The 144,179-nt window shown below is 40.6% G+C and overlaps 1 protein-coding gene across 14 annotated transcripts; it reads left to right on the forward strand.

Moving 5' to 3' along the window:
- The first annotated feature begins 7,368 nt into the window (after positions 1 to 7,368).
- Tle1 (TLE family member 1, transcriptional corepressor) lies at positions 7,369 to 99,568 on the forward strand. Of its 14 annotated transcripts, none has more exons than XM_027400239.2 (20): positions 7,370 to 8,288; positions 8,891 to 8,991; positions 10,342 to 10,405; positions 10,506 to 10,550; positions 39,645 to 39,707; positions 41,209 to 41,313; positions 55,419 to 55,623; positions 56,335 to 56,354; positions 68,667 to 68,777; positions 72,072 to 72,125; positions 72,843 to 72,995; positions 74,582 to 74,726; positions 75,698 to 75,894; positions 77,211 to 77,287; positions 91,150 to 91,399; positions 92,539 to 92,786; positions 95,020 to 95,167; positions 97,402 to 97,552; positions 98,793 to 98,869; positions 98,982 to 99,568. In XM_027400239.2, exons 1-20 carry the CDS (start codon positions 8,265 to 8,267, stop codon positions 99,087 to 99,089), a joined length of 2,346 nt encoding a protein of 781 aa, XP_027256040.1. In that variant the 5' UTR covers positions 7,370 to 8,264; the 3' UTR covers positions 99,090 to 99,568. The 14 variants fall into 14 exon arrangements, with proteins under 14 accessions (XP_035295732.1, XP_027256040.1, XP_027256042.1 ...); XM_027400241.2 differs by having other exon boundaries at positions 75,701 to 75,894; XM_027400242.2 differs by having other exon boundaries at positions 56,338 to 56,354; positions 75,701 to 75,894.
- The last annotated feature ends 44,611 nt before the right edge of the window (positions 99,569 to 144,179 follow it).

Consider the following 144,179-nt stretch of genomic DNA (forward strand, 5'->3'; position numbering starts at 1 on the left):
CATGTATTTGGGAGCTGGAGTAATAGATCACAGGCTAAAACCATTTACTATTCTTCCAGAGACTCTGGGATTTGTTACCATTACTCACATGGTGGCTCATAAGCATCTGTATCTTCATTCCAGGGTATTCTACCACCTCTTCTGACCTCCACAGGCACCCAGCACACATGTAGTACATATGCTTAGATGAAGGCCTGTAGGTGGACTTTTCTTTCCTTCCTGCCAATTCCCAAATAACCTCACAGAGACTCAATAATAATCATAAATGCTTAGGCTATTTACTAACTAGCTATTACAACTTAAATTAACCCATATATATTAATCTACATTCTGCCACATGGCATTACTTCTCTTTGATCCTGCAACTCCTAAATCCTTTCTGTGTCTTTCTGACAACTCCTCTGATTCCACCCTTCTTCCCAGTATCATTAGTCTGATTTTCCCACCTAATCATCTTGTCCAGTTATTAGCCAGGCAGCTTATTAATCAATCAGAGCATAATTTACACAGTGTAAAGGAATATTCTACAAAGGCCAAATACTTGTACACATAAAATAAGAATAAAAAATCAAAATAACTATATCTCTATATTTATTATTGTGTGTATACATATGAGGTGTGTAGGGGAACAGCTGTGGAGGGCAGAGGACAATTTTCTGTAGTCAGTTTTCCCCTTCAGTCATTACACGGGTTCTAGTAACTGAACTGAGGCTGCCAGGGTTATTCAGCAAGTGCAATACCACTGAGCAATCCTACCTGGGCATCTTCCTAAAATGTCTTTGCTTTTAGGATATAATTCTCTCACTGATTTTCTGTCTCTTGATATCAACTTTTTATTTTTTATACTGAGAATCAAACTTAAGGAAAAGCACCCAATATACATCCCATAGCAGATTTTGACTTGTTTGAGACAGGATCTCAAGTAACCCTGGCTGGCTTTTTGGGAGGCAGAGGCAGGCAGATCTCTGTGAGTTCGAGGCCAGCCTGGTCTCCAGAGCGAGTGCCAGAATAGGCTCCAAAGCTACACAGAGAAACCCTATCTCGAAAAACAAAACAAAACAAAACAAAGAGCCCAAGGATAGTAGTTTTGTGGAATGTCCCAACATTCATTTTATGGCATCTGACTTCTTCTACACCTAGCATTTACATTTTAGAAACATGAAGGTACCTGGAACATACACTGGTGTGATTGTGGGTTCTGGTCCCCAGAAATTGTCTATCCTTAAGAACACAAGAGATCTCCTATTAATTGAGGCATGCCTTAACCTCTTCAAAGATCTGGTTAGTGTAGCACAAATAACAAAAGACCCAGAGACAGACTTTGGTGTTCAAACTTCACAAGGAAGATCAGTCAAGCAATGCAGTCAAGCTCCTCGATCTTATCTCTACCTTGGGCTGAAAAGAAATGGTTGATCCTATCTCCAGGAGCTCTCACTAAGTCTCAGACTGCTGCTTCTCCTCAGCATGGCTGAAGAATGAATGCCAGCTCTGAGACACCCTCCCCACACCCTGTCCTGTCTTAAATACCTCTCAAGAGTTCTGGGATTAGAGGCAAGAGCTCTATTACTCTTTTAGGCTGATTCAATCTTGTGTGGCCCTGAACTCAGAGAGATCTATCTGTCTTTGTCTTCTGAGTCCTGGGATTAAAGGTGTACGTTATCACTGCCTAGCTTCTATGGCTAACTAGTATGGCTGCTTTGCTATTTTGATTTCCAGTGGCTTTAATAAATCATAAACAATATATCACCACAGGTTGGTTCCAGACAGTTTATTCAAATAATATTGTAAGAACAAAAGCTTTCAAGATCGTCAAAGTATCTGTTTCAACCTCTCTATTGATTTAAAGCAATTCCTTACCTTACAGTCATTAAAGCAGCCACGTGTCCCCTCTTGTTATGCAAATTTCTAGGAAGCAGCATCAAAGTGCTGTTCAGACCACTTCTGTCTTATCTACCTTGTCTTTCAGCTACAGTCCAGCCCAAGGCAATACTGAACTTTGATCAATTTAACAGTAGATTAAAATAACAGCAGAAGTGTGCTCACTGAAATCCTTTACTATGACTGGACCTTGAGGCAGCATTTGATCAGGTTCCCAAATACTAGCTCTGTTTTACCAAGGAACCTGGCTGGTGAACAGAGAAAATTGCTAACAGGGACCTCTTCTTCTTGAAGTACTTCCAAGAATCTAATCTGGAATGTTTTATTAGCATGGAAATCCTTCACTTCTTCTTTTTTTAGACAGTCTCAGGTTAGACTGGACTTCATGAGGATGACCTTGAACTTTCTGCTCATCTTGCTTCCCAAGTGCTAGGATTATAAGCATATATCACCATGCCAAGTTGATGTAGCACTGGGCACTGAACCCAGAGCCTTTTGCAAGGTAGGCAACTGTCTTACTAACTGAGCTACATGACCCCCTTGTCCTAAAACAAACAAACAAACAAACAAAAAACCAAAAAACCCAAAATGAACTAGACCACACTAACACAAAGGAATATCCTATCCCAATGCATTAGAAGTAAACAGGATTAGAAGGAAGCAATATGCAAAAGAACACAGAGTACAATGGCATTTCTATCTCAGCACACTAATATCTACTTATAAACACATGCCCTTTGAGTTGATACTTCTCTTGAAATAACTTAGATAAACAAAAGATTGTCCCTGTCTTACTGTAGTGTTCTAGGGCCACAAACATAAGGCTCTTTAACAGCCTGATTGACTGGCTTCCAACTTCAGAGTGCAGCACCTCTAGTTCTCAAACAGTTTACTGAGTGAATAGTTAATCTCTTACAAGTTTGGGGGCTTTAATGAGGTAAACAAATGACTGGACTGCAAAAGTAAACACTGCAATTCCTCCCAGGCTCATCCCTGTTTCAAGAATTCCTTTCCTCTCCTTTCACTAGCCCCTGTTTTCTCAAGTTTGGTGTCTTATCCTGTACAAGTATTGAAATTGCAAAAGAGACCTTTTTAATTATAAGTACTACAGTAATGAATTCAAGTACACTCATTTATCATAAAGGGCTTTCCCATCTGTCTCTAAAGCATACTTAGAAATGCTGTGTATTTGATAACATTAGCACCAAGCATCTTCCACATGTTAATGTTTAGCGTTTTAGATACTGTTGGTATTTCTCTCCTCCTTACAACTTAGTGGTGGTTCCAGAAACAGCACATTCATCTGTGTATTTAGGAGTGCCTGTGTGGTCTCTTCTAATTTATTTGTTCTTCTGTCCTAAGGGATCCATCACAATCCCCCTAGGCAGGGAGATTAGGGAATGGGGCTGACTGCCTTTGCCCACCATGCCAGATGAGGAAAAACAACTTCCCCAAGTCCCTCAAGTTCTTCTGGCCACTGTACAAATTGTTCTTGAGCATGGAGAGTTTCCAAAAGCCCTAATTAGCAACTCACAGCAAACATTTCTTTGCATTAGCTAATGATCCGGCCACACTTGTAAGCAAACAGAACCAACATATCTAATCAATGCTGAAAACCAACCAAATGACTATTAAACATCTGGATGTAATTTTCCAGTTAGAACAAAATGAAAACATATGCAGGTCCCTTTGATCTTCATCTTAACAAAGAAATTGTTGATAAAAAGCATACTGGTCAGTCAATGTGTAATTTTCATAACGTCTGCTGGTTTCTCTTCAAATGTTCCCCATTTAATTTGGTTGGTTTCCTGCAATCTCTAATTTTACCATATTGTGTGAAACCACAAGAGATTCTTTGGATGTGATTTTATTTGCGGTTTCACTGTTGCATGGATCTGCTACTGATTTCTTTTCCTTCTCTGCCTTCTGTCCTCTACCTCCTCTCTTTAGGAATAGGGTAGGAATGAATGAAATGTAACAAGCACCCCTGAGAAAATTTCTTCTGGACCTTACTTCTAGGTTTAAGAAAACACTCACTTCAAACAAAACCAAACCAACCCAGTCCAAGCATGTTGACTCTTGCCTATAATCCCATTATTTTGGAGGAAGAGGCAGGAGGATTGTTACAAATTCAAGGCCAGCTGCATTTAAGTAGCCAGCTCCAGGCTAGCCAGGTTTACAAACAAAACACCCCCTTCCCCATCTAAAACAAACAAACAAACAAACAAATAAATAGCTCAAAGCAAAACAAAGGCTGAGGATGTGGTTAAGCTGGTAGAATACCTGAGCAAAACCTGTGTGGAGCCACTCACAGAATCCTAGAAGCAAGAGAATTCAAAGTTCAAGGACATCCTCTGCTACACAGCAAGTTTGAGGCCAGTTTGGACTACAAACAAAAAAGAAAACAAAATAGCCACCATCATTTATTTCAAGTCATTATTTATGTGGAATCTAGAAACTGTAATTAGCAAGAGATGAATGAAAATACACCCATGTATGCATCAAGATAAAGTGAACACACTAAACAAGCTCCTCCTCCACAGTGGTGAAATTGGTATGTTTTTCCCCCCAAGACAATTTCCTATGGAGCTGGAATATTTAACATTGTTAACAGATTTCAAATTAAAAGATGAAAGCCAGGCATGGTGGTCCATGTCTGCAGCCAATCCCATCACTTGGGAGGTAGTGGGAAGGAGAGCTACATATTCAAGCATGATCTACATTGTGAGTTCTAAGTTAGCTGTGATACAGAATGAGACGTTGTCTCAAAGAAACAAGCATACACAAAAATGTGATATATCAAAATTACAGATTGAATGAGCAAGACCATATTCATTTAAATAAGTTACAGGTAATTGCACATATATTATTCATTTCAAACATAGGATTAAAGCAACTTGATTGTCTTAAACACCATCATCTGTAATGCAGTTTGATGAGAGTTTTGTAGTATAATTATTACAGCATGCCAATCACAGAGTAAATATGACCTTGAAAATAAAAAAGGACACAGCCCTCTTCTATTCTCAGAAAGATGAACTGAATGGAAAAAGATACCTTCAAAACTCCATCATTTTTATATGTGCAATCAAAGGGCTCCCAATTTTAAAATCGTTATGTACCCCCAACCACATACTGCATTTTAAAGCAATACGAAGGGTTGGCCTGGTTTCAAAGGCTAGTACTAAGAAAGCATTAGTTAAGAGAGAAATTCTAGTTTTTACTCAGAACAAACTGGAAACTCCAGTGAGTGGACAACACTTTCTCTGAACAGTTAGTGGAGAGTAAAGGCAATGAGTTAGCATTGATGTGGAGAGTGGGGCATGTAGCAACACTTTTGCTTCTGACCCTAAACCTAGTACTTTAAAACTTAATTATCACCATTTTCTATTAAGTGAGGGGCCACCTGATAGGTAAAGCTTGGGGACTCCAGGGAGAAAATTTCACAATAGGCACAAGCACAGACTTGTGGTGTCCCAAGCACTTCCTATTCAGCTTGTGAGCTGTTCCTGGGGATAGGCCACTGACTGGGGAGATCAAACCACTGAAGGATGATTTCAAAGAACATGTTAGTTACCCAGGATCACAGGAGTTCAAAAATTCCCGTTTGGCTCACTCACACATCACCAAATCTAACCAAGGAAAGAGGCCTGTCTTTCTTCTTTTTCATTTGGTATGTTATGAAAACGAGTAACGTAAGCCTGTTCCCAATTCTACGAGAAAAGAACAACCTCAAAAGACACTGAATCCGTTTCAGCGTTTACTGTGGTCTGCAGATTTGGCTGATACCGTTCCTTTGCTTTTCATTTACAACCGATATTCGAATTGATGCACTTACAGACCATGATGCACATGCAGCCCTAGCATGCATGTTTAAAATGAACATTCCAAGTACCGCAATGAATTACCCATTTTTTTCTGTATTTCAAAGAAAAAAAATGTCAAAAGCAAATTCACATCTATTTCAGTAAGCTCCTTCCGGTAAGTCTCTATAAGGTAAAATAATGGGGATAGAGGTATTAATGCCCCAAATTTGTTAACTAGGATTCAACAAAAGATAAATGTTTGCCCAAGCAGTCCTTGCCTTTCTTACCAGAGAAGTTACCACCAGGAGGCTAAAACAGCATCATTCACTCGTGGGTCACATTAAAACAAAACAAAACCAACAAACCAACAAAAAATCTACAGGTCCTCGAACTGCTCTTTAAAGAAAGCACACGTGTGGCGATACTGCAGGTGTTTTGCTAGGGAACCAGACAAAAACCGGAGACTCAATGCATTAGTTCCATAGCATGTCTCCTTTATTTAAACCTTGAAATTCCTCTTATGTCAATCCTCATTAAACAAGCTCCTCAAGCTGCTTCATTTACCAACTCTCAGTGGCTCACACGTCTCTGCCTGGAGTACAACCAAAGCAACAGGGGAGGGGGAAGGGCAGGTTTCAGGTCTCGACGCTGGTTTATTCCATTGTCTTTCATTTCCCAGAAATTTGAAACTGACTAGTTACTCTTCCGGCTGTCTGCTAAAACTCTCGGCCACTTCTCTCCTATCCAAACAGTGAAATCATTTGAAGACCAGAACCCAGATTTCTCAGGGGGCGCAAAAGCATCTCGTCTGCGCACGGGACACGAGTGTCTAATACAGCCAGCACCTCAGGGATCTTCCCCGCCAAACCGAGTAAGGTCGACCTTTCACGAAGTGGTGCAAAATCTTTCCAAGCCTGTGCAGCTAGCGGTCCAGTCTTCCCTCGATGGTGTGCGCATGCCAGCTGCAGCGATGCTCATGCACTTCCCATCAAAGGCACAGTTCACTTCTCGTGGGTCCGTGGAAAGGCAGCTCGAGGAAAAATAAGCTCCCGATAAACTTGTGAATGGAACCTCACCTTCAGAGTAACACCCAACAAAGGGAACCAAGACAAGAAAGTGCATTCAGTTCTCGTTACCAAGACGCATGCCCTCCCCCAACAAGAAACCCCACGGTTAGTCTCAGGTACTTTCACTGAGATTTCCTTCAAGGAAAAGAGGAGCGAGCAGCAGGCTTCTGCAAACTTCAGCCCCCTGCTTTCCTCGCCTCCCGCGCGCAGGCCGTTCGAGCTCGCGGGCACTCGCGCGCTCCCCCCAACTTGCCCCACGTTACTTTGATTGACAGCCCGGCTCGCCGCTCTCCTTCCCACCGACCTTCGGAGGCGGCTTGCCAATCTCAGCGTCTGACCGCTCCCCATTGGCTGGCGTGTGCTCCCCGCAGCTCCTCGGGCACCGGAGCACTCAGAGCGCCCAGGACGCGCTGGCGAAGGAGGGGCGCAGGCTGGTGGGCGGAGACACGGGCCAGCAGAGGCCCGGCGAGGTGGGCGGAGCGAAGGCCCACACTGGCTTTGGCCGGCGCGCGTCAGCACCCCACGTTGGCACGGCGCACGCGGTTGGCCGAGCGGTCGCGGCTCCGCCTACGTCCGCGGCGGCCCTGGCGCTTGCCGCCCCCGCCGCTTGTCTCGGGCGGGGCGCTGGTTTGCTAGCGAGTGTGAAACCGCGTGTTAATGTAAGCGGCGCGAGAGGCGCGGGCGGCGGCAGGAGCAGCGGCGGGGACCCCGCGTCCCGGGGCAGGAGCCGGGACTCGCCTTCGACGTGGCCCGCAGCGGAGGGAGGCCGAGCGGCAGCACGCTCTCCGTCGCGTGGACGTTTGCCTCCGGGTTGTGAGAGAACTTTGCGGCGGCTGGAGCTGGTCCGCCCTTCGCCAAAGAGTCGGGGAGGGGAAGGCAAGCGCAGGGAACGCTGGAGCCGCGGAGCGCGCCCGGCGGCCTGATGCCTGGGCTGGAGGAGCGCCGGGCGGCCGAGGGGCTGCACCGCTAGCACTAGCCGCGGACCGGAGGGAGGGCGCGTACTGGCGCGACCCTACCTGCGCATCAACCGTCTTCGTCTCCGCAGCTCCGCGCCGCGCCGGAGACTCTGCAACGCCGTTTGCTGAGCCTCGGGGTGACCCGGAGCTCACCGTCGTGGGAGCGGGTGACCTCCCGACCTGAGACGCCGCGCTTGCCGCTGGCTGTCTACGTGGGTTTTAGCCAAGGCGCCACCTGCGCGGCCGCCGCCGCAGGGAGGAGACTAACAGCCCGTCTGCCTTCGTGAGCCGCCCAAGGGAGCGCGGCCGGGGGCACCGGGTGGAGGACCGCCGTAGGACCCGGCGCCCCCGCTGCGCAGACTCGCAGGCGCGGGGCCGAGCCGCCCGCGATGTGGTCCTGAGGGCGGGGGCCGCACCCGTCGCGCCCTGGCCTTGTATCCTGAGCGCCCCGCGCGCCGGCCTGCTGCGCTGCTTCGCGGTCCCCGGCGGGATTCAAGTTGGAAGTGGCGCGGAGGATAGAGCTATCCCGGAACAGAGCCTCGGCTGCCGCCAGAGCGATGTTCCCGCAGAGCCGGCATCCAGTGAGTCGCCGGCGCGGGTGGGAGCCTGTCCTGCTTGGGAGCCCACGAAGCCCTGCTCCCCCCGCCCCCGCCTGTCCCCTCCTTCTGGATGTCTAGACGCCCGGACCGGGGTTTCGCAGTCACCTCCCGCCTATCCCGAGGCCGGAGTGATCCTGGCTTTGCCACTCGTCTCGCCTGTTTACATATAGTCAGTGCGGCCGGGTCACTCCAGGACTGGGAGCTAAGAGGGAGTTGGCATTTCTTCTTCGGTCCCCGGGGTCTTTTAGCGCACGGTTTGGGGAGGGGTGGCCTGGACGGCGAAGCTCTGGTCCGGCCCTTCTCAGTCTCTCCGGGCCGGGTGACCCCAGGGCGTCGGGCTCGCACAGTCCACATTGGAGGTAGACTTGCTTCTGTAACCCTCTTGAGAAATTAGGGCCCCGGGAAGGTGTGCTTTCTCTCTCTCTAAAGTGAACCGAGGGCTCGAGTTTGGGGCTCCGTTTTCCACCACTTCTAACTTTATTTTTTTGTTTATGTCCCATCCGCTTCTCCCTCCTCTGACTTTTCTGCTTTATGCCCTCACCCTCATATCCCCTTCCTTGGTCTTCCTTGCTGGTCACCTGCAGACGCCGCACCAGGCTGCAGGCCAGCCCTTTAAGTTCACTATCCCGGAATCCCTGGACCGGATTAAAGAGGAATTCCAGTTCCTGCAGGCGCAGTATCACAGGTGCGTGACGACCTGCTCGGGGTGGTGGTCACCTGGGGGCTCTTTCCTCACTCGGCCAGGCTGCTAGGACTGTGTACTTAGTGCTTGTGTCCAGGCGGTGGCGTGTGGAGTCACAGTTAAGCCCTGTCATTCATGTTACCCCCCTTTCTTGGCTCTCCGGGCCGCCCCTCCTGTTGTCTCCTCCTCCTCTTCCCATTGTTTCCCCTTTGCGCATTTGCGGCTGTTCCAGGGAGTCCCTTTTCGTGTATTTTGGAGTTGCATGAGAACCGTCAATATTTGCGCTTCGTTTATTTATTTTGCAACAGGCTGAACTAAAACATGGGTTCAATCAATGGCTCAGCTCTGTAGTGTGCGTTCAGGAAGGCAAAGCCATGTTGAAATCGCTGTTTACCATACTAGAAAATTGGGTTGTCTGAGACAAAGTCCATTAGGAGGGCTAGCTGCGTTTAGCTGTGCCCATCATGGGTGATTAGGTGGTAGAATGTAGATAATGTGTGTGGCCCACACTCTGGGGTGTTTGGATAGGCCAGGGGAATAAAACCACATTCACATTGACCTTGGTTCTGAGTTCTTTATGTAATGATACCATCTTCAACGGATTTCTTAGAGAAAAATCTTGCTAAAGCCTCCATCGATAGTGAATTATCCAGAAAGGCAACTTATTTTGCTCCTATGTGGTTTTGATTCATTGGAACTAAGCAATAACTTAGAAGAAGACTTTTACTTTTCTCATGCTGTAAAAAAAAAGGACCAACCTAAGGCTTGGTGGCTTGGGTGTAAATTTTCATATTTTGTCAGTGACTTTTTGATTTTTGAGCTGTTAGCTGCTTTAAGGTGTTATCTCCAGAACTTGAGGCATACTTGCACACACTGTTTACTGAACAGGGCCAGAACTTCAACCCACTTTGCTGCTGTAGCTGCTTGTCATATTTTGGCAGGAATTCAAAACGAAAGGTTTTGAAAGGCACTAGTTGTTATAGGAGTAACTTTACCAGTAAAGTGTCTCAAAACTGAAGATGCCTGTGCTAGGGAAGGGAGGTTGTGCAAAGGACATACTTTGGTGCAGTCAGGAGAAGTAGGATGGGGACAGATGCGCAATCTTTTTTAATAGGTTTTTCCTTCTTGCACCCTCAACATGGTATGTGCCCCAAGAACAAATAGAACAGTAGTTGGTGGATATTCGTTGTTGTTCACTTTCTTTCCCAGCATTGAATACAAAGACAGCTTTAAGGATGTTTTCCTAGCTTATGACTTTTCCAAATTGTTTTTACTTGAAGTGCAAATATGTGAGGCAGATGTTAAAACAAGTGACATAATGTTTACCTTAAGCTGCCTGTTTTGTTTTTGTAGTCTTAAATTGGAGTGTGAGAAATTGGCAAGTGAAAAGACCGAAATGCAGAGGCACTACGTGATGGTAGGTATCAAAGATAGGACCTTTTTCTCTTCACATAGCGGTGTGTGTTCTTACTACAAAAAATGTGAGTTAACGACTTGCTTGGTTCTTCTCTTTACAGTATTATGAAATGTCATATGGATTAAACATTGAAATGCATAAACAGGTAAGCTTTAGCTAAATGTTAAGCTGAGAAAGCAGTTTATAGGATTTTGCCATGCTGGTTTTGTCCTCAGTCACTGCATGATAGGGTGGGTGTTTGTGGGCTATTTTTCTGCCCTTCTTCGATTTGGCATTAACATGCTGCAGCAAGGATTGCTTCTTCAGGGTTACAAGACTAGCTGAGGTGCTTTGGAAATGTTTACAGGCAGAGAGGAACTGAGCTCAGGTTACTTTTCCACTTGGATAGATTTAAAGATCTCAGATATATTGTGGTTACTGGAGTTTAGGACAGTTCATATTCTTATATGTTTGGGTATAAACTGTGGAAAGTGAGGGGGAGGGGGTACTTGAGAGTTTCTTTAATCAGACTTAATAAAGCATATGACTTTAGAGTGCTCTTATGCTTTGGTGTTCTGGAAAGTGACACTCAAGATTAGTGGCTTATTAGCAAACATGTTTTTGAAAATTTTCTCGGTTGATGTCGATTTGGAGGAGAAAAAAAAAGTCCTTTTATGGCCAACGAGCGTGTTGGAAGGTGCTTCAGTCCTAGTGGTTTTAAAAGCATGAAAAGATTAGTGACTGGAAAGCTTTAGCAATGACTTGAGTTTGCAAGTTCCCATAAAATTCACACTTATGGCTACTATAATGGTGTATAAAAAGAGTATTGAGCTGGAACAAGACACTAAGGACCTCATAAGAGAAGAAAAGCTAAATGATTGCTCAGCCCAAAGGACCCTCAATTGAGTAGTCATTGTCTGCCAAAGAAAGCATTAATGGCAGGGTGCAAGTGTTCTGAAGATATGCTGACATTCACTTTATCAAAATGCTGGTACAATAAGTCTTTTAGAAATCGATTGCCTCTTAAAAAATTATCATCAGATGAAGTTGCACAGTTGGACACGTTTCAAAGTGCAACAATACAATTCTTACTTGATGTATATGTGCTATTTCATCTCAGACCCTTGTTTCATTAAATTAAAGAGCATGGCTGACCGGCTGGGGCATGGTGGAGAAATTGATTAGTTCAGCCTTCAGATCTTCCTTATATTCAAAGATTTTCATTAAGCAAATCCATTTCGGAGTTGAATTCTGCTTTTGTAACTCTGCACGCTTTGATTTTTAATTCATCATAGATTTCATAATTATGTACATTAGATCTGTTCCCAGATACATGTTTTCAGAGTGCTAAGTCAGAGCCTTTCAGTAACTAAGGTAATGAGCCTTTCATAAAATGTTTGTTTTACTGATTTGCAGAGTTCTTTATGTGGTGCTGATTTCCTGTATTTCTGCTGCTGGTGTGCTTTGTTGAGGTTTTTAAGTCAATGATAGTGAGCTGGTATATCTCTGGTCTATGGCCATTTAAATTAAGAATGTAAATAAACTTGGTGTAGGAATTCTAATTTGCATCTTTTAAGTTACTCTGTAGGGCACTTTTTCTTTTCTATTATGTATTCTGGGCACTGAGCTTTTTCTTAAACATGTAAACTGGAAGGATTTAATGACCCACAGACTCTTGTACAAGGGAACAGCAAGTAGCACACAAGTTAGGTGCTGGTGTTGGTCTTATTGAGGAAACAGAAAGAGGTGTGTTAATTCTGGGTTCTGGTGACTTTATTTACCATAGAGAGAAGGAGTAAGAGGCCAGAAGGGTCAGACACCCCTGGTGTGAACAAAGTTTTCTCTTGGGTTCTGTACTGTTGTGCCTTGGGCATTTGTGGGTATATACTATCTCTTTGTATGACAATATGCATTAATAATACACTGTGTGTAATTTGGCCAGTAATTTGAAACAAATGGGAAGCTAAGAGACACCATGTTTTTCATAGAGTATTAAGCCCTCTGAAATTTAGTTCATATTGCAAATGCTGACAGACCCTTCACTAGAATGGAGTGCAAACTCATGCTGTAATTCAGTCTAAAGTGGTCTTACATTTGAAAAACAGCCTTCTGAGTGTCACATGTTAATAGTAAGTTTTGAAGAGTCATTTGGTGCTGTTGGTGATCATAATTCTTATTAAAACTAGTGATGTCTGGCCCCCAGGGTGTAGCCAGGCTCAAATTGATGCTTTTTGCTGCCTGATCACCAGCATGGCCTAAGTGCTCATTATATTGTAGAGAGGGCCTTTGGAGCTCTCATTAGATTTGACAGGAATTCTCTCTAGGGGGAAACTGGGCATTAGCGAAGACTCCTGACAGGCTGAAATTATTCCTGCTTTATGGCTTATAACCAAATGCTAGCAAGGCATCATCAGGGGACACAAAAAATTGTCATTTCTGACAACATCTTTGTTACTGAAAAAAAAAAAAAAAACGGTAGCAATGAAAAAAGAGTAGCGATGGGGGAATTTTGCATAGAGAACACTTTAATGCTGGTAAGATTTGTCTCTAGTGTGGCTCCTGCTTTCCCTTCATAGCTTTCAACAGCTTTGTCAGGATCTCGCCACCGACTTTGCTGTCTGGAAGTTTTAAAGTGCAAGTGCATCCAAATCAAGAGTGGTATAATTGTGGTTTCCTTACTTGGTATGGTGCCCACATTCCATGTTTATGTTGTGTCAACACTTCCTGATAAAACCTTCCCATGACTTCCCTCCATTCTGTGGCTGGTTGTGGAAAAGGCAGCTTACCGAGATTGTTTTTTCCCTTAGTGCTTTTTAATAGGTTGCTGATGTCTGTCTTTGTCTGTGTAGGTGGTAAATTCTATTTCTGATCAGCAGAGATGTGGGACCTATTTGTAAGAAAGCAAGGCAATTCTGAGAACACCAAAGTGTTGAAAATTACATTGAAAAATAACAAGCTGGGGTGAGTCTTCTTCAATCAGGAGCTGATCCCCAGTGTCTGAGCTAGAATTTGTTGTTTTTGTGTTCTGTGTCCCTTAATATTTTCCGAAACAAGATGTGCCAGTATATGTTTTCTTCATGATGCCAGGGCCAAAGGTTACAGGCCTGGTGTGGTGGCAAATAACCTGTATTACCAGTTTGTTGTTACGGCAGGGGGATTTTGAGTCTGAGGTCAGCCTGGGTTGCACAGTTGAGACCACCTGTCAAAGAAAGGTGTGTGTGGATATAAATGGTGTTCATCGCCTTTGATTGTACCATTTTCAATGGCAGTTTGCCTCCTGTGCCCTACACATGTTGAGAAGTACCTGCGTAGGTGCCTTGCTCTACCTTGATACGTTGGTGCTCAGCACCTGGAGATCAGGCCTCGGCATCAGGAAGCTTTAGCTGGGGTTGCCTGTTCCAGAGTTACCCGACCTGCTTCCTGTCCCCTCCAGGTTGCTTTGGGAGACGTGAAGACAGTTTCAGGATCGCTTTTGGACCTGTGTCCTGACCTACATCTCTTCTGCTGTGTGTCTTTCCAGTTGACTATTTCTGTTTGATTAACTTCACAAATTATAATTAAAAGCAGGTGTCTAGATGAAGATTCTACAAGTTATGGAAGTCAGCAGCACTGGTTTTCTATGATTTGATCTGTGGGGATGTAGCCATGGGAAGGTAGAAAGTTGTATCCCAATGAGCAATGCTGTTCTCATCCCAAATTGTGTTCAAGAACAAAAGAAACATGGCAGGAATCTTGTTGGAGACTGGCAGCTAAGCAGTCACGGTCTATAACTGCTTTCTGTTAGAGTGGGCAGCATGAGCTCTGGGACTTCAGCCTGACACTGGAAAGAAAGATTATCATTTTTTGTTTTTGTTTTTTTGTTTTTTTTCAGCTCTGATTTTGGGTGAAGTCACATGGTAGTTCAGCAGAAGCACAGTATCTCACATTGAATTAATTTTGTAGTGAAAGTACCATTCACAATTTTGACGTGTGCTTTTAATTTTTCCTAGAAAACAGATTATTGTTTGCACGCCTATGAATTGTTTAGGTGGAACTAGTAGGGATTTATTCCTTAGGTGTGAGGCATTTCCTATTTTCCTGTAACATTTACCATTTTTGCTGCCTTCATTCTGTTGCTGAGGAATGGCTTTGGTTCCTGATCCTTCTGCTTCTGCTTTCTTCTAAGTGCTGGGATTGCAGATGTATGCTACCAGGCTCTGTTTTTTGTTTTTTGTTTTTTTTTTTTAAAAAAACGTGAGTTGCTTGTCTGCAGTTTGTTGCTTTGAGAATTTTTAAACATCACATTTAATGTGTGTGTGTGTGTGTGTGTGTGTGTGTGTGTGTGTGTGGCAGGCACCTTTGCCTGGTAAATCTCACAGACCCTAAGATTGTTTTTAGGATGGAACCTAAGACCACCCCATACATGTCAGACATCTGATCCACTACTGAGCTGCTAACACCCTATACAACCTTTGAGATCACTCCCCACCCCCATCCCACTCCCTCCCTATAGAAACACAGACCCAGGAATGACTAGCCAGAGGGCAACAGTTAGATTTAAGCTCTGCTTGGTTTTAATCACCTTGTAGTACAAAGAGAATAGCTGTCATCAAGATTGGAGTGGCCCCTAACTTCATTTTCACGAGCCAGTTTTGTCCTTTACAAGCATAAGTTCAATTCGATAAAGCTGTGTTTAAAGCCTAGAGTTTGAAGTGCAAGATTAGCTTGCAGGATTTTTTTTTTTTTTTTAAATCAGCAAGCAGGGCTGATTTTGTACTACGTAACCGTTTCTTCCCCAGCCCTTTGTCTAGTTTCTCTCTTCTCTCTGTGGCCTGTACTGTGGCAAGAGAAGTGCATAATCTGGCCAGAAATTTAAGGAAACATCAGGGGAAAAGTTATCATAATAGATAGGCTTTAAAAAAACATTTCTATTCAGTTATGTTTATGTTGGGGATTTCCACAATGGGAGCAGGTGTGTACATAAGTAGTACAGGTGCAAAAGGGGGTCAGAAGAAGGAGTTGGGTTCCCTGGAGCTGGAATTACAGGTGTTTGTGATCACCCTATGTTGGTGCTGGGAACTGAGAATGGTCTTCTGCCAGGGTAATGTGTGTAGCTGCTGTTTTTTAGGCAGGATCCCTTTATATACAGATTGGCTTCAGACAAAGGTGAGTAAAATTCAACCTGGGTAGCTCCCAGTGCCAAAGTTGCCTCTCCCACTTGACTGTACTGCCTGGGAGAGTCCCAAGATCTATGTTTTTGCTTTTGATAGTTAGAGGTAACATAATTAGGAACTGGGCATCTCATGAAGGAGTTCCCAGGCCCTCAGTTTATGTCTTTGTAAATTGAAGGTGAGATTGAATTAAAGTCTGTTACTCAATTCATAAGCCACACCAGTGCAGGCTTACAGATCTAGCACTCTGTGCACAGGCCAAGGGCAGTCCTTCACCAGGACACTTAAGTTGTTCTACCAAAGAGTGCTTATTAAGAACCACAAACAGAAAAACCTTTCTTCAGTAAATAAATCACCTCGAGTGGTATTTAAAGATAGATTTAGTTACTGGTTCATGGACGTACATTTGTGTACAGTTGAGTCTTTGTTCTTTTCCTCCTTGTGGTTTCTGGAAGGGAATTAAATAAGAGGAAGCAGAGGAGGAATTTCAGGAGACTTTTACTCAGTCAATCTGCCCATCTCCACTGCTTATTGATTTTGTTTTCCAGGCTGGCCTTGAACTTAGAATCTTCTGCTCCAGTCTGCCCAGGATTGGTATTGCAGGTCCTTGTTTCCAGCTACAGTGCTTTTAAAATCCAGTTTTAAATACTTCCTATTGTCTTTCTGACAAAGTTGAATGTTTATACCACCAAAACAGCCTTCATAATAGCATTAAAGGATTCTGTGGTAGTGTTTAATACAATACTTTCTGTAGAAAACAAAACAAAACATACATACTCACGTTTTGAAGCTTTGTAAGTACTTCATTGAGATGGAACAGGGCCTCACACATGGTAGTCAAGTACTTAACATACCCAGCCCAACTTGCTATTTTAAAGAGTACTGGGGTATGTATGTGTTGGGAGGCTGGGGTAGGTGGCTGTATAAGTAGAAGAAGGATTTTCTGGTTTTTGTTTTGTTTTTCCCTGGGGCATGGTTTGATATGATGTCCATTCGCATATTATTTACAAAACTTTACTGGACTTTGTATGTAGTACTATTAAAAACTATAAAGAATTACATTTCAAATTTTCTCAGCTTATCCATTTACAATGTTTTTTTAAATGTTAGTACAGTTATGAAATAACTTGTGGTTTAGGATAATTATTTCAGTTTTTAACATTTAAAATTTGAATTACTGCTTCATACTGTTGACCTACTTTGAAACAACCACAGAATCATTATGTGAACATAGCATTGACTTCCTTCCCTTTAAAACTTTCATACTGGCTATAATAATGGTTTTCTTAAGTTTAAGGTCAATGCTGTATGGTACTATGTCATTTTTAGTAGAAGACAAAAAATGGAGAAAGAGGAAAAATTCTGGTTTTTATCAATGAAACTTTCTTCATCTGCCAAATCGAAGGACTGTGGAAACAGCTCCACCAAGGAACAACATCACTAACAGAGTGGAGATAAGGTTATCTCATGCTAGTGTGGGACACAGTCATGCTGCTGTTAGCTCTCTGGAGTGCTGGCAGTATTTGACTGGATCCTTTTTAGCAGCATAGTGATCCAGCCAGGGTATTGTGATGGCTTGTGCATCCTGCTCACTAACTAAAAGTGCTAATGTATGAGTATATTTCATTGGCTTACCTGGTTTGTCCCTGGGTAAAATACACACTAGCTTGGTCAGAGAACTGCTTTTCAGCATGTTCCCACACATGGAACTTTAGGACTTTTCTTTCACATAGTGAATGCTACAGGAACTTGCAGGTTGGGGTCTCTTTTAATTTCTATTTTGCTTGTCACTCACCTCCTTCTATATCCATCTTTTAGTATTTTCTCTATTATTGTTCCTTGCTGTACTGCATTTATTTTCTGTCCTGCAGTTAGTTCTTTTAATCTAGCCAAATGGGTCTCTTTATGGTAAAAGTTTTAGATGTTTTTGAACTTCACATGGTCTCCCTTAGTTTCCTTCAAGGTCTTTTTATGTCAAGACCTTCCTGAGAGTTCACCCATGGTAGGCTGTCACACCACTTATTTCAAATGGGTGTTTTGTTTCATGCCTTGTTTATTACTCTAGCTCATCTACAGTCTGCTGGAAGCCTCTTTATTTACAGTCTCAGGAGTTGAGTGATATATCACAAACATCATGTGGTTAGTATACATCCATGTCCCATGGTAGCTGAGACCGTTTTAGATCCCCATCCTCTGAAATTTGGCTTGAAGTCCTTTACCAAAACAACAAAAGAAAACCCACCACTTGTGCCCATTTTCATGTCCAGATACAAAAAGTAGCCCTACCCAAAAATTCAGATCCATCAGTAAGTCATGGGATCCTGAATCAAGAGTGGTAATAATGGTCCTTATGCTAAAATTTAAAATGAAATCTGTTTAGTTGAGCACTGATGATCTTTTCTAACTACTTGTTCTGGGTTTTCATTTCTTTAAACTTGTTTGAGACAAGGTCTTATTTGGCCTGGAACTTGCTATGCAGACAAAGCTGGCTTCAAACTCAGATCCTCCTGCCCCTGTCTCTCCCTCTTGAGTGCTGGGATCAAAGACACATTATGCTTGATTCTTTTTCTTCTCACAAGTAGTTTACACTTCAAATATCCCTGATGCTTCCAGGCTTCAGGAGCACCCAGCTGCCTGAACTAGTTCATGGAGGAGGTGGCTTCTTTTCAAGTTTTATTTTTATTCATAGTTATGTGAGTATGGTTGTGTGCCATCTTATGTTGGTGCTGGGCTGGACTTGGTCTTTGCAGGAACTTTTAACTGCCGAGTATTTCTCTATTCCCCCACCGAGTCTTTTCTTTAAACAGGGTCTCATGTATCCAAGGCTGCTGGTAAACTCGCCATGTAGTTGCCTTCACCCTAAGTGCGTAAGCTACCAGGCCTGGTTTTCCACTGAGGCTTCTTAATGAGGAGTTTACTTATATTAATATGTTTAGATTTGGACTTTTAAAAAGGACAGACTATCATGTTGTTGTTGAAGCCTGCGTTTCATAAGGAACTGAGTAAACCATTGCTTTTCAATTACGGACAGTCAAACTGCTAGTAGAATTGGTGATTAAATTGGATTACAGTCCTTTTGATGATTATAGCTACAGTTTTGCTTTCTTTCTTTTAACTTCCAGATTTTTTACATCCTTTACTCAAACGTTTTATAATGTAAGAACTAAAAAGTCAGGAAAGGAGAGAGAGGACTGAAGAAGGTAGCTCAGCAGTTAAAGACCAGGCTTGAAACCAAGAAGAACGAAAAGGAGAGGGAAAACTCACAGTGAATACTCATTAACACACACTCACTTGCCTGGTGTCTGAAGTCTGTAAATTAAAACACTTGAACTACTTGCATAGACTTAAATGGAAGGCTCAGCTGGAGAGATGACTCAGTGAAGTATTTGCTGTGTAAGCACGAGAAACCTGACTTTGGATCCCCAGCACCAACCACAATTCTGTGCTGTGCTTCTGTAGCCCTAACACTGGGGGTACTCAAGAGAAGGGAATGGGTGGGGTGTGGGGTACAGAGACCAGCAGACTGACCTTTATTAGCCCAGTGAGTAAGTTCTAGGTTCAATGTAAGACCTTGTCTAAAAAATAGGATGAATGCTGACTGATGAAAATACCCAACATTGACCTGGTCTGTATACTCCACATGCATATGGGTACATCTTTCAACTCCCCACTACCACCCACCACCCACCCCCCAAACACAGAGGAAAAGCCAGACTACCTCACCAGGCCTCCTGCCACCTTGTGTTAGGCCCTTTCATGAAACTTTAAGGCACCTTGGAAATCTGCTCATAGTGTTTACTAGGGAGAAATCATCCTATTATTAACAAGCAGGGACGGGAGGCTAATTTTGAAATTTGTGTGCATATAGAAGGTGCCTTAATTGGGAATTTGGTAAAAGAATGTAAAATGCCAGGGAGCAAACTGCAGCTACCTGTATAGGAAGCACAGTGCTCTCCCTAAGGCTTAGGTCTCTAGGCTCCAGGTTGGCTCTTCAAAAGCCAAGCTTTTGTTCCTTCCCTCCACCCTCTTGCTGCTTTGAGCAAATAGTGAGTCAGAGCCACTTAGAAATGTGGTGACCATCGGTGTATTGACATGTTCAGACACAGAAGAAACTGCATCAGGGAGGTAAACCACTGGGATTTGCAGTAAATATATTACTGCACACAAGTGACTTGCCGATACTGCTTGTTTAGCAGTTTGCAAGGGCAATGGCAGTATAGATTTTTGAATTAGATGGGAAGGGCTGTTCTTTCTCTGTGCAGGAGCATCTACTTGATGTCTGGGGAGGAAATTGATTTGGGAAGCAAAATATAGCTGCCTTTATTTATACTGTTTCATAGACTTCTGTAGATTTGTGAGTGAAAATAAAAAGGTTGCTTTGGGTTTAGGGAACGGTATTTTAACACTGATCTGCATCTTAGTCTAAAATGGAAAAGGATAGGCCATAGGGATGGAGGAGAGACATTCTGTTCACATGCAGCCTACAGTTAAGGTGCTTACACCACTCAGTTTTTTGTTGTTGTTTAGCACAGAGTCTCATGGAGCCCTGGTAGCCTCCAATTTCACTGAAGGCTAGAGTTGGATTCCTGATTGCCCCATTTCCACCTTACAAGGATTGAGATTATAGGCATGTGGTATTCTTCACAATTTTTTTCCTCTTCCTTAAATTTGGGTTTTGTTTTTTAAATGATTCTTCTGAGATGAACTTTTGCATTGTAGCTGGGCTAACCATGATTTTGAGATTGCCTTGTCCTCCCCAGACAGCACTTAACTGGCATAAATCACCATGCCCAGATAGTTGTCCTTCTTAGTATTTTGGTTTGCAAAGGGTTCTTTTGTTTCATTATGGAGTGGGCTTTATTGGAATTACAGTGACTATGGAGTCTTCTAGTCTTGGAGCTTCTTGAGAGTTGCTCTGCAAAAGCTTCCTGTCAGTTCCTTTGTTTCCCTTCTTTGTGAGTGGATATGAATTACATCACTTTCAGGGATGTATTCAATAAATAAGAATACAGACAACTAAAATTAGGGGGTTACCAAAGCAGCTCCCCGACAGGTAGCTACTTGTGTGGGGAGCTTGAGAGCTATTATCAAAGCTGTTAGCCTCTTTAAGCTCCATTCATGCGCTTGGCCTTGCAGGTCTTGCTCCATTTGTACTTCATCTTGTTTTTGTTTTTCAGTTCCCAAAGATTTTTCTTTGTCTGCATTCACTTCATTTTTCTTCTTATAAGTGTAAAGTCTTTTATTTATTTCCTCTTTAGCATTTATCTTTAAATTCAAAAGGAATATGTGAAAAGAAAAAACACAAAAATACAGCCCTTGTTGGCAATCTCCACTGTTTAGGAAATATAAAATAATTAAAATAATAAACACGTCTGCCAGCAATGTGGATCAAGTAATTAATACAACTTCCAGAGAAAATATAGTGGCTGAGGGTTTTGTTCTGCATTTCTGGGAATGGATGAACACTAAATAACAGGAGGTTCACTTTTACAGGAGTAAGTTTCAGCAATATGAATGGTAGAAGAGATGTGTAGGTGTGTTTTAGAGTCTTTTCGTTTTAATGTAACAAAACTAACTCTGAAGTTGAAGAAGTTGTCTTCCTGGCAATAAAGGGGTTTGTGTCTAGGGTTGCTAGGTCAAGATGGCGTGGTTAGAGAAAGTTTCAAGCCTTGAAACAGGGATTATGCATATGTGCATGTGTGTAGGGGATGTTGTCTGCATATGGTTTTGTTGCTATAGAATCCACAAAGTGCTGTGTGGATAACTTGTATAATTATATTTCTGTATCCATTTGGTCTCGAGATGTTTGTTGACTTGTCACGTTGACAGCCGCTGCCTGAAGCATAATATTTGGAGAAGTAAAAACAAAAACAGCAAAACCCTCAGGTCAGAGAAAAGTACGGCCTTTGAGAGTGGTTGTGGATATTTATTGTCTTTATTTTGAGATGGGTCTTTCTCTGCTGTTGCCCAAACTAGTCTTGAACTCCCTAAGATCTGTGAACCCCCTGACTGAGTTTACGAAGTAACTGGGAAGGACCTACAGACATGGGGCACTGCTTCTGGCTGACATACTGGAAATTTGAGGCTTTTAGGACGAAGTAACTATTTCTTATGTTTGTGGTAAGTACTTAGGATGAAAATAGGCATTAAGCCTAAGCCTGTACTCAGGAGCTGAGAAGTAGTACAGTTGTCTTGAGTCTGTATAGGAAGCAACAGTTGTTGACAGCTGCTTTGACCTGCCAGTTGGCTGGGATTCCAGAGCCTTTCCATTTGTTAGCATTCTGACTCTCTTATGTTCCTGGGCGGTGAGCTCCTTGGAGCCATTGTCTGCATAGCTGTAGAGAAGACTGGAATTGGCCCACTGAAGTGTATCCAACATCCATAGCTGACCAAAGGCCAAAATTGTACTGCTGAATTTAAGAGGGGAACTGCTGACTTTGCACCTTGTAAGAAATCTCTTTCTTCTTGACTACCTTGGGAGTTGGGGTGCTGTTGAAGTAAATGAAGGACATTTTGACTGGTGATTTCTCTGAGAGCATCCTAGAGTTTTCCAGCTGGTTGTTATATTTGTATATTTGTATTCATTTCCACTTCTTGACTGATTTACAAGGAACTTGACTCAGTTCCTGTAAAAGACCCTGAGTTCACTGGCAGTGTTTTTTTAAATAATAATTTTAGCTATTGTTTTGGCCACATATGGCACAGGTTCAATATCTAAAAAGTGATTTAAAAGAAATCAGTTTTTCTCATCAGGTTCTGGGATTACTCTTGTCACTTCCTTCACTGCTGAAAGTGACATTGCTCATTAGTTTGCATATGAGTGTCAGTTGTTGCTTCACAAATTAAAGCAAGGACAGGTAAGAGCTTTTTGAATAGACTTTGCATTGTGAGAATATTGGTATTGACACTGTTTATCGTCTGGAGTACAGTAAGAAGGCCAGATTCTGCTGTTTGTCCCATAGTGGTTAATGTGGCTGTACAGGGGAGATGAATGTGGCTCCTTTTCCAAGTCTATTACTCAGGAGGACTGCAAATTTGATTGGCTGTTACAATTCTAGCAGAATCATTCGATTTGAGAGCAATAGAAAGATAAGATATCCAATTACTCAAATGATTTGCAGGGTTAGCCAACGTTGTCATGGAGACATGAGTTGGAACAAATTAAATTTTAAGCAATAAAATAATCTTAAAGCCCGTCTGGGAACAAGAAAATTTGGCAGTAGCACTTACCTGAATTGAATCTTAGCTTGACACGATGTTGTTTGACATTGATATACTGTGGGGGCCTAAACTGTATATATAGTACATTATCTTTAAGAAGTAGTCCCCCTAAATCAGTGAAGAAGAATATTGATATAAAAATCAAGGGGTATGTTCATTTATTCTGTGGCTTAAATGATAATTGGCCCTAGTTCCTAAGATGTTTTGTATTTAAGGATTTAAATGCCTTAAAGATGAAGCAGCTTTAATTGGACATTTAAAGAAAAGATTGATTTAGCAGCTACATGAGTTATCAGAGCAGCTCTACCCCTGTCTTTGCAGATGCAGTAGAAATCCTGTGGCAGCCTTTCAGTGGGGGTGGAGGTGTGAGCATGCATATGTCTGCATGCACAACTGGGGAGATTTTTGGCATATACTTCTCAACTGAAGGTACTTCTTGTAACCGCTAAATTTTCTACTTTGTGGTGTCACTTGCATACTGGAAAACTGTTCCAATTTTCAGCTGATGACCTAAAACCTAAGTAAGCTTGGTCTGAGGTTTAGAGGTTATTCACAACTTTGTTTAACTGGTTCCTGGCTTGTGCCTTGGATTTGAAATTAGTCCAGTGCCCAGAAGCACAGCGGGCGGGCCTTTTACCCACATGTCTGTTAGGTAGATGGAGATGAAAACTGGTCTGAGGTCGAGCCATTTGCCGCGTTCACACAGCCTTCGATTTTCTTCTCAACCTAACCACAGATCATCTCAAATGATTCAGTAATGACCAAAAGTGCAATATTGACCTTTATTCCCTGGTGGATTACTGTGTTTCACAGTCCAAATGGCAGGAAGTCTATTCTGTTCTGCAGAATGAGTGCAGCATTATTGAGTCAGCCTAGCCCTGTGGGAACCACACAAGTGCAGATCAGTGTAACAGAATATGTGGGTTAAATTTGGTTTCTGATGCTCTGGGAAACGAGAGCTGGCATGTCCTGGAACCCACACAGTTAGTGGGAGGATATTTGGGATGTTTTCTAAAAACACCCACATGCATTGATTTGTCTGTTTTTAAAGTAAATTGTGACTTGGGTCTAGCCCTGATGTAAATTGCTCTCATTTCTGTCACCCTGGGTTGCCTTTTCATTCACATTGTACTTCTGTGAACCTCAGGATGATAATCATAAAATCATGTTTCATAATAACCAATGGGCATGACTGTGTGTTTGGAAGCTGTCCATTTTCTTTAGCATACATGCTCTTATGTGTATATTGGTTAATCTATATATCCAAGAATCCTGTCTCCTTTATGCAATATGCCGTTCTTCTTCAGAAAATTGCTAGGTTGTTGTTATCTTAGAGGACTGATAATTTTTCTTTGGATTGGATTTCTGTGTAGGTTGTATTTCAGTGTTGTACCTCCCGCCCCCAAAAGCAGTAATTTAATTTGTAGCTAAATATAATTCCTGATTGCCTGCCTCAAGCAAAGCTGCATCATTATCCAGTAGTTCTGTATACCCCAAGTTGTTCTGCAAACCATCTTCGAAATAGTGAAGCTTTTCTCGGGGTTATGCCTTGCAGATTTGTTCTAAAATGCTTTTGAGAATTTTTTTTTTTTTTGAACTTTGTTATCTGTTGATAATGGTTCCTAACTTGTAGCACATTTCACTGCCCTTGTCCTGACTAAATGTGTCTGAGAGTAGTCCTTAGTAGTTCCCCTGCTCCCTCCTTATAGTTCTGAGTACTCTGGAGCTTTGTTTCCTGATGTTGATTGAAAAGAACCCTACATGCCTTTATCCCCAACTTTTGTGAGGGAGAAGCAGGAGGATCCAAATTCCAGGCCACCCTGGTCAACATAGTAAGTACCAGGACACAACAGGGCTACACAGGGGAAAAAAAAAAAAAATCAACAACAACAAAATGGAATTAACCATGCTACATGGGAAACCAGGATTATTGCCTTCCTTCCTGTGGGACTAATCCTGGCTGATAGCTCAACCTGGGAAAAATGGTAAGGCAGCTCAGGGTTTTTTCAGCTAAAATTAAGTAATACAGATACATGCCACCCACACAGCCACTCTGCTAAGGTCATGGCTATCTTTGATTTGGGTCTTGAGTAGTAGTTGGAATAGCAGCTTTCTCTGAGATGTTTCTTGGGAAGAACAGCAACTGCTACTGTGCGTGTAGGTAATTTAGTTGTATATAACTTGTTTATGAAGTTAGGAAACCCAGTTTCATCTGCTATCCACATTGGCTAAAGACTTCAGTGTGTTACGGAAACAAAACTGTTTCTTCAGTTACTTTAAAGATATAAACCCTATCACACAATGGACAGTACAAAATAGAGGCCACAGATGACTGGAGATCAGTATCAAGCAAAAATAAGTGACATGAGCCTCAGTAATAGCTGTAGGAAAAGGAATGTTGTTTATGCCATTACAGTGTCCCCCACCTTGTGAAACAGTCACTTCTGCTTTTCAGCCAGTTTGACTTTCTTGTGTCTTACCTCACACAGGTCATGTTTTAGTTTATCAGTTGCAGTTCTAATCTTCTGGGGATAATGATGATGTCATTGGCTTTTTTCTCCTATTTATCTTGCTGTTCTATGAAACACCTAGTTTTTCATGCGCTGCCAAGTGAGCAAGATCTGTGAGAAGAGTTGAGTGTGTGGCTTGTTTGGGGTAGCTATGGAGAGATTGGCTCTTTCCAGCCTGGAAGAGTAGAATTTGTCTTGGAAGCCTATGGAGTCACAGAAGGTATTTTGCTTTAAGGGCACCAGAAGCTGTCTGTTTTTCCATCCTGTAACAAGTCAATGTGATTTCCTGTGAACAGGCCCTTTGTGAACTCTGTAACAAGGGTTTCTGAATAATAGAAATGAGCCAGTTACAAGGCTAAACAGCTGTGATGCTTTTGTCAAAGATGCAGCTTTACCAAAGTGACAAATTAAAGCCCAAATGTTCTGCTTGGCAACAGTTGGGTCAAAACATTTAAATCATTAATTAGAAGGAACTGAAGGGTGGGGGGCAACTTACACAAATACATCACAGACTCAGACCTCATCTTAGAAAATGCAACTGAATTCTTTGGGGAAAAAATTAGGGCAACCCTCAAGTGGGGCCTGACAAGCTTGTCATTTGCAAATAAATCAAAAGACCATCATTGCAGGAAGGAGACCCAGTGAATAGAGTTGCTTTGTCATTCTTTGATGAGCCCTACACTCAAGCCTGCTATTAAAAATGAATGCATTCAAGAGGCTCTGCATTAAGAACATAAACAATTAAGGGCACTTGAGCTGGTCTGCTGAGAGCTGCTGAAGAGAAGAGATGGCAGAGTTTCTGCATTCTGCCTCCAGAGCCAGAGAATGGGAGCAATTAGTGTTGCTATCTCCACCCAGGCAGCCTTCAGTACTTGTTTTCTTTTTTTTTTTTTTTTTTTTTTTCCTGTTCTCCCTTCTTGTGACCCCTCCTTGTTTTCAGAGAGGGTGAGTATAAAGATGAGTAGTGAAAGAAAGAGTTGGGAAGGCTCAGGTTTAGCAAGTGGCTGCTAGGTGACAGGGAGAGGGAACATAAAGTTATTAACTGCAGTAACTGTGGTAAGTTTTGTAAAGTTGACCCATCAAAAGCTTTCTTTCATTTGGTGTTCTTTGTTTTGTATTAGTTACAAGTTTTAAGAAGGGGTACATTTGCATTGTCATGGGACTGGGTCACCTGAATAGTACCTGAGATTTTATACAAGAGGCAAGTGTGATCCTGGGTCCCTGGGTTTGTGCTCTTGTCTTGGTCTTGTTTTACAGAATTTTAAAAACGGCTTCTCACGTGTCACAGCAAGGTTTTGGATGTGCTGCCAGATTGTTCTGACCTTAAGAGTCCATTTCCAAGAGGATTTGGTTTGAAATTTAGAGAGAGCCAGGCTGGAGCTAACACAAGGTGCTGTGCCACTGTGAGGTAGTAGATGGTGGTAGATCGCAAAATGACCCTGAGTCCCCACAACTGCAGGAGCACCTGGGAACCCTAAGAAATAATTTCGAGTTTCCAGGCCTAGACCTCTGGCAGAACCCCTGGAGCTAAGATAACCCACAAACCAGGGCTGTTGCTTTGGGGTACAGCATATGCCTAACATGTACCCAGCCCTAGATTCCATCTCTGGAAGCAGGGGGTGGGGTGGAGCTTCCACCAGAACAATAATGACATCACAAGTACACTCCACATCCTTTAAATTTACAGTTTCTTTTAGGTTTTTCCAAGATGTCGTTAGTGATTTTATTGACAATTAAGCAAAAGTTTTGTCAGGTGTATTAAGTCTATCTAGTGTATTATTATTTTGGGTAGCATTGCCTATTCATGAGCATGTTGATAATACAACCAGGGGTTACAGTGTGAAGCCACAGAGTGGCAAATGCACTAAAGGTTCCTTTAGGGGATGGGAACACTGAATGAAATTTGCGATGCTGTGTACATAGACAGAGTTGTTGGGGACATTTGTATACTTGTAGCCTGAACTAACTTCAGGAACTGGAAATATTTTTATGGATTGTGTTCCACAAGTGTATAAGAGTGACTGATACTAATGTAATGTTCTTTGTAGTGAAGATACTGGCTATGGTTTGCTTGCTTATAGCTTGCAGTTCATAGTTGGAGTTATTTCTAAAATGCCTGTTCTTCCAGAACCACAAGAGTACAGTGACCTTGCTTTTATAGATTATAGGGTGTACTTGTGATGTCATTATTGTTCTGGTGGAAGCTCCACCCCACCCCCTGGCATTCATATACCCAGAGAGTCTTTCTCACCCCAAATGCCTCATTCCAGAAAACCTGTCATCAGTGCTGCTTCCTTCAGAGATGCTCACGACCACTCCCAGAGGATATTTAAACTGGCCCCCAGAAAACAGACACATAGTTTTTTTGTGTCTCTCTTCCCTATCTCCTCTCTTGGGGACTGGGAAATCAGTTTTATCCATTAAACCTGGGCTTTTTCTAGTTAACTTTGATTTGGCCTGATTTGGATTGCTTTATCAGCAGAAAGGCTTATGGGGTGAAGAAACTTTTCAGTTATTAGCTGAGGGGTGACAAAGCCTGTTTGGATTGTATGTCTACCTGTCTTCATTAGGGTTTCTATAGCTGTGAAGAGATACCATGACCACAGCAACCCCTATAAAGGAAAACATTTGATTGGGACTCGCTTATAGTTCAGAGGCTTAGTCCATTATTGTCATGGCAGGAAGCAAGGCAGCATGCTAGCAGACATAGTGCTGGAGCTAAGAGTCCCCACCTTGATCCAAAGGCAGCAGGAAGTGAAGTGAGACACTGGATCTGACTTTAGCATATATGATACCTCAAATCATGCCTCTATAGAGAAACACTTCTTCCAACAATGCCACATCCACTTCAACAGAGCCATACCTTCTAATAGCGGGAGCATTCTCTTTCAAACCAACACTACCCAATTGCATTGTTTTGCAAATAAAACTTGAGTTTATCAACTTTGGATATGGGGCTTCTCATGTTTCTTTACTCTGTTAGGAAATCATTTTCTTTCTTTTAAGTGTTGATGCCTATGTGTGTGCTTTAAGAATGGAGACAGAGAGAAAGGTATGCAAATGATATCAGGGATTGCCATGATAGCTACTGTCTGGGTTGTGGGGCCCACAGCTCTTACCTTTCTTAAATAATAAATACTGAATTGAAACAATAAATTAAGAGCAGTTTTCAGAAAGACTCTGAGGTTGAGGGAGTCACATACTCTTATTATACAGCATAATCACTTTTTATTTTAGATATCAGCTTACAACAACTGACTACACACATATCTTTTAAGAAAGGACATGCACACATGTGTATACACTGCTGCAAGGTTTCTGTTTACCCTCACTCCATCTAGTGAATGTATTGGCCCTTTTAGAATCATCATAAATATGGTTTTAATGGTTATTTGCCATGCCTGTAGTCCTTTAGTAGTAGATTTATCAGGAGGCATGTGTTAGGTTTCTCAAAAACTGTGGAATGGTTATAATGTGTTAAACTACTATTGAATCTTTATTTCCTCCTTTCCCCTTTTGCTTCAAAATAAGCTGTGCAGTGATTTTTTTTCATAATAGAATGCTTTTCAATTTGTACTATTACCTTATGATAAATTTTTAGCTATGAGGGGCTTTATTCTAGATTATAGATGATTTTCTGGTTCTAAAGGACTCTCTTATCTCATTTTTAAGATCAACTGTACTGGGAACCCAGCTTCACTCTGTAGCTGTGGCTGACTCCTCTCCTCCCTAGTGTTGAGATTTATAGTCATGTGCCACAACACCCAGTTTTATGGGGTGCATTCAGATTGTATTTGTACATGCTAGACAAGCAATTTTCCATCCTTAGTCCACACACACACACACACACACACACACACACACACACACACACACACACACATTATTTTAGTTAGAGTAAGTTCCAAATGACCCACCTTACTTATAACAAAAACTTACCAACACTTCATTTACTGTTTTTCTCTAGGCTTCAAGATTGGTTCAGGGAAACAGAATCAAAACAAAAAGAAAAAAAAAAACATAATCACTTTGGCTGCATTCAATGTAAGCACTACTTTTTAGGATCCTTCACTTTGTAATTTAATCCTCTTGGAAGTTTCACTTCCCTAAACTGACTTTGGGCAGATTGCCACAGGACTGCCTAGAGACCTATGGGCAATTATTCTCTCACAGTCCTTACCCTGCTTTGAGCTTCAAACGGTACTCATTATGCATTAACTTTGGGTGTAGTGGGGAAGTGTATGAGCCCTGGGGAGTGGGCTCTTTAGTCCTTGTAATTGGACAAAGTGTGAGGAGTTAGAGAAGAGAATGCTGAGCTTTTAGGAATTAGAATCCTGTAATTGTCATGTGCAGCTCCCCCAAGGACACACTTCAGTTTAAAAGCCCTATAGAACACTCTAGTTTTCTTCCATTGCTGGGCTTTGAGGTGTCTTGTGGTTTTAGCTCCTTGAAAGTATACATTTGTCCCTTTGCATCTTTGCTGTTTGGGTGGTATTAGGGATCAAACCCAGGGCTTTGTGTATGCTGAGAGTGTTCTGCTTTTTATCTATACCCCCAAATTCCTATGTACTGAATTGTTCATACATTGAGAGGCAGAGACAGTCAGAGTTCTCAAAGTTTGAGGCTAGCATTCCCAAGTACTGGGATTACACGCATGTGGCTCGACATTCAGCTAATGTCTGGCTGTTACCCTATTCATGGTCTCTTTTTGGTAAACACAGTGTTACTATACTGCTTTGTCATGATGGTTTGTCTGGTGTATCTTATCCATTGAGTTTAGGTGTACAGGGAGAACTAACTTTGTACTTACAGTCAAGTTTGACATTGATGATATGGTGAGTGTGAACTGATGATCAGTTTTAGTAGATCTGAGAGGGTAAAGTCCTGTCAGAATGTTTAGTGAAGTCCTGTCCTGTCTCCATCATGTTATATTGAGATGATTTGTTGGAGAATGTGGTTAGGAAAGTATATGACAGTTATATATATGCTTTTTAGCATATACATTTAGTTTATCAAATGACAGTGAGTGTGAGGATCTTAAAGAACACAGAGAAGACTGTGCTTATTGTATTTTGAGCAAAGGTACCTTTTAAGTGGACTCGAAGGAGGTCTTGAAGATTGGAAACCCTCTTAGGTTTGTATAGCACTTTGGAATGGAATATCTGTAGTTTATACATTAGTTCACTTGACTTTGATGGAACTCTGAGATAGAGTAGTGAAGTTCCTGTTACTCAGATAGCACACCTTTGATCTGGCAGTTGAATCTTAACTTGGGGACCCCTGATACTGGTTTGCTGAGGTGTGAATCTAAATTTTGGGGTTATGGTACCTTTCATAAGGGTAAATCAGTATGGGGAGCAAATATGAATAAGGAACATAAAAGATGGGTGAATTAAACCCTTGCCTCTTCCTACCTTAATGGGGACAGGTGGTCTAGAGAGTGAGACTTATTCTGAGAACTTGACTTGGCATTTCTGAGTAGGGAGTGGGAGCAATGGCTCAGTGGCTAAGAGTGCTTGCACCATAATCACAAAGAATGGAGTTTGATTCTCCCCTCCACCCCCACCCCCGTGCACACACACACTGCTGCCCTCCATGTTTTGAAGGGAAGGAAAAGGAATATTTTAGGAAGTGTGGATGTTGGGAGTGGGGATGCTGTTCACAGAACTCACAAACTCACTGTTAGGCATGTGGCATTCTCACTTTGAGAAGGAAGGTGCTCTTGTTAATATCTGTGGACAGAGCTGTGCAGCTCAGTGACTTGTAAGTAGAAGCAAGTAAGAAGACGACTTGATTGAGTTTTCCTGGTTTTCTGTTCATATGATTTAAGGTTGGTTTAGAGACCTGGCAAAGGGGGAGGGGTGGGGGACCACTGAGGTAAGTTTTCTCCTCCTGCTCTGTGTCCTTGACCTTAGTACTTTTGTCTGCTTTAGCCTTCTGTGTTATGGAATTGCAGTCTGCTGCCATCACATATAGCTCAGAGAAGGGCTTAATGTTCTTCTGACTGTGTTCAAGTTTACCTTGATGCTCTTTAATGTAGTAACACATACTCCTATTAAGGATGAGGATTTTGAGTTTTGTAAACCAGAGTTAATTTCAACTAGATAAATTAGTATAAAGAGAATGGCTGTGGCAACAGAGAAACAAACTACAAATAGTTTATATAATCTTAATGTGTTTTGATCCTTAACCTAAAATTCAGAAACAGCTGAAGAAAGTTCATCAGTTTGCTCATGTAACTGAACATTATAAGCAGCAGGAAAACCCATATTAGGCAAAGCTGGAAGATACATGGCAGGGTAGGTATGTTGATTAGTTTTTTATCAACTTGACACAAGGTAGAGCTAATCTGGGAAGAGGGAGCCTCTATTGAGAACATGTTTACATCAGATTGGCCTGTAAGCAAGTCTGTGGGGGTATTGATTAATGATTGATGAGGGAGTGCCCAACTTACTGTGGATGCTTCCACCCTTGGGTCCTATATTGTATAAAAAGCAGGCTAAACAAGCCATAGGGGACAAACCAGTAAGCAGTTTTCCTCCATGATCTCTGCTTCAGTTCTTGCCTCAAGATTCTTTGAGTTCCTGCCCTGACTTCCCTCAGTGATGTTTAAATAAACCCTTTCTTCCTCTAGCCGCTCTTGGTCATGGTGTTTATCCCAGCAACATAAATCAAAGAAGAACATCAGGCAAGCCAATGAAGGATAGTATTTATATTTATTTTAAAGAATGTCTTCATAGACAGGGTGTAAACATGAACAGAAAAGGGAGAAAAGAGAAAAACAGTAGATCAGTACATATCATTAGACTTCAGAAAGAATCCAAGTAATACAAATAAAAATGATGCAGAAAACCTGTTTGGATAATGATTTAAAGATGTCTAGAAAATCCATTATTGACATGGGCAGGAAAGCAGGCACTTTCATTCATAGAGCTTTTCTCCTGGGCAGTTTGGCAGCATGCTTCACAATCGAAAAGGCATACACACTCTAACCCAAGCTCAGGGGGTGTTCATGTATTCCCTTTAGAGATCTATATTGAACATTATTTGGCACAGAGTATGGAGTAGTGGAAAATTGAATAAAACATCAGTGTCTTCTGGTGTCATTGCTTAGATGTCTGACTGCTCACAGAGTGGAATATGTTGATATACTCAGTACTGTCTGTTTATTGACTGGGCAGTTGTTTCTTAAATGGAAAACAGATTATAGAAAGGGGTTGTGTGGAATGGGAGCTGTTGGTTGTAAAATGTGTTCTCTTACATTGGGCTTCGTAGCTGACATGAGAGACTGGAATGATGTGGCCCAGGGACACCTAACACACTTGTTACTGTTTCTGGATGATGTATTTATTGTTATTTCAGTTTTCTGTCATGCTTCTCCATCCATGTACCACTGTTGTGCATGTGTTACATGTTCAAAGTGAGTTGTGACACTTTTTACCTTCTACATTTTGCCCTGTTGGGGATCATACTAAGGTACTTGTACACATCAGGCAAGTATCTTACCTCTGAGCTACATTTCTAGCCAAACATATACCACTTAAAACAACAACAAAAACAGAAACAAACAAAAAAAAAGGTTTATTTTAGGAATTTATGTGTTTCATTGTTTTGCTGACAGTGGTGTATTTATGCCACATTCATGGCTGGTGTTCATAGAGACCAGAGGGCATAGTGTTCCAAGGCACTGGAGTTTCAGGTAGCTGGGAGCCACCGTGTAGGTGTTAGGAACTAAACCCTAGATTTCTGTAAGCACAACCAGTGCTTTTAGCCACTGAACTGTCTCTTTAGTCCCACATTGGAAATCTTTAAGTGCATTGTGAAAGAGAAAGAACAGAATGATGCTAAACTGTGCGGAAGGTGGGTAATGAGTACGACTCAGGGCATCTCTATCCTTGTATGGGTGTGTGCATGCATGTGCATGAGTGTTCCTATGTATGTTGTATTGTGTAGCTACCAAAGGAAAGGGGAGCTTATTTGCCTGTGCTCTGTGGCAGAGTCCTGATTATGAGTTGCCTACCTTGAGTGAATGAGTGATTGTGATAAATAACTTGTACAGTCCTCACTGATTTATGTTTTGCACTTGGCACAGCTGCTCTGGTTTTGCCCCGTTGGCTAAAGAAGGTCATGGGTTTGCTCCATACACAAATCATATCCTCTTAATGTAGTCTGTAATGCCATTCCAGTGGTGATCAAGAGAATTGTCTTGGTCTAAACCCAGTCCCATGAAACCAAAGAGCTTGGCTGCTCATGAACAAGAATCAAGTTGGAAGACAAAAGGCAACTCTTACATATACTTCATTGTAAGGTTCTTGAAGGTTCCTGCTTTAATTTCCTTTGTTCTGTGTCATGGACATGACCTGTTTCTTCTCTTGATCCTTTCCTCTACTTCTATCTCTTTTCTTCTTTTTGGTCTTAAATACCTTGGGTTGGCCTTGAAATTGCTATGAAGTATAAGACCTTGAACTCCTCCAACTTCCTTGTCTTCCATCATACTCAGTAATCAAACCTAGGTCTTCATGTATCCCGTCAACTGAGCTACATCTCCACCCTCTTGATCTTTTCTATTGCCTAATCTAGTAATAAAGGCAGTATTTATTAGGTCTAGATAGAAAATGATGAAATAATAAAGGCCATTGTTGGGATTCTTTCTGGGACCTTATTCCCCCCTCCCTTTTCATCTGCCCTCCTCCTCTCCTTTTTTTCCCTCTTGTTTTCTTTGTTCTTTCCAGGATTGATCTATCGATCTGTCCAACTATCTGTCTGTCTGTCTATCTGTCATCTATCTATCATTTTAAGCTAAGCAGGGACTCTGCCTGCTTTATTTACATAGACTTGAGATAGCCACTCAGAACACCTATTGTGCTTAGCTGATCCAGGGCCTTGTCAGCAAGGTCTTGGTATTTGGGGACACTTACCACATTTACTCAATATGTCATGACTTGTCATACTCTAGACTGAGTTCTGTTATTAGTAATATATTTTATGGTTTATTTACCTTTTTGAGATAATGAATGTTAAAGTTGTTGGGGGAAGTAAGTAAAATCATTTCAAACATTGATTCTCTGTGAATACTGAACTTGGCAAAAAAAATATTTGAAGCCATTGTAACTGGTGTAAGCATAATGAACTTTGTAAGCATTTTTAATTTATACGTTTTATTTTTTAAAAAGAATTTCCTACTTATTTTGATATATATATGTATGTATATATATATATATATATATTATATATATATATATATATTTACCTCCCCTTCCTCTCTCAGATTTTTCCCTGCTTACCTAACTTCCTGTTCTTTCTCTGAAAGAAAAAAGAACAATGAAATAAGGGAAAAACCAACCAAAGAAGCACCATGGTGTTCATTTGGTGTTAACCAATTACTACTGAGCATGGGGCCTAACCTGGAGTGTGCTTGACTAGTTCCACTCCATTGAAGTTTTTTTTTTTTTGTTTGTGTGTGTGTGTGTGTGTGTGTGTGTGTGTGTGTGTGTGTGTGTGTGTGTCTGGGATCTTTGTCTTGAAATTGTTTAGGTCTTGTGAGTGCTACCGAAGTCCCTTTGCATTCGTGTATATGCACCATTCCTATTCTGTCTATTTTCCTTGGAGTGATCCACCAACCTTGGCTCTTAGGTTCTCTCCATTCTTCTGCACAGATTCCTGAGCTTGGAGGAGAGGGATTTAATGAAGACATCCCTTTTTTTTGTTTGTTTGTTTTTTGTTTTTTGTTTTTCGAGACAGGGTTTCTCTGTGTGGCTTTGGAGCCTATCCTGGCACTCCTCTGGAGACCAGGCTGGCCTCGAACCTCTGCCTGGTTCTGCCTCCCAAGTGCTGGGACTAAAGGCATGTGCCACCAACACCCGGCAAAGACATCCCTTTTAGAGCAGAGTGCTCCAAAATCTCTCACGTTTTGCACACTGTCCAGTTGTGGGTCCCTGTGTTAATTGGTATCTACTGCAAGAAGAAGGTTCTGATACTCTTTGGGTATAGCAAGATATCATTAGGAGTCAGGTTATTGCCTGTTTAGTCATATTATTGTTCGTTTTGTGGAATAGGAGGTACTTGAACTTGTTAACAGTGTCAGGCATGTGTTCCATCTCATGGAATGGGCCTTAAATACATAGAAGAGTGGTTGGTTAGTGTCTTACTTAGAGTTTCTGTCACTGTGATAGAACACTATGAACAAAAGCAACCTAGAGAAGAAAGTGTTTATTTCAGCTTACAGAGGGAAGCCAAGGTAGAGACTCAGACTTGGTGGGCACCCGGAGTCAGGTGCTGATACAAAGGCCATGGAGAAGTGCTGCTTACTGGCTTGCCCCTCGTGGCTTGTTTTTAGCCTGCTTCTTGCAGCACTCAGGAACAAAGTGCCCAATGGTAATACCACACACACACACAGTCAGCTGAGCCCTCCCAATCATCAATCAAGAAAGTTTAGCATATGTTTTTCTATAGGCCAGTCTGGCTGGGGCCGTTTTCTCAGTTGAGATTCCCTCTTCCAAAATGTGTAAAGTTTATATAAAAATATTCAGCACAGTTGCTCTTTTAAATTTGTGTCATTATTGTACCAGTGCATCTTTTTACAGGCAGCTCTCTATTACAGGTTTCTGGGTTTGTGATGGAATGAGATTGATTGCTATTCACCTCCAGTAGTGCTTATAGTACCTTTGAATACTAGTCAGTAGCAGTGAAACTTCTAGTTGGGCACCAGCTTCACTTCTCCTTTGATGACATAAGCAAGTGTATCTTCAGCAATAAGGTATCACCACCAGGTTTTACATGGTAACCAGCAGCCTTGGCAATATCCTGTAATATTTGGGGAGATCTGTGGAACCCCTTTAGCCACCTTAAAAAGATGTAACCCATTCTTGTTACTGGAGCTTTTATTTGGCAACATACGATGTCTACTTGGGTAATGTTTCCCTACTATATGACAACTCCATTTAGATTCCTTTTATATGTGTATATATTTTAGGAAGTGTCTGTAGTAGTAGATTTCCATATGGTGTTTTAACAGGTCTTTAGTGATAATCATCCCCCCCATTCTATTTTCTACTCTGCCTTCCCCTCCTTCCCCATTTAATCCTATTCTAGTTTCCCTTTTATCCCTTTATGACATTGTATTTTATTTTCCCTTCCTTCAAACATCCCCTTCCCTGTTCATCCTTGATCCCTTCCTAGCTAACCTCTGGGTATTCTGAATGAAATACACATATCTAAAACTTACAAGTTGACATTCAAAACGATTGTTTCTGTCTCTATCCATTTTATTTTTTTCAAGAGCTGAATAATAGTCCATTGTTTAAAGGTATCACATTTTCATTTTCCATTTCTCATTTGATGGGCATTGAGGCTGTTTCCAGTTTCTAGCTATTATGAATATAGCAGCAGTGAACATGGATAAGCAAGGATCTGTGTAGTAAGATGCAGTCCTTTGGGTGTATGCCCAAGGGTGGTATTGGTGGATCTTGTGGTAGATCTATTCTCAGCTTCCTGAGGAACCTGTACAAGGTTGCACTCCTAGGAATAAGTGTTCCCCTTTCCACTAATCTTCACCATTATTGGCTGTCATTTATTTTATTAATTTTGGCCATTCAGACTGCTGTATGATAAAATCTCAAAGTAGTTTTAATTTGCAGTTCCCTGATGGCTAACGAAGTTGAACATTTTATAAGTATTTCTCAGCCTTTTGTGTTTCTTTTGGGAACTTTTCATTCTTTGTCATATTTTTTTTTTTTAAATTGGGTTTTCTTAACCCATTCAGTGGGTTGAGTTCTTGGTCTATTCTAGATACTAAACTTCTGCTATATGTTTTTTTGGTTTTTCGAGACAGGGTTTCTCTGTGTAGCTTTGGAGCCTATCCTGGCACTCGCTCTGGAGACCCGGCTGGCCTCGAACTCACAGAGATCCGCCTGCCTCTGCGGCCTGAGTGCTGGGATTAAAGGCGTGCACCACCAACACCCGGCTATATATATAATTCTTAGAGAATTTTATTCTTGAGGCTACCTAGCTCCTTGTTCAGTTGATGGTATTCTTTGCTTTATGGAAACTGCAGATTCATGAGGTTCCATTTATTGTTGGTTTTAATGTTTGCACTGTTCAGAAAGTCTTTTCCTGTGTCAATAATTTCAAGCCTATTTCCTACCTTCTCTTCTACCATATTGAATGTATCTGGTCTTTTGTTGAGGTCCTTGATCCATTTGGAGTTGGGTTTTATGCAAGGTGATACAAATGGGTCTGTTTTCATTGTTCCATACCTACCTATGCAATTTGGTCAGCACCATTTGTTAAGATATGGTCTTACTTCCAGTGTGTATTTTTGGTTTCTTTGGTGTTGTGTCCAGATCTTCAGTTCTTTGCCATTGATCAGTAGTATATCACTTTTCCTTACTATTGTTATTACTCTATAGTATAGTTTTAAATCTGGGATAATGATACCTTTGGCAGTTTTCTTATTCAGCATTCTTTTCGATATCTTAGTTTTATGTGTGTATTTGTATGTTTCCATATGAAGCTTAAGATTATTTTTTAATTTCCCTGAAGAATTTTGTTGAGGATTGCATTCACTCTATAGAAAAGCAATGTTAATCCTACTGATCCTTAAATGTCTTCTTCAATGTCTTACAGTTTTTATTATATAAGTTTTTTTGCTTACTTGATTAGAGGTATTACAATATATTTTTTGAGGCTATTGTGAAAAGTGCTGTTTCTCTGATTTCTTTCTTAGTATATTTGTCATTTGTATATAAGAAGGTTACTGGCTTGTGTGTGTTAATTTGTAATCCTGCTACATTGCTGAAAATTTTTACAGCTGTAGCAGTTTCCTGGTGGTGTCATTAAGGTCTTTTATAAATCCTATTGTCTACAAATAAGGACAACTTCTTTCCCTTGACCTCTTCCAGTTGTCTTATTGCTATAGGTAAGGCTTTGCACACTGTGTTTAACAGGTTTGGAGAGAATGGACTTCCTTGTCTGGTTTGTGATTTTAGTAGGAGTGCTTTGTTTTTCTGTGTTTAGAGTGATGTTGCCTGTGGGCTTGCTGTAAATTGCCTTTGTTATGTTGAGATATGTCCAAGGTATCCCTTTTTCTCTAGGACCTTTTATCAGGAAGGGATGTAGGATTTTATCAAAGGTCTTTTTATGAGTGGTGGATGTAAGTTAACATACAAGAAATAATGGGCTGTAGTATGACATTTTCATGCATATGTGTAATTATATTTTATGGATTCATTCCCCTTGGCCACCCTCACTTATGACCCCTGCCCTGCACCTTCTTGCTGGTCTTTTTACAACCCCCTAGTTGTGCTTTAATGTCACATATTCTATTAACCCCTCTACCCCCTGCAAGGTCTCTTCCTTCTTGATCATGATTCCTTTGTACTTTAGCTCCCATCCCCCCCCCCACACACACACACACGCCATATATGCCACACACATGAACATGTACTTTTCTGCAGATGTTCTGATGTCATCTACCATTATGGTTGCACAAAATTCTATTGTGTATATAAACCACATTTTCTTTTATCTGTTCATCTGTTGATGGACATATACATATAGGCTGGTTCCTGGCATTTGTGAATGTGAAATTATATGTGGTTCATTGACTTATCTAAAAGTGTTGAGGTGGCTCAGGCAGTAGTAGTATTTTCAGTTTTTTGATGTATATCCACACTTTGTAGCAACTGCAGCAAATTCATTTGCACCAGCATTGTATAGTGAAACAATGAGATGGTGTCAATAGCCCCTTTCTTCTGTTTTGGATGTTTGCATCTTTAAAATCAACGTTGCTTAGACATCGTGGTTTTTTTATACCACTCTTGAGTAAACTTGCTGTAACTGTAAAAATTTCCCACAGTATACTCTCAATGAGAAAGTGTTAGGGGCTTACCAACTCCAGGTTGAATTGACCATATAACCTAAACCACACAGATTTTCCTGATTCAAATACTCCTTAATTTTTATTTTTAATTAAAAATTATGTATATGGTGTTTTGCCAGTATGTATGTCTGTGCACCATGTGTGTGCCTGGTAACCACAGAGGTTATAAGAGGTCATGGGAGCTGGAATTACAGCTGGCTGTGGACCACCATGTGGGTGCTAGGAGTGAAACATGGGTCCTCTGGGGGAGCAGCCAGTGCTTTTAACCTGAGTCATCTCTCCAGCTCCATCATTATCTTTTAAATGACCAGTAAAATGTGCACTGATGCCCAGGCTATAGGGAGCCCTGCTATCTACTGTTTATCTCCAGGTAATTATTGGTACGATGGCTTAAGGAAACACTTTTTTTGTTCCCTGGAGTAAGAGTTGAAGACTTAAGTTTCAACTTTCTGAATTGACTCGGAGGTGTTCTAAACATGTATGTGGCTTTGTCTTTGTAGACTGAAATCGCCAAGAGATTGAATACCATTTGTGCACAAGTCATCCCATTTCTGTCTCAGGAAGTAAGTAAAATGTTCAGCTGTTAAAGTGCAATTACATTGCTTCTCTGTTTGCAAATTAGCCAGTTTTAAGATGTTAATTCTATCACAAGGAACAGGTGGGCAGAACATCTGTGATATTTGAAGTGTGTCAATCCTGTCCTTCTGTCTAAGGCATCCAAGGGCAGGCTGCTCAAGGGATGGTAGTATCTCAACCCCAAATAATAATAAAATAATAATAATACTATAATAGTACTATTATTATATTGTTATTACTATTATTATTATTGGACTTTTGCACAGTGACTATCAAACATAGAGATGGCTTTGGGGTATGTGTGTGCGCATGTGTCTGTCTTGTCTGTGTATATCTCACTATGACTTGGAACTCATTAGATAGAACAAGCTGGCCTCAAATTCAGAGATCTGTTTGCCCCTGCCTCTTCAGTGCTTGGATTTAAGGCCTGTGCCACCAATCCTGGCTGCGCATGTGTTTAAGTAATATGTGCTTGATATGATTCAGGCACCCTTTTGTTTTTTTTTTTTGAGCTGACTTGAAAGTGACTGCATTGGGGTTGATCTATATGAAAAGAGGCCCTTAATTTATCATTTGCATTCCATGGAGAGAGTAGATGGTAATCATCATAAACATAAAATGAGTGTTCATATGTTTTTTACTCAGAGTCATAAACATAGATAAGCCATGTGGTTTGAGTTGATTTTAACAATTTTAGAGGGAGCCCTTCATGGGAGTCATTGGAGATTGATTCAGCATTGTATTTCAGTTTTGCTTTGTAAGTTTTATCTTCTTTCTGGGTATGGGGGAATAATGTGTTTTCAGTATGTAAATACAAATGTATGTTGCCTTGGGGGAAGGCCTGGCTGGTGGCAGGTTAGGGTTGGCTGTAGAGCACCCTGAGCTCCTACTGATTTGCTGTCAGCTTTCAGTGGCTTTAGCCTCTACTAGCCTCTTCAAATTGACTGTAGCTATATTGTAATTATGTGTAGAATTGGGGAGTGGGCAAGGTGAGTTTTCATTCTCTAAATTGAAAACAGAACTTTCTTTCTCCTTGAAGTACCAAAAGGCTAAAACAAAATAATAGAAAGAATTCCCATAGGTTTTTTTTTTTTTTTTAAATAAGATGATGAGTCTAGATTTTTTTTTAGTCAAAGAAATCACTAACCGATGATGCTTTTAGTAGCAAGATGGGTGTTTGAATTGTTATGAACGCCATGTGTCCTAAATGCACCACTGTAAACTATTGTGAGCTAGGACAACCCTCTCTGCCCTGGTCTCTGTAATATCTATCCAGAGACTCTAGTTCACCATTCTTGATGTCCCTTCTGATATTTACTAGTGATGACAGGAAGGCTTCAGAAATAAATGGTAGCTCCATCCCATTTCCCTCCTTTTTGTTTTGTAAAGTGACACATGCATGAGGACCTGCTATCTGTGTTTGTTGTCAGAATGAACAGGGAAATTCTTAGCTGTTGCTAACACATTTTCTTCTCCTTGTTTTCAAAGCATCAACAACAGGTGGCCCAGGCTGTCGAACGTGCCAAACAGGTGACCATGGCAGAGTTGAATGCCATCATCGGGGTACGTGGCCTACCAGGTCTACCTCCTACAGTGTGTATCATCAGCTTTCATTTCTTTATGGTTTGATGGCATAATACACAAACACACATACAACTAAGTTTGTGTAACTCAGAGATGACTTATTTGAGGGTCAAAGGGTGGGGTGAAAGGGGGGTCTGTGTATATGTGGAGATAATTAGGGAAGAGGACATGTTAGCACAAGGAGGATGAGAAGAAGACAGATACCTCTTCTAGAGCCTGTGATACTTAAAACCAACCTTTCTGGTAGAGGCTGTAGATCAGTTTCTGACCATTTCCCTTGCTTCTGTCTAGTACCGTTCCACCACAGTAAGGTTAGTATAGGACTCTGAATTATTCCCAGAGTTGCCTTTGCCTTTGCTTTCTAGGACACTGGAACCTGTGTGGTGGTTTGATACTTCTTTCTTGTGCCCCTTTCATGAATTTTAAAATGGCATACCAATGAAAAGCTCCCTCTCCAGGGAAGGAGTGTTAATTGTCTGCCCTAGTGCTCTGTGACCTTTCAGGGTTCAGGTCTCCTCTGGAGTTTAGCCATCTCTTCTTGCTGGTGAAGCTGGTTTCTGTTGTCAATCACAAGTCATTTGTTCTGCATTAAGGGATCTAGTGAACCAGGCATTCTGTCTCTTTCTTTGCTGGCGTTTGGCCCCACCCACTTTAGGACCTAAGGTGGTTCTCATGTGCTTTGCCCTTTTTAGACTAAAGGAAAGAAGTGGCTGAAATTGAGGGGCGGGGGTCCCTTTATTTTATTCATATGTGAGTTCCTCGAATGGATTCAAAATCACTCATTTATCAATTTATGTTAATTGCTTGTGAGAAGATGCCCTGCTGGTCTTTATACTTCCCTCAGACACTTTGTAATGATAATTAGACATGCTGCTGTAGGGATTAAGAGTGCCATAGTCCAGTGCTGTGACAGACAATGGAACCAGTTAATCTATCAAGGTTTAAAATTACATCCCCACTGGAGATGGGAAAAACACAAGAGCCAAGGAGGATTAAAGAATGAGCCTCAGCTTGAAAACCCTCCTTTCATCAGTTTCTCAATTGCAGATCTGCAGTTGGGGTGCCTGTGGTAAGCTATTGGCAGTCAATTAGGTGAAATAAACTGGGAGGGTGACCTTCATTTCCTTTTAATAGCTTTTTCCTCCACAAACCAGGGAGCTTCAGTGGATTTTCAGCTTAGATTTTATTCAAGCCGCTTTATTGCACTTGACAGCTTAGCTCTGCATAAACAGTTCTCCCTCCTTCCCCCAGGTCTGGGCTCTCTTGTCTTTCTTCCCCTTCTGTATCACATTTTTGACTGTTACTTAGTGGGCTCTCTAATCACATTCAACAAAAAACACAATTATGCCTGCATTTGTGTGCTGCCTTCTCTACTCTTTTCTTGTGTAATGAATTGCTTTATTTCAGAGATCAAATCAAATATTCACTGGCATTTTTGCACTTACTGTGTTTGATTAGAAGAGACTAATAGTGATTGTACTTGTAGCTGGAACAAGGAATTTTTTTTTTTTAACCCAAATGAATGAGGATGGAAAAGCCTGTTTTGATTAAAAGAAAACATATGCAAAGTAGATCTCAAGGGCCCTGTTCAACTTTGTGGGACATGTTTGTTTTCTGATAGGCCCTGAATTTTTACATGTAATTTTTTCTGGTTTTTCTCTGGCAGTACTGGGGATTGAACCTGGAGCCTCACACATACTAGGAACACACTCTGCAAGTGAGCTACATACCCAGCTATGTGTAAATTTTTCAGGAATAAAATGCTAGTTTTGAGTTGTCAAAGGCATTGCCCAGACCCTGAGTGTCTTTGGATCTACATTTCAGGAGGGGGAAATGTATTAGCCGATATTTATAGTTAGTATTTATTTTGAATGTAATCAGAAAATAAGAATAGGTTATTTTAGAAGAGTGGATACCTTCCAAATTTTATGAATGGCTTTAGTTCAGGAAAACATGTTGAGATTATCAAGACCCATTAGCTTTGATAGTTTAGCAATAATAACCCAAGTTGGTGAATTGGGCCCAGTGCAAGAGTTAATGCATCATGGTGTGTTCAGTATTTTATCATACGCAGTTTTTAATCATTCAAATGGTGGGATCTGCATATTAATTTATGACAGGCTCTTTGAAAGTTTGCAGTGATCAGAAATAGCCCCTGCCTTTAGCTTCATGCTTTGGCATATGCTTGATATTTGCTTGAAAAGAATTGCATGCATCCTGGAAAATCGAAGTAGCATAAAATTGGGCTGACAATTCTGTGGACCTTTGCATCCCTTCATTGCACATGCAGTGTGCCAGCTTTGTCTGGCCAGAGGGGAGGAAGCACTGGGAGACTGTTCATACAGCAGCTGTGCAGAGAAAATGCAGCCTGTTTGATAGCAGCTGTCAGTATTGTTCTGGGATGGGTTAGGGTGAAGAACAATGAGAGAGGCCAGGCTCTTCATCTTCATTGACTTTCAGACTAAGAAAAGAAAAGGTTTAGATGTCTATTTCAAGTGTGAAAGATCATGAAAGAGAACCCTTTAAAATGCAAATAGACTGAAACCCTCACCTTCCCTTTAAGGTACAATCAGGGCCCTTATGGTTTGCTTGACAGGGCTAAAGATATTTTGTTTTAGCAAAGTAGCTTGGGTTTGTCAAGGACACCAAACTCTTGGTGAGCTCAGCTTGCATTCTTGGCCTCTGAGTGCTCTTTGACTAGAAGAGGGGGAAGGTTATACTTTCTTCTGTCCTTGTTGAGTGAGTGATGCCAGTTTCTCACCAGCATGTAAATTTTTCTCCAGTGTAGGAGAAATAGTGAGTTTTTGTTTTTATCTACTTACCTTCAACCTTTATTAGAATACTAATATTTAAGGATCACTTCCATTCACATAATTAATTGTTGTATTAACTACTGAAACATTTTTGTCATCTCTGTCTCTGCCCCATCCTCCCTCCCTCCCTCCCTCCCTCCCTCCTTCCTCCCTCCCTCCCTCCCTCCCTCCCTCTCTCTCTCTCTCTCTCTCTCTCTCTCTCTCTCTCTCTAAGACATGGTTTTAGAATATACCCTGACTGACTTGCAAATCGCTATTTAGACCCTGCTGGAAGTGAATGCCCAGAGATCCACATGCCTCTGCCTCCTAAGTACTAGGATTAAAGATCATCACACCTGGACTTTTGTTCACCTGTTAAGAGCAGCTGTGATAGCAAATTTGGTGACTGGCAGAATATGAACTGCAACACTGCTTTTTGGATCGTACTTCTCAAAATCTCTTGCTGCTAATGTATTGTTCTGTTGTAACAATTTTTACTAATATTTTTAATTTAAATTAGAAACAAGCTTCTTTTACATGTCAATTTCAGTTCCCTCTCCTTCACCTCCTCCCCTGCCCCTCACTGAACCCCTATCTCAACCCCTTTTTGCTCCCCAGGGAGGTTGAGACCTTCCATGGGGGATCTTCAAAGTCTGTGGTATCATTTGGAGTAGGGCCTAGGCCCACCCCAGTGAGTCTAGGCTGAGAGACGGCTCCCAAAGTCTATTTGTGTACTAGAGGTAAATACTGATCCACTATCAGTGGCCCTATAGATTGTCCAGACCTCTAAATGACCTCCTCGTTCAGGGGTTCTGGAACAGTCCTATGCTGGCTTCCTAGCAGTCAGTCTGGGGTCCATAATTCTTACTAATTTTTAAACTTGGTTTTATTTGGTGTGTGTGTGTGTGTGTGTGTGTGTGTGTGTGTGTGTGTGTGTGTGTGTGTGTGTGTACATGTATTTCAGGAGTCAAACTTGGGTCACTATGCTTACAGGTAAGCACTTTACTGCTGAGCCACTTTCCTGGCCAATAAGGATTTTTAGTTCAGTTTTGCTCTCCATATATTAGTACTACATTTACATCATTCCATCCTACTCTTCTTCCCCCAAACTCTTACTCTGTCCTCACTCCCTTTCAAATTCATTACCTCTTTAATCAATCCCCTATCTCTTTCCCTCCCTTCCTCCCTCACATGTGATTATGCACTGCACGAGTGCGCACACACACCCTGTGGAGTCTGACCACTTTGGATTAGATAACCTATTAAGGAGCTTGCAGATTGTCACTTTTAGCAACCATTAATTGATTTTAGCTCTTCATCTAGGGGTGGGGCCTGGGGAAATTTCCCCATCAATGTTGGGATGCCAACCAGTGTTGTCGTTGTTCAAGTCTTGTTTTAGGCAGTCATATTGTTGAGATTTCATGGATGCAGCTTCCTGTCATACAGCTGTAAAGCTTCCTAACCACAACAATCACCAGCATGGCAAGATAACACCGAGGGTACAGTACTGGCACTTACAGCTTAGCGGTAACCCACAGCTATCTAATTGGACATAAGGCCCACTGTATAGGAGGAGATTCATGTCTTACACTGTAAACCCAGCCCATTCCCTGTGCTGGTGAGGTCACGGACCTTAGGAGAACAGACTGCTACCACTTTTTAAATCAGTATAATTTCCCATTTTTATTCAAATACCCATCCTTATAGTCACTAATCAGAATAGCTCTCACTCCTCATCAAAGAAGCTTCTTTTTTGCAGCAGTTGGAGGCCATTATAGTGCAGAGATCTTAATTGGCTCAGGACTGATTGGGTTCACACACAACCACTGTTAGAAAACACTGCTCATTGTGGGAAAGGGAACTCATTTACTTGAGACCTTGTTCTTGAAGAAAGAGCCATATTGATGCCTATAGCAATATTCTTGAAACTTTTTTTAAACTTGGATTTTTATTAAAACCTGAAAAATCCAATCAGCTGTGCGTGGTATAATATCTTATTAGTGGGATGTTTATGGCTACCTGAAACACAGAATTAAAGAACTTCAGGGTGTGTCCACGTATTGTTTGAAATTGGAACTAAAAGCTCCTTTTACCCTGCTCAACTGTAATTGAAGTCTCAAATAAATTTTTTTCTTTCCATCAGGGTATATCACAAAAAATTACTGTGGATCTCCATATGCAGTAAAGTTACACAGCTGCATGCCCCTCCCGCAACACACACACTTAGTATATATTTTCTGTTCAGTGAAATACATGCATTTGAAGAGTCTAGCCTGTTCACTTACAGCACCCTCATATTTCAAGAAACGCCACTTCACAAGGGGCATGTGATTTCTGTCACCCAGTATGTTCTCTGCTTTTTAGTAAATTTACTTCATGCTGAAAGAAAATAGTTGATTTTTGAGTGGCAATAATGTGGTAATAAAAGCAAAGAGCCATTTTTCTCTTAATTTAATAAAATAATTGCATGGTTGTATATTTTATTTCTGAACACCCATTCCCTAATTTCCTGGTAGATAGATGCATTTTAGTTTCCCAATCTGTAGATACATAACACATAACTTCCTACCTTTTGATGGCCTAAGACCTTGGCTGGAAAGCTTTCACCCAGCATGTGATCCCACTTCTATGAACTATAGTTTTGTGTGTCTTTTGTCTCAGTGCTTGTGATAGATTTGTGGATGTAGGTTGTCTAAGTTCTTAGATGTGTCTTTGTGTGTATGGTTGCTCTGGTTTGCCATCTATCACCATGGCTTTTTCATGAGTTTGCTTCATGTGTTTCCTTGATTGTGTTGCCTTATAATCTGATTTAGCAATGAAAAAAACACTGCCATTGTCCTCCCCCCCAGTTTGTGTCTGCAAACCTAGACCTTGAATATGCTATACAAGCATTTTACTACTGAGCTAGCCCTCTAGCTTTATGTTTAGCTTTAAAGTGGAGGACAGATGGAGACAGAGTTAGGACAGACCAGTGTTGTTTTTCATACTCAACAGAATAGTATTCTACCATTGTGATTTTAAGAGTTACATGAGAGATTATCTTTCCTATCCACAACACAGTAGCTCCTTTGGATTTGACCTCATTGTTGACTATAAGAAAATTTGAACAGTTTCTATAGCAGTATCTGAACTCTGGGAACTCTTTGCAATCTATTGGGATACAGTATGACATTTTTCATGCATACAATTTCTATGAAGACCAAGATGGCTTTAGTTATTGGTTATATTGCTACATTTCTGCTTCATAGCTTACACCTCTCTATACCTGAAAATAACTTTGTATAAAGCTAAAAAAGCTTGGAGGATTGTGTGCTTGATAGCTGTGTAATATGTGTATGAGTTTGTGTATGGGATGGCTGTGTGTCTTCAGAGGGAGGAGACACGTATGCCTAAAATAACAATTGTAGACCTTAAAAGCACTCCACTGTTGCATGAGAGGATTGGTTCAGGGTTTAGCAAACTGTTGGATTATCCTTCTCCTTTAGCTATAGCTGTCAGCTATCGATGAGATTGTAGTGTGTGAAGTTTAAAGAGGATGAGCTTCTTATTCTTAGGACTATGGAACTAATCCCTGGAAAGCCCATCTTTAATACAGCCTTAAGTGCCTTTCTAGAAGAGTAGGTATCCTGCTACTTGGAAAATACTGCAAAGGTACAATAAATGTGTATCTCCTAGTTCCAAAGAATTAAACCTTCTTAAATTTCAATAGTCTGGTTCTTTATTAAATTTTCAGAGGCAACATTGCATGATGTCCTACCCTTTTCTAGCCCCCACCCCTTCTTCCCTCACAAAATGGTCTCACTGCGTATATATTTCAGGCTGGCCTGAGCCTGTGACTCAGATCCACCTGCTTCAGCTTCCCTCATACAAGGATTACAGATGTGTATATCACCACAACCATCTAGAAAATCATTTTCTGTGTGTGCTGTTCCTCTAGGTTAAGTCGGTTTGATATTTTTGTTAGTTTTTTTTTTTTTTAATAGAATACTACTTAGTATCTCAAATAGATCTGGAATTGGCCTTGCTGCTTGGATTTTCCCACAGCTAATATGCATTTTAGGTACTAGAAAAGTTTCTGGTTCGTTTATTTCTTTTTAAATTTCCCTACCAGGTGCTATTGTATGAATTTTATTTGATTACTTGGTATAAAGTATTTATAATTAAACATGTTTTTAAGAGGGAGAAACTGCTCCATAGAAAGTAGGGTATGTTGCACGGGTGTATGGTTTCTTTTAAAAAATTGAGATACAGTTCACATTAAATTGACCCCTTAAGTCATACAGTTCATTAATTAGTATATTCAAACATCACTATCTCATTCTAAAATATTTTGATCACTACTGAAAGAAACGCTGTATCTATTATCATTGACTTCCCATGTCCTCTCTTCTAACACTTAATGGCCACCACTTGGCTTATTGAGGATATATATATATATATATATATATATATATATATATATATATATATATATATCAGCACACAGAGTTGTTGTAGAATATTATTTTAAGGTGTGTTACGTTTATGCTCTGAAACATTTGTTTAATGATACAAGGATGTATTTGATTAAATAAAATTCACCTGTGGTCAGTAGGCTGAATGATAGGGAGGAGCCAGATGGAGAAGAGTTTTTAAGGAGGGTCCAGGAGAAGGATATGGGGACTTTGGAAGAGATGGGAGAAAGGAGGTGAGGGACTTGCTATTCAGCCTCCTGAGGAGCAGAATGTTACCTTAACCTTTGAATCTGAAGTTCTTTAGAGGGACAGATATTTAGATAAGTTCCCTTCACAACTTGACAGCATTCCCTCAGGCTGTGGCTCTTGTGGTAACTGTTGCTGATAGAGTTGCAGTTGTTCATTTCAGTAGCTGTGGCTTAAAAGGAAGTAAGAAATTAAAGTACAACATGGGGTTTTCAAGGTTTTTCCAACTTCTAGTATGTATCAGAATTTTGGTTCAATAACTCTCCCTGGTCTAGAACTTGTGATCCTTCTGCCTTAGCCTTGGGTGCTGGAATTGGAGGCCTGGGCCATCACACCTGGGTGTGTTTGCTGCTTTGCCAAGACTGAATCATGTGTATGCATCACGTTTTCCTTGTTTGTTCACATATTGATGAACTCAGTTTATAAATCTTGGCTGTTGGCAATGATGCTGCAGTGATCATGTAAGTGCAGCTATCCCTTTAAGAAAATTTTATTTCCTTCAAGTATATGTCTAGAGTTGGGTTTCTGCATCTCATGGTAGTTTTGTTTTTAATTGTTTTTTTACTTTATTAGAAGCTGCAGTGTTTCCTATAATGATGTTGCTAGTTTAGATTCCCAGCAACACATACATTTTTCTCTATACGTTTTACTAAAACTTGTCTGGTTTGTTTTTGATACCTCCATGCTGACAGGCATCTCATTGCTTCTGATACTCATCAGACTGAGCCTTGATGAGCCATGATGGGAAGCATTTTTACATTTTCTTGGTGACTCATCTTTTGAGAGTTCCTCTTGTTATTTCTTGTTGAGCTTCGTTCACATGTACGGCTTACAGATATTTTTCTCCCATTTCTTAGACCATCCACGTGTCATTTTCTGGGCCTCTTAGTACCTTCCTACTTTATCTTTATTGTTTTCAAGTGGCTAGAGTGGTTGGAGAATTCTTGGCCCCAGAAAGCAGCTTCTTTCTGTTTGTCACCCTTGCCCCTCTTACAGAGAGAAACCATTCGTGTAATAGGAGGTTTTCAGACAGTTCCTATAGTGGCCTTGATGCCATTGCTGCCAGACAGATACTCCCACTTGATTATGTAGTGAAAAAATTTCCTTTTTTGCCTGTCTTCCAGATTCCCAAGATAAAACCTGAGTATTTCAAAGAACAGAGAACTGTAGACTCTGTTCTACAGTTTCTGTTCCTCCTGGTCCCACGGCCATTTAGCCCCAAATAAACATACAGAGACTTATATTAATTAGAAATATTAATATATTATTAATTTGGCCGATGGCTCAGGCTTCTTATTGGCCAGCACTGTTAATTATTAACTCATTTCTATTAAACTGTTTATTGCTACAAGACTGTGCCTTACCGGTAATGTTCCAGCATGTTACTCCTTTTGGCTGCTACATGGGGTCTCTGTCTCTGTCTCTGTCTCTGTCTCTGTCTCTCTCTCTCTCTCTCTCTCTCTCTCTCTCTCTCTCTCTCTCTGTGTGTGTGTGTGTGTGTCTCTCTCTCTCTCTCTGTCTCTCTCTCCCTTTCTCTCTCCCTATCCCTCTCCCTCTCTCTAGACCGCTCTCTGTGTCCTCTCCCTAGAATTCTCATCTCATAGCCCTGCCTATTTCCTGCCTGGCTAATGGCCAATCAGTGTTTTATTCATCAACCGATAAGAGAAACATATACAAAAGGACATTCCCCTATCAGAGAACTAGAAACTAAGGATGAGTATTCTGCAGAGTTGAGCAATGCCATTTTCACATCTTGTCTTCCTTAAAATGGTTTACGTGCATATTGTTGCCATTGCTGTTTGCTCTAATTTGGGTGTGAAGATGTCAGCTGCGGCACTTTAAGTCCAATTGAGTTAGGTGTGATTTTGGTGATATGATTTTTCCCGAGTTTGTAAAATGGGTGAGGTTACTTTATTCCTTGTGGATTTCCTTAATTCAGGGTTTGGTATTTGCTTTCATCTCTTACTCAGTCTGTTCCCAATTCTTTGAGTCAGAGCAAATTGACACTTTACTGACTTTCTTCTAGGTATCAGAACACTGGAAATTTTCAGGGTCTCTCCTTTTACTACGGTCTTTTCTTTCTTCCCTTCTTTATTGTTTAAATTTTTGAGCCTTTAGTAAGATCAGCTTTATAAAGCAGATTTTCTTTTTAAAAGTTTATTTTTATTGTTTTGTGACCAAGGCTGGCACAGAACTCACTATCCAGTGAAGAATAAATTTAAATATCTGAGCATTCTGTCTTCTTCAGTGTTGGAGTAACAAATGTACATCACCACATCAGATTTCTTGTTGTTGTTTTTGGTGCTAGAGATCCAGGGGAGCTACATTCCCAGCCCCTATATTGATCATTGTTTTTTGAGACAAGTCTTCTTGTGTAGTCTAGCTTGGCATAGTCTAGGTTGGCATCAAGTCTTACCCCAGCCGGGCAGCTGCTGCGAATGTGCCCTGGCTGTCAGATGGGTGCTATGTGCATGAGGAGTGTGTGGTGCAGTGTATGCTTCAGAGCTCCAGTGGAGGTCAGAAAATTACTTCAGTGTTGCTTCTTTTCTCTGTCCTCATATTGGTTCTTAGAATTGAATTTAGGTCACAAGGCTTGCTTCCAGGTGCCTTTACTCACTGAGCTATATTGACAGCTCAGACATTTTGGGTTTTGAGGTATGACAAGGGACTTGCATGGTGATGACAGTTAATGCTTGAGTATTGAGAAAGCATTATGTTTTAAATGGCAATTTTCAGAATCACTTTGGAGGTAGTGGGTGAAAAGCAGTAATGACCAGTTTCTTTCAGCACTGATGGTATTTTGGGCCTCCTGATTGTCTGGTGGGGAGCTGCAATGTGTATTGAAGTATGTTTAACATCATTTTCTTCAGACACAAGATGCTAGTAGCAATTGCCTCCCATTTGTTCATGTTTCCAGATGTGCCAGATGTCCCTGTCAAGTTGCTCTGTTTGAGAGCCACTGGGCTTGGGTAATAGCCAGAGGAATGTGCTATATTGGAAAAACCATGCTCTTCAAAAACATCTTGTATGTGTTTGCACTGCTGGAGATTGAATAGGCATGAGCATGCCAGGCTTCCCTCTACCACTGAGCCTACCCCAGGCTTTAAAATGACAGCTGGACACACTGTTTTTCTTCTGCCTCTATGTAGTATAAACCTGTGAGCATTAATTTAAATGTTCTAATTAAAAAAAAAAATTCTAATGCCTGGATAGGAGTTTGAATTATCCTGTCTTTGCTGTCTGTCATGTTGAAAGAAAGTGACAGATGACATTTGGGTCTGGGGAGGGCAGGTGCATAAAATGTTTCTAAATGGCAGAAGTGTTGTTTGGCTGTTTAGCAATGCCAGTATTGTGTTTGGCCTAAGACACATTCTTAAACAGTGTTGTTGCATTTGCATTTGCTCTGGGTTTGGGTGATAAATACTGGATTGTCTTTGGAAACTTTGTCGAGAGAAAATGACCACATGGAGTCAGGTGTGGGCTGCCCTTCTAAAGTTAACTTAGTTGGATGTGAGCCCTCTGTATAAATAAATGTTTTATCTTAAGAACCCCTTTGCTTTTGTAATATTAAATATCTACTTTTAGAAGAAAGGCCATTGCTGTGTCTGGGAACTTGATTGTCTTATAGGCCTCCTTGGAAGAGAGCAGGGATGTAGGAACAAGCACTGAGAAGTGGGGCTGAGAGGATCTGTGATCACAAAATCTGAGAACTGGCTTGCATTTGTCATTGTCCCTGGACTCTGTGATCAAAGTGGATTTGTGACTGAGTGCATGGAATTCTGTAACTTCAAAAGCATTCATCTGGGCTACACGGAGAGAAAAATAGTTGTCTTTGAAGGAGGTTGCCTTCTTTCTCCCTTGTGCTACAAGTGTGAACTTGACCTTGTTTTAGGTAGCTGAAAAGCTTCCAGTACTGTGGCTCTGAGCGTTGTGTCATACCTCTTTGAGCCCAGTGCCTCGGATAGGTGAGGGCTCAGATGATAATGAACATTAATGTTACTGTGCCTCAGTGGGCAACATTTTGGAATCTAGACCATCTTGATGGCTGTTGCTTTTTTTTGTCTTGCTACATGATATTTTGCTTTAAAAATTATATAATTTTATTTATGAAAATATTTTGTTTTAAAGCAATAAGTTTCCTAAGCCGAGGATGAATGAACCCAGTTACCTCTAGGCAGGGCCTGGAAAAAACAGGACGGAGTAAAAGTGGGAGGTCTCTGGGACCAGTTAGTCTGTTGACTATTCCCATTACCCCAACTCTGGTTTAACCATATAGAGCTACTTCACAGCTATGACAAAGTTCATGGTTATGTAAGCACAGCTCTCTTTAGTAGTGTATTATGATCTGCTTTCTTGTTTTGGCATTGTTTTTTGTTGTTGTTTTGTACTTAAAGTTAGCTTGGAATTTGGGGGTGGGAGTGGAGTCTAGTATGTATTCCCTAGCACAGAATTGCTGCCAGCTAAAATACTATCTCTGAAGTGCTTAGCCAGTGGTTCATCCTGCAAGTTTTCAGAGTGGCAAGAGGGGTGTCATGCTGTGGTTGTCTGTTCCGCTCTGTGCAGTCTCTTTCCCTCTAATCAGTGCTGTGCCTAATGACCCGAGGCAGGCTTGTGTTCGCTTCACTGCTTCTTCGAAGCTGGACGTGGCTCGTGCTCGCCACGTAATGATAGTAATTGCTAGTAGGGCAGACCTGTTCTTCATCCTCCTCCAAGCACATTTCTTGTGGCAGGTGTCTCATTCCTAATTAAGTGCTAATGAGCATGCCTAGCGGACCGAGATGCTACTGCCAGCTTCTCCAGTTTTATGTCTCACTGTTGCCGAGCTCTTAAAAGGTGACAGAGCAAGAATTAGTGTCTTTTGGATGACGGGAAGGTGATTTTACGTGTAAAGAAACTGTGATTGTGATCTCAAGGGGAGAATGAGTAATTTATAAATAATTTCCAATAGCATTATTAATGCTGTCTGCTTGGACCTCACCCGTTTCCCATTTACTCCTCTAATTAAAACTTATTCTCTTAGGAAGGAGTGGCTGTTTGAAAAGAAGGTGGACTCCTAAGGATTTTTAAGGGTGCTGAAAGTGGTTGAAAATTTACTGTAAAAAAGCACTGGTTTTCATGATTAAAGATGTTTTTGGTTTATTCTTGAGGGTAGGATGCACATATGAAATGCAATTAAAAATGAATTTCTGGTGTGGGTGGAAGCTGCTGAACTCAGCTGTAAAGAGTTCAGGGTTCTTTGTGTTTCAATGAGGAGTAGGCACTAAATAAACAAGCAATTCAGTTCTGAGAAATGAACACGGATTAGAATCTCCAGCATTTTCTAACATTGCACCTAAGACACTGAGATTAGCTGTTTTTACTGTCAAAAACAAATTCTATGTTAGACAGCTGAGACACATCCAGATAGATGGTTCAGGGCCGTTTCTTGTATATTTGCTTAAATAATACATAAGAGCAAGAGTATGGTTTCTTATAGACAAGTTTATAATTCCTGGAATGGGTTAGGTCGTAGAGGCAAAGGGGGCATCAGAAAAGGAACATGGGAATGGGGCATTTGGGGCCTTCTAGAACTCTGCAGTCAGACAGTGTTTCTCGGGGTTTCACTTGTTGGTCTGAGTACTGTTCTGTGTGAAGGAGAAGTATGTGAGACATTATTTCAGGAAGGAAGTTTGGGTGAAGGAATGGCTAAAAGAAATTGACTCCAGATTTTTTTGCAGCAGTCCGTAAATTATTTCGTAGAGTAGTATTGGGGCAGCTGCAGAGTTCACTGATACTTCCCTTCACCCTAGTGAGCCTCAGCAAGTTCCCCAGTGTCACAGCGTTTGGTTGCTTCTAAGAAATGGGGATGCCATTGCTTCCTTACAGTTCTTGGAGGGTTTGGTGAGTTAAGGACACAAGTGCAGGGTGTCTTCCTAATGACAGTGCTTCTTGCTTTCTGAGTTCTGTCTTTCACTCACAGCATCATTGTGACAGTTAACGTTGGGTGAAATGTACTTATCTTCTAAATAGTGTGGTTACCTCATTGTGGCATACTTATCATGTCCCCTGGTAAACTGCAGTCAACTCAAAATCAGTGTACAGCTTAGATTCAGTGACATACTGGCGTTCCTCCTTGGAGGTACTTAGATGTAGATGACATCCACACGTGAATGTTTTAAAGTAGCCAGACTTGTCTGATAATGAATTTTCATTGTCCAGGTTGGTTATAGCCTAAAGTGGCAGGTGTAGTAGACTCTAGGGTTAGATTTTGGGATTGGGGGATAGGGTTAGATTGGGGGTGAGTACTGAGGGGCAAAAGCTTTTGATGAGTTGAAAGCACTAACCTCATTTCCTCTTTCCTACCTCTGTCTCCATTCCCTTCTCTGTGTCCAATTTCTGGTTCTTTCTTACATCTTCTGTTGTTTCTGATTTTTTTCCTGGATGGTTTCTCTGTTACTACCACCACCACTTTCTCTTCTTCCTCCTCTCCCTCCTTTTCCTCTTCTTGCTTTTACTTCTCCCACCTCCTCCTCTCCCTCCTCTTGTTCTTCCTCTTACTGCAACTCTTCCTCCTCCTCCTCCTCCTCCTCCTCCTCCTCCCTCCTCCTCCTCCTCCTCCTCCTCCCCCAATCACTGCCAACAGCAGCAGCAGTTGCAAGCTCAACATCTCTCTCATGGCCATGGACCCCCCGTACCTCTCACGCCTCACCCTTCAGGACTTCAGCCTCCTGGCATCCCGCCCCTTGGGGGCAGTGCCAGCCTTCTAGCGCTGTCTAGTGCTCTGAGTGGGCAGTCTCACTTGGCAATAAAAGATGACAAGAAGCACCATGATGCAGAACGCCACAGAGGTGAGAGGCCGGGCAAGCCAGATTAGGCTTTGCCCTCATACTCAGACAGTGCTGCAGAGCTGTGCCTCGCTGTGGAAAGCCCCAGCCCCACACAGAGTGAGATAACAGGAGCTGTCGAAAAGCTTTCCACTGACACTCAGTTCACCCTGCCACTCTTCAAGGTTTGCTGTGGGCAGCTGTGGGTTTTTCTGTCTTGCTAGCCTGCAGGCATCTTGACATCTTGGTAACTGCCTTTTTAATGCCAGTGGCCTGTACCATATTATGGAGAACTGTTAACTGCTTAATTGGGTAATTTTCAAAGAAAGTGATGTTTGTTAAATGGGGCGAAATAAGAAGTTAAATTTGAAAGTGAATGTGTTCAAATGAAAGGCTTGACAGTTGCATCTGTTACTAGTTTTGTAGGCTTTAATCCTAGTATGCATTAAATATTGGGCAAATTGCACTTGACTAATTTTTTGAAGAAAAGTAATTTATTCTGTCAAGAAATTAAAAATAGGCTTTGTGTATGGTTAAACTGTAAATCTTATGTTTACAAAATACTGTAATTTTCAGGAAATCACTGTATTAGGAATGTGCAATGACTTATATAAATAAAGCCATTTTTAAAACTGCCTGGGGCCTGTGTTCTAATTATTCCCCCCTTTTTTTATTTCTGTTCTTGCCTCTGTGTCTGAACGGGCGTGTCTGTGCGTTTCTTGGTAACCTCGGAAGCAGACAGAGAGCCGGGCACGGTAAGTACCCCAGCGCCTGTTGCACATGAACACAGACCCAGTTGCATTCCCAAACTGCCTTTCTTCGAACACAAGCACCAAGCAGACACACAGACGCCCCGTGTGTAGTGACCTGAGTTCCTTCTTATTTTCTTTTTAAAAATCATTCTATTTTTGTGAGTACTTGCCCTCTCATCTCTTTTATAAACCTGGCCTTTGAGGAGAGGTGCCTGCTTTAGGAGTCAAATCATTTGCTGTGATTCCTTGTTGCTCGATGTTTAGCCCAGACCTGCTTAAGTATACATTATACTGGGAGTCTAGGTTTCATGTAGTTAAAAGAATATTCAAGTTTTTGTCTTAGCATCATGCTTACAGTTATTATCCATATGTAAATTCCCTCTGTGAATGCATCTTAGTGGCTAGTTTTCCATGTCTGTTTTCTCCCCCCCCCTTTTTTTTCATATTTATTAAGTATAAACTTGATCTTAAATTTCCTTTAGACCTAAGACTGCATCTAGTAGTAACTTCTTAAAAACATGGAGCTTCAAAGACAGGGCTGTGTGTTTATAGAGCTCATCTTTTCATAAGCCTGAGTCATACATAAACTTTCATGTGATGAATGCTTGCACTGTGCTTGTACATGCCAGTTAATGGCGGGGAGACACATTTTAAGGATGCAAAGTGAGAACCTGCTCTGTTTAGTGAAGGTAACCTACAGATTCTTCCTGTCTATCCCCATTTGTGAGCACAGAATATGTTGACCATACAAGCATGCTTAAAACAGACAGAAAGAAATGGGACACGGAATTTTAAGACACTCCCTCCCTCCCTCCCTCTCTTTTTTCTATCTTCCTTTTCTTTCTGTGCTGAGAATTGTACCTAGGGCCTCGAGCATGGAAGGAGAATTGTATATAGTGAAACTTGCTCCCAATACTGTTTGCCCCTACTCCAACCCTCCCCATGGGCATGAGTGTAGATCAGAGGAAAACTTGGGATTCTATTTCCACAATGTGGGTCCCAGGAATTGAACTCAGGTTGTCAGGCTTGGTGGCAAGTGTGTTTACCTACACAGACACACACACACCCTTCAAAATCATGAGATATGACTCACATTGTGGCCCTGGGTCACAGGTGTGTGTCAAATCTTAGAAATTTTTTGTGAGTTTAGGAAGAAGATTTCACTTTGACAAGCTCAGGATCCCCCATCACCTTTCCATCTAGAATTGGTACTGCTTTAAACGTTTTCTTTAAGATAGATACTTCTGTGTTTCTCACATTGGGATTTGTTGAGGGGTCTGGGTAATTATTAAATGGAGATGTAGTTAAGTTTTACATTATTATACTATAGAGTTTTCTAGGTGGTTTTAGGAGGAAGGGAAGAAGACAGACAAAAGCTTTAACTCAGAAATACAATACCTGACAGACAAGAGTATAAGGTTGAATAAATTGGCTTTGATTTATGAAGTGACCTTTATGTTTTGCTATTTTAGTTTCATTGTAGACTGTCATCTTTTCTTCCACATTCATTCAGTAGAGTACAACATTTTAAAACCCCAGCTTTGAACCTATAAAAATCAGCAGAAGACATGAAGGACTGGGTTGCATGTTTTTCATCAGAATTCATTTTATTTGAGAGGAGACTTTTCTAATTTAATATGTGTCTCCTCTCTTAACTACTCTTAAACCTTAAGTGAATGCATTCATCCAGTGTTCCCTACACATAAGGCATCTACAGTTAGGAGTATGTAGCTATGCAACAGAGGCATTTATTTTGTCTGTCAAGGACAGGACAAGTAACAGAAATGTTAAAAGCTGCAGCTGTGATGTCACAGTTCTGCAATTGTTTCTATTGGCTCAGGACTCAGAAATAAATTCTGCATGAACAGGTTTTCATGCTGAAGCTGCTAAAAAGCCTTACCTGTATGCAATTTCACCAGTGGCCACAGATTCATAATTTTGGCTGAAAGATACATACAAGTGCTTAATCATTAGAGGCGGTGAGGGGGTGGTAGGAGGGGATCAGTTGCATGTTCTTTTAAATGAGTTTTTGAATGAGTTTTTAGTTAGCATAGACAGTAATAGGTTTCATCACGGCCTTTTCAGACATGTGTATTTCTTTGTTCATATTGACTTGCCTCTTCCCCCGTCCTTCATTTCTCTTTGTGTCTCCTTCCTTCATTCAAGTAGCCCCTCCCTCTAGTTGCATCCTTAAAGGAATGTAAAACAGTTCTTGAATTTTATGAAGCTATGGGTTATTTTTAAGTGTGTATTAGAGTCAGTGAACTTCATAGAAATGTGGAGGATCCCAGGTGCACACCTGTCTACAGAATAATATAAAAGTAATGGCTTGTGTCCCTTTACTTGTCAAATTTTTGACATGCGTAGAAGTATATGTATGTATGTCTACTGTTTTTCCTGCCTAGTTACTACAGTCTTGGGTGGTGAGATAAAATTGGAAAGTACATTAACTGGAGCCAAGCGTTAGTCTGTGGAGGAGTTAAGTTGTTCTGTTTACCTTAGTTAGTTTTTGATGCAGTTATACAAAATTAAGTAGCTTCTCAACTTGGCATAAAATTGAATATAAGCAGCAATGAGTAATGAGATGTTTGTACTCTTAGTGCCTAAAATATTGTACTATACTTGATAAAGTGCTTGGAGTTGAGAATCTGAGTTTACCTGGCTCTTTGCTGCTGTCTTCCTGCACCAGAGAGATGAAGGTGGTTACTACAGGCTGATGGTTTCAAACTGATATGATTCAGTGTTTCTCCTTTTTAATTAAAATCACTGAGAACCCCTAAGGATTTGTTTCTCTTGATGATATACTTTGACATTTACAAGATTAGAATAAAAATTGAAAAGAAAATTAGGTACAGAGCTACTTAGTTGTATTAGTTACTTTTTAATCTTAATGAAAAAGCAATATTTTCTTCAAGAAGGACTTTTAATAGATGAATTTGATTTTGCATATTTGCAAATATTTCTAATGCTAACTTAAAATTAACAACTAGGTTCTGATAAACCTCTGTATTCAATCTGTGATACAGTTGCTTCTGTTATTCTTGAAGAAAATTTGCATGAAGAGATTGGTGAAAGTCTCTGTTACTTTTTTTGGGTGGGGTGGGGGTGTTCTTCAGTCTAACTCAGACAGCTTGAGCCATGAGTTCACTGACTCCTTACTGCTATTTTTTCCTGTTCTTTTATATTAATATTTTTAAATCAAATGCGAAAATGGGCAGACCCACAGGAAATGGGATATGGCTTACGGCTGTCTGATAGGTGCTTTATCTTATATCTTCCAATGATACAGTTTGTTTGTTTATGCAGTTATACAAAAGTTAGGTTAGAAAACAAATGAACCTTAACATAGGCAGTATGTTGTAATGTAAAAACATAAAAATTAACGTACTAAGAACAGAATGTACCCAGTGGAGGAGCCAGAAGGTAATAAAATAACCACGAAGGGCTTGTAGCATACTTACTGGATTTTTCTTGTTGTCATTGTTTGCTTTGTTTTAAATTTGACATGTAATTCTCAAAATCTGTTCTTTGCCTGCCTGATTTTTTTCTTTTAATTTTATTGTGTGCAGATGTGTGTGGGCACAGGTGTGCCATGGTGCACATGGAGAGGTCAGAGGACAATTTGTAGGAGTGGGTGCTCTCTATCAAGTGGGTCCAGGGATAAAACTTGAGTCATTGGTCTTATCAGTAAGCTCTACCTTTTGAGCCAACTTGCCAAGCCCACCTCAGACTCATGTCAATTCACCTGCCTTCTCCTCTAAAGTGTTGGGATTACAGGCAGGAGGCTATCTTGTCTGTTTGTTGTTGTTGTTTTGCTTTATAATTTATAAGTTTTTGTAGGTAAGTACAGCTGTTGAACAAGTAATATTAAAGGTGGGCCATACTCATTGTATGAGTGTTTGCCCACATGTATGTGTACCACATGCATACCTCTTACCTCAGCAGGCCAGAAGAAGGCATAGATCCATTGGAACAGACAGCTATTAGGCACTGTGTAGGTCCTAGGAACCAAACATGGATGCTCAGCAAGAGCAGCAACTGTTCTTGACTGCCAAGCTATTGAGATATATACATACATACATACATACATACATACATACATATATATATGTATACATATATATATATGTATATATCTCAAATGTTTCGGTTGGTTTAAAAGTGATTTGCATTAAATTTTGACCAAAAGGTATAGATAGTACTTAAACATATCTACTTTAAATACTTGGCATTAGAGGACCAACAAATAATTATGTGTCTTTAAAAAGAAATGGTACAACAGTCTAGATGTGATAAGTGCACACTTGCCATCCCAGTAAGTGTGGGTTCTTTTTCCCTTTAAAATACAAGCAGGCGAGCCAGCACAACGGTTCAGCGGGGAAAGATGTTTCATGACCTGAGCTCCATCTTTGGGACCTATGTGGTAGAAAGAGAAAATTGACTTCTGCAAGTTGTCTTCTGACTGCTACATGCATTCTGTGGTGGGTGTGTACCCCTACCCCTAAGGGTACCTACACATACTCAGAAAATAAAAATACTTTAAAATTTAAAATACAAGTTGTGTATGTGAGGGTCCATCTGCCTGGATGGCAGTGTGTCATCTATGGGGCTGATCCAACCAAGCAGGCATGCTCAGTACAGTCCATTCATCTTTGTTGAAAGTAAACAAGGAAAGCAATCACTCTTTTCCCATAACTGTTTACAAATTGAATTTTGACTGGATTTGTAAAGAGATGGCTAAAATTGAGATGTCTCCTGTGAAATGTTAACTTGTAGGCACAGTAGGAAACGTGAACTATTCTTAAGCAGTTGCCACTCTGCACATAAATGTTCTGGGAGAACTTAAAACTGCTTGAAAAAACTATCACCACTGCTGTGAATTAACTCATGGAAGAGGCAGGCCTGGTGATCTTAGGTGGTTTGAGTTGGTATGTGCCAGTGACAGGTGGGGTTAGGGCTTCTTTCATCAGATGAATGCTGAGGCCTGTGTCACCTAGGAAAATTTTTAGGTCTGTCCCACTGTGATTATTACAAAAATTGGTGTCTTTCATTCACAGCCAGTCAGGTTTTGTTGTTTTGGTTGTTTTGCTTTTGTTTAGGTGTATAGGTGGTTTGCCTGTGTGTATGGCTATGTACCACCAGTGTACCTAGTGCCCTCAGAGGCTAGGGGGCATTGGATCCTGCATTGGTGGTGGTTCTAAGCTGTCACATAAGTGCTAGGAAATGAACCGAATCCTTTAGGAAAAGAGCCCGTGCTCTTAACTACTAAGCCATCTGTCGAGTCCCCATAGCCAGTTTTAGACTTAAGTTTGTATCTTACAATTCAAAGGCTTTGTGAGTAGGCATGTGGTTCTTTTCCCTTTTTCTTTTATTGTTGTGATTACTGTTTCCCCACTGGAATTTCAAATCAATAGCCAGTATGACAGTGGCATTTTTGAGATGAACTCTAGATATAAGTGCTGTCAGAAATCCCAATGACTCAAGTAGTGTCCTGATGTTTTCTCAGTGTGGAGAATTGCTTGGGTCTGAAAGTATCCTGAGAGTTTTAGATTTGGGAATATTTATAGACTTATATCCTACTCTTAAAAAATTTAAAACCTAAAATGCTCTAAAAGTCCAAAGCACTCAAAAAGTCTAAAGTGCTGTAAAAGTTCAGATTTCAGAGCTTTGGAATTTTGCATTTCATTTTAGAGATTCTCATATCTGGGTTGTAGAGAACTGAAAGGCACCGAAGTACATGAGTAAGAAAAGGCTTGGCACACTGACATTGCTGTCTCTAGGTTATGAGTTGGGGGCATAATTGTGTTAAAGCCACTTTGGTTATTTTTATGTATTTGCTGTACTCCAGGATGAATTTTTTTTTTTTGCTTTACCTGGAGGAGAAGTGTAAAGGGCAACTTGGGGAGTGACAGGTTGTGACAGAGTCTTGTGGTTCAATGTGTGCTGTGTAGGTACATTGTCACAGGCTCAGTCTCATCTCCTGCAAGGCCCAGCTGCATTACAGCACAGGTCTCTGTCGTCCAGGTACAACTTACCCACATTCTGCATGTAACTGAGAGACAGATGAGCTTTCTTTAGGCCTGCTGCAGGGTTTGGAGAGGAGAGGTTATGTATGTGCATGTAGACACATTTCCTACTTTCTATGCTTTGGACAAGTGGTTAATCCCTATGGTTATGAGTTACAGGAAATTTTTTAAGTGGATAGCAGAAAATGTGAGCGACTGATTTGTACTGCTGCAGAAATATAGTATAGTTTGATGGCTTAATTGCCATCATGTGTAGATGGAGACAGCAGACAGATGTGATGGGGTGCATCTTTACCTAATTGTTTTAATGTTCCCCGAGAAGTTAATTGTCAGTGTGGAGTGTGCTATCAAATTAGGTTCCCACCGTCATGTCTTAGTGTAACTGAGGATAAATGAGGTGCCTCGAGTCTCCAATATGTGTCTCTGACACAAATACTTGTCCTGCAGGGCAGGGGATGTTCCCAAGGGAAGCAGTATAGCAGCTGGAGAATCCATTGGAATTGTGCTGCTTTGATATTAGGAACGTCTGTCTAACATTTGCTGTGTCCAGGAGGGGTTCTTCTGTTTGCTATTGATAGTTTCAAAGTTTAAATCTGAGAAGTCACTTAGGTGAATGGAGGCTTCTGAGGCTAGTGTTTGAGAAATGTAGCATTCATAAGGCATATTGTTAACTTAAATTTCCCAGATTCTCTGAGTAGTAGACCTGTGCAATTGCTACTGATAAGTTGTTAAGGAAGAATAAAGTTCTTGGAACAAGACCACAAAGATCAGCTTTTATCTCTTTCAGAGCCATCTGGGTCTTTGCTGCCTTATATAGTGGGTTATCAGCATGCAATGACAGATCAAGATAAAGTTAACACCAAGCTTCCTCGAGGTTTAGCTGATGCTTATACTGTAGTTTCTTACAGGAAAGTATGGTTGTAAAATTGCATTTGGATGTTAACTACTTTTAAGAAACTGTTGACCTCCTTTAGCCTTAGGTTAAAGACTTTGCAGACAGTCTTGCTCAGTCTTAGCCATTTACTACAATAGAAAAATGCCCTTCTGGGTTTTATGAAGGATGGTCCATGTCATGACAGTGTCTCCTCAAGGGAGTGTACAAGGGTTGTTTTCTTTTGGGGGATGGGGAAATTTTACTTATTTATTTACTTATTTATTTATTTATTTAGAGATAGATGTTCATGTACCCCAGGCTGCCCTCTGAACTCCCTGCCTATACCTCCTGAATGTTACAATTCCAGGCTTGCACCACTATCCCTCCACCCCAGGTTGTGTTCCTGGGAGGACGCTCCTCTGTTGTAGAACTTCACAGCTGTTCTGTGGGTAGTGTGGGTAGATGGATTCAGGAAACACATATCTATAATACTCATCTGCTTGTTGCTGGTACAGAAACCCCAAGATTTGTTCTGCTGAAATTAATTCCAGGTTGTCATGAGGGAAGAAGCCCTTTGTGTTGGGTAGCATACCTCTGCTCTGAACCTTGACCAGTCATTTCCTGTGTAGTTTCTGCATAGAAATAGAAGGAAGTTAGCAAGTAAGGTTGATCTGTTTTCTTTCTCAGATGTTAGGTAAGTCTCTCCCCTTAGGCTTCACTTGGCTCCAGAGCATATACACATACAGCACATAAGGCTATAGTTTCGAGGAATTTAAGTTTGTTTTGTAAACATGTTTTCAGACTTTGATTTGTGCATGTTTGTCATATTCCCCTGGGTTGCATAAATCCTAGTTTGAGTTCCTATATATATATAAAAACATAAAAAAAAACAAGACAAATAAAATGGTTTTGTTGATTTAACAAAATTTTAAAACTGAAATTTAATATACAGCCTGAGAATTGCAGTTCTCGAGACATAATAGAATTCTGCCCAGTGTTGACAATGTTTGAAAAGCCCTGTAGGTTTCTTAAATTTATCAGGTACAAGGTGAACTGACAGCCTGGTGCCTTGGCCAGGACAAGAGCCTTCCTATCAGCTTGACAACACTGGATCTGGTTCTCATGTTGGCCAAAATCTGACTTGATGTTAAGTCTTGATCTGGCAGGGTGATCCTTAGAGATGGTGTCTTTTTGATAAGTTCTATGTGTTAAATTAAAATCTTGAAAATGTGAGCTCTGTGAAGAGCCCTCTGCCATGGCAGCATGTCTGTGTAACTCTTTGTCTATAGGGACAGCACTCATGGATATGATAGGAGTAGAGGCATTGCTTGTGGTTCTGCTGAGGACTTTGCCAGTGCATGACTTGGCTCATTAGTGGTAGGGTTTGAGTGGAAAGGCAGGAAGTCGTATCTTTTTGGTATTGTGAGTGCAAAGGTGTGCTTAACTGTGCAAGAGTGTGGGGAGGCTTTAGGTCAACTTTGGCTTTCTTCTTAGGTCACTCCCCACCTTAGTTTTTTAGGCAGGGTCTCTCACTGAAGTTGTTGCAGGCCATTTCAGTGAAACTAGTGGGCCAGTGCAGCATATAAGGCTGTTGTTTCAGAATTTTAGTTTGTTTTGTAAGCATTGCTTACAATAACTCCTCCACCTGTCTCTGTAACCCATCTGTCAATGCTAGTTAGGACATACCCTGCTTTTTTTATATGGGTGCTTGTGATCCAAAATGCTTACATAGTAAGCATTTTGTTCACTGCACCATTCCCTCAGCCCCTTTTCTCTGCTATTATTTGTTATTATGCATTTTGTTTATATTTATTTATTCTCTGTGCATGCAGGTGGCCATGTGTGTGTGCCCGCCTGCATGAGTTGAGTTTTTATGTACAATGTGTGTACAGATATCTAAGGAGGCCCAGAGCATTGGAGTCCCTGGAACTGAAATTACAGGGAGTGTGAACCTCCTAATGTGGATCCTGAGAACTGAACCCAGACCCAGGTCCTGTTAAAGAGTACTAAGTGCTCTGAACCAATGAGTATTCTCTTTGTCACATCCCCCCCCCTCTTTTTTTAGATCTCATGATATTTCCCAGTAAGATCTGCTCACTTAGAAGTAAACTGTATTTGTTTCTTACTTGTATGTTTACATTTGGTGTGGAAAGTGTATATACCAGATAGATGAAGAGATGGTGTGACTGACTGGTGGTAAGGAAGGAGTATCAGGACTGTGTGTCAGGCATTGGTGTGACAGACACATTAGAATGTTCAGCAGTAGTTTAAAGAGCCATTGTTGGTTTAATTTAAGCGATATATTTGGATACAAATATTTTCTGTTCATAAACCAGGCTTAGGATTTTCCTTCCTGGGAGAAGAGGTACTTGTACTTCTGAATCTGTAAGTGGTAGGATGGTTCTAGACTTAGGCCAGTCATCTCTACTGTCTGGACATTTGCTGTTCCAGGTTAACACAAAATGAAAAGGATGTCTCTTAAAGGTAGACTTAGTCTCTTCCCATATATGAATCTGGCTTTTATGTTTGATACATTATTGTTCTTTCCCTGCTTGTACTGTTGTAGATTCATCTGAAGGCCTTTTGCATGCTAGGTAAGTGCTTGGCCAGCTCACTGCAAACTTTTTAGGAACTTGAAACAATTTCAACTTTATTGTTTTTCAGTCTTCTCTTAAATGCTTCTTCTTTTCTTTCTTTCTTTTTTTTTTTTTTTTGAGACAGAGTTTCTCTGTTTAGCTTTGGAGCCTATCCTGGCACTCGCTCTGGAGACCAGGGTGGCCTCCAACTCACAGCGATCCGCCTGCCTCTGCCTCCCAAGTGCTGGGATTAAAGGTGTGCGCCACCAATGCCCAGCCTCTTAAATTCTTTTTAGGTAACATAGATACTTTGACATTGAATAAATTTTGAACAAAGGGGCCAGCCATTCAGTCAGTATTTAGGTTTTATTTTTTACTTCTTAGTACATGTATTAGTGATTTAAAATGACCATCAAAATAACTGTCCCATCTTCAGCCATATAGTAGCTAGCAGCAGGTGGGACTTTAGAGCAGTACTTACCACAAGAAATTCAGCAGTGCCGAGGAAGTCACTTTAGGTTTTCGGAGAGCAAAGGATAAACATCAAAGATACTGGTGGTATCTTGGGCAGTAGTTGGAACTCTGAGATTGCCTGTTGCTGTCTGTGTAGCTCAGTGGGGTGAAGCATTACACTCAGAAAAACTGCTCATGGAGGCAAAGCTATAAGGATGTGTGTTCTCTTCCTTGGAGGGTGGACTTAAAGCTTAGTAGGTATCTGGCAGTAGTACGAGGTGGGGTCACAGGCCCACCTTCTTTGCTTTGAGTTCAATTCACAGCATCAAAGACATAAAGAGATGCTTTGTTTTGTAGCTGTAGTCTGCTAGTTGAATGAGGCTAATTATCAGGTAAGCAGGGATGTTAATTACTAGCCCAGTCCAAATTTAGGGGGCATTGCAGAGCTTTTCAAAAATCTTTTTAAGTTACAGGCCTCATTTAAACTGCTGAAATGAAAATTCAAGTAGATTGTTCTTAACTCACAGAAGCAGAAGCCTCAAAGCATAGCAACCATAAAGGTCTGCCACTGAAATGTTACTGTTCCAGCAAAAACTGTGCTGTTCCTGTAGAAGCATAGATTGCTTTGGGGTTTAGGCTGAGTAGTCTCTGTACAATCACCACTGACTTTGCTGGAGAGACTTTGAAGTTGCCCCAGACCTGGACTCAATCACGTTTTTTTTGCCAGGCACTTGTGCAGTTAGATACAGCCCTACTCCAGATCCATTTGCTCTGTTTAGATCCTGGACATAACCTCGGGGCTAGAGTGTAACTGGTAACTGCTTTTCAGGAGCTGCATTAATACTGCATCTTTTACCAGCCATGGGTCCTGATTGAAGTCTGAGTTTTATTAAAGAGGTAATTATAATTAGTTCATGGATCCAGTTTGCTTACCTTTCAGCCCCAGCCACTGTGAGCCTTTGAGCCTCTCTATACTGAATTGTGTGGGTCTCTCTACCTTTTATCTAATCTTCCTGGCCATTTGTTTTGTTTGAATAATCATAATTTAAAAACCTCAACATTTAGATTCAACTCTAAAGTGGGACAAGAGGCTTCAAACTGCCTTCTGATCTCCAGGTTTCTTTCTTTCTTTCTTCCTTTCTTCCTTCCTTCCTTCCTTCCTTCCTTTCTTTCTTTCTTTCTTTCTTTCTTTCTTTCTTTCTTTCTTTCTTTCTTTCTTTCTTTCTTTCTTTCTTTCTTTCATCTGTGTGTGGTGGAGCTGGGAATCCTGTTGAAGTGGAGTCCATGTTTTATCCCAGGGAGCCTGAAGAGCCAGCCACCTGGCTGCTTATATTTAGCTGGTTAGGAATGGAAACCAAGGCCTTAAAAAGTGTGCCATAAACATTTGTTTCTGGTACATACTATTGTGTACCATTTGTGTTAGGAAAGGTTGCGTAATTGCTGACCCTAGGCTCCACTCCCATGCATAGTTCTCAGGCATCTTGGCAGAAATTGGGGTTATCTGGGCCTTGTGAAAGGCAGTTTTTGCATAGCTCATTCAGCATTGTTCAGGGCAGTAACACATCACTGAACAAATTGCCCCCTTGCATATGCTAATCCAGCTCTTAAAAGAACTCTTTGTAACATGTTCTGCTGTAGCCTAAGGGGAGATAGGAATTGAAGGGCCATCCAGGTCGTGTCATGTGACCCCTAAATATCTAAAATGCCTGTTTTCTTTGGGTCAATGGTTCATATTCAGTGTATGCTGATGAAAGTGTCCTGTGTGGTTTGTGGCAAAGATTAGTCCTCTTATGTGAACTGCTTTTGCTGTTAAAGGTTCACAACTGACTAAGGTTTCCACATTGGAGATTAAATTTCGGTGGTATTGGCTAACAATGCCAGATCTTATTTTCAACAGTAATTAAAAGAATTTAAATCCTTTATTGTTGTGTGGAAGAGGTGATTCACCATTAGGAACTAATATTACTCCCACCTGCATCTTTGGTGCCTATTTAGATCGGTACATGGTAGCTACCACTCATAATATGCGCCTAATAGAATGATCTCAGGAGGCTCAAAGGCTGTTCATATTCTTCACCAAGAAGTTACAGTGAAAAAGAATAAAATTACACCTACATTCAATCAGCAAGTGTCTCAACACTAAACAGAAGCTCATTTTTAGAGAATAGGGCCTCAAGAATCCACCAGAGTTTAAACAGCGTGATGTAAAATCTGTTTTCTTTTAAGCTCTGTCTAAATGCTTGCCACTGGAGTCTTAAGACACGTGACTAAACAGGGGTGCCAGATTGTCAGGATCCTGTTTCTAAAACAGTTCTTCCAGGTTGGGTTTTCAGGCTTACAAAGAGGCCTAGGAAGAAACCTTTATTAGTACTTTTTTTTCTTACAGAGTAATTCCCTCTTGGTCCCAGACAGCCTAAGAGGCACAGATAAACGCAGAAATGGTCCAGAGTTTTCCAGTGACATCAAAAAAAGGAAGGTGGATGATAAGGATAACTATGTAAGTGAATAAAGGACTTCCATAATAATTGTTGAATTACTGCTTTCCTTATGAGTGAGTTTCCAGGTGTCCTGCTAGGGTGATGGTTCTGTTCTCTTCATATTGCAAATCAGGTAAGTTCATACATTGGAAGACATTGTTTCCCTTCAGGGCTGTGTGGGTTATACACTTCATTTGGGCTTACATATTTTTTCTAACTTAGCTGCTCACAAAGGAACTCTGAAAGTATCAGGTTAGTCATATAGGGCTATATAGCATCAATACCTAGAGGCTGAAGCACCAGGATTGCAATGTTACAGCCAAATTGAGTGACACAGTGAGACCTTGTCTCTAAAAACATATAAATAAAAATAATAAATGTTTGTAAAGATAGCTCTGTGATAGAATACTTTCCTAACATATGTCAGGGCTTGGGTTTGACAGTAAAACATATATGCGCGCGCACACACTGTGGGTCTTTGAGGAAGAACTCTATTCTGTACTAGGAAAGTTTAGACACAGCTTGTATTTCCTGTGGCTTACCCAAGGCTTCAGCTAATAATAAGTAACATTTTGTGTGTGAGGATTACTGCCAGGAGCCCTGTGCACTGACACAGATTAATTTATTTAGTTCTTATTATAACCTGCCAAGTTGGGTATCATCTCCATTTCATAGCTAAAGAAACTTACCCAGAGCTTGCGTTTCACCAGAGATCATGGTTAGTGGAACTCTGGAAGCACCTTATGCCAGAAACATGCTGTATTGAAGCTTTGAACCTATTCTTAGAATTGGCATTTCCCTAGAGGTCCTAGATCAGTCTACAGTTTGTATCATGATTTAATAAACATCTCAAGAACCAGTCATTGGCTCTCCCCTCTTTCACCTAAGCCCTTCAAATAACCTTCTGCCCCTATCTGTTGTCCTGAGCTGCATGTATTTGCTTTCATTTGTAACATTAAATGTTAGCAATCAAGTCACTGCTCAGAAGTGAAAATTTGCTGATACCCAGTTTTGTGTTATTAGCTAGCTTCTCCATGAGGTTGTGTATTTAATTCAACAATGAGGGACCTGGAATCAATATCTTGGTCCTGTGGTTTTATAGTACTTATGTATTGTCTGATTAGATAACTGGGTTTGGGATGAGATAATGAGATTATGTTGGAGCATGCGAGAGGCAAAGCCTAAGACCAGAACTGTTTGATTAAAGTTTACTGTATTGTACTAGCTTATATTTTCAGAATGGTCCATTACAAAGCTAAGTTGCATTTGGAGAAGACATGAATGATTCATCTCATAACTCCTTCAGTGGTATAAGAGGGTGTTGAAACTGAGGATCTGGATAATGGTTTCAAGGAATTGGATAGGATGAAGACTTAGGTAAAAGGAAGACCATGTTATACAGCAGAGTAAGGTGAATTCAGTTTATCACACCTGTTAACACATTTGTGAAGAAGTATAAGAGTTTGAGATCCCAAACAGAAGTGATTAATAGATGGGAGTACTAATTATCGTACTTTGATCATTATAATACTGTATAGGTATACCTCATGTATTTCTTTTCCATAGAAAGGAAAGATATTTTTTCTAAATAAAAATGGAGTGCAGTGGTAGTAAATTGTTTGCTATAGTTACCCATTTACCCTTTCTACTATGATCATTTTTATAATTCTTTTTCTAAAAGGGAAACCCTTCTAGTGTGTATTTGTTCACTATTTCTATTTTTGACATCTGAGAATATCTGTACTTTTATCTGACACTAAGAGAAAATAAATATTCTTTATCACTTTTTTTCAATGAAACATTTCAGTATATTTTTAATTTGAATTGCTCCTGACTTCAGCATTGGCTGTCAATTTATGTTGCTGGTGAACTTCATGGTTCTTTTATATTGTACCAGAAGTGTGCTTGGCTTTGAAAACTTTGAAGACTACCCCTAGTGACATATGTTGTCCAGTAAAGCCCAAGTTACCAAACATAGCCACCAACTAGGAGCCAATTATTCAGAAACCTGAGCCTACAGAGGACATTTGTATTCAAAACACCATGCTAAGAAAATAGAATTTTTCAAACTTTGATGTGGGAGTAAACTCACCTTAAATGGAGCAGCTTTTCTTAATGCTTTGCAGACAGAATGTAACCTTGGAATTTGCTGTGATTAGCCAACTTTGTAGTTCAGTGAAAAGACAGTAAAGACCCCTCCCTATAGTGGATGGCAATGCTCTCCAGCTATCTCCATCTAGTTTCCTTCCATTTCTCCATATCTCATGATGAAGAGCCTTTTTTTTAAAAAACCCCATCGTATGTAGTGTGCCTGAGTGTACATATGGGTGCTTGAAGTTGACATTGTGTATCTTTGATAGCTCTCCAGTATTTTTTATTTTATTGCATCAGAGTCTTGCCAGTCCCTCAGGGCCCACTACCTGGAATGCCTAGGGATCCCTGTCTCTGCTTCCTGAGTGATGGGATTACAGGGAGCCTCTAAGCCTGTATGGTATTTCTGTGAGTTCTGGGGATCTGACCTCCAATCCGCACACACAGCAAGTACTTTAGCCACTGATTTAAATTCTTCAATTCTTCACCCACCCTACTACCTCATTTTATTTTTATTTCTCCACCCCCCCAAGACAGATCTCTTATATAATAGCCAGATGATTTCAAAACGCACTTTGAACTTGACGTAAACCTTTATGACTTGAATACTGGTGTGCAGCACTACCCCTGATATTGTACAGTTCTGGGTATCAAATCCAGGTTTTTTTCAATAGTAGGCATTCTGTGAACTGAATTATATCACCAGCCCCCAAAAGCTTATTCTTTACTTGAGAATTTGATCTTTTGTTTTCTGTTATAACTAATGGGCTCGTGGGAAAATGGTGGAAGTAAATGTTTCTCTATAGTTATGAATTGTCTATGAGCCCCATATTGGCTAGCTGTGCATCTTCAAAGTGATATGTATAAAAGAAATGGTATGTTGTACTTTACTTTGAAATCCAGTGGACTAATAATTCTAATATGAAGGTATGTAAAATTGAGATTCTGAGAAAGATACTACCATTGCAGACATCAAGCCCTTAGAGTGTTTTCATAAGCAAATTTTTATAAGCAAATTTAGATTTGGTAGCTGGCTTTCACTGCAGCAACGTTGCTGCTGGAGCTTTGTATACTCCAGGTTAGGGAAAGAAGGTAAATGCCTATAGACTGTAAGGGAGCCTGCAAGCATATCTTAAGTTTTAACTACCAAGAACTATTGAAAGAAATTGAACTGTTCAAAACTTATTTTTAGTCTTAACTAAACAAAATTAATTTTTTTCCAGGACAGTGATGGGGACAAGAGTGATGACAACTTAGTTGTGGATGTGTCTAATGAGGTAACCATGCTTTTCATCAAGGTTTTTCTCTTGAACAGTAATGAGAAAAATCCACTTGTAAGTGAATGATATTGAATCACTGTGTCTACTGTCTTATACTTTCACATACCAAGAATTTTGGGGTAGCCATAACCTAATTAAAACTATAATTTCCCTTTGACAAAATGAGGTTTGGAGCCGAGCAGTGTTGGTACAGTGCTAGACAGTGGTGTACACACCTTTTATCCCAGTACTTGGGAGGCAGGGGCAGGCGGATCTCTGAGTTCGAGACCAGCCTGGTCTATAATAGCTAGATCCAGGACAGGCTTCAGAGCTACACAGAGAAACCCTGTCTTGAAAAACCAACATAAATAAGTAAACAAACAAACAAAAATAAAAATGAGATTTGCAGATGTAGGTCAGTTAAAGAGTGTTTGCCTACTATTGGCACAGATATACCTGCTTTAATGCCCAGCACCACCAGAAAGAAAAGCTGTTTCCTAAGTCATTTTTAATTTCTGTGTTGGATGTCTAAAGACGAACCTGGGTACTGGGAGGGGTGTGATTGTTTTTCTTGTGTTATGGCCCTGAGTGTGTTATAAATACCATTTTACTCATTTAGAGAGCATGGCATTCCCCCTCACATCTAAAAGATTTTAGTATTATCCTTTAATTGAGAGTATGGAAAAGTGTGTCCATTCTAAACTAAAACATGTCAACTTCTTATTGTATGTTGAGGACCCGTCTTCTCCACATGCAAGTCCCACACATTCACCCCGGGAAAATGGAATTGACAAAAACCGCCTGCTGAAAAAAGATGCTTCAGGCAGCCCAGCATCCACAGCCTCCTCTGGAAGCTCCTCTTCCCTGAAATCCAAAGAAGTGAGCCTGGTAGGTAGGCGCTCGCCGTCCCCTGAGTGTGAACTGGGGGTTTTGCTGCTTATAGTCTGTGTGTTCAAGTATTGAAAAGAAGTACTTCTGTCCTAGTCAACTGTTTTCAGTTGTCTCTTGGGCCACGATTACAGTGGCTGCTGTGTAGGCTTCTCTTTCCTTTTTTTTTTTTTTTCTTCCTTAGATATTCTTATGACTGCTCTGTGAAACTTAACAGTTGGCAGCAGATAATTGTCTTAACACTGGTTCTGAACCTGTGGATCTCAACCCATTTAGGGGTTCAAATGACCCTTTCACAGGGGTTGCATATCAGATATTCTGCATGTCAGAAATTTACATTATGATGCATAACAGTAGCAAAATTATAGTTAGGATGTAACAATGAGAGTAATTTTATGGTTGAACAGTCACCACAACATGAGGAACTATAGTAAAAAGTCACAGCATTAGGAAGGTTGAGAAACTTTATCTTAAGTTATCTTGATTTTGCTAAGCTACTATTTATTGGGAAACTTAGCCATTGTGCCAGGGCATGTCACATAAGAATTGGTATGTACACTGGAGGCTTGGGATATGCTATAGCAGTGAATGCATCAAAGCCTATTCATGTAGTCCTTTATTGACTGAACAAACTTTTTAAATTGAGGATGGTAGAGCATGCCTGCAGTGCTAGTGTTGAGAGAATATGGCAGGAAGGAAGCTCTTGAGGTAGGAGTCAAGTCTATGCTACTGAAACAACCTCAAAGTTAATTCTTACATGGTGGTCTCAGTGTTATCCCTTTACCCAAGTAGAGTAAAGCCAAGCCTGAGTGACTTGTTGAGAGCATTCTGTCAAATCCTAGGACAGAGCTGGGGTATTTGCCTTTCTCTTTTCTACACCCTGGTAGTTCTTGAGCTGTGCTATGGGGACACAAGGAGTCTTGAGAGTTAAAAGAAGAAACTCTTATTATCCTGCTACTGTCTCAAATTATAAAGGTCTCTGGCAAGTGATAAGTCTTCTATCAGCACCGGTGGCGCCTCATTAGCTTTGTAGCGACATGGGTGGCTGCACCTTACTCCAAAGAGGAATTCTTTCCAGGCCTTTGTCTAAGCATGTGGGACAGGTGCTTCTAAAACTTTTATGTTGGAAATGCTGGTTTGACTTTGAAAGAATTGACAATTCTACTGTGTATCACAGTCAATCTGAATCCCCCAAAAGGTAAGGCTGGGAAAAAGGTTCCACTTCAGATTTAGAAGCTAGATATACCCTTCCAAGTAGCTTGGAAAGAATTTCTGTATGGTCATCATTCTAACATGGCCTAGAGCCCAAGTTCACAAGCTTGATGGAAAATTCTTTTTAAAATCAAATTTGTGGAGGAAGAAGTGTGATCATGCTCTGTGTCTCCTGCTCAAGTTTTAATCTGGCAAGAAGAAGAAAGGTCAACATTTCTCTCTCACAAGTTAATGCTGTCAACATTGTGTGGATTTATGAAAATTGGCTGGGGAGTAACTAGAAGGTGCCCAGTGTCCCAGCTGCTGTTGTGATAAATTGTGTAATATGGCTTGGATTAAAAATAATACTCATTTAATTTGTTTAATGATACCAGCATGAAAAAGCCAACACGCCTGTTCTGAAATCCAGCACACCAACGCCTCGGAGCGACATGCCAACCCCGGGCACCAGTGCTACTCCAGGCCTCCGTCCAGGTCTCGGCAAGCCTCCAGCTATGGAGCCCCTTGTCAACCAAGCAGGTCAGCACCCCTTTCTTCAACTGTGCTTTGTTTCTTCCATCCCCAGCCTGATGTGTAGTCTGTTAATCCCGTGACAGTTTGCCCCTGAATGTGAAGCACTTAGAGCTGTCCTCCTCCTTTCTCTGAAAAGGCGTGGTAGCAAGCACATTTGTCCTGGATTTCAGCAGCTGCACCAATTAGTCTCCAACTATTTTCATTCAGCTTTTCCTTTATTTCAAAATAATTCAAATCCTGGGGAATTACCGTAAAGTTTCTGGTAATTATTTCAAACATAACCTTACAAAATACGTCCTTGAATGTCTGATGTTGCTAATATTGACCAAAATGACTGGCTGATTTTATAGCCAAAGTATATATTTTGTTGCCTGTAGTTGCTTGTTTGGTTGGTTGGTTGCTACATTTTCAGTAATCAGTGGTCCTTTGCTGAAAGTTGGGAGGGTTTTGCCGAGACTATAGCACATGAGGTTACTCATAACTTTGAATTTGATCTTCCTCACTGGACAAGTTAAACAGTAACAGCTGGAGTCCAGAGAGAAATAGCACCAGAATGCCCCTCCTAAAGCCCTGCTCTGGTTTGCATAAATCCAGGATTTGGTTTTCATTTGGAATTGGTACCAGGGAGTGGAAAGTTCGGACTGAAGGAGAAATCTTGGATTTTATCCAGAAAATCTTCTTTTGAGATTAAGTCAGGTAAACATGAAGTATCTGTGCCTTGGCTTGCCCTTTGTGAATTGGGTGCAAAGATGTTGATTAATACTCCTGGCTCCCTGGTGTGGCTGCTTTGCCAATGAGGAAATATGGGGGTTGTGCTTTCTGTCCTGGAGGAGAATTCAGCTCTGGGAAGGAATGGAACTTGTGTATAGGTTGGGGCTGATGATCCCCATTCCCCAGCATCATAACTAATGACTGGAATCACTGGTTAGGTTTGACCTAATGGTCAGTCTCATCACACATGGCATGTTTCTTCACAGCAGCTGGCCTGAGGACACCCCTGGCAGTGCCTGGCCCATACCCTGCCCCCTTTGGCATGGTACCCCATGCCGGCATGAATGGAGAGCTGACCAGCCCTGGTGCTGCCTATGCAGGTCTACACAGCATGTCTCCACAGATGAGTGCCGCAGCTGCTGCAGCTGCTGCAGCAGTGGTTGCCTATGGGCGCTCCCCAATGGTAGGTCATGCACTTGGGTGACCCCCAGGGAGTGGGCAGTCCAAAGAGTACAGGACCCAAAGTGTGGACTGGGGCAATGGGCTTCTGGGTATGCACACTGTGATGAATGGCATTCAGTTACATCCTGGGTGCTTGGGTCTACAATGCATGCTCTCACTGCCCTGAGGAGGAGGATATAGGCATCCCCATGCTTGGGAACACACACTAAAGATGATTCCCACTGTTCAAGCCATGTATTTACCTTCCTTGATCAGTATGCTGGTTCATTAAGCTAGGGCAAATACCTTTTGTTTCATTGTGTCTGTGGATGAAAAAGATAGTGTTTAAAGGTTCCTTGGATGGTTCCAGGATAGATAAGGCTTTCTCTCACCAAAGTAAAAATTTTAATCTGAAAGTATTGAAATGATTTTAGTGTTTTTTTTTTTTTCTGAATCTTAAGAAAAACATTTGTGAAGCCATGCTTTTTCTTTCCATGCCTGTATGTTCTTTAAAAGTGAATACTCTGTCGTATGTAAAAATGTTATTTGCGTATGACATGGACAGATTTTAAAATCATAGAGCCAGGTTATTCATGTTGCCCTACCTTCTGTCACTCAAATGGCCCAGTTTTTTTGTTTTGTTTTTCTTTTTCCCTAAAAGATAAAGAACTCTATTTGAAGGGTAAAATTGCACCAGGAAAGGGAGTAAAATAAATCTCACAGAAAATCTTTCTTGTAAACCATTTGAAATATATGATAGACAGTAGTTTTTTTCTTTCCCTCCTCAACTGGATTGCCCCTTGTAATTCCATGTGATAAGTACACAAACAGAGATGGCAGGTGATTCTGCAAATACTGACCTTGATAACTGAGTGGTATGCAGCATTTCTGGTTAGCACAGCAGAGGGGTGGTGGAGAGGAGGTGCTCCTAGAACTTGAGGATAGCAGCCTGTTTTGCTGTGCAACATTCCAAGGTGCTCTGAACTGTCCCCAAAGAAGAAAAGAGCAAAATAGCCCATTACATTAGTGCTAGGCTGGTCAGTATCTTCCTGCACTTTCTTGGTGAGGTATGACATCCAGCATCTATGGAAAATGTTTATTCTAGGAAACTGGTATCCAGAGTATACAAGTCCTTCTCCATGTCACAAAAAGAAAGTGTATTTTGTGGTGTTTAGAGGTGATTAAGTTACTACATTGTATCTTTTCTTTTGAGAAATACCAGCATTGCTGCAGTGGCCACTTACATTGCTTAGAGGGTAAATGGATTTCTTATATGAACTCAAAGTCCACAGAGTGTCCACGTTGCATAAGCTGAGTCTGCCACACTTTTATTTCCAGGTTGGTTTTGATCCTCCTCCCCATATGAGAGTACCTTCCATTCCCCCCAACCTGGCAGGAATACCTGGGGGAAAACCGTAAGTACATTTTTTCCTTGGTTTTGGTTTGTTTTAGAGGTGGTAGTGTCAGTAGTCTGGAATTCCCAAGGCAAGATAGGCTTGGACGTTTCCAAGGAGACTTCTGAGGAGTGTTAATGCTTTTCTATAAATAGACAACTTGTAGGTGTCATGCTTCTGGCTTCTCCCTGTGTGTGAGCTCCTGAGCTCATGCATTTAGTTATTTTTGAAGAGAAACTATAGAAGATGAAGACAGGTAGGAAGAAAGAGATGGAAGTGGTAGGCCCTCCTGCCTGACCCTTCTGTAGGAAGCTGCTGCCTTCATCTGTGGTTGGAAGGCAGTTGCCACATTTTCACTGGTACTGTTCACAGGTAAGCTGTCAAGAACTCTTGAAATCTTGAAGGCTTGGGCTGTCATCTCTTTACCCAGGACAGTGCAACCTTTTCCTTGTTTTGGTAGAAGTAAATTATTAGGTTGGTCAGTCCCCTGGGCACCCATGTTCCAGTTTGGATAGGTACTTTACTTTGCCTAATAACACTTCTCAAAAGCAACGTTTTCTTATGAGGAAACAAGGGACTTAAAGGATACAAAAGCATCCAGAATGTGGAAACACCCTGTTGTTTATTCTGACTCACCAAACAAATAAAAATTGCCCCCTTTCAATGTTAGTATGTTAGTTATTGGAGGTATAATTTTAAGGAATTACTGGGGTTTTTTTCCCAAGTTTTAAACAATGCAGAATTGAATAGTGAAGTTCAGTCTCTCTCTCTCTCTCTCTCTCTCTCTCTCTCTCTCTCTCTCTCTCTCTCTCCCCTTCCCCCCCCTCTCTCTCTCTCTCTCTCTGTGTGTGTGGGGGGGGGAGGGTAGCTGGAGGAATTATGAAATGCTGACTTTCCAAATGAGAGCTTCTAAGGGTTATGCCTCAGGCCTCTACTTAGTCTTTATCCCAGCCCTTGACCTCAGGGTTTGCATTTACCTTTTATCTTTGCATCTTGAAGGTAATAAGGATTAAGTACCTGTCTGGTAGGAAGAGTTACAGTCTATAGTACTAGTTTAGAAGGCTGGTGTTCCAGGAATGCCTAATGTGGAACATCCTTCTTAAGATTGTATATGCAGGCTGGGTGGTGGTGGCACACACCTTTAATCCCAGCACTTGGGAGGTAGAGGCAGGCAGGTCTCTGTGAGTTTGAGTCCAGCATGTTGTACAGAGCAAGTTCCAGGATAGGCTCCAATGCTACACAGAGAAACCCTGTCTCAAAAAACCAAAACAAAAACAAAACAAAAGATTATATGTGCATGTTTTTGTGTACACATGGTTACAGGTATCCTGTGCATCTAAGCATGCACACATATGCATGGTTTGAAGCAAAAGATAGTAATAGTCTAATTGGCACTGCTAAGCCCTTCCTTGGCTTGTGAGTACCTTGTGTTTCTTTGTGTTCAATGATGTGCTAACACCTGGCATAGTGGTACATGCTATAGATCTAGCATTCAGGAAGCAGAGTCTGGAAGATTGTAACTTTGAGGAAGGCCTGGTCTGTCTAACACAGCCCTGTCTCAACAACAACAAAAAAAAAAAAAAAAAAAAAAAGAAAAAAAAGAAAAAAACCAAACCAAACTAGAATTCATTATAATAATGTCCAGAGAAACAATGGATATAGTAGCAGATTGTTAAGGCTTAAGGTGTTCATTGGTTTCTGGATCTGAGCTATCACAACTGTTTTATGAGTTGAGCAACATTATGTAAGGAATACAGGATTAATTAATAGTAAGGAGTCAGGGAACTTGCCCCATTGCTGGGTTCTGGTTGTATAATCTTTCTGATTGCTAATCTTAATCCATTAGTTTGCAGGAGAGAATGTGTTATCTGTTATTACTTAACCATTCTTGCTTCAGTGCCTCTCAGAGATTTATGGTGACAGATTTAGCCAAAGAGTGGTATTACTGAAACAGGATAAAATTAGTTTGGGGAAAAGACACAAAATCTAAGTACTATTCTTTACAAGAGTCAGCAGTCACGAAATGACTTTCAGCTGTGTAAAGCTGTTAGTGACTATGCTCATTTGTGACAGACAGTAGCAAATGTTTACAGACCACACTGAGTAGAGCTGATCTGAGGCACTTAAAAGAAATAGACACAAATTAACATGTCTTGGGTAGGGTGAACAAAGTATAAAGGTTACCCAAATAAGACTGAGAAAGAGCCGCTGAGGGAGTGTTTGGATAGGCCTGTTAGAGGTGGGATCTGTGGCCACATAGTGTACGGTGTGTGCAGACAAAGGACTACAGATAGTGGTCTCTCCCTGTCTTGCCTACCTTGAGGGCCTGATAGTGTGGCCATTAAAAGAATAACTACTAACCACAATTCCACTTGTGTAAGTTATATAGAGGCAGAACAGCAGATGACAGGCAAATACATATACATGTAAACAAAATTGAGATGAGAGAGATGTCTTTAGGATGAGACACAGACATGAAGGTAAAGCATATGTGGGAAGGAAGGACTAGGTCAACTAGGATCCAGGAATCGTGACAGCCAGATCATACAGAGAACAGGAGGTTAAAGAACTCAAGTGCATATGGATGCGTGTTTCCAGAGACCAACCTCCAGGTTCAGCTGGCCTGGAGGGACATTCACATTTGTGGTACAAATATTTATGTCTGTATCAAGTTGATTATGATAGCCTCTCCATACAGCAGCATGCCTCTGGATCAGATATATCCAAGGACAGGAAGCTTTGGAATGTGAAATTCTTCAGGCTCTTAAGCTGCAGTTTAACTCTTCTTAGCTTTGTCATTCATACTCCCAGAGGCAGCACTGTGCTGCTGATCTGTCATCCTCTTGATGTTCATAAACTCTGTTGAAACATGCTTTAGTCTTTTTTTATTGGGTACAGTTTTAGGTCCTTGTATCTGCTCATCAAGTTTCTAGGCACTGTCATTTCTTACTGTGCACCTCAAATAGTTTTTATTGGGACCTGGCTAGTAGGGACTCAGGTAGAAACTCACAGCCCAGGAAGTGTGTTATGGGGAGAAGACATTTGTCTTCTACCCTTTCAGAGTCTCCCCATGGTCTTAGGTCAGTGGTTCTTAACTTTCCTAATACTGTGATGCTTAAATAGCGATCCTCATGTTGTGGTGACCCCCAAACATAAATTATTTTCATTGCTATTTCATAACTGTAATTTTGTTACTATTTTCCAAGAGGCTTAGGTGACCCCTGAGAAAGGTCATTTGGCCCCTGAAGGGGTCATAACCCACATATTGGGACCACTGTCTTAGGGATTAAACTGACAAAATACCACATAAATTGTATTAAGTTTTTATATATTCTTGAGATTCCTCAAAAGAAAATAAAGTTGCAAAGAAGTATCAAGGCATAGAACTCATAGGCCTTTATACAGAAAGAGTTTAGATTCCAGGCAGGCAGTTGTAGTGGTTGTGAGACATTGGGAAATGAATAGAAGAGTTATTTTGATCTATTTCAGGATTGATTCCTAGACTTTGTTGATGAGCTACAAGTTGGCAAGTTTTAGGACTTGATTTTCTGATAGATGAGACAGTCCCTCAAACTAATATGCCAAAGAAGCATTATTTAGTTGGTTTCCTAGTTTGCTTGCCATTGCTGTGGAAAACACTACAGCCAAAAGCAGCTTGGGGAGGAAAGGGTTTATTTAACTTACACTTTCAAGTAAACATTGTATCACTGAGGAGAATCAGGGAAAGAACTGAAGAAGAAATCATGCAGAGATGTTGCTTACTTGCTTGCTCCTCAGGCACATTGTCTGCTGTGTTTCATACACCTCTCAGGACCACCTCCCAAGAATGATTTGAATTGGGCAGTGCTTATGTTTGGCAATGGTGGGATACTTAGCCAAACCATAGCTCTGTTGAAGTGTTTTCACCCATCAGATAATCCTTCAGGTGCCATGCTCATGTATTTTCACAGACATTCTTGTTCTGGTAGCCCTTTGTTAGTCTGTGACGTACACTTTAACCTTGGATTATAGTCCTGTGTGCAAGTCCTGTTTCTGCTGTCCTCCTCCTAGTAGAATTAAAGTTCCCAAAAGTTCCTTATTCTTTGAGCAGAGATATGTAGTAAACATGTTTATTCATTCAGTAAGCCTAGACGAGCCTAGGATGGACTTTGGTCCATCCTTTTTGAAGGGAGTTGAATGGTTGTTGCATTTCACTGTTAGACTTGGCTTGTAAGAGGAAATGTTAACTTTGTTTAGTTACTTTGTAAGAGAAAAATCCTAACTTAAGACAAGATGTAATTAGTAAGTCAGTTTAATATGAATGTGTCCTAGTTTTAGAGGTCTATGAGGATCCTTGACAGAAATATAAAGTGCAGTATGTTATTTCCTGTAGCACTTCTCACTATAAGTAAATCTGTACTCCCCACCCCCATGATAGCACCTTTGAGGTAGTCATAACCAGACTAATGATGGTTTGGCTTTGGATTGTAAGGTAGTTAAGTTCTTTCACCATTTGTTTGAAGGCCAGGATTGTAATTCTGAAATATTCTGTTCACTTGTTTAGAACTTAAACTGGGCTTTTTAAAAAGTTCTTTTTTGGGGGGTGTAGAGCCTAAAAGGAAAAAACAACAACAAAAAAAAAAAAAAAAAAAAAAACCGTGCCATTGGAGAAGTTACCTTTTAGGAGTAAACTGTGTTTTACAGTAGCTTCCAGCCAAGAAGGGGTTCAGCGCCAGCAGCTTCCATTCCGTCTCTCTGACCTCTTTGATGACGGGCCTGGATTCCATAGCTAGTTTGTTTAGTGGATTTGAAAACCTAGTTCTCTTCAAACATAGTATGATTGTGTTAGGCTTCTTCATAGAAACAGAACTAATATATGACAGGGAGGAAGGAAATTTATTAGGAAGAAATGGCCCCATGATTATGAAAACTGAGAGATTCCATGGCCTGTCATCAGTAAGCTGGAACCCTGAGAAAGCTGACTGTGCAGTTCTGAGTCTGAAGGCAGGGCAACAGGAGAGATGGGGAGGGTATAGCATTTTTAGTCCACGCCTAATGGGTACTGGTGTCACAGGAGCTGGTGACATCACAGCCTAAACAGAGAGTGAATTAACTCTTTCTCAACTTTTGTCCTGTTTTGGCTCTTCAGTGGCCTGCATAATACCCACCCAATGTTGCCTGCCTACGTTGTTCAGGGCACATCATTTTATTCTGTCTGCCAATGAGATGCTAATCTCAGAACCACCTCCCAGACACAGCTAGAATATTTGCAGCCATCTGCATTTCCTAGCCTGGCCAGGTTGACACATAAAATTAACCATCACAGTGATATTTGAAGTCTGTTGCCTGCTAAAAACAGTGTCTATTCAGTGTTTTGCTTTTGCTGTGTGTGTCTTTTAGTTTCTTTAGTTATCTGGAAGCAGATCTTCCCTTTGATGTGTAGTTAGTTGTCCCTCCTTCTATATCAGAAATGACTTTGAGTTTATGAGATAGAAATCTAGCTTGTGTATTTCTTGTTCACATTTGTCTCTAGTGGGTGGTTCTTTCTTGGGATATTTTAATTAAGTTTTAAGAAGCCATGTTTCCTCCCGAAACTGTAGGGCATGTGTTATCCTGTATGGCAACCTTGTATTTGAAAGTCTGGAAATGTTTAGTACTTTTGGACTTCTCATGCTCACTGTACATGTATATCCTCCTTATTTATCAACATCTTGGTTTTTTGTTTTTGTTTTTTGTTTTTTGTTTTTTTTTTCTGGCAAATCTTTTGTAAGGTGTTTTCAGAAATGTCATAGCCACCTTTTGTTTTGTTTTGAAACAGGGTCTTTCTATGTAACACTGGCTGTTCTAGAACTTGTAGTGTAGACCAGGCTGGCTTCTAAGTCACAGAGATCTGGCCAAACTTGCCTCCCGAGTTCTGGGATTAAAGATGTGTGCTACCATACCTTGGCATATATTTGCCATTTTTAGAATGAGTGAATTAGATAAATATTCACCTAAATAAATAATCTCTCCCATTCTAATGCCTTGAAACTTAATTTTACTTAATATGTTTTTTCCATTAAGATAGAAATGCCATCTTCCAAATAAGGTAGGAATTGTACCTTGATGTGTGTAAGAAATGTTCTTGTGATGTCAGGATGTGAAACTGAAAAAAATCTCCAGAAGTAAAGGATGTTATTGACTTTGAGAGTTGTTTGTGCATAAACACTGTTGTGGTTTGAATGTGTACTAGCCTATGTAGACCAATGACTTTTGGAGGCACTTGTTCCCCAGAGGGTGGCGCTACTTGAGGTGGTTGTGGTGGGAGATAGGTTTGGGGGTTAGCCTTAAAGGATGTGTTGACCTTTGGTTTCTGCATGAATAACATTTGGCTGCCTGATTTGCCAGCATGGGAATAATCCTGACCAGGCAGCTCCACTCACTTATCTCTCCTTGTAAGTTTCGTCTGCTATTATTTTGCCATTATCACAAAAAGGGAAACTACTACGGATCTTACATAGTTCTGGAAGTAAATCATATTGCAGGAGATTGTCACTTACTTACTTACTTACTTATATACTTATGGACTTATTTTATCTCCTTGAATTCTTAGATTAGTAAAACTGTAATTTCCTTAAACTCCTGTGCTACCTCTACCTCAAGCTTCATTACCTTTGTTAGTTTCAGGCCACAGGTATTCTCCCAAAATCATAAATTACATAATTCTTAGGTGTTTTAGGAGTCAATTGCTACAGCCTTTAGTGCCCCTGGGGATCCAAGTATAGTGTAGTGCCTCCATCCTGATGGGTCTTACATTCTCCTGAAAGATGCTGCTCAGTTATTAAATTAAAACTAAGGACTGCATTTGTACTGAACCTATCTGGATTAAAAGTTGGCTCTACCTAGTAGCTAGGTACTTTCTCCTGTCTCTAAATTCTAAGGAACACTGAAGTAACACAGAGACCAAAGAATTGATGTTGCACTACTGGCATTCTTCTCATGTGCCTTTATATAACCCACACTTCAACAATATTATTTATAGCTAAGTTTTTCCAGGCCATGATGGAAAAATAAAGGAATTAGGTTGGCTAGGTGGCTCCGTGCAGGCTTAAGGAATTTGAACCAAGCCTGACAAACTGGGTTCATTCACCAGGATCTACCTGATGGCATTGATTGACAAGTTGTATTCTAAACTCCACATGTACACTATGGTATGCTTGAGCCAAACACTAAATAATAATAATTAAAAAAAATCAAGGAGATGAGTCTCAGATAAGTTCAGGAAGTCCCCATGTCATAACAGGGAATGCTGTGAAGGAACAACCTGCCCCTCTCCTTTTGTACTTTACTCCATCGAGTTGTTCGAGTCAAGGCCCAGCTTAGGACTTAACTTCTTCCCTTTGGTTGCCTTGGGGGAGAGAGAGAGAGAGCCCAGAGTCCACTTGAATTCAATCTGTACTTAGCTGTGTCAGGATCTTTGTGGTCTGAGTCACCTCTCCAGGGACTGCTTATCCCTTGCAAAGTTGTTACCTTCTTTTTGCCAGATTTGGCATATCTGCTTAACAATAGTTGATAAAAGTTGATTGCATAACCCAGGTAGAGAAAAGATAACGGCCTGCTTCTTTAAGCCTTTTTCCTTGATTTCTTGGCCTTTCATGATTTCACATATGAGTGATCAGGCAACAGTAGCTAACTTATTCTGACTCAGTGGTTGAGCACTAGCTTTCCTATGAGCTGGTGAAGACTTTTCACTTGTCCTAAAGAATTATAAAACAGTAAGGGCAGAAATGTCCCATGTAATAAATGCTGTAGCAAAGATTTAGATTAGCTACATGCTGAAAGGGGTTGATGAGACCCGGATAATGTGTACCTGGGAGAGAGGGGGCATGCTGTTCTAGGCAGAAGGGAAGAGTTCCAAGTAATGTAGAGCATCTTAAAGATGTAATGACATGTAATGATGTTTTGGGGGCTGATTTGCTGTCTGAAGTGGCTGGGAGCTTAGTGTCATATGAAGCAAGGCTAGTTGGCTTTAAAATCTTGAAGGACTTCAGAACTTGGAGAGCTAGTCAGTGTTTTAGAACTGATCAGACAAGGACTTTCACATCACCAGTGCCAAGTCTTTTGGGCAGTAGGGACTTGGCCTTCTTCTCTAGTGTCCTTGCTTCATTACTGTTTACTGGATTCTGCCAGTGCAGTTCGCTCTATTTCCAGGTCATTGACAAGTCTGTAAACACCCTTTTTTCTTTAGTTGCAGAACACAGCATAGCTTTGTTAACAGGAGCCAACCTGCTTGCTCAGAATGCATTCTTGCTATTCAGTTCACTGTTCCTGGGAGGAACTCTCCTTTTAGCACTTCACCTCTTCCATGTGCCCAATAAATGAAAAGTCCTTTGCTCCCAACAGGTACTGACTTCATTTCCTTTTAAAGTGGTAAGGCCAGTTGGCTTTCTTTTCACTTTTCCAGTTCCACCTCCTGATTTCAGAATTAGAAGTGAATTAATTAGTAGGAGTTTGGCTACAAGGCTATGGGGAAAGAGGCCTCTTGATGGGGATGGGCTTAGTGTAGTATAGTGGTCATAGGTCTTTCAGTGTCTAGCTCACAATTTGCTACTAGTGTCCTTCTTTAGGGATATTTGCTGGAGTCTTTTCCTGTAGACTTGCCACTGTGTTTGCTCTTGTGACCTCCTTACCTCCTCCATTATCTCTTGCTTGACTGATTGTTCCCACCTGCATTTTCCTCCTTTCCCTGATCCCTTGATGCTTGGCACTTGCCCACTGGTAGGATATTCAGCAGAGGCTCCTTGGCTATTATATCTGTGGTGGTTTCCTGCAGACCCACTGTAGTTCCCAGTGCTGTCTTAATCCTCACAGTCAATTCCTTAGAATCAGACTATACTTACATTGTATTGTTTTTTATCTGCTCTATGGATCAGGAAACAAATTCATCATAGGATGCAGACTAGGTAGTGAGTAAGACCATATACACTTGGTGCTAGTGCCTTGTGTCGGGTCCATTTTAACAAAAAAGTCTGGAATCTCAACCTTGTCATGGACTTAATGTAGTGGGTGAGTTCGTTGGGCGACCTTCCCTCTACCTTTTCTTGAATAAGTAAAGGAATCAATTTTAAAGGTGCAATATAGGTGTAGAGCAGTACATGTACCATGTGCATGCACCTCGATTGCTTTTGACTGCCGATATCTACCTCTTAGAACAACTCTCTGATTGAGGAGCAGTGCAAATCCTTCTCTCCAGAAGCCCTGCTTGTCTCTTCAGCCATGAGGGTAACCAGTTGCATTACCTATAAATTCTGCTTTTCTCTAAGCTTGTGTAACCATAATCAAGCCATTCTTTTGTCTGGCCTCATCTGGAATTGAGGTAAAAAATTATTCATAGATAGAATAGTCCTTGCTTATCTACAATTTCAGGTCAAGTTCAGTTTGAAATTATTAACACCATAAATACACAGGTTTTATGCAGATAGATAGATAGATAGATAGATAGATAGATAGATAGATAGATAGGATAGACAGATGAGTGTGTGTGTGTGTGTGTGTTTTGGTATATGACAATTAGAAATTAGATTCTGGCTTTCTGAGTAGTAGATTTGCTTCATTTCACATGGGAAATCAGTTGCTTTCTTGTCCACTGGTACTGCTCTCTATACACTGAATGTATACACAGGTGGTCACAGTCTCATTGTACTGCCCAATCTAGACTCAAATTCTGGGTTCCCTTGCCTCTGCCCAGAGTGGTGCCATTCCAATCAAGGTCATCTATTGTGGTCTGTGTGTTGTGATGTTTGTGTCCTTAGTAATAATGGACTCAAAGTGTGAGGGTGGTGATGCTCATGATTTGATTAGAATGTGTGGTACTTGTTTGTTTCATTATTACTGTATTACTCTTCATGATTTGTAAGTTGAAATTTCCATAGCTTGTGTGTTGGGAAGCTATAGTGTGGTAGGGCTTTTTTTTTTTTTTTTTTTTTTTTTTTTTTTTTTTTTTTTTGGCATCCATCTTTAAAGCATCCATCTGGGGTCCAGAAATGTAACCCCTGGGGATAAGGAAAGACAGTTGTGTTCACTATTTTCAAATTCTCTACCCTGATTGGTATTGTTATTCCCAAATCCTTCACCCATAGAGAAGATGTCTCTTCTGGGGTCTCTTAACATTGTCAGGACATGGTTCCTGTTAATTTTTTGTGTGTGTGAGTAAATAACTAAATTTCAGCCATCTCTGTTCCCATCTTGTTTTTCTCCCTATGAAACCCAGAGGGGAGCTCAGTGCCTGTTTTTCTTGTTTGTTCATTTGTTGAGGCCCTGCAGCTTATTGGGCTGTCTTACTTCCTCTCAGGCCCCCAAGACTGATATATTAGCATTCATGTGGGTTTCTCATGGGACAGATGGGTGTTCATAGCTCTCCTTGCACTGTGAATCCATATTAAATTGCCTCAGTGTGATGCTTACTGGCTCCTGTGCTGTAAGAACACATCTGGGAAATGGGTCTCCCAAATACTAGCAAACATCTTTCCCATCTGTACTTTCTCTATACAAAGTATCCCCTTTATTTAATACTTTATTAGTCTGAAACATTTAACTCTGTAATCAGCAGGATTCTAACTGAAGAGCCTCCCACTAAAAACTGGGATTGCTGGAAGGGAGTCTGATTCAAATTTTGTTTCACCTGTAGGCTCCCATCTTGATTGATAGCATAAAGAGAATTCACCCTATGCCCTGCCATTGCTCTTACTGCCAGAAATTTTGATAGGCAAGTTCTCTCTTCACCTAAACCACCATTCTTTAAAAAAAAAAAAAAAAAAAAAAAAAAAGTGCAATCTAGTTGTGTTATTTTCTGAGGATGTTTTTTCAGCATCACTTGAATACTCATTTGTCACTTTAGGACCCTGATTATGGTACCTGGTATTTGGGGTCACTGTGCTACTAAGGCAACTCGATTTAGTAGATCTAGATACACTTTGAATCATCTGTGAAGAAAATCTTCATAGGGAATTATCTAGATATGGTTGTCCTATAGGCATGTATGTGGGAGATTATCTTGATTGTTAATTGATGTGTGAAATGCATTATGAGTAGCACCATTCCCTAGGCAGGAGGTCTTCAATAGTATTAAGAGCCAAAATTAGACAAAAGAAAGCAAATGAGGTTGGATTCATGTGTTCATTTTCTCTACCTTTGACTGGACATGATGCTTTAAGTTCCTTCCTTGACTTTCCCTTAGTAGTGAGTGAGCTATAACATGGAATTGAAAGCCAAATGCACCTTTCTTCCTCTGAGTTGCTTGTTGTCAGGGTATTTTATAACAGCAACAGAAATCAAACAGAACTGTTACATAAGTTGCCACTGGATTTTTGCCCTACCAGTTGTTTGAAGTTCAGAATTCTTCTAGGAAAGGAATTATAGACTCAAACCTTTGTGTTCTGGTAATTTGTCTCCAAGAGCAACAAAGTACTATTTGATTGAAGCTGCAGATATCCCATAATAAGTAATGTGAGTCTCTATTCACATAACTTTAATATGCATATATATTTTTGTATTGCTAAGAATACAGAGGGTCTTACTGGATAAAAAAACTGTGACTTAGAGGATTGAAGCATGTGGTCATTGTGTGAATACATACATACATACATACATACATACATACATACATACAAGAAAATTCTAAATGGCTCCCATTCTGTGGCTCAGTTTTCAAACTGAGTTGTACTGTCTGATGGTCAGGCTTGGTGGCACATACCTGCTACCCTAGCAAATGGGGAGGTTTGACAGGAAGATGACATATTCAAGGCCATCCTGAATGACTTAGTAGGACTCCTTTTTAAAAGGAGCTATAGATACAGTTGATCAGTAAAGAGCTTGCCCAGCATGTATAAGGCTCTGGATTCAATCCTCTGTAATTCAAAGGGAAAGAAGAAAAACCAAGACACCAGATTAAACTTCATCATTCTCTGTCATGGTGGGAGTCATTATAAAACAGCATTGTTAATAGCTTGGGACAAACAGCTGCTTCCCATTGGAGCCAGCTTTCTAGGAGTTAACACACATGTAAGATCTTTCCTTTGGCTGAAGAGAGGAAACATTTAAAGTCATTTATTTGATATTTTGCTTCTGTGGAGGGAAATAGTAACCTATCTTTATTTCCAGGCTGATAAAAGTGCATTTTAAGTGCAGTTTCAGAGTGACTTGATGTTGAGTATCAGTTTTCAGTTTTCTGCCAAGTTATTTTGCACAAATTGATTTATTAGCAGAACAAAAGTTCAAGAGCTGTGTTAGCATTCATGGTATTTATATGTGTCAAAATGTCAAGGACAGGTTCCAGAAAGGACTCATTCTTACCCAAGGAGGTTGCAGGAACTGAAAAATCCTGCAGACTTTGTTTATGCTCAGTGACTCAAACTCCTAGATATGGTGATGTCTGAGATAGGAGGGAAACAGTGTTTTTCAGCCTGGAATGGGAATAGAAACACTGAATGTCTTCCATTCTTTAAAGTGCCTTTGCTGTGTGTGTGTTTTACGATGCCCATTGTGTGCTAGCTCTTGGAAGTCGAGTAATAATGTAATACATTGGAAGAAAAAAAGTTGATTTTTGTTGTGAGAGATAAAAGTGCATGACCGTGATCTGGCTCATCTGTGCATAACTGATAAACATAGACGTTTCACTTCTTGTGAAATCAGCAACCTAGGGCAGACATCAGTCCGTCAGCATCTTCTAACTCCCTCCTCAGTTACTTCCCATCTTCAAAGTTGCCCTGTAGTCTGAAGGGCTTCCTGAGTCCAGTCCAGCTTGCTCAGTTAGGCATTGGGAAAGACAGACATCTCTTCTGTTTTCTTTACAGAACTTTGGGCCTTGCACATCCCAGGTAGGGCTCAATCCTGAGCTATCCCCAGTTCCTTTGCTTCACTTTTGAAAATGTTATAAACTTTAATTTTTAGATAAGTTTTAGGTTCACAGCAAAATTTGAAGAACATTCTCAGATGTCCCTCTCTCCTATTCTTCTTTCAAATGAAGAGCTAGGTTGAAAGTGCTCTCAGCAAGTCCTTCCTGCCTCTCGTTGTTCAGTATGTGGTGCCCTGCCTAATGTGAAGCTCAGAAGATGCTCCTTTAGTTGGGTAGATAAAACTGGGGTTTGTGGTTCTAGGCTAAATATGAGAAAATGCTAGGTAGGAAATCTCTGTCATCGGATATAATAATCTCTTTTGTTTTTTTCTTAGTTATGCAAAATGAGTTTGAATCAGAAGCTTAAAACAATATGTTTTAAAAGATGTTTTAAAATTTTTAAAACTATTTTATGTTTATGTCTTGGTGTACCACTGGTATGTGTGGTGTTTGTGGAGGCAAAAAGAGGTTGTTGGATCCCCAAGAACTAGAGTTATTGATGTTTGTGAGCCACCGTGTAGGTACTGAAAATAGAACCCATGTCTTCTGTAAGAGCAGCCAGGGAGCTCTTAAACACTGAGCATCCTTCCAGCCCCAAAAGCTATTTTTTGTTTATTTGTGTTTTTTTTTTTAGCTCTAACATTAAGTTATATTATTTACTGTGTGATTAGAGTTCTTAAAGGCTTTATCGTAAGTGTTTTAAATTATACTAAGAAATCATGTATAAGGTATGTAGAAGGCTATATCAGTTTAGACACATTTTTATAGTGATATTTGAGAGTATGCTTTGAAAAATTTATAAGAACAATTTTAAATATTTAAAGTATGTATTAAAATATTTAAAATGGAGTTGTACATGTTTTAGAGCATTTTAAAATAGTAGCTTGAATATAGACTTTAAATGTTTTCCATTAGAAAATACTTTGACTTATTTTGATTTCAGGAGAAGCCTTGGCAAGGAAACCCCCACCTTTCCCCATCTCCAGGTTATGGTACCTTTGTGATAAGAACGTTTTTCTTTTCTTTCATGTAGAGCATACTCCTTCCATGTTACTGCTGATGGCCAGATGCAACCTGTCCCCTTTCCCCCTGATGCCCTCATTGGACCTGGGATCCCCAGACATGCTCGGCAAATCAACACCCTCAACCATGGAGAAGTGGTGTGTGCGGTGACCATCAGCAACCCCACAAGGCACGTGTACACAGGTGGCAAGGGCTGCGTTAAGGTCTGGGACATCAGCCACCCTGGCAACAAGAGCCCCGTCTCTCAGCTGGATTGTCTGGTGAGCGAGCATGAGGGGCCTGAGCTTCACTTCAATTAGGAGGGAATAGAATCCCCTCTGTTTTCTGTGTTAGCTGCTCAAGCCCCTCCCCCAAACTGGACAGGGTTCAGTTATTGCATACTACCCGGGTTAATTCCTAGTATTGATGACTTTATTTTTGGAGATGTTTTGCAGTGATTTGCAGAACTCACTCAGTAGACATGTTTTTAAATTTCTTTGTTTGAATTAGAAACAAGATTGTTTTACATGTTAATGTTTTAAAAACAAAACAACAACAACAAAAAAAAAAAACAGTTAATGTGGACTCTGATCCCTACAATCTATTTACCTTTAAATTTCCCTGTAAGCTCTAGATAAATATCAAGCCATCAACATTTGCTAATAATGGCATGAAAACCCTCCCAAATAGGTTTGGTATTGTCTAGGAGGTGGGGGAGATGGCTTTGCCTTTCTACTGTAGATTCAGTAAGACAGAGAGTTGTCTCACAAAGCACCTAGCCAGCCCATTGAGAGCTTAAAGATACCAATTTGCCTTAGTGTTGTTAGACCTATACTGTTGGTCTTTAGATTGTGGACTGGGCTACTCTGCCTGCATGTCTGCAAGATGTTATTCTCAAACCACAGGGGCAGATGTTTTAGAGATAAATACCTAGTATGCATGCATGTGTCTGTCTATCTCTATCTCTGTTTCCATCTATCTGTCTGTCTGTCTATCTATGTTAGCCATCCTTATATTGAGAAAGCCAATCCACTAAATTGTGAGATAAGTACTCAATACTCATTGGGCAGTATCAGGAAAAAATGAAAACAAAAACAGATTTGGTGTGTCTGTACTATCCAACAGTAAATGTTGGTGAGAAGACATGTTCCTTCCCCACAGGGAAATACACTCACACCAGCCTTCCACCTGTATGCTTTCGGGTCTTTCTGTACAGTTGGAAATCAGGAAGACAGATGAGCAGCCCTCTGAGTTGTTTACTTTTGTGAAAAGACAATGGCAGTCGGACCCTGATCTTTCCTGTAGAACAGAGTGTCCATGTCATGTCTCTCTTGAAGTAAAAAACCAGAGTAGCATTTAGGAATACATAGTATTATCAGTTGGCAATGCTCTACAGTGATTACATTCTATTATTTCACAGAATAGAGATAACTACATCCGTTCCTGTAAATTGCTACCTGATGGCTGTACTCTCATAGTGGGAGGGGAAGCCAGTACTCTATCCATCTGGGACTTGGCAGCTCCAACCCCCCGTATAAAGGCAGAGCTGACATCCTCAGCCCCTGCCTGCTATGCCCTGGCCATCAGCCCTGACTCCAAGGTCTGCTTCTCATGCTGCAGTGATGGCAATATCGCAGTGTGGGACCTGCACAACCAGACCCTGGTCAGGTGAGTACAGAGGCTTTCCTAGGGGAAGCCTCATTAAGAGGCTGCTGTCGGTTGAGTATGGACACAGTGGCAAACTGAGGCCAGCTGTGGATGAGGATTGCAGTCTTGTCGTATGTCAGAGTGTCACCAATGCCATATCTCTGTCATGTTCCCATTCTTTGGCTTACAGTGAGATGGAAGATCTGACTTTAAATAAACAGTATAATGTGGAATAAATGACAATACAAAGACCTCCCACCTAAATGTTTTCAACTTGGCCAGAGTCTTATTTGTGCAAATGGAAATCTACTGACGCAAGACAACAAAAGAATGTTAAAAATGAGCTTCCATGAATTGAAACCACAAAATGGCTTTAAAATATCTGTATTTCTCTGTAGCTATCTAAGAGGGTCATTGCCCTTGGGAGCACATGGGCCTCTACTAGGCTTCTAGATCTTCCTACTTCCCTTGGCACCTAGTCTGGTTCTATTTAGTGCTCATGACAGAGGTGTTCCAGAAAACTCCTTTTAAGGATAAGAACTTAAGACTAGTGTAGTGGTAAAGACCTGTAAACCCCAGCCTTTGGGAAATAGAAACAGGAAGATTTTAAATCAAGGCTGTCCTGCTGTCCTCTGACACAGATGTTACTTTTCCTTGGTCCTGTAGTCAGACCTGGCCTTCTTTGTACTGGCTTCCTGGAGAAGCACCAATCATATATGGGGAGTGGGGTAGAGCATGATTTTTACGTCTTAGCTTGGTCTGACCATGTGTGGCTAGTGGCTGCTCTGTGTGACGGGTTCCTGTATCTCCTATGACACAGCATATTCTCAAGTCAGCAACTTGGCAGTCACACTAGGGTGTGCCTGGAAGGGGAGGCTCAAGGAGCACCCATCCAGTGCTGACATGATAGTCCACAGGGAAAGATGTTTGCAATGAAGAACTGATGATTAACTGAGTTGAAGAAGTGATAAGAAGTCAGGATGAAGGAAAGGGTTCTGACAATTGTTTGAAGAGAAGAGTGGTACCACAAGAACTCCAGCCTGAGGTGATCATGGAGAGGCTTATTAGTATTGTTGAGGTCCACTTACTGGGCAGCAGCAGGAATTCTGAGCATGTGGGATGAGGGGACTAGCTGGGACAAGATCTGAAGTAGGGATTGAGCTTATGAGAAAGATTTCTGACTCATATCTTGGCTGAGAATTCAGGGCAGCAGTGGTGATTTTTTTCCTTCCCTTACACTTTTAAATTCTAAGCTTGGCGCTCTGTGGCAATAAGGTATGGGGGGCCTAGAGAAAGAAAGGACCTTCTTGGCATTGAAATTCCTAAGCAGTTCTATGCTGGGTCTTTCCCGGTTCTGAAGGTGGGTCCTTGACCTCTCTGATCTGCCCTGGCCAGTGCATGCTCAGCATGTAGAGTCAGGTTTGTGAGAGTCACTGCATGTACCCTCCCCACCTGCCAACCCCAGACCCTTCTGTGCTCTTGTTGCTGTCTCCACTGCCAGCCTGACTTGTTGCCTCATGCCCTTCCTGGGGTCATAAATCCCTGCCACCCAGTTGATTTGGATGCTCTTTGGACTTTGCATGAATGTCCCCTAGAAAGAAAGCCTTGCACCTGGGGGTGGGATCTGGCAAGTGTCTGTTGTCCTCAGTCTTTTTGTCTCTGCCTAGCACCTCTGAGGTCAAGAGGCCTGCTTGACCCTTGTTCTCTGGGAGTCCACATTTCCTAATGCAAGGCCCTTTTTGATTCACAATGACAAGGCTGAATACACAGGAGAGCTCATGCTGCGCTAGCAGGAAGGGCACTGCTGGTCAGTTCTCTTCTGAATGAGTGTGTTCTTGTAATGAGCTTTTTCCTTTCTGTGGGTTCAAGCCTTGGCCACTGAAGGACAGGTTTTTTTCATTCCATAAGGAAATTGTTTGGGTTTTGTTTGCTTATCTTTATTGTCTTTTAGTACTTAAACTCTTTTCCAGACCTGGGAAGAGTTTCACTGGGTCTATTTATCAGAGGCCCTAGTAGCATACTTGACTTCTGGCAGCAGCCTGCAGTGCCATTCCATTTCTTTAGGCCTTGGATCTTGAAAAGAGAAACAGAACCTGCAGGGGCAGTTTCCTGTGCTCCTCGGGGGAAGGTTAGTTTGATATTGCACACCAGCAGACACTGAGATGACACACAGTGAGTCCAAAACTAACAACACAACAGTGTTTACTTTGAGCTCTGGCAGGAAATCATTATTCAGTCTGGTTTGTTTTATCAGGCAATTCCAGGGCCACACAGACGGAGCCAGCTGTATTGACATTTCTAATGATGGCACCAAGCTCTGGACAGGCGGTTTGGACAACACTGTGAGGTCTTGGGACCTGAGAGAAGGGAGACAGCTGCAGCAGCATGATTTCACATCACAGGTGAGTGCTTGGCTCTGGCCTGCTGTGGAGTGTGTGTGGGGTGTGGACCATCCTCCCACCCCAGCAACAGGGTAGCCAGATAAACAGATCTCCATTAAATTTCAAATAACAGGTTTAAAACCATAGACTACAACACCCCCTACCCATCTGCCCCTGTTGCCAGGGAGAATGGTTACAAAACATATGAAGATGTTTTATATACACATAATTATGATAAAAGGAGTTTATACAGTAGAGAATGTACATGTTTCTTTCAGCAGGATATAGTCTGTTGTGTGTATTCTCACCATCAAATGCAGAGTGAGAGTGAAATGAATGTTGATTTGTTTCAAGGAGTCTTAAGAATATGTGGATACCCATCTCATTTTTTAGCCTTTAAAAACAATCATGGGAAAGTCCCACACTGAGGGGGCAAGTGGATACTGGGTCCCATCCCTTATAAAGCTATTTGCAGTTGATACCCACTAGCAAAGGGAAATCAGTTTTCTCCAATGGAGGGTAGCCAGATATATCCACCGCACTCTGGGCAGGCTCCATGCCTCAATAATTGGCCAACACAAACTCTTTGGGTGTTTAGGGGTGTGCATTTTGGTTTGGTTGGGCTTTTTTTTTTTTTTTGTCTTATTGGTGTTTGTGTGTGTGTGTGTGTGTGTGTGAGAGAGAGAGAGAGAGAGAGAGAGAGAGAGAGAGAGAGAGAGAGAGCGAATATAATGGTGTGTAAGTGGGTAGGGAGGTAGAAAGCATCTTTGAGGATTGGGGAGGGGGAAATGATCAGAATACATTGTATATTTTCAAATAGAAAACTATCATGCCCAACTAGATCTATAGAGTTGTATTCGTTTGGGGGTTTATTTTGTTTTGTTTGTTTTTTTAGGATAGGATCTTGTTCTGTAGCCTACCTTCAGGCTGTCCTCAAATGGAAGGCAGTACTACCTACTACTTAAGCCCCCAGAGTACTAGAATTGGAGATGTATGCTATTATTACTTTAACTGGAGCTTTAAAATAATATAAAAGCTTAATAACTTTTGAAGTAGTCTGATGTCACATGTATAGATCTAGACTTACTTGGCAGAGGTAGCACTTGCCCTTTTCTGGTGTCTTCCTCATGCTAGAGTTGTTCTTTTGTTTATTACTCAGCATTTATTTATTTGCATGTTTGTTTACTGGTAATAAAAATAAAAAATAGGGTAAAAATGAAAAACAACTCTACATGTTCTCTTAATTTCATTTCTGTTGTTCTGATAGAACACTATGACAAAAGCAGCTTAAAGAGGGGAAAAAAAGTTTATTTTAGATGAGTATTCCAGGTTACAGTCCATCATTGTGATAAGGTCACAGTGGCAGAAATTTGAGATAGCTGAATTGCATCCATAGTCAAGGAGCAGAGAGGAAGGGAGTCCTGCATACACACTAGCACAGTCTCTGTGATGCAGTCTAAGAAGTAGTGACATCTATATTACAGATCCTAGACATCCTATTTTCTTGCTCAAGTATGTCGTCAGTCAGTATATCTTTATGTTGACTTTTAATGCCATTCCCAAAGATAATTTCTTATTTCACAGCATGGATGAAACTATTTGATCCCCTACTGAAAGACCCCCGGGAGCTCAGGCCCCCAGGATCTTAGCCCAGGACCAAGGTCACCCCAATCACCAGGCGGAGTCGAAAGCTTGATGCAAACTGCATGAGGCTTTATTATAGCCTAACCCCATGTTAGCTTGGGCCTTTCATCCATCCACCATGGTGGATGGCTAGGAAAGATGGCTCAAAGCATCTGTATAGAGGTCTTGTAGGGCAGCGTAAGGGGAGTATCTAGGGGTACGCACAGGCTCAGGATTGGTGTGCCTCCAGGCTTGGAGGGTTTGCCCTGTGTTGATGGGTCAACTGGTTGTTATGGCCCATAGGCCCTCCCAGGGTGGTTGCTATGCTCTGCAAGTCATTGCTATGTACTTGTCCGTAAAGCACACCCAGAGCCGTAAAGCATAGCACCACCAGCTAACTTCTGATTGGTTCCTTGCCACGAGGCATGCACCTAACCTCCTAGTGACCAAGGCAAGGTCAGAAAAGCACGTGTTCGGCTGTTATGGCTGCCGAAATGGGGAGCTGGTCCCTTCACTACTTGTTTAATAGAGGGTTCTGAGCTTTACTGAATCTCTATGCCTCTTCTCAGTCTGGATTTGGCTGATTAAACCTCCTTTTTGCTATCCCTTTTTGTCCTATTTACTTATAACAGATCTTCTCCTTGGGATACTGCCCTACTGGGGAGTGGCTTGCCGTGGGGATGGAAAGCAGCAATGTGGAAGTTCTGCATGTGAACAAGCCTGACAAATACCAGCTGCACCTCCACGAGAGCTGTGTGTTGTCCCTAAAATTTGCTTATTGCGGTGAGTTCACCTGCAAGGTTGTCGATGATCTAAATGGAAAATACTTTTTAGAAATATGGTCAGAGATGGTATCTGGGGGAAAAAATGTTCCCCTCCATGCAGCTGGATGCAGTAATTCTAGTCTATAATTCTATTGCCCCTCTGAGCAGAGTAATGTCTGTCTCAGCCTGATTTGTTAATTTGCAAAAAGTCAGCAGGCACTGAAATAAGCTCTGAGTACATGCTCGTTTTGTGATGGGCTGGGGAACAATTGTTAGTGCTCAAGAATACTAGAAATCACTATGTACTGACTGTAATGAGGAACCAGGATCAGAAGGGATGGTTAGCTGCACCCAGATTCTTTTCCTCTCTGAATGAGAACAGAGAAAGGAAAGTTCACAAGGAGACTGTCTCTGTGCTTTGAATGGTCACTTATTTGTTCATTGGCTGTGAGGATAGATGAATGAATGTGTAGCTGACACACTAATTGGATATTCTATATGCATCTAATATGACAGGCATTTCACATTAGTTCACTATTTAATTCTTTTTGCTCTTATTGTTTCCATAAGCCTGAAAATGGCTGTGATGCTTAATAAAGTATTAAATAACTCGTTGTACTAGCACACGTGCACATATACAAATAGACTCAGGTGGGTGTGAAAGCCAGTGGTCTTCATCATCTACCCTAACCTATTCACCACCTTGGTTTTGAGGCAAGGCTTTTTTGGGGGAGAGAGTGGGGGGTGTTGAGACAGAGTTTCTCTGTGTACTCACTATGGAGACCAGGCTGGCCTCGAACTCACAGAGATCCGCCTGCCTCTGCCTCCTGAGTGCTGGGATTAAAGGCATGTGCCACCAATGCCCGGAGAGGCAAGGCTTTTCACTAAACTTTGAGCTTGTCTTTTTGACTAAACTAGATGGCCAACAGGTGCCCAAGGCCTACATACCTGTTCTACATACCTCTGGGGGTTCAATTCCAACAGTGAGCTGAGAATGAGCTGAAACAGGAGAATGACCCTGGAAGCTCATAGAGCAGCAATAGAAACAGTAATAGAGACCCTGTCTCAAGAAGTGAGAAGGAGAGAACTAACTCTACAAAGCTGTCCTCACCTTCACACATGCTTCCTGGCCTGTGTGAGTATGTATGTGTACACTCTCAGAAACCACACATAGACATACACACGCACACTGAAAGCAATGCTCTATTTAATTCATTCCAACAGGGGAAATTTTAAATATGTACCTTTGCTAATTCTAGGCAAGTGGTTTGTGAGTACTGGAAAAGACAACCTCCTCAATGCCTGGCGGACACCCTATGGAGCCAGCATATTCCAGGTACAGAAGGGCTACCTTGTGGCCTTTGAAACAAGTAATGGGTTGCCTCAGAAATGGAGCACATTAAATAGTCTCACATTAAATATTCTCTGCCTGTTGTTTTTTCTTACAGTCCAAAGAATCCTCATCAGTGCTTAGCTGTGACATCTCTGTGGATGATAAATACATAGTCACTGGCTCAGGGGACAAAAAGGCTACCGTTTATGAGGTCATCTACTGAAAACATTATGGCTTCATATTTACAGTTGAATGGGCCAAATGTTTGGAATTTGTAGAAATAGAAAAGTTATAATTAAAAAACAAACAAACAACAACAAAAAAAAACAACTGAAGAAACGTTTCCAAATGTTGACATAGAACTGCTTTGAGTCTACAAAGAAAATGCAACAAGTCTATCAATAGACAGTCACCTGTCTACCTTTGGACACCATAACCACACAGAGGCCACAAGTGTGGGATAGAGAAGCAAGCTACTGCCTGTCAGTCACATCTTGCCCAACTGTGAGCTTACTTTTCTGTTCCTTGCAGTTCACTTCACGTTGAGTCCTCTGTAGAGCAGTGGTGTCTCCAATGAACTTGTTTCTTGGTTTTGCATCTTGTGGTTTTTTTTTTTTTTCTTTTTGTATTTTTGTTGGTTCAACATTTGTATAAATTGTAAATATATTTGGTTTATTACAGTAAAGCCTTTAGTACCAGTAAGTGGTCTTCCTTCTTGATTGTTTTTTATCAGCATTTTGTAATCATGGATGTGGGTTTTGTGAGTAAAGTCCATGCACTCATAGGTAAGTTCTCAATGCTCCTGTCTTTGCACAAATATATTTGACTCTGGATATCTGCTGTGTTGGGACTGATCGTGTCAAAGTCCTTGTGAATAACCACAGACTCAGGATCAGAACTGAAACTGTCAGTAAATGACAGCTTCAGGAGAAGTTGAAAATACCTTGATACTCATTCTTTGAGGCTTATGATTAAAACTCAAAATTATCATGATTTTTATTTTGTTTTTAGCACAGGCTCACGTTGAACTGGTATCAATCCTCTTGCCTCAGCTTGGATTACAGTTGTGTGCCACCTTGCCTAGCTTCTTCTTCTTCTTCTTTTTTTTTTTTTTTTTAAATAATGTAACAAACAATGAGCCTGTTTTCACAATTCACCCCTACTGCCTTCTTCCCTCTTTCCTTACCCCAAAGAGACCCCCCCTCTGCCTTCATATGAGTGTAAGTTTGTGTATAAGGTTAATTCTAGATTGTGTGTATTAGAGAAAATACATACATTTTTCCTTCAAGGTCACAAATTAAAGTTCTGCCTTTTCCTGCTGTCTCATTGACAGGAAGAATTGGTTTTTCCTAGGAAGGCCCAGTTTTTTCTTATCTACATTCTTTTTCTTGTGTTTCAAGAAATGTATAGATGATTTATATTTTGTTTTATGATGTGTGCTGTTTGGAAAGCTCTGGAGTTCATGTCCCTGGAAAAGTGAGGTGGAAAGTCAGCTGATTATGTCTCATTACTACTTACATGATCTGTTATGCTAATTTACTTACTCCAGCAAGCCTTGATCATTACGACGGTCACTGCAGCTCTGGACATTGTAGTCTGTCATTAATCTTTTGTATTTATTTTTATAGACAAGCTTTTACTAATTTGATTAGGTCTGATATCTGTAATCCTAGGTACTTAATAAGTTACCAAGCATGTTTGCTTTTGAAGAGGCTATACGATTCATGCCTTATATACTTGTTATTTACTATTATATATTGGAAAATAATGGCTGGTAGGTGCCAGTAGCTGAGAATTTCCCATGCCCTTATTCTCTTACAATTCTGTGGGTTGGCAGTTGTTATTTATGCTTTTCATTTATCATCAAGACCTTCTTATATCTGTAAAAATATTAGTTTTCACCAAAAAAAATGTTTCTCCAAAGTTTGCTAAATCCTTTTCATTAAGCAAACAGCTAATCCTAATGACCAAAGCTGATTTCTGCCTCTCTTCCCTATATTGTGAAGTAGGTCTGTGTGCTTCTCTTCTCCTTCTACCCAGACACCCAAATATATGGTGGTGAAAGAACACAAGGATTTGTTTTTCTCCAAGCTTAGACTCAGGCACAAGATAGCAGTGTTGCTGTGGTTTTACAAATTTACCACTTATAAATAGGGAAGGATTAGAAGTCCTAGGAAATAAGCCGCTGAATGGAATCTGTTGTATCCATTCACCAGTCCATTAGCTGAAACAAACATGGTATGTCCGGACAAAAGGGAGATGACTGTGGGAGCTGAGAATGGAAAGTGATAATTTGGGAAACTGTTAGATCATCGTTTCTCTCTTGTATAATGTGAATCATAAAAATTGTTGTGCCTACTACTCAAGGTCTTGAGGACTGTAGTTGGTATGTCAGCAGAATTTATTGAGCATGAATAAGTCTGTTATTTTTCCCATTATAGTGTAACTTCACCTTACACCCCCCCCCCCCGTGTGTGTGTGTGTGTGTGTGTGTGTGTGTGTGTGTGTGTGTGTGTGTGTGTGTGTGTGTGTGTGTGCATACACATAGGAGCTTTCACATTTATAGGTTTCCATATGACTTTTTCAAAATGTCTTTAGTGTTATTTATCCTCTGTGTTCCCTCCTCTGCCCTGCACTTCCATCTCCCACTTGAATTCATGTTTCATTATTCCACTTCATACCCTTTATATAACCATGTTTTATATATTCTCCCTCGAAAGCCACCCCCCTTTACTAATTTCTAACGCCTGTGGTGTTCCAAATAAAATGTACACATCTGAAGATTCAAAGTTAACATCTTCAAATAAGAGAAAACATGAACTGGTTGTCTTTCTCAGTCTGGGGTTACTTCACTCACAGTGATTGTTTCCAACTTTATTTCATTTACCTATAAATTTCACAACTTGTTTTTTTTGTAACAGCTTATTAAAATTCCAGTGTGTAAATATACTCCTTTTTAGTATCCATTTATCTGTTGATGGACATCTAGGCTGTTTCCATTTCCTGGTTATTGTGAGAAGAGTAGCTCTGAACATTGATGAGCAGGCATCTCTGTAGTAAAATATAGAGTCCTACGGATCTGTGTCCAAAAGTGGAATAGTTTTATCCTGTGGTAGATCTGTATGGTGGTTTGACTAAGTATGGCCCCCATAGACTCATGTATGAATGCTTGGCCTGTAGGGAGTGGCATAGTTAGAAGGTGTGGCCTTGTTGGAGGAAGTTGTCACCATGGAGGCAGGCTTTGAGGACTCTCAAGCTATACCTAGCACGCAGTTGCTTCTGCTGCCTGCAGATGAAGATGTAGCACTCCCAGCTCCTCTGGCACTATGTCTGCCTGCACATTTCCATCCATCCTGCCATGAATATATTGGATTAAACCTATGAAACTATTACCCAGTCCCAGTTTTCCTCTATAAGAGTTGCTGTGGTTATGGTGTCTCTTCACAACAATAGAAACCCAAATTAAGACAGAAGTTAGTAGCAGGGACTGGGATCTTGCTGTGATAGTGTGTCTGGCCATGCTTGTGTTTGGAGAAAAGTGAACTTTGGTAGTTTGGATTTAGAAAAGCAATTGAATGACTTATGTGGAGTTTAATGATCCATACTAGTAGGAGCATGGAAGACAGTGGGGCTGAGGGTGATTTGAACTCTGTGGGCCTGGTTCAAGAGAAGAATGTTAGCATGGTCCCTAAAGACTGGTCTTGTGATATTTTGGTAAAGAATGTGGCTGCTTTTTGCCCTTGTCTGAGAAGTGTATCTGAGGGTAAAGTGAAGAGTTTTGCATTAATTCCACTGGCAGAGAAAATCTCAAAACAGCCTAGTATTGACTCTGTTGTATGGTTGTTAGCATTGGCTTTTATGAAGATCTATAATAAAAGGGAACAAGCTGAGCAAAGAAAAATACAAAAAATGTACAATTTGAGGAGAAAGGGGGCACCAGGAAATGGAATAGAGATGAAACCTGTGTTTAAGAAGATAAACAAAAAAAAAAAAGAAGATGAAACAGATTAAAGGAAAGCCTGGTATTAAATGGAATAAAGGGAATGGAGACCTCAGGGCAAGATCCCACCCAGCTAAACTTCCAACTTGTGCAAAGGAATTAAAACTTAGATCCATGTGTGGTGGTGCACACCTTTAATCCCAGCACTCAGGAGGCAAAGGCATGCAGATGTCTGAGTTCAAGGCCAGCCTGCAAATTCCAGGACAGCCAGGCTTAGGCAGTGAAGGTAACCATCAAAAGCAGAAAGCTCATGAAGATGTAATTGAACAAGTGGATCTTGTTCCAGCCCCAGAAAGCATCAGAGCATAGCAGTTTCAGTCACATGGTTCTGTCTTTAGAGGCAAGAATACAAGAAAGTGATTATGGAATCTCCCTCATGACTAAGGAAATTTGCTGAGTTCAGGCATGTGTCAGAGGTGTCCACGCATGGAGGTCCAGAGAGGCCATTGTGTGAAGCTGTGAGAGTGAGACCCTGTATTACCTTGGAAACCTCAAGATGTTGGAGATTCCAGAGTCATGGGATACCTGCTGAGTACAGCTGATAACAGGGAGTGGAACCAGCCCAAGAGAAAGAAGTGTGTTGCAGTTAACAAAGTTAAGCAGAGTTGGAGATGTGAAGAACATTTTGACACCAAACATGAAGATGGCAGTGTTTGGCATTGCCCAGCTGGTTTTTGGTCTTGCTTTTGTCCAATATTTCCTTACTATGCTTCCTTTCTTCCATTTTGGAATGGTAATGTATATCCTGTGCCATTTTATATTCAAAGTATGTGATCTGCTCTTTTATTTTGATTATACAGGGGATTACAGTTAAGAGATTGCATGAATCTCAGAAGAGACTTTGAACTTTTAAACAGGGTTGAGACTGTTATAAACTATGGGGACTTTTGAAGTTGGATTCAATGCATTTCAGCATTATGTTACATTTACAAGCCTATGATGGCCAGGGAGTGAAATGTGGTGGCTTGAATAGGTATGCTCCTTCCCCATAGACTCATGTGTGGAATGCTTGGCCTATAGAAAGTGGCACTATTAGGAGGTATGGCCTTGTTGGAGTAGAGGTATGGCCTTGTGGCTTTGGAGGAAGTGTGTCACTGTGGAGGCTGGCTTTGAGGTAATATGTGCTCAAGCTACCCCAGGTGTGGTACAGTGTCTTTACTTTTGCTGGCTGCAGGTCAGGATACAGAACTATCAGTTCCTCCAACACCATCTTTTCCTGTACACTGCCATGCTTCCCATCATGATGATAATGGGCTAAACTGCTAAAACAGTAAGCCAGCCCCAGTTAATGTTTTCTTTTATAAGAGTTAATGTGGTCATGGTGTCTTTTTATAGCAATGGAAAACTGAACTAAGACAATCTATTTCTAGTTTTTTGAGTATTCACACTGATTTCCATAGTGGTTACACCAGTTTGTACTCCCACCATCAGTAAGCATTCTTCTATCCCCATAGCTATATCAGCATTTGTTGTCCCTTCCTTGTTTGCTTTTTTTATCTTAGCCATCCTGCCTCCACTGTAAGGTAAAATCTCAAAGTAGTTTTAATTTACATGTCTTTGGTGTCTAAAATATTGAACACTTTTTAAAAATGTTTCTTAACCATTTGTAGTTCTTTTCATAACATTCTGTTTAGGCCAAACCTCATATGTTTTTCGTTTTCTTTGTTTACTATTTGGAGTTTTTTGTATATTCTAGATACTGACCTCTGTCAAATGTATAGCTGATAAGGTTTTTTTTCCTCCTGTAGGCTGTGTCTTCCTGCAAATGGTGGTGTGCTTTATTGTGCATAAACTTTTTAGCTTCATGAGGTCCCACTTATATGTTAGTGTTAATGGCTATGCTACTGGAATACTGTTCAGAAAACCCTTTCCTGTGCCTATAAGCAAAAGTACCTTCCCTACTTTCTCCTCTCAGAGTATCAGGTTTATGGCAAGGTCTTTGATCCATTTGGAGTTGATTTGTGTACTGGGTGACAAATAAGAATCTGATTCCCTTTACATATTGCTATCCAGTTTGAGCAGCAGTATTTGTGGAGGATGTCTTTTCTCCAGTATGTTGTTGGCTTGTTTCTCAAAAGTTGGGTAGCAGTGAGGATTGTGGGCTTATATGTAGGGCCATAGTTCTCTTCACCAGTGTGTCTGATTTTATGGCAGTGCCATATTGTTTTTATTGTGATAGCTCTGTAGTATACCTTAAAATCTGAGATGTTGATACACCTCCAGTAGTATGATGTTGTTCAAAACTGGTTTTAGTTATCCTGGGTATTTGATAGAATACTTAAATAGAATTTAAGATTATTTTTCTATTTCTGTGAAGATTGTGTTTGAGTTTCGATGGAATCAGTATTGTATTGGTAGACTACTTTGGGTAAGTGGTCATTTTCACAGTATTTTTCCTACCAGTCCATGAACATGAAGGGGGTGGCAGATCCTTTCTCTCTTCTGGTGTCTTCCTCAGTTTTGTTTTTCAGTGTCTTAATGTTTTCTTAAAAATTTTTTAAAGTTTTTCCCTTCCTTAAATTTATTCCAAGGTTTTGTGTTTTTGTTTGTTTTGAGGCTGTTGTAAATTGAATTGTTTATCTGATTTCTTTTCTTATTGTGTTTGTCATTTGTACTTAAGAAGGCCACTGATTTTTTTGTGTTAATTTTCTATCCTACTACTTTGCCAAATATGTTTATCAGCCATAGGAAATTTCTGGTAGTCTTTTTTAGAGTCTGTTCTGTATAGATTCTCATATCGTCCCTAAATAAGGATACTTTGTCTTTTTCCTTTCATATTTATAGCCCCCTTATCTTACTTGACTTGTTTTATTGCCCTATGGTTGCCAGTATTACATTGAATAGGAATGAAGAGGGTAGACATACATAGTTTTTTGTTTTTGATTTTTTTTTCTCCATTTGGGATGATGTTGGCTATGGTCTTGGTATTTGGTTGAGATAGGTCCCCTGTTTTCCAACATTCTCTAGGACTTTCCTTGTGAAAGTATGTTGGATTTTTGTCAAAGGCCTTTTCTCCATTTAAAGAGATGAGATAATCATTAGATTTCTGTTCTTCAGACTATTTATGTGGTACATTACATTTATTTATGTGTATATATTGAACCATCCTTGTATCTCTATGATGAAGCCAACTTGATCGTGGTGGATAATCCTTACAAAGTATTCTCGAATTCAGTTTGCAAGTGATTTACAAGAAATTTTTCATTCTTACTCATTAGAGAGATTGGATTGTGTTTCTCTTTTTTTGTGTGTGTGGGGGGAGATTTTTGACTGGTATTGAGATGAGAGTGATAACTTTGTAAAAATGAATTAAATTCTCCTTAATTTTCTATTTTGTATAATAATTTGAGGAGTATGTATATGAATTCTTTCAAGGTCTATTAGAATTCTATGCTGAATCCATCCATCTGGTGCTCTGCTATTTTCACTTAGGGGATTTTTAAGAATTGCTTCTGTCTTTTTTTTTTTTTTCCTCCATTTGGGATGATGTTATGGTTCCATTTAAATTATTTCATCTTGATTTATCTTTGATTGGTCATGTGTATCTAAAGGTCCATTATGTTTCTTTTAGATTTCCCAGTTTAGTGGAATATGGATTTTTTTTAAAAACTATTCGCTTTATTTTGATTCTCTGAATGTCCTTGATGTCTGTTATAATATCTCCTTGTTGTTAATTTGGATCTCTTTATCTTGATCTTGATTGATTTGGCTGAAGTTTGTCAAACTTTTCAAAGAACCATTTTTTTTAGCCTTCAGGTGTATCAGAACTTACTAATTTGAGACATCTCCTCCTCCTCCTCTTCCTCTTCCTCTTCCTCTTCTTTTTTTTTATGTAGGCAGTTAGTACTGTTGACTTTTCCTCTTAGTACTGCCTTCATTGTGTCCCATAGATTTGGGAATGTTTTGTTTTCACTCAGGTTTTTGTTTGTTTGTTTTTTTATTTTGGTGGGGAGGTTGTTTTTGTTTGTTTGTTTTGATAACAGAGTTTCTCTGTTTAGCCCTCGATGTCCTTGAACTCTCTCTGTAGACCAGGCTGGCCTCAAACTTACAAAGACACTTGTTTCTGTCACCCCCAGGTTCATTCAGTTTTTGGAATTGTTAAAATTTCTTCTTGATTTTTTCCTTGACACAGCTGTCACTCAGTGGGACTTTATTTATTGTACACAAGTTTGTGTATGTGTGTGTGTTATTTTGTTTTTATCGCTTATTTGATTGTTCCTTTTGACTTCTTGGGTATGTTTATTGCCCTCTTCAGATTAAGGTAGTCCTTCTGTTATCCACTATAGAACTGACTTAATAGTCAGTTAATGTAATTAATAGTAATTCATTTCTTTATCATGGGGAATTTATTTTCTCTTTCAATTGCTGGGGTCTCTGAAACCTTCACTGGCAGAAGAGAGATGAGCCACAGGAGGCAAGAAGACAGTTTGGGGCAGCATGACTTAATAGCTGTTGATGGTTCAGATTTTGGGAATCTGACCCTGAATGGTTTATTTTAGGCGTATTTAAACACAAGACAATATGGTAAAAACTATTCTTGTGATAATAAACTCAATTCCACATGTACAACAAAGCATGCAGATTTGTATCTGTCTAAATCTCTTTGAAACAGATTAGACGTGAGTACATCAAAATTCTTTGTAAAGTATTTATGACACATTCCGTAAAGAGAGGATCTATAGATTGACTAGGAAAAACACACTTATAAAACTGACTGGGAGAGTCCCTCCAGCTACACAGATTGCACAAAGGTCACCAAAGAGCATCTGCTCTCCTTCCAAGTATAAAATGGGTTTTGAATTCCTTCCCTTAATTTTCCAGGTTACCCTGGTACATGTTTGTTAGCACAAAGATCTCTATATTCCTATATAGTTCCCCCTACATTTAATGGATAATATGTTTGGTATAATGTTTGACTGTTGGGATCTTTCAGAACTTGAGATACATCTTTCTAGGTACTTCTAGTTCTAAAATTTTCTATTCTAATGGGCCTGCCTTTGTAAGAGACTTGATCTCTCTCACACAACCTTCACTGCCTTTAGTTTGTATTCTTAATGCTTTAATTATAATACATGAATAGTTTCTTCTGGTACTTTTCTATTTGGTGTTCTGTAGGCCTTTTTGTACCTAGATGGGCATTATCTTTTCATTTGGGAAATAGTCTTGTATGGATTTAATGAAAATAGTCTGTGCACTTTCTGTGACATTTTTCACTTCCTTCTATGTTCTTAATTCAGTAGGTTGAGCTTTCTTTTTCTTTTTTTTGTTGTTATTTGAACTCACTTTTCTTTCCAAGAGTGTATTTTTAATATACGGGAGGAGCTAATCCATTTCCTGTTTGTCTGGTATTTGGAAGTACAGTCTACATCCTGGTTAAGTTGTCTGGCATCTGTTCTCATAATTTCACAAAATTAACTCTTAACCTAGAATTGAGTTCTTTAAGTTGCTTCTCTGCTTAGAGTCTAAGATTGTTTTTTTGGAGCTGGAGAGATGGCTCAGCAGTTATGATCATTTGCTACTCTTGCAGAGGACCGGAGTTCACTTCCTAGTACCCATGTTGTTATTGTTATGCCCACGTCACGAGCTCCCCAGAGACCATTAGGAGTCTGTGTTTGTATGCAAAAGCAAAGAGTCTTATTGCAAGCTCTTGGGCTCTCCATACTCTCAGACACTGAGGTTGGATCAGTGCGAGCCCTGAGATCAGTTGTGGCAGGGTTTTTAAGAAGTAAAGAATTAGGGGTGGGGGTATGGTAATTCCAGGTTAGATGGGGGTTGATCTCCTGATTGGGCAGGAGTGGGGCAACAGGAGTCTTGTCAAACAGGGATTGGTGCTGGCATTGCTGCAAGGAAATTGGCAACCTATATACATCATGTAAGCTATCTTTAACATTCTGGAACATCTGGTACTTGTCTCAATTCTGATTTGTTCCCCAGGGGGTGGTTACAGTTTGTAGTTGTTCCTGGACTCAGTGTCATCGTAAGGGTGAGGCCTGCAGCCTATCGTGGCTACACGATGTTAAGTTAGGCCTCAATTATAGGCTTGCAATTGCTTATAACTCTAGCTACAGAGATCCAATGCTCAATTGTAGCTTCTGAGGTCACCTTCACACATGTGGCATACACAGAAACACAGATATAAAAAAATGTATCTTTTAAAAAAAGATTTTTTGTTGTTGTTTAAGAAATGAAATGAGCTGTTGATGGGGGTTGCCTGATGTGTGTTTCTCTTATTGATTAATGAATAAAACACTGTTAGATCAATGAGGGAAGAAGGTATGTGGACTAGAAGACAAGGAGTATTCTGGGAAAGGTAGGTAGAGAGAGCCAGCCACAGAGTCACCATGCTGCCAAAGGAGTAACAACATGCCAGGGCATTACCGGGTAAGCCACAGCCTCGTGGCAACACAAAGATTAATAGAAATGGGTTAATAATAAGACAGAGCTAGCCAGCAAGAAGTTCTAGTAATTGTCCAACAATTTAATAACTAATACACCATCCGTGTGTTTAATTGGGACTACCAACTACGGGACCAGACTGGAACAGAAACTTTTCAGGAACAGGCAGTGGTTCTCAACCCCTTGAGGATGGATGACCCTTTCATAGAGATTACCTAAGCCCATCAGAAAACACAGAATTTACATTAAATTTCATAACAGTAGCAACATTACAGTTAGGAAGTAACAAAATAATTTTGTGGTTGGGAGGGAGTCACCACAACATGAGGAAGGAACTGTATTAGAGGGTTGCAGAATTAGAAAGGATGAGAACCACTGGCTTAGACAAAGATTTAAAGCACTGGGCAATTGGAGAGGATTGGAAGAAGTGCCACAGTGACCAAAAGCAATGGAGGCCTCAAGAATGTATGTGGTGTTTAATTGGGGTGTAGATGCAGAGTCAGAAACCATTCTTAGAAACCTGGAATATTTGGGGCTGGGAGAGGTGGCAAAGTGGTTAAGAGCACTTGTTGCTTTTCCAGAAGATTCAAGTTTTGTTTCCAGCACCCATATTGTGCAGTTAGCAACCAGTTTCAGGTTATCTGTGGTGTCCGTGGGCACGTATAATATACAAGTAATTTTAAAAAGGCATTTTTCAAGGAAAAGAAAATTGGAAAATTTACTGTAATAATTGCTTACTTAGGGTTGACTTTCTTCAAATGGCCATTATAGGATCACATCATCCAGCTAGACTTTACTGAGGATGTGGTCCCAGCAAAGTTCCCACTTACTGGGTGGGTGTGTAAATGATGGGGCAGAAAAGAATCTTGTGATCACAAAGGAAGAGCCTGGAAGTAAGGCATTGCCCTTAAGATAGCTTCTTAAGGGAGTGCATGGAGTATTATGCACTGTTAGAAACAGGTGACCCTGTTGACTGTTACCTGACCTTATGTTTTGGCATTCCAGTGCCATTCCAGCAGTGTATGATCCTGCCAGCCACTTCAGATATTCTATCATTTAATTACATTTGAATAGAACACATGCTGTGATGTAAGAAAACATTTTCTGTTTTTTGTTTTGTTTTGTTTGTTGTTGTTGGTATTAACAGAAAACCAACCATGTCTAACCCTCTGGTTTTTTATTTAAAAAATACATTAGGACATAAAGAAAACAACAAGCATTCTCTTTTTTTTGTGGCAGTTGTACTAGGTCAGTCACAAGATGATGATTAGTTACTTCATTGAGTTTCTTATATGCCCATATTTTTCCCAGAACCTTTCAGAGATCTAATGAGATAGTCATGAGTTTATGCTTAATTAAGAGATGAGGAAACATGGTTGTACAATAGCATTTATTATCATTTGCTTTATTCATGGTGGCCATTCTGACTGGAGTGACATAGAATCACACTGATTTTAATTTGCATTTCTTTGATGGCTTTGGATATGGAACTCTTAAAATATTTGTTAGCCATTTGCATTTATTTTTTTGAGGTCCATCTGCTCAGATCACTGGCCCATTTATTTATTGACACATTAGGGGAGGTCTTTGGGTGTTTAACTTTTACGGTTCTTTATATATTCCAGGTAGTCTGTTTGTTCTGTTGATAGTTTCTTTTGCTGTGTGGAAGCATTTGAATTAAATGTAAACCCACTTATTAATTGTCGGGGATATTTCCTGTGTAATTAGAGTTCTATTCAGAAATTTGTTGTACATATATATCCTGAAGGTGTTTTTGTTTTGTTTTCTTCACCCCCATGTTAAGTTTTAGAAATTTTAACATTTCTGGAGCTTTGAAAAAGTTTTAGATTACTTCTATTTCTTTTTTGTTTAACAATTCTAGTAATATTGTTATTAGATCTTCCTGAAAGTTAAGTAGAATTTGGCAGTCATTAAGTCTCTGTGGGGTACTTAATGACTGCTTTAATCTCATTGCTTGTTATAAGGTCTGACAAGTTGTTTACTTCTGATGGCTTTGATTAGGTAGGTCATAGTCACTTTCAAATATATACATCTCTTAATTTTTTTCAAATTTATTGGAATATAATTTATTAGAATGTAAGTTTTCAAAATATTTCATTTCCATATTATGTTTCATTGTACTTTGTTGTAACAATTCCTTTTTCATCCCTAATTTTTAAAATTTGAGTCTTCCAATGTTGGGTTTGATTCTTTGTGTTCTTTTAGTCTGTGTTTCACCACTTTCTTCCTGGTCTAAATTACTTCTTGTCATATGCTCGATTTAGTTTTGACTTTCTATTTTTGCAGAACTTTGAAATGCACCATTAGGTTATTTATAAATGTGAGTTCTTGTGTCTATAACCTTTCCCCTAAGAACTTGCTGTGTTCAAGAGGTTCTGGGAAATTGTGTTCTCCTTTTCATTTGTTTCAGTGTGTTAAAACTACCTCCTGGGTTTCTTCAGTGACCTACTCTCTGTCTAAAAGTCAATTATTCAGTCTCCAAGTATTTTTATGTTTTCTTCGGTTAGCTTTGTTGTTAATTTCTAGTTTGGTTATACTTGGTCTGTCAAGGTGCCAGGAATCATTGGCTTTTCTTTCCTCATCCACCCTTTCTTTCCCTCCCTCCCTTCCTTTCTTTTGGCTTGTTTTGTGATCTACTATGTGCTTAGTTTTACAAAAAGTGCCATGTGTGACTGATAAGACAATATTCTTTATCTGTTTGGTGTAACATTTTGTATCTCAACTTGCTAAATTGAGTTGATCTATGGTATGATTTAACTCTGAGCTTTCTTTTATATTTGGAAGACACAACAAGTAAAAATGAGGTATTGTTTCTAGATCTATGCAATGTGTTATGCTTTTTAATGTCAGGACTCAGAAAGGGTGTGAAGCCATCAAAGCCTCATTGTGTCCTTGGAACAATACTATGTTTATTTTATTTGATGAGTCTTTATGGGTTGCCTTCACTTGGGTAAAGCTGACTGCACTCTGGGCTATGATGACTTTACAGCAGTCCCAGTGTTAACTACCAGGGAAGATGCTACACTTTTGACTTATATCCCCTATAAAGTTTGTAGACAGGCGTAATAGGATTGGGGAAAATTCTTATGCAAGGAAGTATGTAGCTTATGAGATGAATGTGGATAGAGTATGAGAAAGGGAAAGTATTTAAGTTAGAGGTGTGAAAAGCCAAGACAATGCTGTATGTTAGGTTTGGAGAGAAGAAAGGTGGACAGAAGAGATTTTTTTTTCCAAGACACCAGTGACAATCTATTAATTGAACATTTAAAATACAAAATTGTGCCTATTGAGAGAAAAAAAACAATTTAAAGAAGTATACATATATAACAATATAAAGAGTATTTTATGGTATAAATATATAGAAAATTAAAGATTAAAAGTATGCAAACCCAAATAAACAGTAGATTGAAATAGTCATTGTGTACTCAGCCGTGTTGCTTTCTTTTGGAGAGATCCTACTCGTATGTTTACCCTAATCTGCCCATCAACTTACAGTGCTTTTCATACACCCTCCTGGTCTCCCTGCTTCTGGGATGTAGGATGCTGAAATATCCCCCTTGCAGACTTCTTTACCACACTGAGTCTCTAGGTCTGGACTTGACCTGTCCCCACCTCCACCCTCCCACCCCCCGCCCCAACTGCATGGGTCTGCAGGCTCTTTTTTGGGGGGGTGAGGAGCATAAGCAATGCAACTTCCCATTTGAGTTCCCTTAGGCTCTATCTAGACCTGTGGGTCCTGGAACCATTTTTGGGGGGAGGGTCTTTTTAAGTTGAGGTCAGCTCTTATACTGTTCTGGCCTCTTTTTGTCATCATACTGGTTACATGGGGAGAGGGTCAAAGAACTTTCTCCCCAGGACTCTTGGATCTGGACTTTTAGCAGGTTAGGGTAACTGTTGGTGATGTGAAACTCTCAATTTCAAATTAACATACCCCTCAGCAGGTACTTGCTGAGGTCTGCTTTGAGTTTTTAACAGCATTCAGTACCATCCTGGCAAGCTACGTGTACTTTCCTATTTGGCTGCACTTGGAAGTGTCCAGTTGCACTTGGAAGTGTTCAGTTGACATTAATTCTTTTAAAGGATTTTTAAGAAGTCAACTCATTGAGTATCCCTATCCAAACAGTAGATGTTTGACTTAGTTCCTACAGAACTACTTTTATAGCCAATCAGCCTGTCTCTATGCCTCCTTCAGTCCCTCTACCACCCTCTTCTTTATTTTATGTAGACTTGTATTCTAAGTATTAAGAATCAGTAATTTGTGAAAGTTAAGTGTGTTGATGATCCTTTGGTTACCTCAAAGGAGTGTGTGAATCTCCTTTTTATTACTTTAACCATTTAACCAAATACCTTTTGAACTCAATCTTAAAAGTGGAAAGGTTGGATCTGGGGAGGGATATAGTTCAATGATACAGTGTTTTCCTAGTGCTGTTAAAAAAATAACAAAAAAATAAAAACAAAAAAACATGGAAGCTGGGCTGTGGTAACACAGGCTTTTAATCTCAGCACTTGGTAAGCAGAGTCAGGGAGATTTCTGTGAGCTTGAAGCTAGCCTGGTCTACAGAGGGAGTTCAAGTATAGCCAGGGTTATGCAAAGAAAGCCTGCCTCAAAAAAAAGGAAAAGAAAGTGGAAATCTTTATTTTGGCTAGTGGCTTTGGGGTTCCAGTCCTTGATCAGGTAGATCTGTTGCTTTTTAGGCTGCTAGTGCTGTGGTTGAATATCCTGGCAGAAGTGTGTGGTGGTGTACATGCCAGTGGCTCAAAAGAAAAAAGGGGGGCTTTGAATAGGCACTGGGTCACACTGTACCCTATAAGGACACAGCCAAAAACAACCTTTGCAGAACACCTAAGCTGGGCACTATGTCTCTTTTAACATAGGGGCCCTTGTGAGATGTTCCAGATCCCAACTAACTACAGGAACTTTTAATAGTAAACAAATGTTAGGAGCAGAGATGTGTAGTCTGTGCTGTACTACTGTTTTAACAGCTCTGTAGTTATATGAGTAACACTGCAATTGTGATGAGAATGTCATAAAGGAATAGCCCAGTGGGAACTGTATATTAGGAAGAGTGCTTTGGAATGAAGTCCCTCCTAGGTATACACCCTTGTGGAATACACATTTGTCACTGCTCTGTAACCTTGCATCTTAGCTCTTCTAAGATCTTTCTTCAACTAAAAAGCTGAGACAACGTCACAGGACTATTGACAGGATTAAAGAAGTTAGAGTAGTTTTGAGAAATTAACATGTATTTCTTGAAAAGTTTCTAATTTGCCTCAGTTTAATTATTGAACCCACCAAATGGTGGTTACCTGCAGTTGCCTTAGGTAGTGAATAGGTGTCAGGGTGAAGGGTAACAGAACCTTTCATGCCATGTAACCAGTATACTAGTGACTACTTCATTTCACTTAAATGATGCGATAACTATTCTTGGTTGTCATCTTGACGCCTGGAATTAACTAAAACCCAATGGCTGGGCACACCTGGGTACTGTTTTCTTAATGGAATTATTTGAAGTGCCGAGAGCCACTTCTAATCTGGATCTTTGAAGGGGGGCGGGATACACCTTTAATCCAGATCTCTTGAGATAGGAAGATCTGCCTTTAATCTGGACCACACCTTCTGCTGGCAGTCTATCTACAAGACATGGGAGAAAGAAGCTCTCTTTGCCTGCTTGTTCTCACTCTTGCTGGCAAGTCCATTCCTTAGATGGCATTAGATTCCAGCCTATAGTGAAGAGCAGCTGAGACATCCAACCCCAGGGACTGAACAAGTAGATTCTGGAACCTTCAGTTCATAGACAGCTGTTACTGGATTAGCTGAACCACACTGCCTATAAGCAATTTTAATAAATCCCATATATATGTGCGTGTAAATAAAGAGATTCACCCTATAAATTCTGTTCTCTAGAGAACCCTGCATAATATAGATTTATTACTTGAAGCACAATGACTTTGCTACAAATGCTCATATCTCTTGATATGAGGAAGGGACTGTGTATCCTGTTTTCTTTGCTGTAGTTCTAGTTAGAAAATGGACCAGAATGATCCATCTTTCCTGTGTCTGTGAAACTGATGTGGTTAGGTGCATACAATATCCAAAGCCATTTGCAAAACATGGGGCAGGTTGGGTCCAAACCAGAATCCCTGCCATGTGACTAAAGGAAGAAAAAAGTTGACTACTGAGAGCCAAACTTTGCCATCCTAATATTTCTGTTTTGTGTTTCCCTTGAATTTGTTTTCATACACATGCATATATAAATGTTCCACATCCTGCTCATTGGTAATTGCAAGTTCTCACACTTTCTGTGTCTTAATAGTGGACACATTAACTCCTGTCTGGATCAGATGAAAGAACATTGTTAAACTACTAAAGTGATGTCCTTTGTAATATTCAATAACTAATGCTGCACCAAATGTCTTTATGTAGGACCTTCTCCACACCCCCTCCTTTTTTTTGTTTTGTTTTGTTTGAGCTGTTACCTTGGAGTTATGTCAATATTTAGACTATTCAATCATATAGTGTAAATATATTAAGTGTATTTTTACCTACACATCTCCCTCTCCCCTCCTTTTGCCTCCACCCCTTCTTCCCTTTCAGTCTTGAGCCAGCCTGGCTTTGAACTCAACAGTCCTCCTGCACCAGCTTTCTGAGAGCTCAGATTACATGAACACATCACCATGTCCACATCCTGCAGTATTTGATTTGATGGTTGGTTTCTTTTCAGTGAAATACACAGGTGAAATCAACAGCTGCCTCTGAGCAAAAGAATCAGGCTTCACTTTTACCAAGCACTTTAGGTGTAACACTTTCAAAAGGAATGTTTTACATGGAAGAATTAAAGGAAGTAACAAACCACATTTTTCCATAATTCGAGCTGTAAGCACTCAGGCAAGGTCAGTGCCAGAGCTTATATACTCTGGGATTTTTGGAAGTGTATGAAGTAATTCATGTCCTACTCTCTGTAAAAGACCATTAGTAAGAAAGACAAAGCAAGCTCTTATTCTTTGGGTGAGTGGGTGAGTGGGTGAGTGGCTAACTGCCTAGAGTTTCCCCAAATTGGAGCACATTTTTTTTTTGTGGTTTTCAGAGTTTCTGGTGGGTCCAAGTTCAGTGTCCCACAGTTGTGAAAGCCTGACAACCTCACTTTTATGTGTGTAGTGAGGCCATTTTTACTAGTTTAGCTCAGAGGAACTCTCCCAAACCCAGTGAAAGTCATTTAAAAAACTACTAGTCCTTTGGAAAACAAGTCTGTTAGTGAGAAGACACACTGACCCATGGGAGACTGTGACCTAATGAGCCTTGTCTACCAATTCCCTCTTTCTTTGTCCCATATGAAGGATTTAAAAACAAAACAAAAAAATGTGTAAGAACAGGTTGGTCAGAGCCATTAGAGCTATGTGGTATGAAGATGAGATGAGATAGTTGTCATCAGGTCACAATTTCTACAGTCTTTGTCAGGCCTTACCACATGGTTTTGTGTTTTACTTGAATGACTAAGTCTTAGAATCAAGAAAACGTTGTATTTTTGTTGTTGTTGTTAACCTTTTGTGATGGCAGTTCTTGGTTGTCAACTTGACTACATCTGGTTTTAACTAAAAGCCAAGCAGCTGGGTACAGACATAAGGGACTTTTTTTGTTTTTTTGTTTTTTTGGGGGGTGGGGGTATTTTTTGCTTTCTGAGATAGGGATCCTCTGTGTGATCCTGGATATCCTGAAACTCACTGTGTTCACCAAGTTGGCCTCCAATTCAGAGATCTGTGTGCCTCTGCCTCCTAAGTGCTGAAATTAAACAGGGCACCACCACATCAGGCTGAGAATACCCATTTATAATCCAGATCTTAAATGAGAAAACTCCATAAGATTGAGCTGTAGGCAAGCCTGTAGAGTAGTTTTTAAATTACTGATTGATTTGGGAAGACCCATTTCACTGTAGGTGGGGCCACCCCTGGGCTACTGGTCCTGGATTCAAGCCATGGAGAACAAGCCATTAAGTAGCAACCTACCATGGCCTCTGCATCAGCTCCTGTTTCCAGATTCCTGCCCTTTCTGAGTTCCTGTCTTGACTTTCTTCAATGATGGATTATATGTAAGCATATAAGCCAAATAAACCCTTTCTTCCCCAGCTTGCTTTTTGTTCATGGTGTTTCATCACTGCAATAGAAGGCATAACAAAAACACACCTTTAATCCAGACCAGTGGTGGGAGGGTATGGTCCCTTTAATCTGGACCATACCTACTGGCAACCTATATAAAGGGCATGGAAGAAGGAAACTTACTTCACTGCCTGAGCTCTCACTTGATAGCAAGTCTATTCCTTCACAGTGGGCAGAACTTGAAGGAGTACACATGGTCATTCATTTTGTTTGGAAGGAGAAAGGGCCAGATGTGTGAATGTTCATTATTGATTCATGTCTGTAGCCAATAGACTGCCTGGATGATCAAAGACTTTAAAAGAACATGATTGGATAATTGGTGAGAAAGACATCTAAGAAAGAAGTTTGTGGACAGATTTCTCCAAATGGATGAAGGATGTTAAGAAACTTGTGTCCTCAAAAGGTAACTTAAGCTGAGGAGGAATTTGGTAATCATATAGATAGGATGACCCCTTCTGTGGTCAGTCAGCTTCTTTCCATAGCCATCCCTTTCATTGCCCAATGGGCCATGAATAAAGTAGCCAAGGAGGCAGAGATGGGATTATGCATAGACTCGACAACATACATTGCAACGCACCAAGGCTGACCTAACTACAGTTGTTGCTGACTGACAGATCTGCCAACTGCAGAGACCAGCACTGAGCCCCAGATATAGCACCAATACTCAGGGTGACCAATCTTTAACCTACTTGCAGGTTGACTACATTGGAGCACTTCCTCCATGAAAAGGAGGAGCAGATTCTTGACTCTGGTTATGGATATGCCTTCCCTATATGTAATGCTTCTGACAGAATCATCATTATCTATGGACTTACACTGTCATGGTATTCCACATAGTACTCCTTGTAACCAAGAAAGTCAACTTCACAGCCAGAGAAGTGTGACATTGGCCCATGATCATGGAATCCACTGGTCTACCATGTTTCTCACCATCCTGAAGCAGCTGACCTGATAAAAAGATGCAATGGCCTTTTGAAGACACAGTTACAGTGCCAATTAGGTGGCAGCATCCTAAAGGCTTGGGCAGGATTCTCCAGAAGGTGGTATATGCTTTGAATCAGCATTTATTATGCGGGATAGCCACAGTCCATGCTTACAAGTCTCTTCCAGTCACCCACTAGGAAAATTTTCACTTCCTGTGTCTGAGACCTTACTATCTCCTATCCTGGAAGTTTTGGTTCTATAATGGGTAGTGCTCCTGCTAGGAGATAGAAAAACCATTCTCTTGAAATGGAAGCTCAGATTTCTTCCTAGTCACTTTGGGCATCTGATGCCCTTAAGTCAACAGGCAAAGAAAGGAATAACAGTGTTAAGATCAGTGATTGAACCAGATTACCAAGGGGAAATTGGATTGCTTCTCTACAATGGTGGTAAGAAAGATTAGTCCAAAGTGCAGATCCTTTTGGGGGGGGGGGGTCTCTTGGTGCTACCATGTCCTATGATTAAAGTCAGTGGCAAATTACAACAACCAAGCAGGATGACAAAGGGCACAGACCCTTCAGGAATGAAGGCATGGGTCCCTCCTCCAGGAAAAGAACCAAGACCTGCTGAGGTGCTGAGGTGTTTGCTGAGGGTAGAGGATGTACACAATGAGTGTAGAAGAAAGTAGTTATAAATACCAGCTAAAGAAGCAATGAACCAGTTGAAGAAATGAGGATTATAATTGATATGAGTGTTTCTACCATATTTTGTTAAGAATGTGTTTGTACAGAACTTTGTATTTTCTCAATTTTTTATCATGTAATATGTAATATGTAATGCAGCATCAATATATCAGTGGTTATATTTAAATTGAGATAATAAAACATCAAGGGACATTGCCACCTATTCTAAATTTATAGTGCATTTGTGGTTGTACAAAGGACATTTAAATCATGTTAGGCATAATTATGACCTGCTTAAATATATAATGTATGTGGGATAGTTATGTTAGGTGTAATTATGGCATGGTTGTTGTTTTCATTTGGAAATTAAGCATGACACAAGGAGATCTGATTGTCAAGTTGAAAAGATGTGCACTTACGAAGCTATTCTTGGTTGTCAGCTTGACTACATCTGGATTTAACTGTAAATGACTGGGCATAGCTATGAGAGATTTTGTTTTCTAATTCAGTCATTTGAAGTGGAAAGACCACTTCTAATCTCTAGATCTTTGAACTGGGAAGATAGGCCTTCAATATAGTTCTTTTTGAGGTAGGAAGATCCACCTTTAATCTGGGCCACACCTGGTAGTTTTTATAAAGGACATTGAAGAAAGGAAGTCTTTCTCTTTGCTTGCTTGCTCTTACTCACACTATCACTACTTCACTGGTGTTAGAACCTACTTCTTTGGGATTCTAGCTTATACTGAAGACTAGCTGAGAAATACAGCCTTGTACACTGAACAACTACAGGATTCTTAGACTTTTGTTGGTAGGCAGTGATTGTTGGACTAACTTGACCGCACTCTGTAAGGCATTCTAATAAATCCCCCTTTCTATAGATAGATAGAGAGGGCTGGAGAAACGGCTTTGTGGTTAAGAGCACTGACTGCTCTTCCAGAGGACCCAGGTTCAATTCTCAGCACTCCAGAGCAGCTACCAGCTGTCTGTAACTCCAAGATGCGACAACCTCACACAGACAGACATTCAAGCTGAACACCATTGCAAATAAGATAGGTAGACAGACAGATGATGGATTTATTCTATAAAGCCTGTTCCTCTTAACCTTCCCTAATGTTGTGACCCTTTTATATAGTTCCTTATATTGTTATGACCCCCAACGATAAAAGTATTTTTGTTACTACTTCATAACTGCAATTTTGCTACTGTTATGAAAGGTGACCCATGTGAAAGGTCATTTGACCTCCAAAGGGGTCTTGGCCTATAAGCTAAGAACCACTGCTCTAGATTCTAGAGGCTAGGGAACCCTGACTAATATATCTTCTCCTATACTATATACTTCTCCTATAATAGTATATATTACTCCTCTTTTTCTTTATTTCTATTTGAATTGTCGCCCATATACAGTCTGTCTTCTGGACCGGCAAAGTATGATTTCTTGTTCTCAGTTCCTAGCATAGATAACAGCATCACTGATTCTGTTGCTATGGAAACCAGTTTCAGATGGGTGCCAAGAAAAAGGGTTCCAACATTTCATCTGAAACAATTAAATAAAAACCCCTAATTCTGTCTAACATCCTATCTAACATCCTTTCTGAGAAAAAAAGATGAGAAAAGCTATGAACAGGTAGCAACTGACAACAAATCTATATCTCTCTAGGTGGCTGGTGTCCTTTTGATATATGCTTTATCAAGCAATTTCTCATTTGTGAATATGGCCAAGTGTTTTGTGTCACTCTTCCCAGATTTCCTTTAACACTGTGCAGATCCCTCTGTCACATTTGCCTTTCTCATTTCTGTACTCATTACTTAGCGCACATGGTGACAATCTATTCTGCACTGTCAATCTGATTGGGAAAACGTCAACCTCCTTTACCATCAGTATATAGGATGTAAATATTAGTGGCAATGGTGTTTTTTATTCTATGCCCTAGTGGCTACAAATTGGCCACATTGTCAGCTTATTCCCTTGCAGATATAATGACTACTAGAAGACACTGTATATAATAATTGGAAACCATCAATTTATTGTCATTTATAATTTTAGTTTTGGTCCTGGGAATTGTGCACTACACAGGATCAGAGGACTTAGAGTCCTTCGGCCCTCACCACCTCATGTAGAGTTATGAGCTGTCTCATGCTAGTCACTCACATCATTAATATTATTAGCCTTTCTAAGTTTGTTTTTGGGGTCTCATGTAACCCAGGTTGGCCTGGAATTCATGGCAATCTTCTTGCTTCAGCCTCCCGATTATAGGTATGTACCTTTACTTCCAGTTCTCTGTTGAAAGTTCTAAGTCTCAGCCAGGTGTGTTGGTGCATGCATTTAATCCCAGCACTCTGGAGGCAGAGGCAGGTGGATCTCTCAGTTTGAAGCCATCCTGGTCTACAAAATGAGTTCCAGGACACCCAGGGCTGTTACACAGAGAAAACCTGTCTCAAGACACACACACACACACACACACACACACACACACAAAAGAAAGAAAATGCTCCCCCCAAAATGCCTTACATTTGGCAAATATCTGTACCTTGTATTAATGGTGGAACACAATAGATAAGTTTGCGTTTCAGCACAGGACTAACCTGTGTGATGCATGTAATACAATACCTTGGTCTAAAGAGCTCCTTTCCATGGCCTTGTTCACCATACTCCTCTAATGATCAAGAACTGAGGGAAGCTTTGCAGAATGTTTGTAAGGGCAGGGCGCTGAAGACTAGCTGATCAGTGGATTTTGATGCTGGCCCTTCTCCTTCTAAGTGCAGACAAATGTTAAGTTAAATCACCACCTGGCTCCTATTACCACAAACTGGAGAATGAGATGTAGAATACCCTCCTTCCCATTCTCTTCTATTATCTTCAAATTACCTGAAGTGATCCAAGATGACATCCTTGTGGGATCCACTGAATCTCCTGTGTATATAGGAGTTCTCTGATTTGGGCTGGGAGATACTGAAGTCCTTGCGGGTGTGTGGGTTATGTGGGTGTGTGTATACCTTCTGTTTAATTCAAGTTAATTTCATTGTATATAGTAAAGTTGGGCCTTACCAAGTGACAGCTGTCTTGAAGCAGGTTATTAAATGGATTGCCTCGCATAATTGTGAAACTTTTGAGTAGCTTCTTGTCATAGTCACAAAGCTAGCAGTGACTGTCCTGTTAGAATGGGAAGGTTTCCCCAGCCCTTCCATAGGTATTCTCACAAATGTCAATTGTCAACATGTATGTTTTAGCCACTATGGTTAATGGCTATTTCATTTTTTTTAAATTCCGACTCTGTAAATTTTACCAGTATTTAATATATTTTAAGTCAGTCTGATCAACATTTCAGTGGCAAGAAACTTGAGGAAACTTACAAAAAATAAACCCTGATTTTTATAAAACATAACTTTTTAATGATTCTTTTAGAATTTCACATCATACACCCCAATCCCACTCATTTCTCAGTCCCTCTGTATCTGCCCTTTATTCTTGTAGCACCCCCTGAAGGAAATCTAAAAATGAAATAATAAAAATAAAACATACAAAAATAATTAAAACAAACAAAAAACTCACTTCACTTTTGCATCTTTCTAGCCTCTCCATCACCTCTACATTCATCTTAGTGGTAACCCGAGCTACAGTGTATTATGCAGTATACCCTTTTGTCCAAACAGCTTTACTTGCAAATGTTCATTGTATAATGTCATATTGGTCAGGTTCAAGGCCTCTGGTTTCTGGTATACCATCAATCCTGGACTCCCACTAAAACTCTTGGATATCCTGCTGTTGTCCAGTGTCATGGAGATCCTGCAGCTATGGTTCCTCAGGACCAGTCTCTTCACATACTCCAGCAAGTAATAGATGGGGTATGAATTGAGGAGTGACAACTCAAAGCCCTGAATGTGTGCCTGCATGGTTGCTCAGTTGGTCAATTCTGGCTGCTGTATCATCCCCCTCAAGTGAGGGGCAGGTCTAACTTTCACAAGTATGTGGGTGAGAAGGAAGTAGTTCCCCTGCATTAGGATCATCAAGGTTCATTGTCTCAGGGCTGATGAGAAGTCAGCTCTCAAGTGAGGAGCAGGACCAACTCATTATGGCCCTTGTACTTCAACATATAGTTCCCATGGGCCCCTGTAGTAACACAGGCAACAGACATCAACCCCAGCTGAATTAGGACCATGGGCCCAGACATGACCATCAGCAACATGTTGGACTGCCTTCGGTGGTAATCAGAGTCATGGATATCTATGCAGCCCCTATCTGTGGTAGGGCCACAGACCCAGATATGGCCCTCAGAAGCAGCTCAGGCCTGGAGGGTATTGCTGTGGAATATTAGTTGAAAATGTTTTACATTTGTTTATGCTATAGAACATTTGTGTAATGATGCAATAATGTGTTGCATTCTTTTATATTGCACTTGTTTAACTTTGTGAATTTGTTACTGTTTAAAATACCTGATTGATCTAATAAAGAGCTGAACAGCCAGTGGCTAGTAAGGGGAAGGATAGGCGGGAATGGCAGCAATAACTTCCATGATGGCTGGAATATGCAGCTGAAATTCTTCACCTCCCGATGGGGAAAGTCCTTCTGTGTATATGTTTGTCTTATTGGTTGATAAGTAAAGTACTGTTGGCCAATAGGAAAGAAAGATAGGTGGTACTAGGAGTCGAGCAGGATTCTGGGAAATGTAGTAAAGAAGTCTTGTGATCCAGGCAGGAAGTGACATAGCAAGCAGACTCAGAATATAAACAGGGACAAACAGGAAATCATCCTCTTCCTCTTCCTCCTGCTCTCTGCTCTGGAGCCACCATGTGATCCCCACAAAACAGGACACATTCCACCGGCATCTTCCCTAAGATAAGTCTTATGATTATGGTTGATAATTAAGACTGAGCTAGCAGATAAGAAATGCTAGTCATTGGCCAAGCAGAATTTGAAACTAATATAAATCTCTGTGTGTTATTTGCGGCTTTGGCAGAAAGATTTATCATTACAACCTCCTATCTTGGAAGAGGAACCAGAAAGTAGACAAGACACAGACTGAGCTATAAAATCTCAAGGTCCATTCCCCATCATATACTTGTTCTAGAGACATTCTACTTTCTCAAGATTCTATAACCTTCAAAACTTCACCAGCAGCTGGGGACTAACTATTGAAACATATGCTTCTGTGGAGGAAACATCACTTCAAACCACAAAACTGATCAAGCAAAATACAGTACAGTGCTCTCATTCTGTGCAGCATGTAAGCAGCTCTTGGCCAACCAGATGTCATGGTTAAACACCAGGCCACAGTCAGTGTTGATGCCAACACTGTATAGATACTGTATTCTTTGGTTTTTGCATTCCATATACAAAATGCTCACCTCTGTGTATATGAGCTTAGTACTTACAAAATAGGCTTTGTGCTAAATGGTTTCACCCAACTGTAGACTATTGTAAATGTCTGGAGCCTGTTTCAGAACACTGAGCTAAGATTTTTGGGCAGGTTATATAAGTGCATTATATAATTATTTTTAACTTGCTGTGGGAATGGACTTAGTAATGTATATGCTTTCTGCCCTAGAGGAAGTATATGCTTTCTGCCCTAGAGGAATTGAGTTGGAAACCAGGAAGATGAGGTGAGGAAGAAACTCGCTTTGAACTCAAAATTTAAAGTGTTACTAAAAGCTTCAGTGGTCTTTGGAAGTAATATTTTGTAGCAATATGTAAAATATCAGTTTATGCACACACACAAAAAATAGATACCAACATGATATAGCAAAAATTCTCATTCACTGCTAGTAGGAATGCAAAATGGTGCTGTTGTTTTGGAAGGGAGTGTAGTAGTTTATTAACTGACAAAACTACCATCTAGTGGAGCAACTATGGTGCTTGGTGTTAAGTAAATATCTTAATACCAAATAAGATGTCTAAGTAAGATGAGCTGAAAACATGCTCACACAGAAACATGTTCATACCTGCTTACAGAGGCTATATTCATAATTCCCCAGACCTAAAAACAAGCAAGATATTCTGCAAGAGGTGAGTGGATATGTTGGTTGAATTTTTAGTCAGCTTGATTGGGTGGGTCAAGAGCTACCCAGATGCTTGGGTAGACAGTTTCTAAGTATGCCCCCATGAAGTTGTTTCTAGATGAGATTAACATTTGAATTGGAAAATTGAGCAAAGCAGATTACTCTTGCTATTATGGGTGGACCTCACATGGGCTGCAGAAGACCAAAACAGAGCAAAATGAGTGTGAGACTGTTCTCTTTGCCCATTTTTTGAGTTGGAATATCTTGCTACTTTGCTTTTGACTGGATTCTGGCTATAATTCACACCAGTGGCCCTCCTCTTTACCAGGCCTTTGGATTTGGGATTGTATCTGTCCAGTTACAAAGCTTCACATTTCTTGGCTTACATGGTTGCAAAGCAGCCAGTTCCTATTTCCAGCCCCACCCCACTCCCACAATTTTTTTCGGAATCCATACTAAAACAGTAGCTAAGTTATGATTTATACAAAAGAATTCTACACAGCAGCTAAAAGAAAGGAATCATCAGGCTATTGAGGTGATTTAATAAATGCATATCACTGAGAAAAGTCAGTCTGAAAAGCCTATAATTCAGAAGTTTCTAACTATAATATTCTGTAAAAGGCCAAACTCTCTTAGACAATGTAAAGGTTGGTAATTAGTGGTTAGTGCAAATGGGGGTGTGTGTGAGTAGGTAGAAAAGATCTTTAAGGCAATGAAACTATTCTTAATGAAGCTACAACAGAGAGTACATGCCATCATGCATTGATCCAAACCCATACAACATATAATAATCAATGCTAATGTTGACAGCAGACACAGGCTACTGCTGCTGTGCCAGTAAACACTGTATTGGGAGGCTACTGATGAAGAAAAGTCTAAGGTACGTAGGAACTCATGGTACTTTGTATTCAGTATTGCTGTGAGCTTAATACTGTCCTAAAATAAAGACTATTTAAAAATCTATGAAGAACAATTTAAAGTCAGTATCTAGCCCAGTGCTTGCTCAACAATCTTGAGCCTGCTGGGTCACACCTTCAGCTAAATATTAATACTGTGTCCACCATCCCCTTTTTTTCTTACTTTTTTCCTTCTTTCCTTCTTTCCTTCTTTCCTTCCTTCCTTCCTTCCTTCCTTCCTTCCTTCCTTCCTTCCTTTCTCTCTTTCTTGCTTTTTTGCATTAACTGCTTAAAATGCCATTGCTTAAAAAAAAAAAAAGTAATTATCTTGATTATGGAATTCCTGGTGCCTCTTTAAAATTTCCATCCATATCCCTATTCTAGCTTTGAGTGTAGCAGGTATAACATGCTGGTAGTTGTGAAATAAGGTAAAGCATGTCATGTTGCATTAAAGAGATTGTAATAATTTTTAAAGAAAAAGTTAAAAGATGACCCAGAAGAGTATAGGAAGAAAACAGATAAAGTATATAATTTAGAGTAAAATTAAGACTTGTGATGCAACTCTTTCAACTCCATTGTCAACAGGCTACATATAACACTCATGTCACAAGATAACAGGAAGGGGACTGCAAGGACAGTGACTAGGAGTGAAGAAGAGCACAGAATAATAAATTGTGATGTGGAACACATAGTACAGAAATAAGACAAATTTCTGCAGTAATCCCAAATTTAACTCCTACCAATTGTATGGGTGTTTTTGTCCTTTAGCAATAGGCTAGACGTTGAAGATAATTCCAATGATACAGGCATGAGCAAAAACAAATGCCAATGTTGATGCTTTAGAATTAAAATATCTCGAACTTCTTAGTCAAATTATGAGATTAAAAAAATGTGTTCATTAATGATAATGAGAAGTTTGTTCTGAGAAAAGTTCAGAATTACCAAGATTGGAGCACCAAAAATGGGATTATATTCACTCTGGCTAGGATTACATTCAGTCCAGTTCATTGAATTCTTCCCTCACATTACATCTAGGTGGGAGCTTTTTGTCTTCCTACCTGTCATCGTGTGACCATATGAGGGAATCAATCATTATAATAATGGCACCCACAAATTGTTCTCTCTCGACATGCCTTTGCAATGGTATTGACATTCATCTGTCTGCCCCCTTGAATCTGGGTGCGTTGACCTTAACTTGTTTTCTCCAATATCAAGTTTTATAGTGATAGTGAGTAGTTCTTTTAGAAGCCACTGTTACATTCTTGGAAATAGGAAATCTTTGTTGTTTGGCAAAGTGTTCATGTGGACCATTACAGAGGTACCCCACAGACAGCCAGTGCCTGTGGACAGGTGTGATGAAGACAAGCCACCACATAATCACCAACAAACAACTATGCCTTAGGATCTCAGATTACCAACTATCAAGAATATGAAAATCAGTAAAGCATTGTCTGGAACCATTAAGTTTTGGGGTTTGGGGTTGGGGTGATTAGTCATGAGGCAACAAGTAACTGAAATGAACTAAAATGGGTGCTATTTCCAGCCTTTCAAATATGCAAGCTATTATTTATTTAAAAAAAAAAAAACTTTCTCAGAAATACCATTACCATTCAACTTTTCTGCTAGGCTTTGGTGCAGTGCCTTTTACTGTCCTCTTGGGTATTATGAATTGCACCCTGTGTGGAAGGATCAGATCCTCTAGTAGATCAACCAACTTAGTCCTCTATGAATGAAGCCACCCAGTAACCCTGTCCTGTAACTGGGGTGCTGTTCTGAAGGTGCTGAATGCAGGATTTCTTGTGTTTTTATTACTTTGTTTCTGTGGATAATGGTGCATACATAATCATGTTAGCAAGCCATACATCTCAAAGCATTTATTCTCCAGCAAGAAACTTAAATCTTTCATCCAAATGCTAACTAAGGAGTCTGGTGCTAAAATAGATAGTGCTTGCAGAGTGTAGGGGTAGTCTCTTGAGTAGGGCCCTTCACTACCTCATCGTCAGACACTCAGTGCTCGGCATCCAAGGAGTCTGAAGTGGGTTAACAAGTGTAGGGACCTGATTTCCTTTCCTCCCTTTCTCCAGGTGATAAGCTTAGACATATGTCTAAATCTGTCTCATATAAGCCAAGTGAGCTTAGTGAGGACAGAAGTTCTCCATGGAGACCACTAGTAGATGAAGGGATGCTCAGGGCCAACCAAGGAGGAGTCAGAGTGCAACAGAAACAACAGAACCAACTGAGAGGCTTTTGAACATTTCTATATGGGGGACAGACATATCAGAGTTTCTGATTCAGTCAGTTTCCTACAGAAGTCTACTTCTCAGATGTCAGCACCAAGCAACATACTCCGAGAAGCTTTGCTTTCAATGCCAGCTGTTCATTGTTCAGCAGTGGCATCAGATTGCTCCTGGGATCCTGTAGAAATATACATTCATAATTCTACCTGCTACCTATGAAGTCGACAGGATCTTTGAGTTTCTTGCAAGATTTAAAGAAGCTCTTCTGAAATGGAAGATAGCCATTTCTTCAGCAAGCTGGACAAAAGCCAGGCTTGCTGCACATATCTGAGCTCAGGGGCAGGGCAGTGTTTGTGAGTGATTCCCTGTGGTTGGCCTCCTTGGGTTTCATATTTCCTCATTGAAACTTGCTGCAGCCTGAGTTTTCCTCATCAGCTTTTGGTGGAGGATTTCAAGTCCTTTTTATTCAGTTCCTCACCAGTGTGGCATTTCTCCTGCAGTACTTGGACAGCTCTTGCTTGTGAGTGTCTGGATATGTAGCAGTGGTGGAAACTGCAGAAAGGTCAGGAAGCAACAGACTTATAAGAAAGCAGGAAGTCTGGGTACTTTCTGGAATGTAGGAAATAGAAACTTGAGCTAGGCTTCAGTGATGTTCACACTGTTGACTAAGTAACAGAATGAGCATGACTGTGGTGATGAACAACACAGCTGAAAATTCTGAAGAGAACTTGAGATGAATGGGCTCTTTGGTGATTCTGAGAGAGATTTAGTAGCATCAGCTGCTTCAGTGCTCAGCTCAAGGAACTTGATCTTGTATGTTTGTACAGACAGAGAAGGTTGATAAACCTGTTCTGTCACATCAGGACATAGGGAAAGCCCCATTCCTTAAACCTTCTGCTTCCCAGATTTCCTTAGGTTTCTTTCTGTTTTGAGGGTTTTCACATTTTTATCAACTGAAGTCATCCACTCAGACAAACAAGCACACTCTATTCTGGGAGCACTAAGCTCCTTTTAAAAAGCTATTTCCCTCTTCATTCAACAGCTATTTAGCAAACAGTGCCAGCCTTTGAACAAAGATAAGTAAGGTCATCCCTTCCTTGGGGAGGGAAGCATGCTAATTATAAAAGTGCGTGTAGTATAGCAGTGCGAATGTTGTGGCATTTTCTCAATTCTATTATGCAGAGCTCCCCAAACTCTTTGTTCCAGAAGCCAGTAATATTTAAAGGCTATCCCAGGTCTAGATGTGCATAAGCAAGGTTCTACTTGTACCTCTCATGTGCATATCACAGTCAACAAGGTGGTAGGCAGAGGGATCATAGGGGGCCTTATATTCCTAGTCTGCAGTGGGATTAGATATGGCAGCAGTACTTGAGAACTCTGGCAGAGAGTCATAAGTCATCTCTTAAACCGTGTTTGCCAGTCTTTCAGTCACTGTCGTAGAGGGAACTAGTATTGTGATACTTGAAGTGGAGCTTTGAACATTAGAGCTTGCTTAATAGTTAGTTGTGACTAAGGAAGTAAGTCCTCAATTCAGTTAAGAAATTTAAGTATTTCAATATGGCCCTTCTTAAAAAAAAAAAAAAAAAAAAAAAAAAAAAAAAAAAAAAAAAAAGAGGAAGTATGTGGTTTAAGTACTGACAGAGACCATGGGATGATCGAAGCGTTGATGCCTTGGAGTGAGGGTGAAAACTCGTCACTGTTTTCTATGGGTCACAGGAAACTTGGTCACTTGGTCAGGTTTTGATTTGGTAAGGCTTACATCGGTGGCTATGTGGAGGCAGGCTAGAGTTAACAGTCTGGGGACATGCCACTCACCTCCTAGTGTGAATCTGTATTTACACATTCCTTCCCTCAGAGGTAGGTAGGAGTTTTCCTGAGACAGTGAAAAGACACTGCTGAGTACTAAAGAGTGAAACACTGTTAGATTAACTAGGCTTGGTAAAGAGGTGTGCTTCACTTTGATGGGGTCTCACAAGCAGCTTTAGCTCTGCTGAAATATGTCTAAGTTGGGGTCAAATGCCAGGGTTGTGCTTAAAGAAGAGTGAAAGTGACCGAGATGACCCCTTGCATGCCTCAGCTACATTGTTATTAATGGGATTGATGAATACTCTCAGAATCCTGCTTTACAAAGGTGTGGGTTCTCCCAACATTTGCTTTGGGTTTTACTAACACATCCAGGAATGAGTACAAGAGAACAAATAGTCTGGAGATTAAGAAATCAAGCCCTGTGCTGTGGCACTCCAGTGGTGGCTCATCATCTGATCAGTGTGCAAAGCAAGAGGCAATGATTTGCTAAGTATGAAGCCAGAAGTTGCCTTTCAGAACACCTACTGCTTTAGAAGAGGATCCGAGGCTGGTTCCCAGCACCCACATCAGGTGTCTACAAGTTCCTGTAGCTCCAGCTCCAGGGGGTCTGAAGCCTCTGGCTTCCAAGGTCACTGTCACACACATGTTTATACCTACACACCAAAGAACTGACACATAGTTTCCAATTTCTTGTAGGCCCTGTGAGTTCACAGGCTAGCAAGGTCTCAAGGGAACTCTAAACCTGCATGCATCATGGAGATTGAAAATGAACTTGTTGTGTGTCTGTTGTGATTCTAATCTGTTTGGAACCCAGTCTTATAGTGTCACACTGTTCCACTGCCTTTCTGTAGCCCATACCAGAACATTGCTTTCAACTGGCAGCACTTACAGTAAACTCAGAACTAATTTTGGGGTTTGGTCAAGATATTCCGGAAGATGACTAACACATTCTCACGTTCTCTCCCCTTTCCCCAGCCTTTAAGTCATTGTCACCTGCCATCTTTTAACAAACTCTGAAGTTTCACAAGTCGGAAACAAAGCTTCTGTTGTTCAGCCCTTCATCTTACTCCTCAACTAACCTGCAAATGCTAATTTGCCTCCAGTGGACCATACATTACACAGAACATCTTGACTCAATCGATTCCTTTTATGATCTCCAAATCTTAATTTCAAACAAAGCTTTGCTCCTGTTTCAGGAAAGAATTATCTTCTATGCAATAAACCAGAGTCCCCTGAGGCATTTCTTTGAGATGCATTGATTCCTTTAAGGTCACCTAACCCATTAAAATACATGTTGTATTTCTGGATAACTAAGGTCATTAGAAAATGGGGTTATATGCAAGATATAATTCAAAGAAGTGAATTTGGGATTGTTGGCTAATCTGTTCATAGAAACATTTGCTGATTGGGAAAATATTTTTATTTTTTGGCTTAATCATTTGCCAGACCATGGGAAACACTGAAGGTTATTTTTCATTTCTCAGACCCAATTTTGAAAACAAAGATGCAATGGAATGATTAAGAAACACTGGCTGTCATTTCAAAGAATTGTAGAATTCATGGATGGTACTATTTCTTTCCTTTGTTTGGTGTGATTTGTGGCTCAATGTTATGTGCAGAAATGTTATGCTAATGAGGTTAGATACTAAGATGGCAAGTGGTTTAAGCTGTCGAATGAGTGTTGAAGGATCTCGGTGCATGTGCTTTCATTAATTTTACATTTTTCATTACTGTGGGCATTAAAAATTTCCTCAGGGCTGATGCTAAGCATAAACTAAGTTTCTTTCCCACTAGACAGTGTAAATACTTTAAATTTTATATTGTGAATAAGTATCATGAAAAACTGTAAGCATGACTAATTTTATTCAACATCATTTTCTCTAAATATTATTATGAGATTCTACAACTCACATATACATATATGTTCATATACACACATACATATATGTATATATATATATATATATAATATATATATATATATACATGTGTATATAAATGTAATTAAAGGCTAGCCACAAATGAAAGACATTGATATTTTTGTCTCTCTAATGACTTTTATTGGTTCAACACTAAGTCTTGGGTGGAACTCCAAGCAACAGATGTTAATTTGCTATGGAGACACAGTTTGTGCAGCTGGAAGCCTAACTATTGAGTGTTTACAGATAAATTGCAGGAGCTGAGCTCTTCAGATCTAAGTTCATGAAGGTCATGAAAATATATGAAAATATATGTGTGTATTTTATTTTCATATGCATACTTTTTAAATTTTGAGGTTATGTAATATATGAAATGCCCAACATGTGGCTTGGAGTAAGTCCTTGATGGGACTTTTATTTCTAAAGTTTAGTGAGTTAATTCTCTCCCTTAATTTAATATCAGATTTCAGAGTAGCAAGCAGAGGATACAGTGAGGGCCAATGGCTCCCCAGTCCTACAGGTGCCAATTTGCTTGTTATTCCCACTCATTTTAGCTTTAGAATTTACTTTTCTCCTGTTTATGGGCAGAGATGTCACTGCAACATACAAGAAATAACACTAGCTGGGTGTGGTGAAATGCTCTTGGCATCTCAGCATTCTGCACCTGTAGATGGATGTTTCTGTCCCACCCAGTCATGCAGTTGTTCTGTCCCAGATAAACACATAGAGGCTAATGTTAATTATAAACTGTTTGGCCCATGGCTCAGGCTTCTAATTGGCTAGCTCTCTCTTAATTATTAGCCCATTTCTATTAATTTGTGTATCTCCACATGTTCTTGGCTTACCAGTGATGCCCAAACCTCTTGCAGCTACATGGAAACTCTCTGACAACTCACTCTCCATGTTCCTCTTCCCAGAATTCTCCTAGTCTGGTAGCATCACCTATACTTCCTGTCTGGCTACATCCTGCCTGACCAAAACAGCTTTATTCATCAACCAATAAAAGAAATATATATTCACAGCACACAGAAGGACATGCTTCATCATCATATAGATTTCTATAGATTATAAGACTTAAAATACGTCTATAATTGAGGGCATTTTCTATGGTATGTTGTTGCTGTCTGTGGAGGTGTGTTATGGGAAGGCATCTGATGTTTATTTTACTCCGTTTATCCCCTATACCAAGTTTTTTTTTTTAAACCTTAACATACTTAAGAGTGAAACATGAAAATGTGAGAGCCTTTCTCAAGAATAGGTAGACCAAGGAATCGAATTGAAAACCCTGATATTAACCCACACACCCCCGATTATTGAAAAGGAAGCTAAAATTATACACTGGAAAAAAAGAAAGCATCTTCAACAAATGGTGCTGGCATTATTGGATGCTGACATGTAGAAGACTGCAGATAGATCCATGTCTATCGCCATGCACCAAACTTAACTCCAAATAGATCAAAGACCTCAACATAAATCCAGCCACACTGAACCTCTTAGAAGAGAAAGTGGGAAGTAACCTTGAATAAATTGGTACAGGAGACAACTTCCTGAACATAACACCAGTAGTACAGACACTGAGATCAACAATTAATAAATGGGACCTCCTGAAACTGAGAAGCTTCTGTAAGACAAAGGATACAGTCAACAAGACAAAACTGTGGCCCACAGACTGGGAAAAGATATTTACCAACCCTACTTCTGACAGAGGCCTGGTCTCCAAAATTTATAAAGAACTCAAGAAGCTAGTCTCCAAAACACCCAATAATCCAGTTAAAAAGTGGGATACAGAACTAAATAGAGATTTCTTAATAGAGTAGTCTAAAATGGTGGATAGACATTTAAGAAAGTGCTCAACATCCTTAGCCATCAGGGAAATGCAAATCAAAACAACTCTAAGATACCATCTTACTCCTATCAGAATGGCCAAAATCAGAAGTACCAATGACAGTTTATGCTGGAGAGGTTGTAGAGAAAGGGGAACACTCCTCCACTGCTGGTGGGAGTGCCAACTTGTACAGCCACTTTGGAAATCAGTATGGAGATTCCTCAGGAAAATGGGAATCAGTCTACCACAAGATCCAGCAATTCCACTCCTAGGTGTATACCCAAAAGAAGCACATTCCTACAATAAGGACATCTGTTCAACTATGTTCATAGCAGCATTATTTGTAATAGCCAGAACCTGGAAGCAACCTAGATGCCCTTAACTGAAAAATTGATAGAGAAAATGTGGTACATTTACACAATGGAGTACTACTCAGTGAGGAAAAAAGAGGAATCTTTAAAATTTGCAGGCAAATGGATGGCACTAGAAGAAACCATTCTGAGTGAGGTAACCCAATCACAATAAGACAAACATGGTATGTACTCACTCATATGTGGATTTTAGACATAGAACAAAGGATTATCAGCCTACAATCCATACTGCCGGAGAAGCTAGGAAACAAGGACACTAAGAGAGACATTCATTGTCCCTTGGAGGAGGGGAAAGGGAAAAGATTTCCTGAGCAAATTGGGAGCATGGGGGGAGGGGAGAAGAAGCTAGGAGAAAGAGAAGGGGAGAAGAGGAGTGGAAAGGTGGACATGAGGAACAGGAAGGTTGCATAAGGGGAAGAATAGTGGAGAGCAAGATAAGAGATACCATTATAGAGGGAGCCATTATAGTTCAAACAGAAATCTGGTACCTGGGAAATTCCCAGAGATTTAGAAGGGTGACCTCAACTAACAATCTAAGCAGTAGTATAGAGGCTACGTTAAATGCCTTTCCCAGATAATGAGATTGATAACTACCTTATATGTCATCCTAGAGCCTTCATCCAGTAGCTGATGGAAGCAGAAGCAGACCCCCACAGCTAAACACTGAACTGAACTCCTGGAATCCAGTTACAGAGAGAGAGGAGTGATGAACAAAGAGGTCAAGACCAGGCTGGAGATACCCACAGAAACAGCTGACCTGAACAGCTCATGGACCCCAGACTGATAATAGCTTTGAAACCAGCATAGTACTGATCCAGATACCCTGAATGTGGGTGTCAGTGAGGAGGCCTCAGCAATGTCTGGGGCCTCTGGTAGTGGATCAGTATTTATTCCTAGCAAAAGAATGGACTTTGGGAGCCCATTCCACAAAGAGGGATATTCTCTCAGCCTAGACACACAGAAGAGGGCCTAGGCCCTGATGCAAATGATATGATAGACTTTGAAGATTCCCCTTGAAAGGCCTCCCTTTCCCTGGGGAGAAGAAAGGGGATGGATGGGGGTTGGAGGGGCAGGGGAGGAGGGAAGGAGGGAAGGGAACTGGAATTGACATGTAAAACAAGCTTGTTTGTAATTTAAATTTTTAAAAAAAGGAGCAGCAACAGGATAGATGAACCTGTTGGCAAAAGAGAAGGCCTAGTGAACAAAGGCAAATAATCCTCCTTTCACTGTGGCCTTTTTGTCAGGTCTGCAACCAGAAGATGAGGCCCACACTTGGGTGAATCTTCCAACATCAATGTAAGCAATGAAAAGAAATCTTCTGGCGAAGCTCCATATTAAGTTGATTTTGACTTGTAGCAGTTGATAATAAAACCAATTGTAATGCTGATCTACATAGAGAGTTCTAGGTCAGTGAGGACAGCATATTGAGATCCAGTCTCAACAAAAACAAAAAATCCCAAGTAAGTGAGAAATGATCTGACCATATAGAAGGAGATGCAAATTACACCCAAATACAGATTTTAAATAATGAATTTGAACATCCATGGATTTGGGGTCCTAGAATTAATCACCATAGTTACTGTTGAAGATAGCCATGCCTAGCTTGTTTCTTTCTCTTTTGAAAGTGATCTCTTTTTCACCTCTGTCATACCTCGTATTAAGCACCAGTTGAGGGTGTTAGTTCCCATCTGGTACAGGACAGAATTTCTCTGATGAGGAAGACACTGATTTATGGCCATAGCCAAATGTCATTGGGAGTCATTTTGTTGCTCTATTCTTCTTGCAGAACAACAGTATTTGTTTTTTGTTTTTTTTTTTTCCCTAGGCCCCTGGCCTCCTGAACAGTGTCAAGCATGGGCTCTGAAAGGTTCAGGCATTATGCTGGCCTGCCCCTGTTACCTGGTGGAATCCACTCAGGCAATACCCTGGTCAGCCCAAGGTTCCATGGGAAAGAAGTCTGCACGCAGGTGCAGAGGACCCCTTTAAAAGATAGGCCCCTGCCCTTTACTCTCTCTCTCTCTCTCTCTCTCTCTCTCTCTCTCTCTCTCTCTCTCTCTCTCTCTCTCTCCCCCTCTCTCTCTCTGTGTGTGCTCTCCCGTCTCTGTTTCCCCGCTCTGTCTCTCTATGGCGACCGGCCATGGCGGTCAGCCATTACCCTGTTCCTCTTCTTAGTCTCCCCATTCTTTTGGGCCTTATAATAAACTTATAGTCTTATGTCTGTCTCAGAAATTTCTCTTTTCTTCTTTTTAAACAAAACAATAACAGGCTCCATCTCATGAAATGGGCCTGGCTTCGTGTCATGAAACAGGCCTTAAATCCAATCAGATGTTGGTTGGTTGGTCCCATAAGCTTTGTGCCAACTTATCATGCAGGCGGGTCATTGTTGTAGATTGCAATGTTTGTAGCTGGGTTGGTGTTTACCTTTCTGCTCTGCCATTGTGTGCAGGGTAGCTTCCAGTACCATGAATACGAGGCAGTAAGGGTGAAGACTTTTGGTTGGCACCAGCTCGATTCCTCAATATTCAGTGAGCTGGAAGGGAGCTGTCTTCAGAGCTGTCTGATCTTTAGGAGGTGATTGTCTTTTTTCCTAAACTTATTTTTTCTTGTCTTCTTTTTTGATGGGTGGAGCAGAATGAGACAGTATTTCTGTATGAGGTAACCCTGGCTGCCCTGACCTTTTCCCCCGAATTCCTTAGGTTTTTGTTTTGTTTTGTTTTGAGATAGACATGGCTTGGGGATGAAGTGTACAAGGTAAGCACATCTTCCTCACACACAGAGCTCCTAATCCTCCAGAGCAGCTCCTGTAACACTTGGGCTCACTGCAGCCTTTCTCTAAGGACAATGGTGGGAAATGACCCCAGTGCTAGTGTTCAGTCCATTTCTTTGTACACTTTCAACAGCAAGTAAAGAGAGCACACAGGTGACTATTTGCATATTACTCACCTAGACTAGAACTGAGCTGACTAAATCTCACATAGGAAGCTTTGATTTATCTGAGTTGGTTTGGGCTTCATTTTCCTTTTTAAAAGGCAGGATCTTGCTGTGTCTTGAACTTATGATTCTCCTGCCTCAGTCTCCCGTGTGCTGGAATTTGTGTGTCTACTATCACTTGCTCTGTTTAACCCTATCTGAGCTGCTTTGCCCCTCACAGCATTCATACAACTTCCAGCAGGACAGTCGTTGTGGTGCATCTGTTTGCACAACTGCCTTATCCCCTAGATGAAATCCCCAACTAAACAGTTCCATCCCATTCATCTCCGCAGCTCAGGTCTGGCCTTTCCTGCCTCAGAGTAGGTCTTTATAAATGAACGACCAAACATATGAGGTACTCTAATCACTATTTTTTTTCTTTGTGAAATCCTCTTTCTATATCCTTTCTAAATGTTTAAGATGCACCTTTATTATTTTTGAAACAAAAACTGATTTAGGCTTGAAGCATAGCTCAGTGTTAGAGCAAGTGCTTAGCAGGAAGGAGGTCTTGAGTTCAGTACCCAGCACACACTGAGATAGCAGGACAGGAGGTGGGGTGAGTGTTTCTGTTTAATTTTATGAAAACATTTCCAGTGTTATATTACATCATTGGCTTTTCCTTAAAAACATGAAGGCAATGCAAAAATAAGTCCTGTAAATGTGTTTTCCCATTGTTGCTACTGTTTTCTGAAATGTACTTAACAATACACAAGCATGGTCCTACTGCAAGTAAGAAACAATCTATCTGCTGCCAAATTCCTCTAAGCTTTGTAGTGTCTCCTTCTTTTCCTCCCCTTCCACCTTCTCTTCTTTTTAAATCTTTCTATTCTTTCTACCCCCTCACTTAAAGACTACTAGCTTAGCATAACTCTGTAAAGAGAAATTATTAAATGCTAATAATTTCTTGTAAGCAATTTAGGAGACAGTCACACAAATGCACGCCCGCGCGCGCGCGCGCGCGCGCGCGCACACACACACACACACACACACACACACACACACACACACACACACACCACACACACTTTTTTTATACTGTGGTTTCCAGGGAAAGTGTTGCAAAGTGATATGTGGCAATAACAAATTCAGAAGGAAGTGAAGGGAATATGAAATTCTGCTAGCAGTGTGAATGATTTGCTGTTAGCATGGGGCCCAATAACACTACAAAGCTATAAACTCTGTCGATCTAGATTGCCCAGTTAGGTGGCAGCGATGCAATTTGTCTTTTCTGAAGCTACCTGCTGCTTGCTAGCTCCATCTCCTGTCACAGCCTATTAGCTCCCCAAGAAAATTGGTAGGAAATTGCCTACAGATTGTAGGAAATTGCATCTCCAGGCCCTGGAAAAAATGTAGGCTAGCACAACACTGACCCTCCCAGAGCAGCTATTAATACAGCAGAAACTGCCCTTTGACTTTCTGGGAAACGACTTTGCTATTTGCTAAATAAAGCCTGTATTACATGTGGCTGAAGGAGGGTGCAAATGATTACCCTAGTGAGACTCATTGCTAGTCTGCTTCCGAGACCTTAAATGTTAGTTAGAAGTTGTTGTTGTTTGGTTTGGGTTTTGATTTGCTTGTTTTAGGTGAGGAGGGTTTTTTGCACTGGACCACTGCAGGGAGCAAACAATCCAGCCAGTTTTCTTTAGCAAGCACCCTTTCTCTGTGTTAAAAAGCAAGAAGTAAATTATGGCGAGGAAACATTCAGAAGTCTCTGAGGCAGAAGTCCAGGAAACCAGTGCTTCAAAGATGTGATTTAAAAACCGAGCCAGCACATTTGAACCTGCTCTTTTTCCTTCTGTGCTCCTGTGCACACACCTGGGTTTTGTTTTTTTTTTTGTTTTTTCTCCCCTTCCTAATTGCATTTTACAATTTCATCTACTTCTACTCACTTCTGAACTATTTTCTTTATAGACCATCTCTACTTGTTCAGACACTAAAATAATTCACTGTTCCACTGGCTTATGTGTCGTGCAGATTTTAAGTATTATTAATTAACTTTATGTGACAATAAATAAATAGATAAATAAATAAATGCCCTGATATGGTGTTTACAGACTTGCACTTCTCCTGAGCAAGATCTGAGCTCCCATTTCAAAGCCGTGTTTGGCACAGCAGAACAGTGGCTTAGCTGCTACTGACTAGGTAGGGCGCGTTGCCACTGCTGCTGTATTCTTGGTGCTATTCCTACAGCACTGGCTCCACTCCTCCCTGCTATTGCATCATTTATTTTCCATGCCTTTGGAGACAAATCCTCACCTGACAGAAACTAACAGGTGAGGATCATCATTTTTATGAAGCTGAAAGGCATAAGCCATGTAGACCAGGAGAAGCCACACTCAGGAAAAAAAAAAAAAAAATCCCAGTGGTCACTCAAATGTATACATGACAGAAAGCAAGGTCCATTCATTTCCTTTGCTTAGGATTTGTGATCAAAATTGCTTCTGCATTTGGCTTTTCTTCTACTGAGAAGTGCAATGTCACCCCCTTTATTATTCACATAGATTAAAAACTTATTGAAGGAGAAGCAGCTTTTCCTGGGTAGTGGATTTTCTTCAGCCTTCCTGCTTTCTTGCATTTGCCTCTTGCTTCTGGAGAGCAAAGTACTGGATGCCATGTCATTTCAGAGTGCTGAATTTCCAATTTTTAAAATGGGGTTCATACTTTAGCTTTGTGACCTTGGATTTCTTCAATTATTTCATCAGTTTTCCTACTTTTAAAGTAATGATGTTCTGTAAGAAACATTTCATATCTAAACTTTTGTGCTAAAAGTAAGAACCAGAAGTACAGCTGCATACTGAGCTGTTGATCACAAATCAGTGGCCCATCACAATGGAGCTCTCTCTCTCTCTCTCTCTCTCTCTCTCTCTTTCTCTCTCTCTCTACTTCCTTTTCTTTTTAGAAACAGAGTCTCATATAGTCTTTGTAGGCAGAGCTCAAACCATAATTCTTCTGCCTCAGCTTTAGGAACACTAAGTATATAGTCATGTATGTTACCACACTACACTAAAGTACCTCTTTCTTGTCCTTGAAAAAAAAGGTTCTGTTTGCCTCCCTCCAGAGTGTTTTGCAGCTATATAGACTCAACATGCAACCAACTGCTTACTATTCGTTACTTGCTGTAGCTACTGAAGAAGCCCAAGGTATTCTTACAACAGGCTACATAGAGACACAAACTCTAAGAGAGAGTGAACACTGAGTGGCAAAAGACCCACCTTAAGCCAGCTGTAGAATTTCCTTAGGTTAGGATTTATTTGCATAGCTGCAGGAAACAGAATATGCGAACTAATATCAAAAGAGTTCCAGTTAACTGTGTAACCTTGGTTTGCTTAAAAAAGCCAGACACAAAATGGCATAATGTTGTCTATTGATGGGAATTATCCAGAATAGATAAACCCATAGAGGTCCAAAACAGGACTGTGATTGCCAGGACCACAGAAGCAGGAGTGGGATATGATTACTTGATGAGCACTATTGTTTTGTTTTAGAGAGATGGCAATGTTTTAGGACTGGAGAAAACTAGAGAACCTTATAAATTTACAAATGCCCCCGAATAGTACACTGTTCAAATGCATTGGAACATGATTCATTTTACAGGATATGATAAAAAGAAAGAGATATTTTTTGACAAAGGAATACATAGAAAACATTGGATTACTTGAAATATAAAACAAAGACCTGTGTCCAGGCAAGGTAACTTTTGCCACCTACAACCTCTTTTTCCATGCTTTCTGTGGCCCCAGAACCCTCAGACCACAGCTTCAGAGCTGCTGCTGGCTTGACTTAAAGATATTTTGGTTTTCATAATTTATGAGCACCACTTTTCAAAGTAAGTTCTCTAAATCCAGTTTTGTTTTCCAGTCTTTGAAAAGTCACCAGCATTTTCCATCTGAAAGAGACCTTAGCCTTCCCTGAGCAAATGACATTTCTTGGCCCTTCGAGGAGCCTTCCTCCCCTACCTGTGACCTCACTAGCCCAGGGGAGCCGTGCTCAGTAACCTTCCCCCAAATAGCTCTGGACCCTTCCACACCAGTTCCCTCTTCTTCCTATCTGGACTTTTTTTTCAGTAGTCTGCCCATTCCTCATCATCAGTCCTTGTGATCTGAGCTGGTCTGGATGCTTTCACATTTGCATATCAGGTCTCCAGCCATCTCCATGGGTGATGCCTTTAGTATATTCCAAATCCAGGAGTCTACATATAGATTGCAGAATTGGGCCCCAAACCCTGGAGCTGTAGTAACAGTTTGCCAAGCAGTGGGAAACCTGTCTAGGAATAAAAACAGTGTAAAGAAAAGCAGATCCCCACACTGGAAAGGCAAATTCAGAAAGCTCCTCTAAGGGGCCTCACAGCACTGACAACCTAATACCAAGTTTGTCCCAGTGTTGTACATTTCTCCTCTTTTGCCTTGGTTAGGTTGATCTGTCTTTCCATCACTTGTTATTGAGGGAATCCTGTGCCCAGCATTCTTAGGTTCTCTTCCCCGTGTCTAAGGTGTCCTTTGAGGCTTGGGTAAAGCCAGATGTTCTCTGAGAAACACTTATGTCTCTTGTTTTTTAACAACTGCATTCACTATTTAGTTATTATTCCACTTTCACCAGATTTATTAAGCAGTAGAACAGAAGTCGATGTTTAAAAAGTGAAATTATGTTTGCTTCCAGGGAGACATATTTATAGAAAACCTTATGTTAGGTAATTTGCATGATTTGTATTTTCTTTCAAATCCTTCCATTAGTCTTGTGAGATTAGTACAACTGCATTTTATAGATGAAGAAAATGAAGATCATGAGGGATCAGAGGTCATAAAGGTACTGGGAGACTGAAGACAACAGTTGGCTCATTTGGCCACCACCTCAGACAGTGACTTCTTTTAATATAGTCTGCTTTACATTGTACTTCACGGATGCCTTTTGTCTCTTCTGGTAAACCAGGATTCCTGAAATTAGGATCCATGACTTCCAAGCTTTTCAATTGCCCACAACTTGGGTCATGATCTTTTAATGATGGTTGAACTCGGTGAGTATTTGGGGGAATAACTTAATAGATAGATGAGAGAACCAAAGCCAAAGGATATGTATCCTCTGAAATCCAACAAGAACATATAAATCTCCAGATTCAGGGAAGCTAGAAATGCCAGAGTCCTACACCTGAAGCTCATGGTACAACTGTTTGATTTGGAGCATCACCTCCCTCCGACTGGGGGAGGATACTGAGCTATCAGGACACTAAACTAGATGCAGAGTTGCTACTAAATGATTATGTCAGGGACATAAGTTTTCTATAAAATTGACAAAAAAATAAGTTGTTTTAAACAAATTGATTAATCACTACAATGTTCTGTCCAATATTCTTTTCCCTTAGCTAGGGTGGTATTGATGCCCATGCCTGATTGGAATCTAGATAAGAGAAGTATGCAGGCACTGTACCTCATAAGATTTATTTACGATGAAAATTGCTTAACATACCTTCTATGGGAATACTAAGAACACAGATACATTGTGATAAACTCTTTGAATGCTGTGCAGATCTAACTCAAGGTTTTCCCATTGTCTTATTGTTTTATTGTCATGGTGATGAGCACTATGACAGAGGCAAGTTATAAAAGGAAGCATTTAATTGAGGGTTTACAATTTCAGAAGGTGAGTCCATGACCATCATGGCAGAGAGTGTGCTAAGTGCTAAAGCAGTAGATGAGAGCTCAATTATGATCCAAAAATTGCAGGGGGGTTTCTGCTTTGAAACCTCAAAGCCTACCCCCAGTGACAGACCTCCTTCAATAAAGTCACACCCATTCCAACAAGGCTACACCTCTTAATCCTTCCCAAACTTCCATTAACTGGGGACCAAACATTCAAATATATTCGAATTCAAACCACCACATACACAATATTCTTTGGGTCACTTTTCAGCATTTCACCCATGAAACTTGGTCTGAATTTCCATAGCTTATCTTTCATAGAGGGTCCCAGGCTGCTGAGCCACCACAGCAGCGATGATACCCTGCCATGTATGGTGGCATACTCTTCTAATGATAGCCCTCAGGAGACAGAGGTAAGTGGATCTCCGTGAAATTAAGGCTGGCCTGGTCTACAAAGCAAGCTCAGTAGTGAGATCCTGTCTAAAAGAATAATAAAATAAAATAAATATTTCCTCGGCTCTGGTTGCCAGCACTGAGCCCTGTTCTCAAAGAGAAAGGAATTTTCCTTAAGCCATTGCTGCTGCCTTGGGTACACCTTTTCCCCCAGAGGCTTAGCGTTTCTGTTGCTTTACTTTTTACTTTTTTAAAAAATTTTATTCTTTAATTACTACTCATATTTAAATATCCATCCCCCACATTTCCTTGCCCTCCCATCCTCCCATGTTCCCCACCAACCCTCCCAAACCCACTCCCCAACTCCTCCCCAAGGATAGTGAGGCCTTCTACAGGGGACCTTCAAAGTTTGTCATAACATCTGGGGGAGGACCTTTTGCTGTATCTGGGCTGCAATAGTGTCACTCCATAGGGAATGGGCTCCCAAAGTCCATTTTTGCTCTAGGGATAAAGACTGGTTCCACTTTTAGAGGTCCCATAGACTGTCTTGGCCTCCTAGCTGGCACCCACATTAAGAGGGCTTGGTTTTGTCCAATGCTGTTTCCCCAGCTTTATGACTAGGGTCTCCACGCTATCAGTACGTCAGGTCCAGCCCTGTCTTGGCTTCTTTGCTCATCCCTCCTCCCTCTCCACAACTGGATTCCAGTGCTTAGCTGTGGGTGCCTGTGCTTCAAGCAGTTATTGAATGAAAGCTCTAGGAATGGTAACCAAGGCAGGCATCAATATCATTATAGGGGAAAGGCATCAATGGCTTCCTCTCCACCACTGCCTGGATTCATAGTTGGGGTCATCTCTGTGAATTGCCTAACATTTCCCCTGTGCCAGACCTCTCTCCAAACCTGTACTGTCTCCCTCTATCAAGGCATCTCCTTACTTGCACTCCTCTATTCCTCCCCTATCTCAGTCCTCTTGTTCTCCTCCCCGCTCCCCTTCTTCCCTTCCCATCTCCTTCCTCCTCACTCCCACTTTGATCAGGGGTTCTTGTCCCCATCCCCTTCTTCAAGGGACTATGCAATCTTCTCTTGATGTCTTCCTTG

This window comes from Cricetulus griseus, chromosome 2, assembly GCF_003668045.3.
Source record: "Cricetulus griseus strain 17A/GY chromosome 2, alternate assembly CriGri-PICRH-1.0, whole genome shotgun sequence".
Lineage (NCBI taxonomy): Eukaryota > Metazoa > Chordata > Mammalia > Rodentia > Cricetidae > Cricetulus > Cricetulus griseus.

What these genes read in the sequence shown, in the direction of transcription:
- Tle1 (XM_027400239.2), top strand. Translation starts at nt 8,265, where the DNA reads ATGTTCCCGCAGAGCCGGCATCCA. An exon ending in AATCCAAAGAAGTGAGCCTG is followed by an intron (nt 72,996 to 74,581) that starts GTAGGTAGGCGC and finishes TAATGATACCAG; the next exon opens with CATGAAAAAGCCAACACGCC. An exon ending in ATGGAGCCAGCATATTCCAG is followed by an intron (nt 98,870 to 98,981) that starts GTACAGAAGGGC and finishes TTTTTCTTACAG; the next exon opens with TCCAAAGAATCCTCATCAGT.